We start from the raw sequence: 144,179 nt of genomic DNA, 5'->3' as shown, positions 1-144,179 counted from the left end.
ATGAAACTGTTTTATTAGTAGGTAATTATTATTACAATTTTAATAGATATTTAATTATGTAAAATGTGTAAATATTATCAATTTAAATATACATTTTAGATGTGTGATTTGTAGCTTGTGGAGGTAGAGGGTAGAAAGTTATGTAAGTAATAATACAATTGAAAAGAGTAACTTTTTTTAACTGTGATTTATTTTTGTAAATGTTGATTGCGTTATGCTTTTTAATTGTGAACAATATTGTATTTATTACTTGTTAGTATTCTGACTATAGATTTCGGTATTTTGATACTAGTACTATTTGTGTTAATTTATAATATATGTTCAACATTGGAATAAATATGTAATTTGTTAATTGATTTTTTTTTTATATTTAAATATTTTTATTTTTGGTTATTTAATATAGTTTTGAAATGATTTATTTTACTTGAAATGAAATGGTCAGGTTCAAGTGCCTTACAGAGTGCAGTGGCAGTAGTGAATTTTGCTCCCCGCAATCCAACACGTTTCCTATTGTTACAATAACTGAAGTGGAAATAGTACATTTTACACCTCCACAATCCAACACTTTCCCAGTTTTTGTACTGACTGGAGTGGGAATAGTAAATGTTAACCCTCTCCGATCCAACACTCTCCTTAATGTTATATTTAATGGAGTGGGAATAGTAAATATTAACTCTCTACAATTCAGCACTTTCCCTACTGTTACACTGACTGGAGTAGGAATAGTACATTTTGGGCCTGATGCATCAAGTATTTTTCTCCTTGCAAATGGGCCGATTCACTTAATCGGCCCATTTGTGATTGCAAAAAATGTTTTTGCGATGCATAAAACCCAATTTTGCGATTCGGTAACCTGTTACCGAATCGCGAAATGTGTTTGCAATTCGCTATTTGGAAGGGGTGTGTTTAGGGTGTCCCTTCCAAATATCGAATCCTAACGGTATGCATGACTGTTTGTAACCGTGAATGCAGTTGGAAAACATTCACATTTTACCACCTACTTTAAGTATCCCATTCACCATTGGGAAGGGGTCCCTAAGGGACCCCGTCCCCTTTGTGAATGTTTGTAAAAGCATTTTAAGAGCAGGTAGTGGTCCCACGGACCACTACCTGTTCTTAAACAAGCATTTGCAATGCAATAGGTCTCGCCTTTGCGAGAGTTTGAGCTATTGACATTGTAAATGACTGCCTTTTTATTTATTTATGTGTTTTGAAAACCTGCAAGCGGTGCGTAAATGTACACTTTGTACTTCTAGTCGTTGCTTACGAGAAGCAAGGCTGGCCGTAACTGCGCCTCTTTTACTGCCAGCCTTGCTTCTCGTAAGCAAGGACTATTAGTATAAAGTGCGTGTTTACGCACCGCTTGCAGGTTTTCAAAACACATAAATGAAAGGCATTGTCATTTACAATGACAATAGCTCAAATTCTCACAAAGGCGAGACTTATTGCATTGCAAATACTTGTTCTGGTTTAAAGCTTTCACTAAACATAACCGAATGTATTTATTTTAAAAAAAAAACAATAACCACAGAGACAAAGTCTTTCCCTTAGCCTCGGGTAAAACCCTGAATGCTCTACCTCTCCGCTTTGTGCCGAATCTAATCTTGTGCAGTTCATATGGCTTCTGAAACTTTTTTCATGCTGATTTTTGAGGTACACTACTTTACCACCATGTTGATTTGGTAATGAGTACTCTACAAATGCCACCTCATAGAAGAAAAGCCTTAATTAAATACTTATAGGCATGTTATTGCAATTTTTATTTTAAAACTAAAGATAGCCCTTTTTACACCACCCTTTGCTCTCAGTATTGTACATCTGGAACCACCTTCTTCAACTCGGACAAGTTGCAGTAAGAATGGTGTCCTTTTTGAATCCCCAAGTACATAACCATTGAATTGCGATCTTCCCGAACTTCGCTTTTTAGCCTGATAATTTGTGCAGCGCATAATAATCTATTTTGGAATGTCTGAGTAATTGTGAATTTTATGGCCGTTTATCATTTTAAATTCAATTTTGCACCTAGTATGTCAACAGAAAATCCACCATTTAACATTTTTACATTTTCCCCGAAGTTTCACTAGCCAGGCTTTGAATTAAGATTAGATATTGTATTTGGTACATTTACAGTGTTGTGTATAAACAAAATAAGCCGGGGTGACGGTGCCACGCATTTGCTAAGGCAGTCCTCCCCTTTCAGCACCTGTTCTGGGCTCCAGCAAATTTCAGAACATTTAGTGCAGACCCAGTTTTCCGAGAGCCCTTTCCACGTGCCGTAGTGCAGAATGAATTAGCAGCCGCTAGCAGTGTGTATAAAAGGTGCAATGGATTGCCCACGGTCTGCGTTCTCTCTGACGATGAGCGCTGTCAATCAAGCCACCGTGGGCCCTTGGGCGATGCCAAATTACAGCTGTGCATTTCTGTGAGAGAAATGCCTCGGTTTTTGGTTCTCAGAACCTGCGCCTCCTCACACTAGCCCTGCGCCGACTCCGACAATACTGCGGATCAAAGGAGAGGTCGGAACCAGAACAGACATACAGAAATGTTAAAACACAAAGTAAAAGAAACAGGCTCTTTGGACCACTGCATGAGACCGGAGGACGCGGCACCCAAGTGCACAACTGAGCGAACAGCTGCCGCTGACCGGATCAGCCGGGCTCGGATAAGAGTGCATTAAGCAGGAGCCGCGGAGTTCATTTGACTTGGCAACTTAACCCTTGCAGTCCCACCGCAGGCACGGCGCCAGCATAGTGCCCACTCCGCCAGCGCTCGCTCCGCATTGCACTTTATACACTTATACCAATAAAACTCATGAGACATAATTGTGGGAAAGCAGTGGTGCAGGTTTATTTCGTACAAACAGGTAGTTGTTAAGGTGGGTCATCTTACAGGCGATCAAATGCGGCAGCCCCTCGCTGACCCGCATGCCTAAGGAGCCATCTTGCACGGCGAGTCGATGCTCTGACGGTGCAGTAAATTACCATTTCGTTATACTCCCGCCCCCCCTGTCGGGGCGGAGCGATGAGGCACACCCCCGGTCGGTTCAGGCCCCCCGACCGCCCGAAGGACTAACGGGGCGCCGACGCTGTTTCCTGGGCCTCCTTCGGCTCCAGGTGCTTGGCTCAGGCACCCTTACTGTGCCAGGCAGAGGTATCTAGACTGTATCCTTCTGCCGCAGAGGTACCCTTACTGTCCATCTGCTTCCAGATCGCCCTGTACTCCGCCACAGCTCTGGAGGAGGCCTACGTCGATGACAGAGCCCCCCACCCACCTAGCTACTTTTGGTCGCTGTTTAGTGCACCTTTATCATAGTACCCTTCCATTTTCTCTTCGTATTGGTACCTGCCCAATGCAGATTTCTTAGATATGGTTCATAGGTCATGCTCTCAATTACATAGGCCACACCACTTATGGACCTTTCTTAGAACAGTTCTTAGGTCACGCCCCTAGTTACATAGGCCACACCTCTTATGGGGATTGCTTAGATACGGTTCTTAGGCCCCGCCCTTAGTTACATAGGCCACACCTCTTACAGAGATTCCTTGGATACGGTTAGTTGTTTTTACCCAAACATATTATACGGGGGATCGGCAAGTGACTATTTGCATTATTGTATCTGCTGATAATGGAAAACCAGTGGTATTCGCCCAAGCAAAGTGGTGGGATTGTGAAAGTTAACCTGTAGTGTTCCCCTGGCATTATGCGCATAAGCAAATGTAGCGCTTCTGCTATAACTTCCAATATATACCACCGAAGTGAGAATTAAATGTAGCTGCATCGAGCCTTGCAAGTCTGTGTCCGTCATTGGATTGATCGGACCGAACCGCGCGAAATTACGCTTAATGCAATAATACTTTACTGGGTTGCATTCCCAAACCACTTAGCAATTCGTTGTGCGCATGCTTGGCGGCTTGTGGCACTTCTTTCATCATGCCGTTCAGACCATTGATGCTGCAGCTCTCCCTAGTGACACATAAGCATGTATATTGGTGGTGCCAAGGATCGATAAAACCCAAGGCATAGCATAAGAATCCCTTCAACCAATCACTAATCTAATGCTGAGGTGCTGAGTCATTCTATTTCCACCCACACAAGGATCGGGTCCAAACCAAATACAGGCATTCGCAGTTATGTCTGGGATGGGGCTTGAATGAGTTGACATGGCCAGGAGGATGAAGATTCGGACAATCCTACGAGATGATGGGATACGCAGAATCCTAATCGTATGGATCTGATACATTGTCACGGGTGGGAGGGGTTGGACTTGAACTTAGTTAACAACTGCTCCCTTGATTAACTGAAACCACCCCTTTAATTGTCTTGCTCTGGTCCCCAGCGGAACGGTCTAATTGTTTATTAATTAGAGGCTGCCAACGCCGGTGAATTTCCTTTGTGGATCGATTGGAGCAGTCATAACTCTTGGCCCCACTACCTGAGCCACTTCGTAGCGTGCCATTGGAATTCATTACCATCCCATCTAAAAGGCGATGCCATTTGTCTCCCAGGCTCTCTAACCAGGCCCTGGCCACCCTTAGGGGGGGAAATTCATTTGCTGATATTGCATGCTGGTACCAAGTTTGCCCTCCCCGAGCCCCGCGCAAATAACCTTTCTCGTATATCGAGCAGTCTTCTTCAATGTTCATTGGCGCAGTCTCAAAAAGTGCATTAGAGCAGTCTCACTAAATGCTCATTCATGCTAGTATTGCCTGACTCTGGGGTAATTACAACAGACATATACTGTTGAGGCAACTGGGCCGTAGATGTAAAGTATTGTGGATTATTAAACGAGTTGTCAAAAACTTATGGACAAAATTTTGGGTTAACCTTAATTGAATGCGCCCGGAGGTTCCCCCACAAAGTATTGGGAATGTGCGTGATGCAAACAGGGCCCACAAGCTGCGGAATTGTTTTTGTCATAATACACTTCAATAGTCGTACCCACGATGCGGGCTAAATACTTGGGATAAGTCATTGTAAATTTAGAATGCTTCATTAATGTTCGGTTGGGTGTCTCTGGCCTGTAAGCTGCCGACACCCTGATGAATTATAGCCTTTCCCTTGCCATGACCATGGCGAGCTAATGCTGACGCCGCAGCAAGAAATGTGGCATAATGTAGCACCTTCAGTGATGCTTTGTCAGTAAAACACTCAAAATTAGTGTCTGGGCAAAGGTTGCACCTTATAACGATTGGATGGGTATGTTGTCTGGAGGCAGGGCAGCAAGAGTTTTAAAGTGTCTCAAAATAGTGTGTGATCAAAATATAGCTGAAAGACAGCGACACGTATGACTAACCCCAGATGAAATACCAAGTGGCTGCATAAAGGACAACCAACAAACACAGCGCAAGCATGCTCCTGCGCAAAAAACAAAGCGGGACACTCACTCTTGATTTGTTACAAGTCATCTAAGTATTATCTTAACTGGACCAGTGAATTTCGCAAATTGTCGTGTTATTGATGACACGTTTCTTTCAATAAAATGCACCATAAATAGTGCCCTCCTTTGCATTTGAGATCACATACATCGTGCAACTTTTTAAATGCATGTATCAATAAACATACCTTAAATAAACACTAGTTGTTTCATTAAAACATTTATCCATGAAAGGGCAAGCCATTTCTTTTCAGTATTGCTAGGACTGCTGCTGCCTGAGATAGCCTCATTAACTATACTTGACTGCTCCCTGACCTTCAGGTCCCATTTGTAGAAAGGCACATCTAAAGATTCATAACGATGCATTAGTGGGGTCGAAGGAGCCAACGGAGTGTCAGCGCGAACTCTCCTGGCAACAGAGGAACCTGAACAGATGTTGCCTAAGGAAAGGAAAATGGAACTGCCTTGAAGCTTCTGTGCTTCCAGGCTCGTCTAGAACTGGAGTGTTTTTGTGATCTGAAGTACTGAAGAGATGAAAGATATTTCTGTGTGGGCCAGTTCCTTAAATCGTAATAATAGATCCGCCGAATTGTCATTTGTTTTTTAAGCCCAACCTGCGCATGCCACTCCACCGATGTTGTTCACTGTGCACAAACAGAGCTGCACTGTAATTGTATTTACCTTTATTATACAGCAAATGTGCTACAAATGTTCTTGAAACAAAACAGTCCATGTACAAGAGAACCCTACAATGCTGCTGTTTCACAATCCTATTTAATAGGAATAAGAATATGTTTATACTGAGCATATTGTAGTGGTTACTTGGTGTTACAATACCTTCTACACTACATTTGATTTCGACTTAAGAAGTGAGACAAAACCGACCACTATTTGCGGCTGGACCTATCTCGGTGTGACAGAAGATACCTGCGCACGACTGCGATGTATTGCCAACAGGGAGGCGCAATCAACCCTGGGCAGAAGACAAAGCAAGGATAAAATGCCAACGAGTGATCAAGTGAGTCTGGGTTCGAAGGGCCCTATCGAAAAAGTCGGGAATGGTCACAAGCATGGCCTAAAAGATGACAAGCAGTCCCCAGTTTTGTAACGGTAGGAATTTGATGCCGCCATCGCCTGGGAAGCCAGTGCAGGAAGAACAGAACAACGTGCCCCCCGGAGCCCAGCGGGCAGAATTACTAACGTGCTGTGCAGCGAGTAGGGGTTACACGCTTCATTCTACAGAAGAAGCGTGTATGCTGGTGGGGTGGCACCTGGGGCGAGAGCGGGCTCAGGATGAAAGTGAGGTCGCCTAGGACCATCAGTGGCAATCAGGAGGCAGGACCGGACGGGCTTATCACGATACCACACTGAGATTCTGCCGCTAGCCAAATGGGCAGTGAACTGCAGTGAATACTCTAGACCGCGTTGAGGGGTGCCACACAGTGCAATGATAGTTGTCTGGGATGTGTAACAGCAGAGATTAACAAACTTTGGAGGCATGTATACTCTTGAGGCGGGTTTTAACATGCTTCAGAGGCATTTACCCTCCCAAGTCGAGGGTTTTACATCAGCATAAGAACTCAAAGGTCTCCACTACCCAGCCCGTGTTTTCTAACCGTAGCCTTACTGAATCAGACCTTTGTGATTTAATGAGTTAATATAGCCTTATTATTCATCTTGTGCAGCGCTTGACCCTGCCGTTTAGTCATTCTTAGCGCTGTAAAAGACATTCGTTTTAGCTCGTCTCAAATCCTCACCTTTTCATACTAAGCAGTAAGACACAATGCTAAGAAAGCCCGCAAGGATTCATATAAGTGACCTGCCCGCTAACTCACAGATCTTTGCAGTCAGCGTGTTAACCCACTCAGCTATTTTACAAACTGACAAACAGGAAGTGTTTCAAATAATTATTATAATCAAGAGTATACCCTTGTAGTGGCCTACCCTGCACCAGAAGGCTGCATGTGCATTTATCAGATGTTTCCATGGCACGTGACTATATTTAGTTATACACGCAGGATTTGCTCTGCATGTGTCTTGTAACTACCACAGCGAGCTGGTCTATAGACTCTAAAGTTGGTACTTTGTACAGAGTTGTAGCAGGTGCCAACTTTATGGTTCTACATTTCTGCTTCAGGTCGCCTGGGAGTCTTTCTGACTGTTCAAAAAGCCATTCAGGAATTTAGTATTTCTCTCCATTTAGGAGACTGCAAGGCAGATTACAACGCACTGATTGCACTTTCGTAGTGAAAAATAGTACAACACAAGCCCCACCTACTTGTGTGCAACCAAATCTCCGGCGTCAGAGACTTGCTCAGTTTTTAAGGCACTAAAGGTGGTTAAAAGTGAACACACCCATCTCTTTGTGTGTGAAAACGGCTCAGAAGACGCATCACGTTCAAATGTAATCTTCTGTTGGTGACACACCGTTCAAGTGCACCAGGTTTTGTTTCTACGTGCGCAGAAAAACACAACTTTCTCACACACTAACATATCATTGTGTATTCACAATTTACACCAGACACAATCAACATGTCGGCTCACAACTTATGAAAAAGAGTCCAGTGACACTGTCTGGGGTTACGGCGCCCTTGAAAACAGGCCGGTGAGAGGTGTCACTCACCACGGACCCAGCACACGAAGAAACGGAGCACTTTTAAATCACTACACGAAACACCAGGGTTTTGTCACTCGAAACGCCTCTCTCGTGGATGGCTTGTCAAGATTTTGGCGCCAACAGCCCTGTGCGGGGCGCCTTCTGGATTCACCGTTTGTCAGACGCTTTATCGATGGGTGTGGCACCCACATTCTTAGCTCAGAGTTTGAACAGCGCAGCCGTCGAACTGACCCATTGCCAGGGACACTAGAATTATGCGGTTGTGCTGCCGCAGCGTTTTTCGCATAATTATAGATTTGTCACACTTGCCACACAATTCACCATCTACTGCATAAGCTACAGATGTTAAGAAAGAGAATTGTTTTTACCTCAAATGGTTCTACGTGGTGCACCGTGCGAGGCCTGACTGGCTGGCTATCCTAAGGCAAGGCAGGGGCTCCCGGTCAGATTATCCTGCACCCTGGTGTTGCTGCCTCCCATAAGCACTGCCGCGCCGGCTTAAGGTGCTCAGAATCGGAACCCAATCGAACCTTCCGGAACTGTAATGGTCCCCTGCTAATTCCCTGAGATTGGTGTGAATAGAATCATCCATTTCAGTACCCCGCCCCGATGCTAGGGAAGATTTGAGTGAGACATCGGGTGATTACTTTTTAACTTGTATCTGCGTAGTGATGGTTCAGATAACCCTTTCCTTCCAAAAGCATATATTGATTTGTTTGTTACTTGGCCACATCAAATTCCCCGGCCTTCCACCACGCGGTCGCTGGGGATAGGCACAAAGGGGGTAAATTTGCGGGCTCGCACCGGGCTGTAAGCAACCCCCAAACCTAACACAGCTTTCCGCCGCCCGGCCGACGACGATTCCCGGAAGGGGAGAGCGGGCACTAGGGGTATTCAGCTGCGAGCATCGAGCCTGCCTGTCCCCATCCAAGGCGCCCGGACACTGTTAGCCGCTTATTGCGGGGGGATGGCGACGACTGGGGAGGACCTAACGCTTATCGCAAATGTAGCCGTCGGAGAAATCAACGTGGCACTCAGAATTTTACATTCATGAAGGCACATCTACCGCTGCAGGCGACATGCCGGCCATATAGACCCGTACTTGCTTGAACGCGTGGCTCTCCCACAAACGCCCAACATGTACCCACTCGCCGTCTCATCTCCTAACGCCTGCACGGTCCCTGACCACGGCAGCTGCAGGCGACATGCCGGCCATATGGCCCCGTACTTGCTTGCACGCGTGGCTCTCCCATAAACGCCCAACATGTACCCACTCGTCGTCTCGGGCCGCTCAAAAGGCCCGCTGGAGGGCAATCCCTCTCACCAGCAACTTTTCCTGCGGAAAGGTCCCGCCCCAAACACGCCCGTGCTCGGCAGAGGCGCGGCTCCTTGCGTCAGAGCTGGAATGACGTGGTCACGGCATGGAAGAGGAACCGGGGAGTCCCCCAGCTGACGAGCCTTCGGTTTCTGATGTTACAATCAGGGCCGGCGCTAGGCATGGGCAGTATGGGCAGCCGCCCAGGGCCTCGCGTTCAGGTGAGTGGCAGGGGGCCCCCCTGCTCCACCAGGGCCCCCTCCCCACACATTCCAATACACATCAGAGATGTCTGGTGACGACCGCGTGGTGGCATTCCTGGGGGTGCAGGAGTTGGGGGGGAGGGACAAACAGAGTGGGGAAGCCAAAGAGGCAGGGCCAGCAATTAGCGCTCAGAGTGTCAGGGGCAAGGCAACACCTCTCTTAAGCACCAGCCATTCCCTGTCTGCATTTTGTTGCTAGGTGACAGATGGCCCCTTTGTTTCCAGGACCAGCTAAGGAAGGTAAGGAGCAGTGGGTGAGGGGAGGAGGGAGCAGCCAGATCAACTGGTGCTGGGGCAGTGTTTTAAGAAAGGCCTTGTTACTGCTTCAGGCCCAGGGGAGGGGGCCCCCTTTCCGTGGGCCTCTAAGCACTATAGAAATCTGCAAGGTCAGGGTGTGGGGGCCCCCTTCCCAGCGCCTTGTAGCCACTACTCCCTCTTTCTTTTCCTTCCCTTTATTTGTTCCCCTGTGAAATGAATACAAAAAAGAAAAACTTTTTTGCTGGAAAGGTCATCTTTTTTGTGACATTTTTCACTTCCAAAGTGCAGCCTTGGGAAAGAGAGAAATAAAAAATTCAAACTGTAAAAAATAACTAAAGCAAGACAGAGTGGGTCGAAAAGGGGCCAGATTGATTTTATTCACACCCAAATCACATTAGTGCCACTACACAGAGTTTACCAGTGAAGCGCAACTTTTCTTTTCTTGTCTTTCTCTAAACAGCATTGTTTTTCCCAGGTGGGGAAGTGCACCATTTCTGGATTTACTGCAATACCTCCTTGATGGGCGGACTGGAAAATAAAATGCACACTGCTGCTCTCTATTCACAAATGTGGTCTTTTTAAACCATATTGCTTTTGTTTTGTAAGGATATATTCAATGGGCATTGAAGCAGGTCCGTTCCGGCCCTGTAGTCATGGCCTTAACTTTTCATGCAAAAGCACTCATTCATTTCTGAATAAGTGCTAAAGCGTTAAGGTAACCATGTTGTTCCTGCTTACATTTCACATGCTTTAATTAATCTTACATTCCTTATGAGTGTTTGCTTTTTCCAGAATGTTGTCACTTTTTTTAGGCAGCATATTGCTCTTGTCTAGTGCGTAATTTGAAATGAGTCACCTCTAGGTGTTAGTAGCGGGGCACAATTGGGTTGTAGTTGCAGTGCCAGTTTCTCTCAGTGGGGTAGTAAGGTGTTCAGTGGAGAGAGGATGTGGCACTATGGTCAGAGCTGCCGAATTTGGAACTTGGGAGCCAGGTTCAGCCTTCATAACCAGTCCACCAGACCAATCTCCCTGAGGGAGCACATTTCCATGCTAGACCTTGGAAGGACCCGCATGACCTTATAAGCCCTGGTGTCTTAGCACCAGCAGGTGAACCCTAGCAGTGGCAAGTGTGGGTTAACCTTGAAGGCCTGTCTACCACAATCCCTATTGAAGCCCTCCGCAAGTTTTTTGGGCAGGCCTACGAAGCAGCACACCCTAGAGCAATAGTGACTCTGTCATTGAGGTCACAGGACCCTTGAGCAGGGAGGCTCTAGGGTGGTGCAAACGGTGAGATCGCATTGAGCGCTGACTTTGGGTCATGTTTGCGAATATATTATGTTTCTAAAAGCACTTGCTGGCCCCTTCCTGCTCTCCAGGAATTTTCGGCAACAACAAAAATGTCATGAAACTCCTGTGATCAATAATATACATCTTTGTGAGACCTGCACCTAGCTTTTCCATCTAATGAGACAAATGTAATCCATTTAACAGTTTTAAAATATATGGACTTATTTCATTTGTATATTTATCTTTTTGTCCATGTTACTGATTTCCACGTTAGGTCTCTTCAGGGATGCCAAATAAGATCAATAGTCCTGGGATGTCACTTTCTATGATGTCACTTCTTGTGATGTTACCAAGAGCGGCTCCTTCACTAGGTTGGAGGAGCGACGCCCCACTACTTTCTTGCAAAAGCAGAAACACAAAATGCTAAAACAACCATTTTATGTTTCTGCTTCTAGCACTGCGAGAAAGCAGAAGTGTTTCGTTGGGGGGGGGGCAGGCGGGTCTGTTTTCGGGCAGGAGAGGATTCCCTTGCCAACTGCTAAGGACGCTGACTGTTCGGCCAAACCAGTCATGCGCACTCTGGCCTTTCTCTATGTAGGCTGCAATGCAGCCTACATGGGGAAAATGGCCTCCCATAGGCGCCTGGCTGGTCGGCGTCCCGATCAATCACAACGCTGCCATTGCAGCATTACAATTGGCTTAGGGGAGGGGAGGGAGGCTGCCTGCTTCCTGTTCTCCACCCCCCTTTCCAAACTCCTGCGAGATCCTCTACCCGCGAGTCATGCCGGCTGCGACTGGAAGATATATGCAAATTAGAGGGGCCTCACATCTTCTCTTTCGCCCGGGGCCCCAGGAGTTCTAGGACCGGCCCTGGTTACAATGACGTAAAAGTGGCCTACACTGCTCCCAGAAGAAGGGGTGCGAGTGCGACAGCATTTTTGTTTTTAAGTCCGTCCTCTGTGACTGTTTAGCCCGGTGAGTTTTGGGGGGGGGGGGGGGGGGCGGGAGAGTGTGCGTGTGTGCGTCTGTCTGTGTGTGTGTTGTGTGTGCCTGCGTGTGTGCCTGCCTGTGCCTGTGTGTGTGCCTGCCTGTGCCTGTGTGTGTGCCTGCCTGTGCTTGCGTGTGCATGTGTTGTGAACAGCCGGCCGGGATCGGAGCGCGTGACCTGATCCGATTCCGGCCGGCTGCGTGCGCGTGACAGTCTGTTGTCTCTGCCTAGTCCTTGAACGGGAAAAGGACTGAAATGATTACAATAGATCGCTTTGCGACAGCAGGGGCTTTCGCCCCTGCAATCGCAGGCGCGACCTAAAAATGGGGCTTTATTTTTTTCATTTTTCTTTTTCTAAAGCATCTCGTTTTCCTTCAGGGAAAACGGGCTGCCTTACAAAAAAGAAGATTGCTTTATTTAAAAGCAATCACAGACATGGTGGTCTGCTGATCTCAGCAGGCCACCATCCCTGTGATTTTTGCGATTCCTAGGGAGTTGCAAATTGTGACATACCTAATTATTTCATATTCATGAGGTAAGTCAAGTCAAGTCAAATGATCTTTATTCGGAATTTGGTACATCCATAAAAGTACATACAGTTTGAAACACATTAAAAAGCACATAAAACATATGTTTTAAAAATGTTAGATAAAAACAAAACTTTCCAAATAAGGTTTAAAGCAGCATATATAGCATAAAGTGCAGAATACATAATACAAAAAGGGTCCCAATGTACCAGTATTTTTAATCACAAGTTTCAGTTTATATTCTCCGTAAGATAGTCATTTACATCCAGCCAAGCATACGGTAAGGTCTATGTGCAAAATATATCATAATAATAAAGTGCAATGTGCGTTTGGTAACAAAATACTGTGGTCCATTAGGCATGTTCCATGCTTGCCCTTGATCTCACACAGGCTTTTAGAAAGCAGCTTACAGTACATATTACCTCATCTGTTGACAGCATGTGTAGAATTCTCATTGCCAGGGTAAAATCCCTTTGGTCATATTTGCGGAGGATCGGCATTAAATATTGGCGGGTATACAGTTTATAATAACCAGAAAAGAAAAAATAATGTAACAAACTTTGTTTCCCACCTTTAGAGCAGGGACAGTCCAACTGTTCTAAATTTTTATTATAGCCGAGGGGGAAGCTTAATAGATTGACAATGCTTCCATCCCGGAATCGGAACAAAAGGCTCCGGTTCCATCTTCCTATCGAAATTGACAGATATCTACAGGGCTTGTTTAAATTATCATTGCCGGATTCTGCATAGGGCAAATATTTAATAACTGCAGATTTAGCAAATTCAGATCTCATCCGTTCCTCCTTATATAAGTCAAGCAATGCCCGTTTAACAATGTTCTTGTGAGCATGAACAATGGTGTTAGGGGAGCTAAACAAAGAGCCCTGACCCACGCTCAGCAGGCTATTCTCAACGGCATTTAACCAAGGTACATGATGGGATCTTTCGCATAGTAAGCAGTCAGATATTATGCTGCGTGTTAAGGATGCCGCTGGGTTTGACCATATTTTTATCCAAAAAAGGGCGGGCCTAGATCTAATAAAATCCTCAATATATGACAACTTAAGCTCGTTGTGACAGATAAATGTAGGGTCACAAGGGACTCCCCCCAGCACCCTCCTACAAAATCTATTTTCCTCTAACTGGACATGTGTGCTATTACAGTAACCCCACACTTCTGCTCCATAAGTCCCCGTTGGTTGACATTGAGTACGATAAATGTTTAGCAGAGGGGTGGTGACATCAGCCTGTTCGGGTTGCCGGTGAGATAAAATCGAATTAATTGACTTGCCAATTTTATTTCTCGCATAGGCTGCATGTGGCTGCCATGAGTCTGTGTTAGAGAATAACAGCCCCAGATAAGGGAAAGTGCTGGTGCATTTTAAAGTGTTGTCACCTGATTTAATTGAGGTAATGTTATATTTTTTAGGTCCACAGTTCATAATAAATGATTTTTTAAAAATAGTGTTTAAACCCAAATCAGACATAAAAGCGACAAACCCAGTGATTAAAATACGTAGAGCATTAGGTGTACGCCCCATTAATACTGCGTCATCCGCATAAAGCAGGGCAGTAATGGGGGAGCCATTTATGATTGGTACATCCTTAGTGATCTTGCTCAAAGTGCTGCTCAACCCGTTAATATATAGAATAAAAAGCAGTGGGGCGAGTACGCAGCCCTGTCTCACTCCTCTGCTAATAAGAATGTCATTGGAGACTTCGCCCTCATTAGTAATACGTACTCTGGCCTTTAGGTCCCTATGTAGATAAGAAAGAAAATATACCAGAGAATCATCCAAACCATATTTAAGCAAAAGTGACCACAAACTAGAACGGTTAACAAAATCAAATGCAGAACTCAAATCCATGAATCCCAGATAAAGCGGGGACTTTTTTTACAGTAATATACTTGGCCATGATCAAATTCAAATTAAGACATTGTTCAATGGTGCCCACATGACTTCTAAAGCCTAGTTGACTGCAATGTAAAACATTATTATCCTCAGCCCAGTTCCTAATCCTTTTAAAAATTACCCTTCCAAGGACCTTTAGCGTGTTATCGATCAGTGAAATCGGATGGTAACAGGCAGGGTCCATCCTATCACCTTTTTTAAATATCGGTACGATAACACTATTCGACCATGATTCAGGAATTGAGCTATCTGATAAGTTATTAAATAAATTGCATAATAAAGGGGCCCAGAAATTAATTTCAGATTTGATCTGATCAATTGAGAGACCATCCGGGCCGGGGGCTTTATTACTGGCGCTCTCAACTATAGCATCTTCGACCTCGGATAGTAGGATGTTCAGTGATCCGGCAGTATTAGGTAGGGGGACAGTATCTGGGGAAAGGCCAGATGTAGCATAAATTTTGGAGAAATGCTCCACCCACGCCTCACCAGTTATATTACAATTAATTGGTTTGATGTTTGAACCAAAGGATCTGAGAGACTTAACCTCTCTCCAAAAACCCGTCGTATCTTTTAATGTGGCAGTACGGGTAAGAGATTCCCAATGATCAATCACTAGGGCCTCAGATCGGATGCGTAACGTGGTTTTATGTTTTGATCTTAGGTCTCTCACAAGTAGCAAACGATCAGCTCTAATTTGATCCAGGGTAATAGTCCCCTTTCTTTTTACTTCTTCGTTTTTAACCAGGTTTTCTAATCTGTCAAGTCTTTTAAAAACGTTATTAACCTGTTTGATCATTTGCTTCTCTAGTCGATTAAAAATAGTGTCAACTATAGTTTCTATAAGATTTCCATTTTGTTTAGAGAGACTATAGTTATCTCCCATTAGTGTGGTTTGTGTCCATATCGTATTAGAGTTCCCACTTGAGTTACTAGTGGTTGCGGTGGGAATGTCATCCGCATCCACTGAGTCTTTATCATCAATATGAATAGTTTGTGCCCCAGAAGATTTTTGTTTATTCCACAAGCTCTGTGGCGTGGGCTGGCTCTTATTAATTAATGGTTGTTTTCTTTTATTAGCACTTGGCTTGGCTTGGCAGCATATTGCTCTTGTCTAGTGCGTAATTTGAAATGAGTCACCTCTAGGTGTTAGTAGCGGGGCACAATTGGGTTGTAGTTGCAGTGCCAGTTTCTCTCAGTGGGGTAGTAAGGTGTTCAGTGGAGAGAGGATGTGGCACTATGGTCAGAGCTGCCGAATTTGGAACTTGGGAGCCAGGTTCAGCCTTCATAACCAGTCCACCAGACCAATCTCCCTGAGGGAGCACATTTCCATGCTAGACCTTGGAAGGACCCGCATGACCTTATAAGCCCTGGTGTCTTAGCACCAGCAGGTGAACCCTAGCAGTGGCAAGTGTGGGTTAACCTTGAAGGCCTGTCTACCACAATCCCTATTGAAGCCCTCCGCAAGTTTTTTGGGCAGGCCTACGAAGCAGCACACCCTAGAGCAATAGTGACTCTGTCATTGAGGTCACAGGACCCTTGAGCAGGGAGGCTCTAGGGTGGTGCAAACGGTGAGATCGCATTGAGCGCTGACTTTGGGTCATGTTTGCGAATATATTATGTTTCTAAAAGCACTTGCTGGCCCCTTCCTGCTCTCCAGGAATTTTCGGCAACAACAAAAATGTCATGAAACTCCTGTGATCAATAATATACATCTTTGTGAGACCTGCACCTAGCTTTTCCATCTAATGAGACAAATGTAATCCATTTAACAGTTTTAAAATATATGGACTTATTTCATTTGTATATTTATCTTTTTGTCCATGTTACTGATTTCCACGTTAGGTCTCTTCAGGGATGCCAAATAAGATCAATAGTCCTGGGATGTCACTTTCTATGATGTCACTTCTTGTGATGTTACCAAGAGCGGCTCCTTCACTAGGTTGGAGGAGCGACGCCCCACTACTTTCTTGCAAAAGCAGAAACACAAAATGCTAAAACAACCATTTTATGTTTCTGCTTCTAGCACTGCGAGAAAGCAGAAGTGTTTCGTTGGGGGGGGGGCAGGCGGGTCTGTTTTCGGGCAGGAGAGGATTCCCTTGCCAACTGCTAAGGACGCTGACTGTTCGGCCAAACCAGTCATGCGCACTCTGGCCTTTCTCTATGTAGGCTGCAATGCAGCCTACATGGGGAAAATGGCCTCCCATAGGCGCCTGGCTGGTCGGCGTCCCGATCAATCACAACGCTGCCATTGCAGCATTACAATTGGCTTAGGGGAGGGGAGGGAGGCTGCCTGCTTCCTGTTCTCCACCCCCCTTTCCAAACTCCTGCGAGATCCTCTACCCGCGAGTCATGCCGGCTGCGACTGGAAGATATATGCAAATTAGAGGGGCCTCACATCTTCTCTTTCGCCCGGGGCCCCAGGAGTTCTAGGACCGGCCCTGGTTACAATGACGTAAAAGTGGCCTACACTGCTCCCAGAAGAAGGGGTGCGAGTGCGACAGCATTTTTGTTTTTAAGTCCGTCCTCTGTGACTGTTTAGCCCGGTGAGTTTTGGGGGGGGGGGGCGGGAGAGTGTGCGTGTGTGCGTCTGTCTGTGTGTGTGTTGTGTGTGCCTGCGTGTGTGCCTGCCTGTGCCTGTGTGTGTGCCTGCCTGTGCCTGTGTGTGTGCCTGCCTGTGCTTGCGTGTGCATGTGTTGTGAACAGCCGGCCGGGATCGGAGCGCGTGACCTGATCCGATTCCGGCCGGCTGCGTGCGCGTGACAGTCTGTTGTCTCTGCCTAGTCCTTGAACGGGAAAAGGACTGAAATGATTACAATAGATCGCTTTGCGACAGCAGGGGCTTTCGCCCCTGCAATCGCAGGCGCGACCTAAAAATGGGGCTTTATTTTTTTCATTTTTCTTTTTCTAAAGCATCTCGTTTTCCTTCAGGGAAAACGGGCTGCCTTACAAAAAAGAAGATTGCTTTATTTAAAAGCAATCACAGACATGGTGGTCTGCTGATCTCAGCAGGCCACCATCCCTGTGATTTTTGCGATTCCTAGGGAGTTGCAAATTGTGACATACCTAATTATTTCATATTCATGAGGTAAGTCAAGTCAAGTCAAATGATCTTTATTCGGAATTTGGTACATCCATAAAAGTACATACAGTTTGAAACACATTAAAAAGCACATAAAACATATGTTTTAAAAATGTTAGATAAAAACAAAACTTTCCAAATAAGGTTTAAAGCAGCATATATAGCATAAAGTGCAGAATACATAATACAAAAAGGGTCCCAATGTACCAGTATTTTTAATCACAAGTTTCAGTTTATATTCTCCGTAAGATAGTCATTTACATCCAGCCAAGCATACGGTAAGGTCTATGTGCAAAATATATCATAATAATAAAGTGCAATGTGCGTTTGGTAACAAAATACTGTGGTCCATTAGGCATGTTCCATGCTTGCCCTTGATCTCACACAGGCTTTTAGAAAGCAGCTTACAGTACATATTACCTCATCTGTTGACAGCATGTGTAGAATTCTCATTGCCAGGGTAAAATCCCTTTGGTCATATTTGCGGAGGATCGGCATTAAATATTGGCGGGTATACAGTTTATAATAACCAGAAAAGAAAAAATAATGTAACAAACTTTGTTTCCCACCTTTAGAGCAGGGACAGTCCAACTGTTCTAAATTTTTATTATAGCCGAGGGGGAAGCTTAATAGATTGACAATGCTTCCATCCCGGAATCGGAACAAAAGGCTCCGGTTCCATCTTCCTATCGAAATTGACAGATATCTACAGGGCTTGTTTAAATTATCATTGCCGGATTCTGCATAGGGCAAATATTTAATAACTGCAGATTTAGCAAATTCAGATCTCATCCGTTCCTCCTTATATAAGTCAAGCAATGCCCGTTTAACAATGTTCTTGTGAGCATGAACAATGGTGTTAGGGGAGCTAAACAAAGAGCCCTGACCCACGCTCAGCAGGCTATTCTCAACGGCATTTAACCAAGGTACATGATGGGATCTTTCGCATAGTAAGCAGTCAGATATTATGCTGCGTGTTAAGGATGCCGCTGGGTTTGACCATATTTTTATCCAAAAAAGGGCGGGCCTAGATCTAATAAAATCCTCAATATATGACAACTTAAGCTCGTTGTGACAGATAAATGTAGGGTCACAAGGGACTCCCCCCAGCACCCTCCTACAAAATCTATTTTCCTCTAACTGGACATGTGTGCTATTACAGTAACCCCACACTTCTGCTCCATAAGTCCCCGTTGGTTGACATTGAGTACGATAAATGTTTAGCAGAGGGGTGGTGACATCAGCCTGTTCGGGTTGCCGGTGAGATAAAATCGAATTAATTGACTTGCCAATTTTATTTCTCGCATAGGCTGCATGTGGCTGCCATGAGTCTGTGTTAGAGAATAACAGCCCCAGATAAGGGAAAGTGCTGGTGCATTTTAAAGTGTTGTCACCTGATTTAATTGAGGTAATGTTATATTTTTTAGGTCCACAGTTCATAATAAATGATTTTTTAAAAATAGTGTTTAAACCCAAATCAGACATAAAAGCGACAAACCCAGTGATTAAAATACGTAGAGCATTAGGTGTACGCCCCATTAATACTGCGTCATCCGCATAAAGCAGGGCAGTAATGGGGGAGCCATTTATGATTGGTACATCCTTAGTGATCTTGCTCAAAGTGCTGCTCAACCCGTTAATATATAGAATAAAAAGCAGTGGGGCGAGTACGCAGCCCTGTCTCACTCCTCTGCTAATAAGAATGTCATTGGAGACTTCGCCCTCATTAGTAATACGTACTCTGGCCTTTAGGTCCCTATGTAGATAAGAAAGAAAATATACCAGAGAATCATCCAAACCATATTTAAGCAAAAGTGACCACAAACTAGAACGGTTAACAAAATCAAATGCAGAACTCAAATCCATGAATCCCAGATAAAGCGGGGACTTTTTTTACAGTAATATACTTGGCCATGATCAAATTCAAATTAAGACATTGTTCAATGGTGCCCACATGACTTCTAAAGCCTAGTTGACTGCAATGTAAAACATTATTATCCTCAGCCCAGTTCCTAATCCTTTTAAAAATTACCCTTCCAAGGACCTTTAGCGTGTTATCGATCAGTGAAATCGGATGGTAACAGGCAGGGTCCATCCTATCACCTTTTTTAAATATCGGTACGATAACACTATTCGACCATGATTCAGGAATTGAGCTATCTGATAAGTTATTAAATAAATTGCATAATAAAGGGGCCCAGAAATTAATTTCAGATTTGATCTGATCAATTGAGAGACCATCCGGGCCGGGGGCTTTATTACTGGCGCTCTCAACTATAGCATCTTCGACCTCGGATAGTAGGATGTTCAGTGATCCGGCAGTATTAGGTAGGGGGACAGTATCTGGGGAAAGGCCAGATGTAGCATAAATTTTGGAGAAATGCTCCACCCACGCCTCACCAGTTATATTACAATTAATTGGTTTGATGTTTGAACCAAAGGATCTGAGAGACTTAACCTCTCTCCAAAAACCCGTCGTATCTTTTAATGTGGCAGTACGGGTAAGAGATTCCCAATGATCAATCACTAGGGCCTCAGATCGGATGCGTAACGTGGTTTTATGTTTTGATCTTAGGTCTCTCACAAGTAGCAAACGATCAGCTCTAATTTGATCCAGGGTAATAGTCCCCTTTCTTTTTACTTCTTCGTTTTTAACCAGGTTTTCTAATCTGTCAAGTCTTTTAAAAACGTTATTAACCTGTTTGATCATTTGCTTCTCTAGTCGATTAAAAATAGTGTCAACTATAGTTTCTATAAGATTTCCATTTTGTTTAGAGAGACTATAGTTATCTCCCATTAGTGTGGTTTGTGTCCATATCGTATTAGAGTTCCCACTTGAGTTACTAGTGGTTGCGGTGGGAATGTCATCCGCATCCACTGAGTCTTTATCATCAATATGAATAGTTTGTGCCCCAGAAGATTTTTGTTTATTCCACAAGCTCTGTGGCGTGGGCTGGCTCTTATTAATTAATGGTTGTTTTCTTTTATTAGCACTTGGCTTGGCGGTACCTCTTTTGCGTTTTCCCCTCCCTGTTTATTGTTGGCTTCCATAGTTCCAGTAATATTAACATCTTCCTGGGAGGCAATTGTAATAGTGGAGGCAGCTTCTGTTAACAGGGGTACGGGGAGTGTGGGTACCAATACCGGTTTTGTAATTACAACAGCTGAGGATAATGGAATTCTTGGGTTAGTTGACAATGATATTGGCTGTGTAATATTGTTGGTACAGCTCAAGGACATTCTTCTTTTAGTATCAGCTATTTCGTTAGAGACCAAGTTAAGTGCATTTTCAAGTAGGGACTCAAATGTGGGAGGGGGGAATGGAAAATCATACTGTGTAGCAACTCTATCTGTAGACTCCATGGTAAATGAATTGGACTCACCACAATCACGATGTCGATGTTAGAGGGGTGGCCCGCCCGACCACAGCTGACCACTGACGGCCACAGACGGCCCGCCCTCTGCCCGGGCTCAGCCCGGCGTCGCCCGCGCGCGTCCTGCGACGCGGAGGGAGCGTCTGAGCTTTGTAGCGCCTCCAGGCGCGAAGAGTGCGGGAGGCAGGAAGTGCCCGTAAAGCTCGCTGGGAGCTGTAGTCTCCAGCCGCGTTGTTGGAGCGATGGCGGCCAGACTACAGCGTTCCCCACCCAGGAGCTGGGGCTACCGGCGTGCAGGGGTGCTGGCAGGTGAGCTGGCTGCTGAAGTTATCCCCGCTCCACCGAGGGAGCGTCTGAGCTTTGTAGCGCCTCCAGGCGCGAAGAGTGCGGGAGGCAGGAAGTGCCCGCAAAGCTCGCTGGGAGCTGTAGTCTCCAGCCACGTTGTTGGAGCGATGGCGGCGAGACTACAGCGTTCCCCACCCAGGAGCTGGGGCTACCGGCGTGCAGGCGTGCTGGCAGGTGAGCTGGCTGCTGAAGTTATCCCCGCTCCACCGAGGGAGCGTCTGAGCTTTGTAGCGCCTCCAGGCGCGAAGAGTGCGGGAGGCAGGAAGTGCCCGCAAAGCTCGCTGGGAGCTGTAGTCTCCAGCCGCGTTTTTGGAGCGATGGCGGCGAGACTACAGCGTTCCCCACCCAGGAGCTGGGGCTACCGGCGTGCAGGCGTGCTGGCAGGCGAGCTGGCTGCTGAAGTTATCCCCCAAGTCTCTTGTAACATCAGTATGTCACAGTTGACATTAACCCAATCTGACCATTCTTTAATTTTCAGCTTAGAATTAAGACCCGCTATATTCCAACTTACGAGGGATAGTTCGGAATCCTGGACAGTCATTCTTTGGTTTGAAAATTTTTGACTGGCTACAGTCCGCGGTGGGAGTTGTAGAACTTCCTGAGGTTCAGAGTTGGGTACCAAAGATAGTTCAACATGAGGTAAGTCAATTGTGACCCCAAAGGAATCACAGAAAGTGTACTACACACTTTTATGTATGACAATTTGAGATTCCCTAATTGCGCATCGCAAAGATTTGCAATTAGGGAATTGCAAAACATTTTTATGATACATATGACCCCCTTACCCCTCCACAATCCAACATTTTCCCTACTATTGCATTTACTGGAGTGGGAATAGTACATGTTTCCCCTCTGCAATCCAACACTTTCCCTACAGTTGTACTGACTGAAGTGGGAATAGTACATTTTACACCTCTGCAATCCAACACCTTTCCTAGTGTTATATTGAATGGAGTAAATTTTACCCCTCAGCAATTGAACACTTTCTCTACTGTTGTACTGACTGGAGTAGGAATAATACATTTTACATCTCCGCAATCCAACACTTTCCTTACTGTAGCATTGAGTGCAGTGGAAATAGTAAACTTTATGCCTCCAACATCCAACACTTTCCCTACTGTTGCACTGTCTGAAGTGGGACCTGTAAATTTTGCACCTCCTGAGTTCAACACTTTGGGGCTCATTACGATGTCGGTCACAGTAGCCTCTGACTGACATTGCCGCAGTCTTGGGACCTGACACTGCAATTACAATGCGACTATACATGGTGCAATTGCAAGCTCCCATTTCTTCATGGGAGCTTGTGCTGTGGTCGGAAATGGGCTGCAGCACAAGCTCTCATACAGAAGTGAGAGTTTCTGTTAATCCCTGCACCATCTGGCAGGCACCTCGTGGTTCCTGCCACATGGTGCAGGGATTAACAAGGGGGCGCCATAGGTACCTGCCTACAAATGGGGACCGCCGAGGTATAGGGGCCCTGCTTGGGGATCCCACAGTTTCAACCGTAGCATTCTGGGATCTGTAGTCTCAATAACACCAGAGTTCATGATGGACCGATATGAGGCTCCTTCCAAGAAGAGCCCACCGGGCCGCTTTTGCTCAATGCGGTGGTGCATTCCCCCCAGCAGAGCTGCCATCTGTGGGGCGTTTATTGTTGTGCAACTGAGTCTGCCATGTACGAGAAGCCCACTAATGGCTGTATTGAACTGTAATGATTTTGACACGGCAATGTGAGTTTTTATGATGAACTCTGGTGTTATTGAGACTACGGATCGCAGAATGCTAAGGTTTGATCATGTGAGCCCGCAACTGTGGGTAATTAAAGGAACTGGTGATGTCATCGTAAATCTCTGCCATTTATTTTTTGCAACTCAGCCTGTGAACAAGGACGAAATGAATGTCTGAAACGAGTAAGGCAAAGCAATTGATCTTGTGCAGAGGAGGGACTGGGTTGCAGCCTGATGTTACTGTTGTAAGCAGATGGAGAGTGCTTCCTAAAGTTTTGAGCACCTGTGGAACGTAATATATCCCTGAGCCGAAACGCGTCAGGACCGAGCAGGCAAATAAACATTCTGTAACTGGCACAATCCAAGTGGTCCGTCTCCATCTTATGTGTGAATGCTGTGGATGGACGGAATTCTACGATATATATATGGTGTCTCTTCTGTAGGTGTGCGACTTATTAAAGCAGTGGCTTCCAACACATTATTCAAGGCCTGCACTCGCAAAGCTCACGAGCCGTTCCAAAATATCCTTTCTTTCTACATACGTGCTGGAAATGGTCCTTTTTGCAGGGTTACGGCAAACCATTTGATTTCCTTCTCTATTTTTGACCTTGTTGTTGCTGACTTTACGACTCTGAGCACTTTACCACTGCTGACCAGTGCTGAAGTGCATGTGCTCTCATCTAAAATGTGATGGTAATTGGTTTATCCATAAAGTGGTATACCACATACTCAGGGCCTGTAGAGCAAATGCTACTAGTGGGCCTGAAGCACTGATTGTGTCCCCCCACAGAAGTAGCTTTTCAAACCTACTTAGGCCTGCCACTGCAGGGCCTAGGAGTGTAGTTTACTACCAATTTGACTTGGAGTTGCGAATTAAGTGCCAACCCTTAAACTCCCCTTTTATTACATATCAGTCACCCCTAAGGTAGGCCCTAGGTAACCCTAATTGAATGGTGCTGTGTAAGTAAAAGGTAGGACATCTATCTTTTTGTTTGACATGTCCTGGTAGTGACAAGCACCCAAGTTTGTTTTTACTGCTGTGAGACCTGTTTGTCTCTACGTTAACATTAGGAATTCTTTAAATACCCTTTTCAAGTGTAATTCCTGGTTACAGAGAGGTACCTACTTTATGTTTTATATCACTGGAATGGTAATGACAAATCCTCTTCAGTGGTAAGGCTGGACCTGGTATTACTAATCTTAAAATGGCACTTTTAGAAAGAGGAAAATTCTTTGCTTTTAGCTCTCTTGTGTGCCTTACAGCCTCAAATACATGTCTGGGATTGGGTGAGAGCTACACTTTGGGAATTCCCTCTAGATAGGGACAAGTACAGGACAGGACGCTGCATTCAACTGCATACACACTGGTCTTCCTGGACAGGGCGGAGAGGAGGAATTGAAAGGTATACCTCAATAGGTAGTGTCCTCACACAAAACACTGATTTGCCCCCCACAGATAGGCTGGCAGACAGAGCAGGGTTAAAAGAAGACTTTTGCACCACAAAAGCTTTACAAATCAAAGGCACTGTAACCATCTCACAAGGACACATTTGGGTATAAGTATTGGGTTTATGACGTCCACTTCCTAGTTCACTTTGGGGTCCTAATGAGAGTCTGCCAAAAAAAGGAGCTGGACTACAGGAGGGATTGCCACTTTGCCAATTGGTTTTCTGTGTTGGCCTGCTGATTGCTGGGCTAGAGGAGGATCAATTACAACAAAGGGGGGACCGAAAGCTCATTGTGGTGCTGCCTACATGCTCCAAACAGATACTCATAATCTGACTGGTATATAATTCCTGTGTGGAAAGGGGCGGATAGTATGTAAAAGAGTTGTAACAGATTAGGTTGTTCTTAGAACCATTGGAGTGGTTCCTTTTTGGAATTAGAGCCCTCACACACTCTTAAAGAGTGTCATGCTTCATAATAGGGCCTTTGCTCCTCGTCGAGACGGCACTGCAATGCTCAACAGGAACTCTCCAACCGTGCTGAATTAGCCACTCTCAAGAAGTTGAAAGGCTGAAGCCCTATCAAGAAAAATCTCTCTCACTAACAACAGAATCTGACACTCTGACATGAGCTTCTACCATCACTCAAATGGCAATGTGCATGAAAGGCTAATTAGCAACTCCTGCTAAATAGATTTCAATTAATTTCTAAGGGCAGCTCTGTCTCTATCCTGGCATTCTTCTGTGTCTGAGGGCCTGCCCTCTGGATAAAGAATCCAGACAAAAAACTTCTACTGATTGTGGGGCTATGTCAGCACCTCCATCTTATGCCATGTCAAAGGCAATCCAAAGTTGATCCATGAACCTATAGCAGAGACACGCTTTTAACCAATATGGCACACACTTGACACTCATATGTGGATGATAGTGCAGGATCTGAGCATGACACAACAGGGGAACTGTCACACAAGCAGACCAGTAGGAATCACACTAAGATCCGGAAGCATAGAAAAAGGCTTGTTCCCTGCTAATGATTCAAAAGTGTATGCTTCCATCACCACTCATTGAACATGTTTTAGGAACACAGATGGTAGTTGGCACGCCATACCTAACCTCAGAGCTAGGCTGTTGGTAAATTTTTGGTCTTGGTCTCAGCAAGCACGCAGATGTTTGTTGGTATTGGGGCAAAACGAAATCCAGAATGCCAGAGTCACTTGCTGATAGGTAACTTAGGGCATGGGTGCACATCCAACTAACTTGTGTCTTCTGTTGCCAAAGGGGTACGATGTTCGCACTCGATACTTAACCTCAAATCCAGATTCTGGGTTAATATGTGGTCTGGACCTCAGCATTCATGCATATTTTTGTGGGTGCTGGGGCCCAAGGAAAGCCAGGATGCTAGAGTCACTTGGAGATAGGTAACTGAGGGCATGGGGGCACATCCAACTACCATTCAGTGGAGGTTCATTCCCTAAAAGCCCTGCATTAAATGAGGTAGAGGAACTGCAAATTTAAAGTAATGGGAGAACCACTGATTTACAGTTCATACATTTCGCCAACCTGTAAATTATCTACTTGTTTATGATTAGTTCAGTCAAGGCAACCACATGTAGGACTCATAGGGGAATCTGGTATAATGTGAAGCTCACCTGGCGATTGGATTCCATTGGCAGCAAAGCGTCCCAATTTTCTTCCTAAGGGCTTCTAGGAGTGCTCTAGGAGATCTCATAAATGCTTTCAAGTCTTGCAGAAGTTCAAAAAAGATCAAATGGGGGATTTTGCATCAACAGGTATGTAAACCACACGCATGTGTTTTACAAATTCTCATAAGGTAGATCTCCTGAATTTTTCCCTATCTTGAGAGAATTCAAAAAAGTCTGGAAAACCTACCTGCCGTTGGTTCCAATCTGATGGTTCACTTCGACGATCTTCTTGGGTGCGCTCATTCTGTGTGAAAAAAACAAATTAAAATGTAGTGGGCTGAGCAAGCAAGAAGATACTAAAGATAGACACATTTGCCACTAATAATGTTTGTGCAGTGTCTTTTTTCAGGTAAAGTACACAACCATAGAACAAACAGTTGTGTCTTCCACCCAACAACTGATCTCAAAGGACTTATGCTACAAGTGAATAAAGGAATTGACCAACCTGTAATGTAACTGCCAAGAAAAGAAATGAGCTAGCGACCTGAATGAAAATGAAAAATAGGTTCCACATACAAGTGGAAAAAACGGAACTTTCTCTAAACTTTACCAATTTATATTAAGCGCATAGAATAAATAGGAAGGTGAGTGTACACACCACAGCTGTAATAAGTGTTATGTCCATAGTTAAATTAACATCAGGCTAAACTACCTTGACAGTTCTTAGTTACAATCATGATAAAGCACGTGCCATTTGACAAAAAATTTTTGTCATGGTTTTTTAAGTTCTAAGTGGGATGCTGGTGGTCCTCCAATCTGGCATTTTAAAGTCCTAAACTTTGTTTGAAAATCACTCACATAAATTAAACATACACCTCTTCATACAAATGTCTGACTTATTGAATCAATCTAATCATTTTATGTATTTAGTGGTCTTTGCTAACCTTAGGTTCTCAAAGTAGTAGCTTATCTTGAAGGAGTGTAAAGCAGCTTGTTTTATCACATTTAATCAATAGTGTAGATTAAATGAAAAAGAACCACCCAGTGTTTATGAAAAATAAATCTATTTATTACATAACTCAATCACTATAACATTAGTATATGTTCTAGCCAGAGATATTGACAATACACATGGAAATACTTCAATGAAAGGAGATAGGTAGCACAATAATGCCCTGGTCTCCAGGGGGAGACCAAACCATATACTAAAATAGTAGAATGGGAACTGCAAGGAAGAACAGGTATTGGACCAAAGGACTCAGCGGAGCTAGGAGAACCAGGAACCCCACGTAGGCTGTGTGCAGTGTGGAAACACAGCTGCGTGCCCAGTAGAAGTAAATGGAGAAGTTGCAGTTGCAGTTTTAATGAAAAAGAACCCTTTCCAGAGTATGCTGAAGAAACCTTTTGGAAGATGGAAGGTTGTGGAGCCACCCCACCCGTGGATGCTCAAACGAACAAGGTTGCCTGCACCTTGGAAGAAAAGTGCATAGGAGTGAGGTGACGCTGGAACCTCACATAGAATACAATGGAAGACTTGGGAAGAATGGCCTATGGAGAAGTCTCAGAAGATGAACAGTGGAATTCTTGCAGAGGAAAACCTCCAAGCAGACAGGACAGAGTCTATGCCACACAGAGGTGACCAGGAGGCACGAAAGTACAATGCTCACCCTTGGAAGGGAGGTCAGGAGAGTTGATGAGGACGTTGTCGCTGCACGCTGCAGCTGTGGGGACCAGGCGATGCTGAGGATTACCTGAAGCTATATACTAGCTGTCCCATGTTGGATGTTGGTATCTAGGTGTTTGGTGTGTGGCAGGAGCACCAACAAGTCTTGGTAGCTGCAACTGGCATGGAAGATGACAAGATGCAATTGTTGGCACTAGAGAAGTCCAAGGGACTCACTAAGTGCAGGAGAGTCAGAGCAGGCCCTGAGTAAGCAGGGGAGCCTACTAAAGCAGAAGAAGACCCATGAGAGTACCAACAGCTTGAAGGCAGAGGAGTTGCAAGAGGACCTCAGGCAGTTCACTAAAGATGGGGGCATAGGATGCAATGAGGATAATGATCTTCAAGGGATGAGGTGCTGGAGGCAGGAGCTATTTGTAGCTCAAAGATCTCTGGAGAGCACAGTCACAAAGCCTTGGCAACGGCAAGTTGAATTGGAGAATAGGGGTTGGTACCAGTGGCTCTGACAAGGGATACTGTCCTCCAATTTTCAGAGAAGACAGGTCAGTGCTCTGGAGAACCACAGAACCACCACCTTTGTTGCTGAGCGTCGGGAAGTCCGTGGCCTAACAGGAGCAGCAGACCGGTCAGCTTCGTTGCAGTGCCTGCAAATGCAAGGGAGTAGCTCCTTCACTCCAAGGGATGTTTCTACAGATTTCCTTGATGCTCACAGGTCTTATGGGGAAACTGAGCGAAGCATAGACACAGACAAGTCAGAAGACTTGCAAAACAGCAAGACCAGGAGCAGTAGGAGTCTTCCTCGATGCAGTATCTGTTACAGGAGAAGTCCAACAATGTCCAAGTGTCCAGACAGTCGTAGAGGTTCATGGTTTCAGAGGTGAGTCTTGTTCCACAACAAATCTAAGCATCCACCCACATGGGAGCCCTTAAAAACCCAAGCAAAGGTTTGGAACGACCTAGGGGTCCTCCCAAAGGAGAAACTGGACAGAGGGGAGGATACTTTCCTGTCATTTGCCCACTATCATGCCAGAGGGGCAACTAAGAGAACCAAACCCGAAGATGCAAGGAGGGCACCAAATGTGCCCTTCAATTCAGTCTGGTGGCTGTGGAAAACATCCCTACCTCAGCCCAATGCACTAATTCCTGTCTGGGAGGTGGTCACCCCTTCCTGTGGCAGGAAACCTTTGGTTTTACCTTCCCCTGCTCAAGAGCAGCACAAAAGCTGAAGGGCAGAACAGAGTCTGTGGTCGCCAACAGCACTACCTTGCTGGCAGATCCTGAAAGCCTGTAACTGGGAGTACAGGGAGCTTCCCTAGAGGCCCCCAAGTACATGGGCTCATACCTCCAACACCGGAATCGGTGTTGGGGTATGATTCTAACATGTTTGATACCAAACATGAGCAGATTCGGCACAGCCATTATATAGTTAGACATTTCGTAATGACTGATGTGCACTATGGGGCTCATTAAAGTGCGACGGCCTAATCACAATGTAGGCAGACAGAGTTTAAACTAGCCATTTGGACTGACTGGCTTCCCATTGGTCTCAAGAAGCCCATGGACTAGTCGGAGGCCGCTCATAATCCCCTTACGGATGGTGTTTTCGCCGTTGGGATTATCATGTTGGTTTTCGACAGACTTTTCATGTTGAGTTTTCCACCATGAAAAGCTTGTCGGAAAGCGACTTTGGGGGCCCCTAGTTAGGCCCCCATGCCTCCAGTTGGGGGCCTGGGTGGCACCTACGGTGCCCCCCTGTAAATGGATTTAAAGGAACGCCCATTTCTCAATGGGAGCTTGTGCTGCGTCCGGTTTCCAACTGCTGCACAAGCACCCATAGAGAAATGAAAGTTTGTGACTGCACCATGTGAGGGTGCATCATAATAGGATGTTCGAGAACGTCAATATATGGTCGACCATTTCCCACATCGAAAAATCCGCCAGACATCATTATTAGGGCCAAAATGGCTTAAAATTACTGACCACCCTTACAAAGTCTGGAGTATCTACTCTGGGGTTTGTAGGCGTGTCTTACTCATGCAGGGGTACCCTCACACTTATAAGCAAGCACCCTGCCCTCAGGACTGAAGGGCCTTATAGGTTTTAAGTGTAGTGACCTCAGTTATAAGAAAACTTATATCTGTCGTGGCATGTAGTCGGAATTTAAAAGGAGTCCCATGGGTGGCACAATAGATGCTGCAGCCCATGGGAGACTCCTGTTGTACATATGCCCTGGGTACCTTAGCACTATATACCAGGGACTTATAAGGGTACACCTTTTAAATGTAATGTAATAGTTTTTTTGTTATTTTTAGTTCCATAGCAGGTTGTGGGGATTATCGGGGATTATGGTGGGAAGTAAATTAATTAAATGAATCAAAAATAATTATTAATATTTTTAAATATTAATAATAATTATTCAATTGATAAGTATTTATGTTAATTGTATATTTCTTTTTTAAATTACGTTTTAAGTGCAGGTTGAGGGTTTTGAAGGGGTATAGGGTGGAAAGTAAATTAATTATAATCAATTAATAAATATTTTGAAATTAATGTTAATTACTTAATTGATCACTATTTATGTTAATTGTATAATTAAAACATTTTCTTTTTTAAGTTTTTGGTGTTGGTTGTGGGCTTTGTTTGGGTATGTGGTGGGAAGCCTGTCCTACAGCTGCCTGCTGTTTGGAGTGTACATCTACGCAGTAATGTTTGGTAAATGTATGTATGGTAGTCCATCTTGCTGCTCTACAGATATCTTCTAGAGGAATGTTTCCCAGGAAAGCCATGGATGCCCCTAACTTGCGTGTGGAATGCGCTCTTGGGGGAACTGTTAATGTGGGTTTAGCTTTGAGATAACAAATTTGTATGCACTTAACAATCCATCTGGCTATGCCTGATTTTGAAATGGGGTTGCCTTTGTGTTGTGGTGAAAAGGCAACAAACAGTTGCTTAGTTTTTCTGAAAGGTTTTGTTCTGTCTATATAGTACAGGAGAGCTCTCTTAACATCCAGGGTATGTAGAGTTCTTTCTGCCACTGAATCTGGATTCGGGAAGAACACTGGCAGTTCGATACTCTGATTGATGTGAAACTGGGAGACCACCTTCGGCATAAATTTAGGGTTTGTACGCATCACTACCCTATTTGCATGAATTTGTATGAATGGCTCCTGAATAGTTAGGGCTTGTAGCTCACTAACTCTCCTGAGTGATGTAATCGCCACTAAGAAAGCCACTTTCCACGTTAGGAATTGAATCTCACATGAGTGTAGAGGTTCGAAAGGTGGGCCCATCAGTCTGGTTAGAACCTCGTTGAGGTTCCAGACAGGTGAAGGTGGGTGTCTAGGAGGAATTATTTGTTTGAGTCCTTCCATAAAAGCTTTAATAGCAGGTACTCTGAAGAGCGAAAGGTGTTGCCTGTTCTGAAGATAAGCTGCCACCGCAGCCAAATGTATGCGGATGGAGCTGTAGGCTAGATTGCATTTATGTAAATGTAACAGGTAACATATGATGTTTTGAGTGGATGCATCTAACGGATTTATGTTGCTATTGGTACAATAGATGACAAAACGTTTCCACTTCGCCACATAGCATGCTCTGGTTGTAGGTCTTCTTGCCTCCTTGATAACATCCATACAGTCAGGAGGCAAGTTCAGGTAACTGAACTCTATGACCTCAGGAGCCAGATCGCAAAGTTCAACAGTTGCAGATCTGGGTGCTGAATTTCTCTATGGCTCTGCGTTAAAAGACTGGGTGTTAATCGCCCACGTTGGAGCAACTAGGATGAGCGTCATGGAGTGTTCTCGCAGTTTGCGTGCCACTAGTGGAATGAGCGGGGCTGGGGGAAAAGCGTACGCAAACCTGCCTGGCCAGTTCATCCATATCGCATTGCCCTGAGACTGCGGATGTGGAAACCTGGCGGCAAAGTTTTAGCATTTTGCGTTTTCCCTTGTGGCGAACAGGTCTATCTCTGGGTGACCCCACTGCTGGAAGTACGGGTGCAGCACTGAGGGATGTATCTCCCACTCGTGCATCTGGTGGCTGTGTCTGCTGAGCATATCCGCCATCTGGTTGTCCCTGCCTGGGAGTTGTTCCGCCATGAGGAATATGTTCCTTTGAATGGCCCACTTCCACATGCTTTGCGCTAGGTGTGACAATTGTGGAGAGTGTGCCCCTCCCTGCTTCTGTATGTAGTACATGGCAGTCATGTTGTACGTCCGGATCAACACAACTTTGTTGCACAAATGCACCTTAAACGCCTTCATTGCCATGAAGATTGCCATCAATTCATCATCATCAAATAACTTTATTTCGATTCCACAAAGAAATCATAAAAGTATACATCATTATAAAAACACAAGCTACAATAAAACCACGGTACATATTTACATAATGCTGATTTTCATAAACATTCACTATCGGTTTCTAATAGCAAGAGCTGATCTAATAGGGGTAGGAGAATTGATGGTACCCCTACCTAGCAAATGTTTGTGTAGGGCTGTTGGTCTTTGTGGGGGGATAGGTGGGGTACTCGGATAAAAATCATACAGATGCCAAACGGAGATGGAGCCGTCATTTTCATGGGGCTGGGAGGATCGTAAGTAGGGGACTATGTGCCTGTCCCTAAATTTGACTAGAACTAGGTCCCCGGGAAATTCTTTAGGTGATGACCCTAACCAACCCGCCCTTCTAATACTCAGGATGCCACCATCTTTGTTGGGTGGGAGGGGTCTATTTTTTGATAACCAAAACATGACCTTGTGCAATAGGTCCTGATGCCTTTCAGGTCTCCCGTGGATGGGTGCAGGTACTCCTGCAAGAACAAGCACAAAGGGGGCGGCTTCTGGAGGCAAATCTATACAAGCTACTCTGTTAGGTTCTGCTCTAATAGCAGAGTATTTAGGTAGCGCGGGTTTACGGGCAATTTTGGTGGCAGTTGAAGGTAGTCTCTTGGGAGGTTGTCTATCGGTTAGGACATTTTTTGTGGTATTGATCACAGATGTATGGGCAATTTTGGTAGCGATGTGAGGTAGACAGTTGGGGGATTGACTTACAGTTGGGACAGTATTAATAGAATGAGGCACTTTGGGAGCAATAGGGAGAGTGGAACAATTAGATCTAACAACCATTGCGGGACAGAAAGAATTGGCTTTAATAATAGTCTCTAGGCTTGTCAACCTATCCCCTAAGGTGTTGATTTGATCAAGCAGGGGTGCTATTACAGATCTTAACATCAATTCAAAATGGGGCAATAGTTGCAGATGGGGGGATGCTACTTCGTCAGCCAGAGTTTCAGTGTGCATCTTGGATATGGTAGGATTTATGGTAGGTGATGAGGGATCAGTACAGAGTCTTTGTATTTTGGCTTCTGTTTCGAGATCAATAACCCCGTCGTGCTTCCTTTTCGCATTTTGGCCTTGTGACAGTCCACTAGCTTGGCTGCTATCCTCCTTAGGTGACAGGGGTGGATGGCAAGGTCTATCTACGCGGGGGTCGATAGTAGAGCCTTTTACGGGGGAAGGGGCTATAACAGGAAGAAAGTTAGTCCCGCACAAAGCATTTAATTCCTCCCAATAAGTCAATTTTTTCGGACTGACAGAGGTTTGTGGAAGGGTTTGAGTTGGATTAGTCCTGCAAAAAGTGTTTAGTTCCTCCCAATAAGACATTTTTTCCGATCTGACAGGGGTTTGTGAAAGGATTTGAGTTGGATCTAGGGGTTGACGGCAATCATCGGTATCTGTTTCGCCGATAGTGGTAAGGGTCCTATGGCTCTGAATGTGCGTGTCCATTTCCTGGCCCGGGCAGCGTTTTTGAATGAAAATTGGATAGGCCCCCTTGGATGTCATGATTTATGATGTCATGATTTATGATATATGACTATTTTAGTTAAAACAGAAGTCCATAGGTCGTAATAGGCACTATACCTTCTCTTATGGGGATGTCAAGGGGAGTGGCCCGTCCCTGTCCTCCTCATGCCGCTGAGGGCCGTAGAGGGCCTGCCCTTTGCCCGGGCTTCGCCCGGCATCCCGCGGATTGGAGCGGAGCGCTGCTTTAAGGCGCCTCCTGGCACTTCTCCCGATGTCAGAAGGCAGCGCCGCCGCTGAGGCTGCCGGGAGATGTAGTCCCGGGGCGGCGGCGCTGTAGGCAACAAAGGTTTGACTCCTGGCGGTGGCAGCTGCCGTGGGGGCCTCCTCGCCTCCCCCCTCCAAGTTCTACAAATGTCCCCGCGCTCCGCCGAGCGGAGCGCTGCTTTAAGGCGCCTCCTGGCGCTTCTCCCAATGTCAGAAGGCAGCGCCGCCGCTGAGGCTGCCGGGAGATGTAGTCCTGGGGCGGCGGCGCTGTAGGCAACAAATGTTTGACTCCTGGCGGTGGGGGCTGCCGTGGGGGCCTCCTCGCCTCCCCCCTCCAAGTTCTACAAGTGTCCCCATCAATTCAAATAGGTTGATATGCATCTTTCGTTGCTGTGTCGTCCATAGTCCCTGCACTGTGTAATGGAGGACATGCGCTCCCCAGCCCAGGAGAGATGCGTCCGTCGTCAGGACTACTTGTGGCACAGGCTCCTGGGACGGTCGTCCCCTGCAAAGGTTTTGTGGGTTCCATAACATATGCAACGGCGGCGACAAGTGGTGCCACTAACTTTATTCAACACAAGCTGAGCCCACATGTGTAACTGTGTCCTAACTAACCCTCTTTAACACAATTGTGTCCTGAGTCCTGAATTACAGCGACCCTAACTTTGTGGCAGTGATCACAGCACCTCACTCCCTTCGATCAGTGAGCAGTATTTACAGATTGAAGTCTGCCAACAAGTGGTGCCACTGAACAAGCACCACGCAGGCCGGTGGGGCCACCAACGTATGCACATGCCTGTAGGCCCTTCCTCATCGCTACCTCTGGCCTACACTACGGTCAGAAGGCCTCACAATTCAGATACAGTCCCGATTCCACATGATGCAGTCCAGTAGGTAAGACACATTGCTCCCAGTGCGACCCGTCCACATCAACCATCATCACAAGCTCATACAGTCTCAATGCTTCTGGTACCACTAACCCTATTAAACACAAACAATCGCACATATGTAACTGTGTCCTGATTCCTGAACGACAGTGACCCCAATTTTGTGGCAGCAACCACAGCACCACACTCCCTTCAGTCTTATTTGTTGTTCTTATCTGTAAATATTTTTTTTATGTGTAGATCTATTCTTTTTTCTCCAACCACACAGGGACACTTGTTGGGGGTATGTTGGTAAAGTGGGAAGAGGGTACGTTACCTGCTAATGTGGGGAGAGGGAGCGTCAAAGGGGTATTACTCACAGAAATGACTCTGATATGTTTTCACAAATGCCTCGGACAGATGCTAGCTGACGGACTGAGTCACAAAATGGTTTTTCAATACTTATATAGTGTGAGTTATGAACAGTTCGGTCCGAGTCTCGCAGAGGGACAGCTGCAGCCATCCTCTCGACTCCCAGTCTCAGTACTAAGAGCCGTCCGCGTCATTGTGTCTATCCCTGCCCTGTTCCGTTGTACGCCAGGCCACGCCACACCACTCCGATTATGTTCCAAATTTGGCCCCACAGAGCTACCTGTCGCAGGCGTACTCGCTGTTAGTGTGCAGGTCAGTGGTCTAGTTCTCAACAGTTCTCACACACAAGAGGGGAGAGGGTCTATATCTAATTCAACCACCCCGAACCCCCTAAATAACTATGGTACACTCAAAAGAGGGGTGGAGAATAACAAAACATATTCGAGAAAGATTGTTACAAACAAAGATCACGAGTGTGCAAACAATGGCACACTCAATAATGATGAAAAACTGCCCTCACTCACACATAATGTGTGTGACATGCTTCATCATCGGGTCTGATACAACGCCAGGGTGTAGCCACACTCCGGGCGGAGCCTAGGGAGGGGGAACACATTTTTTTTGTATATACACAAGGACAACGTGTAACACACAACTAGAAGTGACAACAGTGTGCACAAACAAAAAACAACAGGTCAAGACTGAGTACAGTGAAAAACAAGAAAATGCAGTAGAGAGTGATTAAAACTGGCTCCTGGATGCCAGATATACATTTTATTAGTAGGTTCCAGGGTCAGGATTAAAAAGGACTGGATGATGGTACTAGGGAAGGATATTAGGACCCCCTAGTGCCCCTCCTTTACTGCTGTAGTCAACATGTTTCGACCCCTTATCGCCTTTAATTTCTGGGTCACCTGGGTCTTCTTCAGGACGTCTTCCTGTCCCAGTCTAATATAGTGTTCCCCTTACCTTAGTTAGGTTGTTAACAGGGGTGAAGGTCACTCTTGCCCATCAATAGGAGGCTATGTGGAGGGAGTTCCGCCAACACAGTGACACAACTGTGAAGAACATGATTAACATTCACAACTATAGACAATAAACTTAATTACCCACTATCCAATTGTGGTTGGGTGAAAGAACAATCAAAAATCAATGCCCTGCAGAGAGTTCCCTCCAAACCATACATTGCTCAGAGCTCCATTGGGCCATTCATTAAGGCATAATTATAAAACAAATCATTCCATATATTAAAAAATATTCCATGTGCAGACATCATTCCAAATTAATCAATAAAGTATATATGTCTCCAAGGTATATCCTGTCACATTTCCTCCGGCAACATTTTATCTGGTGGCGTCAGGTGTATGATTTTTAATCTCCGTGAATATCATTCATTGCCAGTGGTAAAATACCAGGTCCAACTCACCGAGTTTATTGAGACAGATCCCTTGACCTGGCGCATGGGAGGTGGAGTCCCAAAGAACACAACCTATCTTTCCATAATAGTAAAGGAAAGAATATATTTGTCATTATGATCCAGTGTCTGAGGGAAAGAATATATCTTTAACAATGCCCAGTAAACTTGGAGAATAAAAACATGTATCCTCCCACACCTGGTAGAGTGCGCAGGAAATGACCCTCTATTCCCCATCTCTTCTAAAATTGATAAATCAACAGCCAAATGAGGCACCCAACTCACTGTTATCTCTGAGGGCACAGACCCCTCGAGTGCAAGAGCGCTCCTTCTGAAGACCACGTGACCGCACTCAAGAAATCTCCACCACAAGTTGTATAGAGAATTTTTTGGTATTACAATTCATACCATGATGGATTCATCCCTCGGTGTATCATTCAGCATACACCCCTCTTTTCTATGTAATGCCCACACCAACGGGACCGATTCAGAAAAGGGGGTGGTGATGAACAGAGTGTCTGAATTAAGCAGACCACTCTTACCCAGTCCAAAGATCAGGGCTTGATCCATCACCGTTATTTATCTCACTGCACCATCCCAGCTCAGAACCTGGCTATATGCAAATCAGTCTGTCCCTGTCCCAGTGCATCATGGGAACAGGGCAGACTAAACTACCAAGCCAATTCTTCACCAGAAAGGAGACAAGCTACCGGGGACCGGTTTTTGGCATTTCAGCCTTCTTCGGCCCGGCTTGCTTGAATCCTGATGGTGCAGTGAGAAAGGGACTCATGTCTGAGTATACCCTGCCACACCTATAGTGGCCAAAAACGATTCAGAAAAGGGGGTGGTGATGAACAGAGTGTCTGAATTAAGCAGACCACTCTTACCCAGTCTAAAGATCAGGGCTTGATCCATCACCGTTATTTATCTCACTGCACCATCCCAGCTCAGAACCTGGCTATATACAAATCAGTCTGTCCCTGGCCCAGTGCATCATGGGAACAGGGCAGACTAAACTACCAAGCCAATTCTTCACCAGAAAGGAGACAAGCTACCGGGGACCGGTTTCTGGCATTTCAGCCTTCTTCGTCCCGGCTTGCTTGAATCCTGATGGTGCAGTGAGAAAGGGACTCATGTCTGAGTATACCCTGCCACACCTATAGTGGCCAAAAACTATTCAGAAAAGGGGGTGGTGATGAACAGAGTGTCTGAATTAAGCAGACCACTCTTACCCAGTCCAAAGATCAGGGCTTGATCCATCACCGTTATTTATCTCACTGCACCATCCCAGCTCAGAACCTGGCTATATGCAAATCAGTCTGTCCCTGGCCCAGTGCATCATGGGAACAGGGCAGACTAAACTACTAAGCCAATTCTTCACCAGAAAGGAGACAAGCTACCGGGGACCGGTTTCTGGCATTTCAGCCTTCTTCAGCCTGGCTTGCTTGAATCTCTATGGTACAGTGAGAACACCAACGGGACCGGCACTAGGATCCCCTATTCAAATGACGAGTGTACGTCCCGGAAGTGCACCGTCTTAAAACACAAATCACTCCAATACTAACGGCCCATGGGAGCCTCTTACTGTTCCGATAGAGTCCTCCAGCGACAGTCGTGCCCCTCCTTGATGCGCCGCGCCGGTGCTCGAGCCCGATGAAAAACAGCGTGTAAGTAGAGGCAATGGGCGTGTATTGGGCGCAGCGTACGTCATGACGTCACTATGTCACGGTGTGCATGCGCGTGCCCCTGCTCACCACTAGCACGCCGGGATCTGTAGTTTTTGCACGTATAGTGGCGCTAGACCACCGGCGGTTCGAGCCACCTGTGCCACTGCTTAAAAATCTAGGTGCCAACCATTATAATACACCCAAATTAGGGGGGAGGAACCAGATAAATTAATACTAATAAGGTTCTGAGTAATATTATCTATTCTGTCTGCCTTCCACTCTGGTGTATGTGGCACCTGACAGGAAAGTTCCCCTATAGAGAGCACAACCCCCCAAGCCCACTAGAGGGTATATTGTCATATTTACCAATGGCTTTCTACATTTTTAAGGTATCATTTGGATTATTCTACATATAGTGTCATGTACTAAAAGGTCTACAGCTTCACTCCGAACCCGGTATGTAACAATGGTGCGAGCAGAACCTACGTTTACTCTGTTCTAAAGAGTCTACAGGTATATGTACCTTTAGGGGCCACAGGGAAAACTGTTCAGTTTATGGAACCGATACAGACACGATGTAATAGTGGGATCATCTACTTAATGAGTACCACGGGATGTCGTCATTAAGACCAAGCAAGTGGCTCTTAAGGCGAAACACCCATTTCTGCTCACGCACAAATAGAGCCGTATTTGTATCAGAGCCTTGGAGGTGTGGTTTCTCAATAATTGTCCACCTGAGATCCCCTTCAGAATGGCCCGCATCCTTGAAATGAGTTGTTAACCGCGTATTAGATCTGCCACATCCAATAGTACTCCGGTGTTCAGTGATACGGGTCCTGACTTTCCTGTTGGTCATGCCCAAGTGCTGTTTGTTGCACGGGCAGGTGATTAAATAAATCACACCCTGGGAGTTACAGCTAGTATGTTTTCTTTGCTCCCATGGGGTCGGTAGGCCAATGTCAATACTTTTGGTGTTGGAGGTCAGGTGACAGACACTGCATGACCCACACCTGAAGTGCCCTACAACATCTCACGGCCACTCCCTGAGGGCAGTTTTGCAGACACACCACACCCATCCGGCACATGGAGCACAGGTCATGTGACCATGCAAATATAATAGATGGACAATGTCACATCCTTTATTGCCGGTGCTGACTAGTGCGTGAACTCTCCACGGGTCTCAACCGTAAAGAGTCCATTAAAAGATGCACAGAAAGGTTAGTTGAACCCTCAGCTGTATGGCCGTCAGTGGCCTACCATACCCTTGGCGCGGACTTCATATACATAGGGTTAGTGCCACCCCAAACTCATGTGGCCATCAGGAGCCTACCACCACGTGGCATGAACTTGAGTTCCACAGTCTTAGCGGCACCAAAACCTGAGGTAGTCTCCGCCATTGACGACTCAGGACTCAGACAGGAGTAGTGGTCTCCACCATTCAGGACTCAGCGACATCTGGGAGATCAGCGAAGAAGCTGATGTGGTCTCTGCCATTCAGGACTCAGCAACATCTGTAAGAGCCACGCAGAATCTGATGTGGTCTCGACGATTCATGACTCAGGACTCAGCAACACATCGGTGGAACAGAAGGACAATCTGATCGAACAGAGCCAGGGACAGACACATGGCCACAGAGAATGGGAACACCCTGCTCAGGGAGTCCATAGGCCCATCTCCCTCCCTGGAAGATAGAAATCCGTCAGAGACAAGAGACTCTGATCGGCCCAAAGATTGATCATCTTGAAAAGGAAAAACAGAGACTGGCACATGCCTGGCTGGCGGTCTGAACAGAGACAGCATGGCCCAGAAGAGAGGAGCAAACCACAGCAGGGCCAACCAAACCGCCCACAGCTCCTTACAGTTAGAGGACTGAAGAGACTCGAACCTGGACCAATGACCCTGAGCCTTGGAAGCACCCAGGACTGCACCCCAACCCATGGCACTGGCATTGGTGGACAACACAACCACAGTCGGAGGGGGAAGAAGGTTGAACCCCCGGGAAACCACCAATGAAGAGCAGCCCGAATCTCCGGCGTGACGGGAATAGGAGCGTCGTAATCCTGAGAAACAGGATCCCAGTGGGCCAGGATGTGATGTAGGAGAGGATACAAATGCAGACGGGCCCAAGGGAGGAGATGCAAAGTGGAAGCCATCTCCCCTTGACTCCACAACCAGAGCCGCGCAGAAACATGGGACTGGGTCAGAACCCAAGAAAGGTGACAGAACAAAGTCAACTGTCTCACCCAGGAGAGGTGCACCATCCCCAGACCCATGCGGAAGAGAGCCCCCAGGAATTTCAGAGTCTGGAAGGGCAGCAGGTAGGACTTCCGATGGTTACTGAGGAACCCAAAGGACTCCAGAAGATGACACACCTGGTCCACATCCGCCAGAGCCTGAGAGAAAGAAGGAGAAACAATCATCCAATCATCCAGGTAGGGGAAAACTTGAAGACCCTCAGAATGCAGAATACCCTCCAGAGGGGCCAAGAACTTTGTGAAAACCCTTGGCGCCGATGAAAGGCCGAAAGGAAGTACTCGGAACTGAAAATGGCTGCAGGATGGATAGGGACGTGAAGATACTCGTCCAGGAGATCCAGGGAAGCAAGGAAACAGCCTGGCAGCACTAGATGCAGGAGTGACAGCAAAGTCACCATCTTGAAAGTACACTTGGCAACATAGAGATTGACCGTCTTAAGATCCAAGACAGGGCGCAGATCCGTTGTATCCTTTTTGGAGACCAGGAAGAGGATCGAATAACAACCCCTGCCCCGCTCCAGAGGAGGAACCTCCACAATAGCCGCCTTCTCCAACAGAAGGCGCACTACTCCAGCAAGGCTGCCTGCCTCACTGGTTGACGGGGCAGGGGAGTCTCCCGGAAGACCGGTGAGGGAGGAGAGGAGAACTCGATCTGACAACCCTCCGACACAGTCTGCACCGCCCAGGCATCGGTAAGAGTCAACCACTGATGTAGAAAAAAGTGAAGGCAACCCCCAACCGGAAAAGGAAGACAGTCATTGGGCAGGAGAAGGGGCGGGGACAGCACCACCAGTGGGGTCCCGGAACCTGACACCACCATGGGCCCCCCAGCCACGACCCCTGCCATGAAAGGGCTGCGGAGCACCCCGTGAAGAAGAAGAACCAAAGGCACGGTGGTAGCTAAACCCCCTCCCCCAGGAAGGAGGGCAAACAGGAGCCACAAGCTTGCGGTTTTCCGTCGACTGCTTGACCATATACTCCAGCTGGGGCCCAAACACCCGAAAACCCACAAAGGGCAACTTAAGCAGGACCAACTTCTGGGAGGACTTAGCCGTCCAAGAACGCATCCAGATATGATGCCAAGCAGCAATCAAAGCCCCAGAAGCAGCCGCAACGGCACCCAAATTGTCAAAAGTAATGTCCGACAAATAGCGCACCTGGAGCTCCATGAGGGCCAAGAGAGAGGAGGCATCCTCCCCGTCCTGTAAAAGAAGAGCCAGGGTCTGGAAATCCTTCAGCAGGGACTGGACCACGTAGTTGGAGTAGGCCGTAGCCCTGACCGCAAAGTTTGGGAGCAGAGTAGGAACGCTTCACTGCCCCTTCCACCCGTTTATCCACAGCATCAGAAGGAAGAGCATCATCAGATAGATCCAGACCCTGCATGGAAAAACCAGCCATTAAATTGTCCACCTTGACAGACTGAGGGAACTCAGCAGCAAACCCTTCCAAAGGATACCGCTTACCCAAAAAGCGAGGGAATACTGATTTATCCACATCCTTCCACTCATGAGCAAGCACCTTGCACACAGTGCCATGCAAGTGTAAGGATTCAGGATCCGGATGGCGGTATTGAGTGAAAAAGTCATCCTCCAGGACATGAGGCACAGGAGGAGCGAAACCCAAATTGTCACGCAAATGGCCAAACGCACCCTGAACAAAGCGACCACGCGCCCAATCATCCTCCTCGGTCCCCACCTCCTCAGCAGAAGGGTCAGGCTGAGCAAGAGACCCCCGAGGCACCTTGGCAGGAGGGCCAGACACTTCCCGAGCCCAGAAAGCACTTGCAACTGCCCCATTAATCAGGAGGCGAAGGGCACCCAGAGTAAAAGAGGCATCAGGAGCATCCATGGCAGGGCAAGCGAAGTGTAAAGGGCACCAAACACGAACAGCAGAGACAGGAACCAAAAGAAAACGGGCCCGTTTTGAAAGAAACGAAGTCCCGAGGCACCCGACCTCTCGCGGTACCAGGCAAGGGGACGGGCGCATAAAAGAGCGACCGACAGCCCAAAAAAACCCCAGGATGCAGGAATCCTGAAAGGACGCTCTGCGCCGTCGGGAAAGACAGAGAATCCCTGCCTGCTAAAGCAGGGCGCGCTGGGAGCTCGCCGGAGAGGAGCGCATGTAGCAGGTGAGGAGCCGGGAAAAAAAGAAGCAGGTACAAGCGGCCGCTAGAGCGGGCCACGAAAGCAGCATTAAGCAAGCATGTCCCCACCACAAAAAAAGACAAAAAATGGCCGCTACAGCAGGCCGCCAACAACAACACTAACAATACGGAGACAGAACTCACCCGATCCAACAGCTCTGCTAGGCAACAGGAAACTGACAAGAGTCCGAAAAAAACGAACAGGATGTGATGAATTGCACTTCCCCCTTTATCCTCACCAGATTGGTGGTGCCTTATTGGGGGGAGTGCTTAAAGCTCAGCTAGGTTTTAGGTTTCTGGGGACCAGACTAGCTGCTCACTGTTAAGGAATGGGATGGGAAGACAGGACGAAGAGGTAATGAGTCCCTGCACTTATTTTCTCCCATTTAAAGCACTGCAAATGGGTACAATTACTTTACACTGACAGCCAAGTTAGAGAGGAAGTGGGTAACAGGTTTTCCGATGGTTGGAAGGGGGGATGGCCGCTAGACAGGTTTGCCCTCGGTCTCCATTGATATTCACTCTACTTATTGAGCCGCTCGCAAGGCTAATACGGGCTCACAACATGGAGGATGGAATAATGGTTGGCATGCAGAGGCAAATTCTATCTTTGTATGCCAACGACAATATGCTGGCTTTGAGGAATCCTGAAAGGTCATGGCCTGCTGTATATTGCCTATTAAGGAAGTGGGCGCCCACTCAGGATTTATGCTAAACACACACAAATCGGTCAGTTACAGGCACCGAGGTCAGGTGAGGGGAAATTTTGTGATATTAGGTTACAGTCAGAATACACCTTTTAAAAATATCTGGTAGTGTACTTGAGCTCCAGGGGAGGTATACGAAGCCAATGTGGGGAACTTATTGATAAATGTAGAGCGAAGTGTGCAATGATAGTTAAAGTTCCCTTTGTCTTTAATGGGAAGAATAGCGCTTAGTAAAATGATCCTTCTCCCTCGGGTATTGTTTGTATTACGGCAAATGCAAATACTGGACGCATGTTTCAAACGATTGGATGAGATGTTCTGATTATAGTATTGAGGTACAGGACCAGCACGTATTGCCTTAAAAGTGCTGCAACAACCATGGGATAGTGGGGGATTGTAGGCCCCACATTTTAGAAGTTACTATCAGGGGGATTGCAGGCCCCACATTTTAGAAGTTACTATCAGGCATCCTGTGAGAAGTTGGCCTGATATGTAGTGCCCACTATTCTAGTGATCACTGTGTATCATTCCAAACGACCCTTATTGATGATTGGTTGTAAGTCAACCTTTTAGACCAGCTATCCTAGTAGCATGGACAAGAGCAGTCTTTAGGCTAAACTCTAGAGGGTGTGTTAAGCCAGCTGTTATACCATCACATATACCCCTTGAACACCAAGTGAAAGGACACCACACAAGTTGTTATGAAAATAAAAGTATATTTATTTAGAACACAACAGCCCTGGACTCTTTATGAGGACAGGGCGCTAAGCACAATACAAAGCTCTTAAAGAATTTCTGAAAGTCGCACAATTTACACAAATGCCCAAGGGGCACGGAAAACCATATACTCTACAAGTGGAATGCGAAATTACTAGCAGGTAAGTATTACTCTCAAAGACTTTAGAAACGCTAGGCCTACAATGCTGAACCCTTGGATTAGAAGCAGGAGGCCTAGGGACATCGTGTGCAGAGTGGAAACTCTCACGCGTGATGCGGGACAAAATCTATGGTTGCTAGAAATTACAAAGTTAGTGTTCTCGGGCAACCCGACTAGGTAGGTCAAAAACGAAAGTGGATCTAGACACTTAGAGAGTTGGTCTACGCTGGAGCACCGGGGTACTCGGTTTACCTAGCCCAGGGGCTGAGGCTGCATAGGGTTCAAGTGTCGTCGGGTTTCTTCGTTGACGAACCAGGAGCCTGAAGTGGAAGTTGCTGGCAGGCGACCAGTGAAGATGTTCCGGGCCGATCCAAGGACTGGATCAGCTGAAGAGGGTACCTGTAAGCAGAGGGGACCAAGTTCTGAATCACTAGCCAGTGATTAGATGGGCACCAGGATGGCACCGGATGAAGTCACCTCGACCAGGTGAGTGGGCGACTCTGGGCTCTGCAGTCTCTCGGACCAGGAGGCGTTGTCGGCGACCAGGATGGAGGTGCGAGCTGTCCCACGAAGGTATCTGCTGTCAGCGATGCTGGACCCCGGATTGGGGCAAACAACTCTTGGCAAATGCAAGCCCACGCGGTGGACTTAAAATGGCGTCTGGAGTGGACCAGGAGGGTCCGGGGTGCTCCTCTGTTGGAGGGGAGCAAGGGCCAGTCTGGAGCAACCAGACCAGCGATTGAAGTATCGTCGTTCGTCGTCAAGAGGGCTTCAAGCCAGCAGGCAAGTGGTCGGACAACGAGGTGAGCAGCAAAGAGCAGAAGGGCCCCACGCAGATCTCGTGGATGCTGGGGGGCTGGACTTCGGTGCTGGAGCTGCTCAGGGTTAGGGCTTCTCAAACCCCAAAGCACTCACTCGAGGATCCCTCGGCGGTCGTGCTGGATAAGCGTCATGCAGTTCTGAAGATGGCCGGTCCATCGAGGTCTTGTCACTCCCACGGATCTCAGCTGGGCTGATGATGTAGGTAGAGGTCAGAGGTGCCAGGGAAGCCAGGTCTCGTCGTGCTGGTCGGTCTGATTCCGGAGGAAGGACGTGCAGCAAACCGCAGTGTTCTTAGTTGGTGCCCGCAGATGCAGGGTGACTACTCCTTAGTCACAAGGGAGAAATCTTAGGAAGAAGTCTTGAGTTCCTTTCGTAGAAAGTAGTTTCAGGATTCAAAGATGATCTAATTTGGAAGGGTCCCCACTCCCACCTTTATACTAAAGAAAGGGGCTGGTACGGGACTAGGTCCTGCCCATGCGTGGGACCCGGAAGGGGGGTGGTTACACCCCTCTCCCATGCCGGACTTTCCCCAGCTCAGGGGCTGGTGTGCCCCTGGAACTGGTTCAAACTGGCAGATGCACAGTGAGCACCGGGGTGCCACTTGCAGTCACCTTCCAATTCAGCCCTGCCTACCTAGGATACACAAAACCCTGTCTGGGATGGTGCTAGCACCGCCCCTGACAGGAAACCCTTTGTCCAAGCTCCCCTTGCTGGAAGGACTCCCAGCTGCAGGGGGTCAGACTTGTGTCTGTGGTGGCAGCATCCATTTTGTGATGCTGAGGCTCGAGTTAACTTTAACCGGGGTTCACAGTTACATACATGTCGTGTCCCTCTAGAAGGGTGGAATGCTAACCCCGTCGCCAGAATTGGCGAGGGGTTAGTATTCCAATTCGTATGACACCTTACTCGACATGTTTTGATAAAGCGATACCAATGATAGCAAATAACCGCGAGGATTATAATGCACTTAAGAGTATATGGTACGCGTTATCATAGAACAGCTATTAGGACTTGGTTCCGCAACCTGCAGATGGGCTCAGCTCATGCCAGAGCACCATCTCACATAATTCCAAGCACTCTGCCTTCAGGATTGTTAAGGCCTGCCATAGGAGTGACTGATAGGAATACATGTGTCCATTTTAGGGTTAGATATAGGTATACTATATCTAAAGCAAAGGGTGGGTACGCCACTTTGCCCCAGCTGTCATGCAGCCAGTTGTGTCAGATTTAGATGGCCGGCCACGGGTGGCATAATACATGCTGCAGCCCCTGGTAGGCCCTGGGTACACCTATGCCCTGAGTTACAGGGTCTGATAAGGTGGCCCAGTACCAATTGGTAGATACACCTAAGGTACACGTGTCAATTTAGTGAGAGAACAGCAAGGCTGTGGGTCTGATTAGCAGGCCCACAGCCAGAGAAGTCGTAAACCAGTGAAGCAAAAAGCAAAAATCTGGGGTGATCATAGGATTGCAGACCCTACTCTCCTACATGACCCCCCCCCCCCCCCCCCAAACTTTGGGACAATAAACTAACCTTGACCAGGTGAGTCTTCTTGCTCTAAGTGGAAATACCTGGAGAGTCCATCTGCATTGCCATGATCAGTGCCAGGTCTATGCTCCACTGTAAAATCCATCCCCTGTAGGGAAATGGACCACCTATGCAGTTTGGGGTTTTCACCCTTCATCTGATTTAGCCACAAGAGGGGCTTATGGTCGGTCTGAATCTTGAAATGAGTGCCAAACAAGTATGCCCTCAGTTTCTTCAGGGCCCAAACCACAGCAAAGGCCTCCCTCTCAATAGCTGACCAATTTTTCTCTCTGGGGGTCAGCTTTCTGCTAATAAAAGCAATGGGCTGGTCATGACCATCAAAATTCAGCTGAGATAGAACAGCTCCCGCACCCAACTCAGAAGCATCTGTTTGGACAATGAATGGTTTGGAGTAGTCTGGACTCTTTAGGATAGGTGCTGTGCACATGGCCTGCTTTAGGTCATCGAATGCTTTTTGACAGCCTGCGGTCCACTGAACTTTCTTTGGCATCTTTTTACTTGTCAGGTCATTAAGTGGAGTCACAATTGATCCATAATTTCTGACAAATTTCCTGTAATAACCAGTCAGGCCCAAGAAAGCTCAAACCTGAGTCTGGGTGGTTGGAGGAGCCCAGTCCTTGATGGACTGTATCTTGCTCTCCAGTGGCTGAACCTGGCCTCCACCTACAAGGTGGCCCAGGTATACAACCTGTGTCTGCCCTATCTGGCACTTTGTGGCCTTGATAGTGAGACCTGCTGCTTGCAGTGCCTCTAACACTTTCCTCAGGTGGAACAGGTGATCCTCCCAGGTGGAACTAAAGACAGCTATATCATCAAGATATGCTGCACAGAAGTCATCCAGCCCTGTGAGAACTTGATTCACCAGCCTTTGGAAGGTGGCAGGTGCATTTTCCAAACCAAAGGGCATTACCACAAACTGATAATGCCCACCAGGGGTAGAAAATGCTGTCTTGGGCTTGGCATCCTCAGCTAACCTGATTTGCCAATACCCAGCTGTCAGGTCAAATGTACTTAAGTAGTTGGCAGAAGCCAATCTATCTATAAGTTCATCTGCCCTTGGTATTGGGTGGGCATCAGTCTTAGTGACTGCATTGAGGCCTCTGTAGTCTACGCAAAACCTCATCTCTTTCTTACCACCCTGGGTGTGAGGCTTTGGCACTAGAACTACTGGACTAGCCAAAGGGCTATCTGAGGGCTCAATGACTCCCAGCTCCAACATTTTCTGCACCTCTGTCTTGATGCAGTCTCTGACATGATCAGGCTGTCTGTAGATTTTACTCCTGACTGGCAGACTGTCACCAGTATCAACCTCATGGGTACACCAATTGGTTTAACTGGGTGTCAGAGAGAACATATGTCTAAAGGATTGAAGAACTTGTTTGCAATCCTTTTGCTGATGTTCAGAGAGGCTGCCACAAAAGACAACACCATCTACTGTACTGGCCCATCATCAGGGTTCTGAGTGAGCAGGTCTGGGAGAGGGTCACTCTCCTCCTCCTGTCCCTCATCTGTGGCCATGAGCAAGCTCACGTGCTTCCTGTCGACATATGCCTTGAGCCTATTCACATGGAGCACCCTGAGGGGACTCCTGGGAGTTCCAAGGTCCACCAGGTAGGTGACCTCTCCCTTTTGCTCAATGATTGTGTGGGGCCCAGACCATTTGTGTTTGAGTGCTGCTGGGGCCACTGGCTCCAACACCCACACCTTCTGTCCAGGCTTGTACACAGTCAGGACAGCCTTTTGGTCATGCCAAGCTTTTTGGAGTTCTTGGCTTGCCTCAAGGTTTTTAGAAGCCTTTTCCATATACTCAGCCATCCTGGAGCGGAGACCAAGTACATAGTCCACTATGTTGGTTGCAGGCTTTTTGAGAGGTTTCTCCCATCCTTCCTTCACCAAACACAGGGGTCCTCTTACAGGATGCCCATACAAAATTTCAAAAGGGCTGTAGCCAACCCCCTTCTGTGGGACTTCTCTATAAGCAAACAAAATGCAGGGTATCAGGACATCCCATCTACGCCTGAGCTTTTCAGGTAGTCCATGAATCATCCCTTTTAGGGTCCTGTTGAACCTTTCAACACGCCCATTGCATTGTGGATGATAGGGTGTAGTGAACTTGTAGTTGACACCACATTCCTTCCACATAGCAGTCAGATATCCTGACATGAAGTTTGCACCTCTGTCAGAGACAACCTCCTTAGGGAAGCCCACTCTGGAGAACACCCCAACTAGGGCTCTTGCCACAACAGGTGCTGTAGTGGTCCTAAGGGGATTAGCTTCAGGATACCTGGTGGCATGGTCCACCACCACCAGTATAAACTTGTGCCCTGATGCTGTCTGGGGTTCCATTGGACCAACAATGTCAATCCCCACTCTTTCAAAGGGCACCCCCACCACAGGCATTGGTATAAGGGGGGCCTTTGTTGTGCCACCTGACTTAAACTGGCTTGGCAAGTGACACAGGAGCGACAAAACTCCTTGGTATCTTCATTCATATGAGGCCAGTGAAAGTGTGAGACAAGCCTGTCCCAAGTCTTTGTCTGGCCTAAGTGTCCTGCAAGGGGAATCTCATGGGCCAAGGTAAGACGGAAACCTCTCTGTGACAAGGGGATGACCAGCCTCCTGGTTGCACCAGGTTTGGGGTCTCTTGCTTCAGAGTACAGGAGTCCATCATCCCAGTATACCTTGTGGGTACCTGTGGCGTTCCCTGCAGCCTCAGCAGCAGCCTGCTGTCTGAGGGTTTCAAGAGAAGGGCAGTCTAACTGTGCCTTCACCAGGTCTTCTCTGGAGGGTCCCCCTGAACCCAGAAACTCAACCTGATCAGGTTCAAGTTCTTTATGCTCAGTTTCCCTCAGCTCTTTGAGGTCAGCCTCCTCTGAGACCTGATCCTCAACCTGGGGCAAGGGGGAAGGCAATGCCTTAACCCTACTGCTCTTCTTCTTGGAAGGTGTCTGGTCCATTGTTCCAGGATCCAGCCCCTGTTCAGTGGGGCATCTTCTGGCCTGTGACCTAGTCACAGCAAGCACATGTGCTGGCAAGCCTAACATTTCCATGTGAGTCCTCCGCTCCATTTCTGACCATAGTGATGACTCCAAATCATTGCCCAACAAACATTCAACTGGGAGGTCTGAACTAACCACAACTTTCTTTTGGCCACTTACCCCTCTCCAGGAGAAAGCCACAATTGCCATACTATGGTGGGTAGTGACATTGCTGGCATTGGTCACGAGGTAGTCTGTACCGAGTATGATCTGTCCAGGGTCCACAAAGTTAGGTGTCACCATTGTGACACTGGCACAAGTGTCCCTATAGGCCTGAGCCATCTTTCCATTTATAAAAGGTGTCTGCCTGTATTTGCCCAAAGTATTGGGACTTGCATCAGGGGATATATCCATATCCCCTGTACAGACAAGGACAGCCTGAGTGAGTGTGCCAACTAAGTTGTCATACCCCTCAGATCCCAAGGTTAACCCAACTATTCCCTTGGGAGGTGCACTACCACTGCTGACTGTACTAGGGGGTGCAGGTGCCTTTGGGGCTGCAGTGGTAGGAGTTTGCCCTGCTTTCTTGGTGCACTCACTAAACCAGTGAGATTTACTTTTACAGTATTGGCACCACCTTTTAGACTGGCCTTCTTGAGTCTTCTTTTTCTGCTGTGAAGCCTGACCCCCACCCTCTTTGGTTTGTTGGGGGCCTGTCGAAGACTTCTGGTCATTTTGCTCATTCTTATCGTTACCCTTTTGGTCTGCTTTCTTCTGACCACCCTGGTTCTGGCCCTGGTTCTGCTTGACCCTTGTTCTGACCCATCTGTCTGCCTTCTTTCCCAATTCTTGGGGAGAGGTCAGATCTGAGTCAACAAGGTGCTGATGCAACAACTGGTTCTGACAATTGTTTAAAATCTGTTCCCTCATGATCAGATTGTACAATCCTGTGTAATCAGTAACCTTACTGCCCAGCAACCAGCCCTCCAAAGCCTTAGTGGCACAATCCACAAAGTCAGACCAATCCTGAGACTGAGTTTTCTGGGTATCCCTGAACAGCAACCTGTACTGCTCAGTGGTTAAGCCAAACCCATCTATCAGTGTGTTTTTCAGGACTTGGTAATTGTTAGCATTCTCAGCTCTAGTAGTGAGGAGCTTATCTCTACCTTTGCCTTCAAAGGAGAGCCACAAGACAGCTGCCCACTGACTCTGGGGGACACACTGGACAGTGCAGGCCCTCTCCAAAGCAGTTATCCATTTGTGGATATCATCCCCTTGTTTAAAGGGGGGCACTATCTTACTCAGGTGTCTAGTGTCTAAACTCCTGTCCTTCTCTAGAGGTAAAATGCTGCCACCAGTGGGGTCTACCCCACTCAATTTCTGCTCTCTAGCAAAGGCAAGTCTTTCTTTGGCCAGGGCAAGTTCTTCCCTTTCAATCCTCAGATTTACTTCCCTCATCTTAGCTTCATGCTCTCTTCTCTGAGGGGATGTCATCCCTCTGTGAGAAGAGGTCTGAGAGCCATTGGTTCGAATGGATCTGTTAGAACCTCTGGATAGAGACCTAACTTGTCCATTCCCAATGTTAAGTCTGCCTGAGAGTGGCCCTGGGGGTCCCCCAAATCCATTCTCATGAATACTTAAGTTGGTCCTGGTGAGTCTACTGACTTCTACCTGACCCTTGTCTGCCTCATCCCCTGACAACTCCTGATCTTCCTCCTCTCCTGCACTAACTGTTCCATTGAGTTGGAGGTCAGGGTCCCCAAGGGTTCCCTCTAAGGGGGGCATGTTCCCATCTGGATTAGAAGGGTCTGTGTTGGCAGTCCTTCTGGGATCATAAGTCTCTAAGAGACCAATCAGGAATGGGATTGTAGGGTTAGAACCCTGTTTTAGCTTCCTGGAGGTACATATCTGTCTCATCTCCTGGAAGCTAAGAGCTGCATATCTTGAAGTGACCTGTGGAGGGTCCACTGACACAAGGGGGGCCTCTGAGTTCCCTCCTTTGTCTGACATGCTTTTCTAGTGAGGTGTAAGTGGTGCACTTACCTACACTATTTGTTTGCCTACTGATCCCTTGCTAAGAGTTGTAGTCAGGGTGTGCTAGGCCCTGTTGAACTACAACAGCTGGTTCAGTAGAACTCAGAGTATTCTAAGCTAAGTTATATGTACCTTGGTACTTATGTGATCTTTCAAATTATATTCTTAGGATACGTGTGGTAAAACAACAGGAAGCTCAAATCCCACCGCTGCCACCAATGTGAGAAGTTGGCCTGATATGTAGTGCTCACTATTCTGGTGATCACTGTGTATCATTCCAAACGACCCTTATTGATGATTGGTTGTAAGTCAACCTTTTAGACCAGCTTTCCTAGTAGCATGGACAAGAGCAGTCTTTAGGCTAAACTCTAGAGGGCGTGTTAAGCGAGCTGTTATACCATCACATATACCCCTTGAACACCAAGTGAAAGGACACCACACAAGTTGTTATGAAAATAAAGGTATTTTTATTTAGAACACAACAGCCCTGGACTCTTTATGAGGACAGGGCGCTAAGCACAATACAGAGCTCTTAAAGAATTTCTGAAAGTCGCACAATTTACACAAATGCCCGAGGGGCACGGAAAACCATATACTCTACAAGTGGAATGCGAAATTACTAGCAGGTAAGTATTACTCTCAAAGACTTTAGAAACGCTAGGCCTACAATGCTGAACCCTTTTATTAGAAGCAGGAGGGCTAGGGACATCGTGTGCAGAGTGGAAACTCTCACGCGTGATGCGGGACAAAGTCTATGGTTGCTAGAAATTACAAAGTTAGTGTTCTCGGGCGAACCCGACTAGGTAGGTCAAAAACGAAAGTGGATCTAGACACTTAGAGAGTTGGTCTACGCTGGAGCACCGGGGTACTCGGTTTACCTAGCCCAGGGGCTGCGGCTGCATAGGGTTCAAGTGTCGTCGGGTTTCTTCGTTGACGAACCAGGAGCCTGAAGCGGAAGTTGCTGGCAGGCGACCAGTAAAGATGTTCCGGGCCGATCCAAGGACTGGATCAGCTGAAGAGGGTACCTGTAAGCAGAGGGGACCAAGTTCTGAATCACTAGCCAGTGATTAGATGGGCACCAGGATGGCACCGGATGAAGTCACCTCGACCAGGTGAGTGGGCGATGCTGGGTTCTGCAGTCTCTCGGACCAGGAGGCGTTCTCGGCGACCAGGATGGAGGTGCGAGCTGTCCCACGAAGGTATCTGCTGTCGGCGATGCTGGACCCCGGATTGGGGCAACAACTCTTGGCAAATGCAAGTCCACATGGTGGACTCAAAATGGCGTCTGGAGTGGACCAGGAGGGTCCGGGGTGCTCCTCTGTTGGAGGGGAGCAAGGGCCAGTCTGGAGCAACCAGACAAGCGATGGAAGTATTGTCGTTTGTCGTCAAGAGGGCTACAAGCCAGCAGGCAAGTGGCCGGACAACGCGGTGAGCAGCAAAGAGCAGAAGGGCCCCACGCAGATCTTGTTGCGTTCTAATCTAGGACCCTGATCGATACTGTGACCTTATGCCCCTATACGACTATAATCCCCTTGTGCCCCTATATTGGCATAACCGATCAAATGCAATATTCAGAAACTCGTCTCTGGCCTCACACGAACAGAGCCACATTTCAGAATCGCTTCCTCTGCCACTTCCTTTGCAGCTAATTAGTGCAATGACATAGCAGAAGTTACTATCTAAGATTCCTAGATTAACACTCTGAATTCTTCAACAAGATAAAAACTCAGCAACCTGGGAAAGCCCCGCTTGCTATGTTTTGATTAGTAATAGAACTCTAATGAGCACTGATAGACGATCACTTCCTAGTGACATCTTTATTGACGTCTTATGCCCAAAAACTTACGTCAAACAAGGCACCTTTCAGGTATAAATATTACCAACGTTGCCTTAAGCAAACGCTGCTGTTTTCACTGATGCTGCTGCTGTTTCACTGAAGCTGAAGCTGCTGTTATGCTGATGATACCATAGCTGCTATCGCTACTGCTATCGCTGCTAACTAGCAAACGATGGTGTGGTGAACTTAGGAGCTGAACAGCCGTCCCCTGCAAGAGCCCAGCAGATGCAAGCTGCCCGCGGACGCTGCCCCTCCTCCTCCTCCTCGACGCGCTGAGAGAGACGCTGTCTTTTCTCCTGCAGAGAAGTCCAGCTCCGGCGTTTCTAGTCTACCCTTGCGGGTGACTGGGATATCGAGTTCCCTGAAGGAGATACCAGACCTCCATCATTCTATTCCAGAGGTATGGTGTTGACTAAACCCTTAGAGAGAATTCTTGAACCAAACCTTGGCAAAACCAACTTAACTTAAAGCTACTTACTTACTCCCCTCCCAAGTATTAGGCTTAGGTCAGGTACACTGGGGTAGGCGTAGTTAGAAGCACCAGTTGAGTATTTTAGCCTAATGTATATATGAATGTATATATGTTTTATTCATTTTAAACCATTGTATGGCTAGGAAACCATATCAATGCTTTTACAGTATTATTTCGCAATACTCATCTTACTGTACGTACTTTTTATAATAACAAGTCTTGCAATTGTGGCAATTCATTTCTCTTGTATGAGAAGAAAGACTGTTTAATAAATGTTACCTTTTATTGAAAACGCCTGTCTCTCTATTCTCTGCATATTGTGAAAGTAATCTGCACAACCACTGACTGAGTAAAATAACTGTCTATTGTTTCACATGACCCTAGAGATTGACTCTTATCTGAGGAGCAAAGTTGTCATGTTGCAGCACGGTTGTTGGAAAACTGAATCCCTTCTTGTCTGTACCAGGGAAGCTGATCACTTCCTATTCAGAGAAGAAAGTTTCCAGTGACCTCTGAGCTAGTTGGTAACAAACCCAATTAAGTTTAGCATAGTCAGTAGAGGCCTGGAAGATCCGCACTTCTACGTCGATATTACTGTTTATGGTATTCCAATGCGCAGGGCCTATTGGGAAAATAGGAACTACACTACAATCTCGTGGATGCTGGGGGCTGGACTTCGGTGCTGGAGCTGCTCAGGGTTAGGGCTTCTCAAACCCCAAAGCACTCACTCGAGGATCCCTCGGCGGTCGTGCTGGATAAGCGTCGTGCAGTTCTGAAGATGGCCGGTCCCTCGAGGTCTCGTCATACCCACGGATCTCAGCTGGGCTGATGATGTAGGTAGAGGTCAGAGGTGCCAGGGAAGCCGGGTCTCGTCGTGCTGGTCGGTCTGATTCCGGAGGAAGGACTTGCAGCAAACCGCAGTGTTCTTAGTTGGTGCCCGCAGATGCAGGGTGACTACTCCTTAGTCACAAGGGAGAAATCTTAGGAAGAAGTCTTGAGTTCCTTTCGTAGAAAGTAGTTTCAGGATTCAAAGATGATCTAATTTGGAAGGGTCCCCACTCCCACCTTTATACTAAAGAAAGGGGCTGGTACGGGACTAGGTCCTGCCCATGGGTGGGACCCGGAAGAGGGGTGGTTACACACCTCTCCCATGCCGGACTTTCCCCAGCTCAGGGGCTGGTGTGCCCCTGGAACTGGTTCAAACTGGCAGATGCACAGTGAGCACCGGGGTGCCACTTGCAATCACCTTCCTATTCAGCCCTGCCTACCTAGGATACACAAAACCCTGTCTGGGATGGTGCTAGCACCGCCCCTGACAGGAAACCCTTTGTCCAAGCTTACCTCGCTGGAAGGACTCCCAGCTGCAGGGGGTCAGACTTGTGTCTGTGGTGGCAGCATCCATTTTGTGATGCTGAGGCTCGAGTTAACTTTAACCGGTGTTCACAGTTACATACATGTCGTGTCCCTCTAGAAGGGTGGAATGCTAACCCCGTCGCCAGAATTGGCGAGGGGTTAGTATTCCAATTCGTATGATACCTTACTCGACATGTTTTGATAAAGGGATACCAAAGATAGCAAATAACCGCGAGGATTATAATGCACTTAAGAGTATATGGTACGCGTTATCATAGAACAGCTATTAGGACTTGGTTCCGCAAGCTGCAGACGGGCTCGGCTCATGCCAGAGCACTATCTCACATAATTCCAAGCACTCTGCCTTCAGGATTGTTAAGGCCTGCCATAGGAGTGACTGATAGGAATGCATGTGTCCATTTTAGGGTTAGATATAGGTATACTATATCTAAAGCAAAGGGTGGGTACACCACTTTGCCCCAGCTGTCGTGCAGCCAGTTGTGTCAGATTTAGATGGCCGGCCAGGGGTGGCATAATACATGCTGCAGCCCCTAGTAGGCCCTGGGTACACCTATGCCCTGAGTTACAGGGTCTGATAAGGTGGCCCAGTACCAATTGGTAAATGCACCTAAGGTACACGTGTCAATTTAGTGAGAGAACAGCAAGGCTGTGGGTCTGATTAGCAGGCCCACAGCCAGAGAAGTCATAAACCAGTGAAGCAAAAAGCAAAAATCTGGGGTGATCATAGGATTGCAGACCCTACTCTCCTACACATCCTACTTACGGTATGCCACTAAGAGGTTTATGGAGCCATATGCTAACCCTGTGGCGAGTATGCTGGCCAGATTAGTTAGACCACGTGAGCTGTTAGCCCTGCCACTTCTTCATCGGAGAAACAGAAAGTCACTCCTCTCATAACTCGTGTGCACATTGAGGAAAAGTGTTCTTCTGATCGGCATCATTTGTACCGGGACTCCATTGCTTTTTCATTGCCATCTCGTGTCAAACACTTCCACACGACCCACCTGGCCGTTTCTGCTGATGCCTGAGAAAAAACAAACTAACACGACAACCGCCATCTGGCAGCCTGCATTTCTGCCCAGGAACTGTCGCACAGCCAACCCCACTGTTCTTTGCAGTTCAACTGAAAGCCATGACACACTCACACCCTGAGTAAATGATTTGTTTTCCATCTCCTGCTCCCAGCCTGGTAAACATCCTTGACACCGTGATCAGGTTATCTGGACAATGGTCTGACTTCAGGGCCTTGATCAGGGTGATTAAACAATGACTTGAAAGACCGGGCTTTGATCAAGGTGATTGAACAATGACCTGAAAGACTGAGCCTTGATCTAGCCAAGTGAACAATGATTTGTGTACCAAGCCTTGACCAGGTCACCATCTACAAACGTCGCCTGGATCTGGTTATCAACTGCAAACACTGCCCTGATTGAACAATGAACTAACAGCCAAAAGACTGGGATGAAACAGTATAAAAGGCTTGTAAGCTGCAGAGTGAAGCAGCAGCCTCCTGGGTTTTGTCTCTGACTAGCTTGGGACTCTGTTCCATAGCCCGGGCTATTTGAATAAATGTCGGTTCCTCCTGCAGACGAAGGCTCCTGTGTCTCCTTTTACTACATATGAAGGGTATGGAAGATTTGGGCGGTTCCCCCGCCACCGAGACCCAGTAAGTGGGTTATTACGGTTCTTAAAATGGTGCCCAAACAGGGACTCCACGAGCACGAAGGTCAGGCCCGGTGGATGTGAGGGGATACATGGAGAGACTCCGACGGAGGTACCCTACCCGAGGGATTCTTGCAATTTGGTGAACCGAACGACTCGCCCGCTGATTCTCCCCACCCGGTCTGGTCCACTTGACCGTGTTTTCGCTGGAGTCCCCTAGCAAAAAATTTCTGGAGCAGAACACAGCCCTCCGTCTGCAGAAAAGAACTACCCCTGTATTTTAAGGGTGGACTGATCCCCCACCAAATCTGTATGATTCTGTTAATGACTTTCGCAAAAGCCAAGCTGTTATTGACTTTTGCCAAAGTTAAGCAAGCGAGGAGAATTTTAAAAAACCCACTGGTGTCTGTTCTGTATGATTCTGCTGTTATTGACTTTTGCAAAAGCCAAGCAAGAGAGGTGAGTTTAAAAACCCCTGGCCATACGATGTATGTTAAACATGGCCCTTCTGCCATAATGTTTTCCTCATTCTGGGTAAAATATACGAAACAAATTGATGCGGAATTACATTGGCCACTTTATGGCTCCTTTAATTCCCAAGGAACAATTAATGAAAAGAAAAACGCGCCTGTCTATGTTTGAATCTGTCCGATTTTGGAGGAAAGAGATAGAGCAGAGAGCTAGAAAGCAGAAGGCTCAAGAAAGAAAACAGGAATGTATTTCAATGGCCGACCATGCCAGAGAAAATTTACAAAATCAAATGACAAAGTCAGTAGAAATAGCCGATAGGGAGCCTGGGGCCCGGTTACAAAAATGTTATCCAGCTCGTGAGGAGAAGGAAAGGGCCATATGGAAGGGGGAGAAGAAGGTGATTCCTTGCTTGATACCATGCTAGAAAGCTCTCCTGCATATGCCCCAATGTACCCTGCCCTGACGCCTCACACCCCGCATGTCCCCTCGCCACAGCCCACTCCTGCCCCTCTTACAGTTCTCCCTGTCACACCATCCCTCCCGACTTATCCTATGACACAGACCATGCCCACTAACCCTGTCCTTGCTGCAGGAATGACAACAAGTCTACATCCACCCAACCCCTGCAGCTTTACCCCTACACGCCCTTTCCCTGCTTCCCCCGTGGTCTACAGTTAAGCAGGATTTATATAAATTATTGAATTCCCCCCGACTGGCCTCCTTGCACTCTGCAGTCAGCTTTTCGTCCCTACGAGAAAATTACCCACAGAGGCAACAGTGTGAATGTTGGATAAATAACGGGAATATTTATGCTTTTAAAGAAATATGGTTCACCTTTTCCCAGTGGACGATTATGGAACAGACCACCTGGGCTGAATACATGTGTACCCTGGTCATGCAAAGATTAGAGAATGCGCTTATGCAGATACCCTTGCGATTAATGGACCTCAGGTCGCAAATAAAAAGAGGCGATGTTCATGGAGAGGGGATGTTTGGGGCTACGTCTGCTTTAATGTGGCTTACCGTGATATGACCGCTTTTCCCAAAACCCCTCTAGAAACAGCTATGCCAATGAGAGAGGGGGCCCCTGTCTTTGTTAACGCACTTACTGATGCCCAAAATAATGGCAGAGGGGTTGTTGAGGCACACTGGCGCATGTTCCTTGGAAAAGGTCAGAAGTAATGCAGTTAAAAGGACAATTACCAGATCCCCGGAAGAATCCGGCTTCCTTTTACAGAGAATTAGGTCAGATTATATCTGCAGGTACTCTCGTTCTTGAGGATATAGATTTACTTTTTGGTACAGTTGTCCCCACTGAAATTTGGGATAAAATTCGACATACTGACCATGAAGTAGCGTTGGGAGGTAAATGGGCTGACCTAGAGGCTATGGAAGAAGCAAGGGTAGGAGGGACTAAACCAGAAGCTGCCATCCTGACTTTGCCCGGTAAAATAATAACGTTTATGAAAACACTTTTGCCCAAAACTGTCATTAACTGGGATGAAATAAATGCCTGTAGGCAGCGAAAAGATGAGAATGTGGCTGACTTCTTTACCTGTTTTGAGACAGAATACAAGGGACATAGTGGTTTGGATCCCCAGACCCCAGGTTCTGGCCCAGTATTTGTCGATAAGTTTGTCAGCATCTTGCTTCCTGAGATCTCCCCCAGGCTTAAGAAAGTTGAAAGTACGTGGTCTGCCCAAACTATGACTGGTATCTTGGCTATGGCACAATATATGTAAATTGATACTTGTATAGCGCACTACTCACTCGCAAGGGTCTCAAGGCGCTTGTACGAATACCGCTGTGGAACCCATCCTGGCTTTCCCTGTGAGGCGTCCACTCCTGGGCACCCCCAGGGTGGAGGCCAGGCATCCTTAGCGTTGTGGGGGCCGTTGTGGAGATTAAGCAAGCTATTGCCCAGATTTGCAAAGTGGGACTCTATGATTGGAATAGGCACCGAGGCGAGAATTATCAGGTCCGTGGAATTTTGAGCCCATGACCCGCCGAGGCGGGGAATTGAACCTTGGTCCCGGGCTAGACCTCTGCATCAGGGTCTGCCGCTCTAACCATTGAGCCACACTTCTCCACGAGAATAGGTAGAATGAAGATAGAGACAAGGAAAGTAAGAAGCTTAGGGATCATAAGACTAAGGCACTTCTGCAGAAGGCTTACCCTCCCCGAGGTCCCGATGCGCGCGGAAATTTCAGACCTCAACCTCAACCCCCTCCGAGGGCTCGCCAGTCTACCCCCTCCAGCCCTCACTGTACGGGATCCCTCCAACCAGATCAGTGTGCTTATTATAAGGGGTACGGCCATTGGATAGATGAGTGTCCTGTGTTAGCTGAAAACATCCGATCAGGGTAGACTCTGCCTCGCGCTCCCAGGGAGGGGAGGCCGACTAGAGAACCATGGCCTGCCCCATCCACAGGATAAAGAACGCAGGCCCAGGGATGACGCTCCCATCCGGCAGCGCCCGGTCAATAGGTTTGATGGGTCCGAAGCAACACGCACTTATTACAATGATGATTATGATGAAGTTGATGAGACAGGGTCCTACCAAGCATAGGACAGCCAGGAAAGGGGTATTCCAGTGGATCAAAGAGGCCCGTATGTTCAAATGTCAGTTGTGGGGAATGATCATAACTTTCTTTTGGATACTGGGGCCACCAGGTCTTCTATTGCACGTCTGTCAGTCCCGGAGGCACTCCTTTCTGGCAATATGAGTGTCTCTGTGGGTTTTGCAGGAACACCTGTGACCAGCACTGTCTCTGAACCCCTTCCTCTCGATATTGGCCCTGCACATGTTGACGCTCCCTTAGTCCTTACTACAGGTTGCAGTGAAAACTTGTTAGGCATGGATTTACTGAAAGCTCTGTATGCGACCATATCATGTATCCCTAACAATTTCCCCCATCGCAGCTTCCTATATGTATCTATCAGGTCCCCTCCCACCAGAGTTGCAGTCTTTACCTTCTTCCCTCTGGGCATCATCAGACACTGATGTAGGGTGTCTCAACATATCCCCTCATGTGGTACGCATCCAGCCAGATGCACATCTCCCCCTCCTCCTGCAGTCTCAACTGCCCGCAGAAGGAGAAATGGCCCTTTTACATTAATATCTGAATTAATGGACAAGGGCGTAGTGGAGGAGACACGTGGCAATATCTGTAACAGTCCCATTATTCCGGTTCTTAAAAAGACCAATGGAGATGCTCTCTTCCCTAAAATATGCAGATTTGTGATTGACCTGAGAGCCCTTAACAAAATAACAATCTCCCAATATCCTGTTGTCCCCGACATTACAGCCCTATTAACAATGGTCCCTTCTGACGCCACACACTTTTCTGTCATGGACCTGAATGCTTTTTCCAGCATTCGTATACATCCTGAAAGCAGACATTTTTTTGGTTTCTCCCTTGGTGGGTGGAGCTTTAGATTCTGCCACGCCCCTCAAGGTTTCACCGAGAGCCCCAGTATCTATAGTTAAGCCCTAAAAAGTCAACTAGATTCCTTGGAACTCCCTGATAATTCCACACTATTACAAGATGTGGATGACCTCCTCTTTGCTGCAAATTCTGCCCTAGCATGTAAGGAAGCTAATCTCTTTGTTACGCCACCTTGCCCTCCATAATCACAAAGTCTCTTTGAAAAAGCTTCAGTTTTGTCAAGAGAAGGTGACCTATTTAGGTCATCTCCTCTCGAAGGAGGGAAGGCAGCTCACCGCTGATCGTGTAGCCATTTTCAATGCTATGACGGCCCCATGAACACAAAAGCAAGTGCGAGCCTTCATAGGCCTAACCTCATACTGTAGACAATGGATTTCCAATTTTTCAGCCATGGTCAAACCTCTTCTTGCCCTCACCACTAAAGACATATCAGACAGTTCCTTCCCTTGGACTAGAGAGCATGCGCAGGCCTTCCAAGATTTAAAAAAGGCTCTGTGTACTGCTCCAGTCCTCGGTACTCCTGATTATAACAAACAATTTTTTCTTTTTGTACATGAGACAGATGGCTGTGCATGCGCTGTCTTGACCCAGATGTTCGGAGGTCACCATCGGCCATGTGCCTATTTTTCAGCCACCTTAGATCCTGTTGCAAGGGCTCTCCCAGAAAGCCTACGGGCGACCGCTGCGGCCGCCCTCATGGTCCGTCAGAGTGCGGGGTTCGTCATGAACTCCCCCCTGACTCTGATAGTCCCCTATTCTGTAGATACGCTCCTTAATAACACCAAGACACAGTACCTCACTAGAGCACTACTCACAGGATATGAACTGATACTCTTTGCCAGCCACATTAACATCAAAAGATGCACTGTACTAAACCCCGCCACTTACTCCCACTGGATACTCAGGATGCACGCTTAGACCCACATGACTGCATTTTAAGGAAAAGGAAGAGACGAAGGGACAGGTTGACTTACAGGATACCCCTATAGCAGAACCAGAAGGTACACTGTATGTGGACGGATCATGTCTCAGCGGCCAGATGGTAACACCTCTGCCGCCTATGCCCTCACGACATTAGGGCGAGTAGTAGAAACAGCTCAGATTCCGCAGTGTTCTGCTCAAGCAGCAGAATTAGTGGCCCTCACTTGAGCTTGTGAGTTAAGCAAAGGGATGACGGTAAATATTTATACTGACAGCCAATATTCCTTCGGGTGGCCCACAACCTCCGGAGGTTATGAAAGAAAGGAATTTCCTTACTTCCTATGGGACCAAGATTCAGCATGGCCCCCTAATTCACCGATTGTTAGACTCCCTGATACTCCTCAGAAAGGTGGCCATTATAAAATGTAAGGCCCATAAGAAAGTGACAGATGATCTTGAGCCCCGGAGGGAAGGCTTGCCCTTGACTTCGCCAAGTGCCTATAGGCTGTAAGGCAGTGAGCTTCCCCAGCTGAGAGTAGTGCTGGTGTGTCAGACTAAGGTAAGCCATAAGGGCCCTTGGCACCTGAGCCCAGTGAAGCAACCACCAATCACAGACAGCCACTAGAGGTCCTTGGCTTAGCACAATGGCCGCCGTCCAAAACACCCGAATCCAGAAACATGGTGTCAGCCTCCGACATAGTAAATACTTCCTGGTCACCGTGGTGACGCTGTTTGTCTCCCTCATCCTGTCTATCCTTGGTTGGCTGTTACTAATCTACCATCCTGTTACCTCACCAACTCCTACCCCGACTCCTGCAGAACACCAGTATTACACGTTACCAGCCCAAAAATTGCCCCGCCGTGCAGAATTCTTCAACAACACCTTCATCCAAATGTTGCATCATCACAGCTGATCATGAACACTTCCAACTGCTGGGTGTTTGGACTGATGCCGCATTCCATGATACACCATTTCCCATTCTTTCCCTACCCCTTTTCCATCTCTGGGTCTTGCTTTGCATGGTGGATGTTGATGCAGGAGGCCTACACTGTCAATGGTACCGCCAATTCTGCCCTTGGAACATTTCGGGATGACTTCCGGCGGAACAGATCCAGCCATGCCAATGCTCCTTTTTGTGAAACCAGCTCATCCACAACGCTACTACAAGATGAACTCGGTGAGATGGTAGTATTCAACTCAACTAATCGACGAACATTTTCCAGATTCTGCACAAGAAGGATACTGCCTGATGAATGAGACACTGTGAGTGTCATAAATGTGCAAGGCTGTGTCTGCATTCATGGCCTAGGGACTAAGAAAGTTGGTACCAGTATGTGTGATATCACAAAAACTTTAAACTCTACATCTCCTTCGAAGCTGGTGGCATCCCCCAACACCTATTTTATCTGTGGCACTGCCGCCTACACTTGGCTCCCCTGTAACTGGTCTGGTACCTGCTATCTGGACTTCCTCCTTCCACCAACGTATTCCACCCATGGAGGTTACCACCTGTCAATGAGGGGCGCCGCTCACGTAGGGGTAATATATCGGCAGAGGATATAGCAGGCAGGGAAACCGGGGACTTCTTTCAAGGTTTCTTTCCTTTCTGGGGCCCCATGGCCAACAGTCGGGCTGTACGAGGAATGACCAGGGTCCTTGAAGCCACCATCACAGTAACAGCTGGTGCCCTCTCCAACATCACTGCAGAGCTACAGGCGGACAACCTAATAACGCTTCAGAACAGAATGGTCCTAGACGTCATCCTTGTTGATCGTGGTGGTGTGTGCAAATTGATCGTCTCCAGCTGCTGCGTGTACATCTCTGACAACGCACATACAGTGTACGATGCCATCCAACGTCTGCATCGCCTTTCTTCTGAAATTCATCTGGGTGAAGTCAACTGGACCCTCACAGGCTGGATCTGGGGCCTCCTTTCCCAGTGGGGGTGGAAGATCCTCATCTTCCTTGCCTTGATAACTGTCCTGGTCTCCTTCTGTTTGTGCTTTCAGTGTCTGCCAGTGCTCTGTACAATGTGTGTCCAGATCATCAAGCCTACACCCTCTAACATTCACAACACCAATATGATGATGATGCTCAAACAAGAAACCAATGGCCTTATGAACACTGACATGTCTTAAAGTATTTGCCACTCAATGACAAAAGGAGGGTCTGAGGAAAAGTGTTCTTCTGATCGGCATCATTTGTACCGGGACTCCATTGCTTTTTCATTGACATCTCATGTCAAACACTTCCACACGACCCACCTGGTCGTTTCTGCTGATGCCTGAGGAAAAAGGAACTAACACGACAACAGCCATCTTGCAGCCTGCATTTCTGCCCAGGAACTGTCAGACACCCAACCCCCTTGTTCTTTGCAGTTCAACTGAAAGCCACGAGACACTCACACCCTGAGTAAATGATTTGTTTTCCATCTCCTGCTCCCAGCCTGGTAGACATCCTTGACACCGTGATCAGGTTATCTGGACAATGGTCTGACTACTGGGCCTTGATCAGGGAGATTAAACAATGACTTGAAAGACCGGGCTTTGATCAAGGTGATTGAACAATGACCTGAAAGACTGAGTCTTGATCAAGCCAAGTGAACAATGATTTGTGTACCAAGCCTTGACCAGGTCACCATCTACAAATGTCGTCTGGATTTGGTTATCAACTGCAAACACTGCCCTGATTGGACAATGAACTAACGGTCAAAAGACTGGGATGAAAAAGTATAAAAGGCTTGTAAGCTGCAGAGTGAAGTAGCAGCCTCCTGGGTTTTGTCTTTGACTAGCTTGGGACTCTGTTCCATAGCCCGGGCTATTTGAATAAATCTGGGTTCCTCCTGCAGACAAAGGCTCCTGTGTCTCCTTTTACTACGTATGAAGGGTATGGAAGATTTGGGCGGTTCCCCCGCCGCCAAGACCCAGTAAGTGGGTTATTACGGTTCTTCAACATTGTTGGAAATATGGGAGCAAGTGACAAAGAATAAGACATATACTTACATATACTTACAACACCTGGTGCCATGGCTGAGGGATATTAGTCCTGTGATGCCGGGATTTTTTCGACATTGAAGGGTAGATAATACTCCACCTACTATAGGGAATCTGTATGACGATGGACGCTTGATAAATTACACCACTTTTTGCACTTAATGGGATATGATGGGCGGCAATTTCCTAACTTATGCGGGGCTGGACGCTGCTATGCGGGGCCTAGGAAGGGTTCCCGCTGGAACCGGATACACATGTTTTTAACCAGGTTTTGCCAGATATGGGGGGGGGACTTATTAGTAGATTATATTTATTGCTTTTGCCTAAGGAAATACCTCGTATGAACAGGTTGCGGTTGTTATGGGAGGTTGATTTTGGTGAACCATTGCGGGACATTGAATGGAAAACTATATTGAGAAATTTTAGACCAGTGTCCCATAACACAAGGCATACATTGATTCAGTACAAATGCGTGCACAGGGATTATGTTACCCCCAACTGGTTACATAGGTTGGATTCTAATAAATCTGACAAATGCATGAAGTGTAAAAATATGTTTGGAACATTGTGGGAATGCCAGGGGATACAAGAGTTTTGGGAGGGTGTTAACAGAGTTCCATGAACAAAGCTCCATATAGGCATGCTTCCTGGGATTGCTGTTGTGCTTCAAAACGACTAAACATACTGTGAAAAATGCTACGTTGAGAATTGTAACTGCACAAAATGTATAGCAAAACATTGGATCACATCAAAGATTCATAAACATAAGCATTGGTTATGGGAATATTAACTGTGGTTTCGAGCGGAGTGTGGTGCACCACGCAAAGGAGCTCAAACTGCACCACGGCAGGTTGGAAGGATGATCTGGCATTTGGCAGCCACCCAACTTCAGCAAACATTGGAAGATTTAACATTTATGTTCGACTTGGCCCTTTTTGCAGGGTCATCCCTGAACTTTTTGGCTGGTATGGTTTACCTGTCAAACCCTAGTCCAGTGCACCAGGAGTACCCAGGGCTTGTAAACCAAATGCTGCTAGTGGGCTTGCAGCACTGGTTGTGCCACCCACAGAAGCAGCCTGTAAATATGTGTCTAAGGCCTGCCATTGCAGAGCCTGTGTGCAGTCTATTACTGCCATGCTGACTGGGCAAGTGCACCCACTCGCCAGTCCCTAAACTTTCCCTTTTCTTCATATCAGACACCCCTATAGTAGGCCCAAGGGCAGCGTGCATTGTATGTATAAGGTAGGACACGCCCTGATGTGTGTGGCATGTCCTAATAGTGAATTACAGCCATTTTCGTTTTTCACTATTGCAAGGCTATCTGTTCTCCATAGCAGTTAGATTATTACATCTTATAATCCTAACTGACTCAGGGAACATGGTAGAAATTCAAGTTGAGTATGCCTAAACTCAGAATGATAAAAAACATCTTATAGTGAAGTTGGTTTTAACATTCTGTGTTTGAAAATAGCACTTTTAGAAAGTAGGTATTTTCTTGTCTAACTATCCAGGCCTGCCTCTGCTTAGTTGCTTATTCCTTGTCTGGAGTTTGAGTGACAGGGCTGGGGGATTCCAAGAGACAGAATGAGTCAGCCCAGTGGTGAACAGAGAGATCTGCATCTAGATGGGAGGGAGGAGTTGCACCTGGGACCTGAAATGGACTGTGCTTGCCCCACACAATGCTGGCTCCACCCCCTGTGGTGCGTCTGCACTGTGAAAGGAGAGAATGAATCATGTCAACAGAGTGCTCCAGGACTCTGCCTTTCCTCCACAATTCTGGCTCCACCTCCTGCGGGGCGTTTGATGTTTCTGCCCTGCACTGTGAAATGAAAGAAGGAGTCATGTAAACAGAGCGCTCCAGAACTGGTTTGGACTGGGCAAAGGCCCCTCTGCCCTCAGAGGACAACGGATTTTGGGGTATAAATATTGGGACCCTGATCCTTAGAAATTAGATCACTTTTGGTCTACAAGAAGAAACCTTTGCTGAGGAGAGGAACCTGAAGAAACTGAGGAGAGACTATCTCCTACCTAAGCTGAAGTGCTGCTTGGGGAATTGGCCTGCAGTGGTTGTCTGACTGCCAAAGGAAGGAGAAAGGAACTTTGTGTGCTTTATTTCAACTTGTGAAGGATCTCCAAGGGCTTGGAAAAGAGCTTGCCCCCTGACCGAAGTCTCAGGACCAGTAGACTAGACCAGCCTTTGTGGATTGCTGCTGGGAACGCTGTTTCAGTGGCTACGGAGGCAGGGACCTGAGACGACTCTCACAACTGGCCCGGTGTCCTGTAGGCACCACATTGAACAACGTCTGCATTGAACAACGCAAGCTCTGAGCTCACCGACTCCGTCCTGACGCCGTCACCGAGCCGTTGCCTGCACCGCTACTTGTAGACACTGCGATGTGCATCGCCTCGCTACACCAAATCGAACTGGTCTGACCGACACGATCACTGTTGCTGGCTTCCGAGTCCTGTGAACGCATCGGAGTTGGGCACTGCTGGCACACTTCGCAACGCACCGCCTGATAGTACCACTTTCCGGACTGATTGACGCCAGCTCCGGCAATCCGGCTCTGTCGCCTCACCGCAGGCTGCAAGCACCGCATCGAAGCACCGTCTCGCCCTGCAATGTACACCTCGGACCCAGCGACTCCGTCAACGGGCAGTTGCATGCACCGCATTGAGGGACATTACGTCTGCAACGCGACAAACTGTGACTGAGTCTGTCGAAACTTGAGTGGGCCCATACCGACGCGGTCTGCTGGATTTGTTAGACTCTGCGTTATTTCAGCAACGCTGTAGCCGGAAAGGGCTACTGACTCGCACTGAAATTTTTTTTAATTTTTTTTATTAAACCTTTATTAATTGCGGTCAACAGATATCCAAGACAGTCATAGCATCAACAATCAATTAGAGCATAATACTTGTGGTACAATATTAGAAAAGCGTACATTCCCAAGGGCTGGCCTATCACATCTTGTCGTAATAGAGATTCAACATACATCAGTCTGCAGGGTGAAGACATCTACGTCAGGGCTCAGTGCACAATACATTGTGGGTTGCAGGAAGTGACACAAGCAATGTATATTGTATAGGACGAGCGGCACTCTGCCCGTGTAGTGCGGTTGACTCAATCCACTCCAGGCTGCCATCAATATCCCTAGTAATACTAGTGTAACATGCGTGTAGTATCAAGGGTGGCCTCCCCCCTCCCCCGAGTGTGTATACAGAATGTGGGTAGTCTGAGTGATGACCGTCATGAGGTGGTGCCCGGAGTTAAGCCATCCATGGGCCGTCCCTGCATGTGCCTAGACCCGGACCCCAATGTGTATGTATGAGCTCAGCATGACCACAGCACTAGGAGACCAGGGGGGCCTGCCCCGTGTGTCCAGCAGACAGCAGTATCCGACTCGCAGGTGTACCGTAGCCCGAACCCCGTTTCGGCGCTGAGAATCCCGCCCCTTCACGAGCAGGGAGACTCTGTTCCCACCAATAAGGTGAGTTGCAGTTATGTACGAGCACCAGGCAGCATCCATTCGTTCAGGGTCCAGCCAGCTGGCCCTCGTCACCAGAGGTGTCATTGTGAGTCGCCTGGGACATCCAGTAAAGCTGCAACGGGGACCAGATATCTTTGGGTCTGCAACGAACGGGCATCAGTTCTGCATAGATGCCATGTTGGTCTTGGCAGTATGTGAGATCATCCAGCCATTCTTTAAACTTTGGTGCCCTGCCTCTCCCCCACTTGCAAGCTATTCTCCTTTTTGCGAGGAGCAGCGCAATATCTACAAATCGTCGGTGCGGTTTGGGGACGTCTTTGGTATACCCCAACAGCATCAACACCGGGTCTAGTGGCAGAGGACCAGCAATCATGATTTAGAGCGCAGCGTGCACCTGCGTCCAGTATTCCTGTATCGCTCCACACTCCCAGGCCAAATGAAGGAAGCCCGCACCTTCCGAGCGGCAACGTGCACACCTGTCATCGTCTGAGAGGTGAAATCGCAGCTTCCTGGCAGGCGTGTAGTAATATCTCTGAATAAACTTGTAATGAATGATTTTTAATCGACAGCTGGGCGAGATGTGAGCCGTGACCGAGCAGCAATACGTCCATAGCTCGTCAGTGAGTTCAGCGCCTAGGTCAGAGCTCCAGTTGTCTCGCGCTTTGGACCCGACAGGCGGACGCTGCGCTCGGATGGTAGTATACAGTTTGGATACCATGTGTTTCCCATCTGACACCAACAGCACGTGCAAGGGCAATACTGTCCCTGGTTCATCTGGGAAGCTGAAGAGTATGTCACGCATACCCTGACGAAGTCTAATATAGTAAAATACCTCCATCGGTGTCGGGGGACCCGTCCGAAATATCTGATCTTTGGTACGAAATACCCCATCCTGGAATAAATCACCCCACGTACTTATGTGGATGCGCCTACACATTGATCGGAAACCATTTTCTAGTAACAGTGATAGCCGTGGGTGGTACGTGAGGGGCATTGCGGGTGAATAAAGCATGGGAACGTCAAGCGTTTTAGTCACTCTCCTCCAGGCGTCAATTGTACATGTAACCGTGGTGGCAGGCGTCTCAATATCACTAACCACTCCCATGAGCATGCCATTGAGCGGAAGCGGATGCGCAATCCAGTCTTCAGCTGCAATCTGTGGCATAAAGGGAGCGGGACTAACCCAGTGGTAGGCGTAGTGCGCCTGGGCACTAAGATAGTACACTTCAAGATCCGGCACATCGAATCCGCCCTTGTCGCACGGTTGTGTCAGTACAGCCCAGCTAATTCGCGGTTGCTTGCCGCTCCAAAATAAGCGAAGAAGCTCAGACCGCAGTCTCTTAAAGAAATAGGAGCCCGGGTAGTAGGGGATGTTCTGAAAAAGGTACAGGAACCGCGGGAGGATGATCATCTTGATCAGGGAGGCTCTGCCCACCATCGAAAGCGGCAGGGCCATCCAACGAGTCACATTGTCTGTCAATTGCGAGATAGCCACGCCGTAGTTCAGCCGGATAGTGTCCTCTTTATTGAGCGATATCTCAATGCCCAGGTATCTGAGTTCCGAACTGCACCATTCTAGGGGGAAGTCCAAGGGGAATTGGTCAACCGAGGCCGTGAGGGGGAAGAATTGTGACTTCTTCCAATTGATGTGCACTCCGGAAATGCCGCCAAAAACAATAAATTCCCTCAAGAGCGGGTTAAGGTTTTGCTGTGGATGCCGCACGTACAGTGTAACGTCATCCGCGTATAAGGAAATCCCTATCTGCCGTTGGTTGCAGTTAAAGGCACTAGCCTTATGTAGTTGCCGGATCCTGCATGCCAATGGCTCAATTGCCAAGGCGAAAAGCAGGGGCGACAAGGGACAGCCTTGCCTGGTCTCCCTCGTGATCGGCATTTGTGTAGAGAGCACACCATTTATGATGACTCTGGCGACCGGGGCAGTGTAGAGAAGCTTCACCCACGAGATGAAAATCAGAGGAAACCCCATTCTATTCAAAATAGCCATAAGGTAGCCCCATTCCACAGAATCGAACGCTTTGGTGGCGTCCAAAAACACTGCGGCGACAGGCAGATCAGGCGCAATGGTGGGTATAAAGGAGAACAACGTACGAAGGTTATGCGACGTGGCTCGCCCCGGCACAAAGCCAGACTGATCTGGAAGCACCAGGGTAGTCATGAGTAGGGACAGCCTAGTCGCTAACACTTTAGCAAGTATCTTTGCATCACAATTCAGCAGCGAAAGGGGCCTATAGGAGTCGGTATCTAATGGGTTTTTCCCTGGCTTCAGAAGTGAGGTAATCGCCACCTCCCTCATTGAGCCTGGTAGTATCCCTACCTCCAGTGAGTCTTCAAAGACTTCCTTCAGCACAGGCGCCATGATGTCAATGTAGCACTTGTAAAATTCAGCTGGTAGGCCGTCCAGCCCTGCAGTCTTGCCGTTACTGAGGGACATGATAGCTTCCCTAATCTCATCAAGTTCGAAAGGACACCCAAGGAAGGCCCTGTCACAGTCGCCCAGCCAACATAGCGCTATGTCGTCAAGGAAGTTCCCGAACTCCACTTCGCCCTCCTGCTGCGTAGAATACAACTGTTTGTAGTGCTGCAGAAAGGAGTCCTGTATCCTCTTCGTGTCCTGATAGGTCCCACCCTCACCATCAGTGATTTCCAATATATGGGTAGCAAAGCGCTGGTGCCTCGTGAGCGCCGCAAGTACCTTTCCCGGTCGGTCCCCCTCGCAGTACCGCCTAGCCGTCCAATACTTGCCTCGGAACTTCACCTCCCTTGCAGCCTCCTCCTCAAAGGACGAGAGCTTAGACCTGAATTCCTGTGCCAGGTCAGGGCAAGGGTTTACAACCATCTCCGCCTCCAGGGCCTTAAGCTCCACTTCAAGTTTAGTCAGCGTGCGCATTATGTCCCTCAATATACCGCAGCTCTTAGCAATCGTGACACCCCTAATAGTCACCTTAAAGGCTTCCCAAATTGTCTCCACACTATCGACTGAACCTCTATTTCTAGGGAAGAAAGCCTCTATCTCCTCACCAAGTTCGTGCTTAAAGACAGGGTCAAGCAGAGAGGAGGGGAAGAGCCGCCACGGTGGCTTCAACCTAGCAAGGCCAGGCATTTCAAGTACAGCCAAGACAGGGCAGTGGTCAGAGTAGGTACGCGGCAGATGCTTTACCGCATCGACACCACCAGCCAGGCCCCGCGAGATAAAGCAGTAGTCAAGCCTCGCCCAAGTGCGTGAATGCGACGTGAAGTGCGTGCCTTCTCTAGTCACAGGGTGCGTGTACCTCCAGCTATCTATCAGTCCTGCCTCAGTCAGTATACCCTGCAAGGTGTCCCGAGCTTTCGTGTTGTATTGCCCACCCACATCAGACCTATCTGCCCCAGGAATCAGCGACAGGTTGAAGTCCCCCCCCCAGATAACGTGTGTGGCTTCGATCTCCAATACATGACCCCACAATGCAAGGAAGAAGCCCGGTGTGTCAATATTGGGCGCATAACAATTCACAATCACTACCACATCTGTGCCCAGCCTGCCCCACAGAATCACATACCTCCCCTCAGTGTCCACCCTTGCTCCCAACTTTTGGAACGGCAGTGCTTTGTTGACCAAGATGACCGTTCCCCTCGAGTACGTGGAATAAGAAGAAAATTCTCTCACAAGCGCCCATCTACAAGCAAATTTAGGGTCGCTCCGCGGTCTCAAATGGGTCTCCTGAAGCAACGCTATCTTCACATGATGCCTGTCTAGATACGCAAGTACATATCTACATTTCCTAGGGTCATTGAGGCCTCGTACATTCCAGGACAATATTGAGATGTTATTCAATGCGTCATCACCCATGCCCGCCACCGTACTCCTGATAAAAAATCATGGCTGATCTGCCAGCCCCCACTCGTACCGTATCAAGTTCGAATCGCTCCGTTGTCCGGGACTTTTTCATCTCACATACTGTAACACTTCCATTCACACTAGCTACATCGTCCGCATTCACGCCATGGATATCTCCCGCAAAACTTCCCACAGGCACAACATCCCGCACCCCAACAGTCATACCCCCCCTCCCCTCCTATGCAGCAACCCAACTCCACTGCTCCCATTCCACCCCCCTCCCACTGAAGCAACCCAAACTTGCCAGTACCATGTCCCCTCCCGCCTCCCCGATCCCCGTACTCAAAAACCATAGAAGAACTTTGTGGGGAATCCCAATCTGGGGGCATCAGAGGTACACACCAATACACCCCAACAATCTCCTCCCGCCCCGCATACGCCATATGGGAACAGTCAGAGATGGGGGGTGGTGCCTGGTATACATTACCCCTGCAGAACAGAACCTGTCCACCATACCATCGTCTCTCACGGCTTCCTCCCCAAGCGGAGAAGATGCCAGTCAATTCGAGTGAGACCGTCCGCTCATCAGCTGAAAGTCCCACCGCGCCGCCGGCGGGCAACAGTCCGTGAGGGGTCCTACCACAGATAGTGACCCACAGGGGGCTCCTGACGCTCCACGACCCCCAGCCTCCAGGAGCGGCGAGCCAGCGGAGGGCACACGGGCACTCACAGCAAACAGCGGTCCAAGGCCGGAGCCCCGCTTCACCACCACCCGGCACAGGCAGCAGCTCCCGTCTCCGCCCTTGCTCCTAGCGGGACACAGATCCGCCGCTCAGCGCCTCTGCACGTCGTAGTGGCCAGCCAGAGGGGGAGACTCACCGCCACCATAGTCCGCCGAGCTCCGGCAGGCTCCGTACACACCAGGCAGGCCGCTCCGCCTCCTAGGCCCACTTCCCTCGTGGCGAGCCCCGGCCTCGCGTGGTCCAGTGCCCAGACCTCTGCGCCGCCCTTCTGCAGTAGTGTGTCCCGGTCAGCTTTCACACACGGCTAAGTCTGGCGTCGAGCATCCGATTGCCCCCAAACTTGGACAGGATCGGCAGGACATGAAAACTCACACTCGCTGAAAGTTTCAGGTGTGTAGCAGCAGGATAAAAGGATTAATGCAGGATAAGTCTGACCAGGCAGCCAGAGCCTCACTAAAGTGTGGCCATTAGCTCGTGCGCCCTCTAGCGCCCCCCGTCGCACTGAAATTTTATTTAAGCATTTTTAACAAGAACTCTTGATTTCTAATTTGTCATTAATGGTCTTGTGGTAAATCTACATAAAATATACTTATTTTGATAAATACACCACCTGTGTGGTATCCATTTGTAGTGTTGTCACTGGATCACTGTATGTGTTCACAAATGCTTTACACACTGCCTCTGAGATAAGCCTGTATGCTTGTGCCAAGCTACCAAGGGTGAGCAGGGGTTATTTTAGGGGTGTACCTCCTTACCCTGACTAGAGAAGAGGGTCCCTATTTGTCACAAGTACTTACCTGTACCAACTAGAGACCCCCAAATCTAATAATTTACATCTGTAATTGCACCAACGAAAATTTGAGCACACGTTTTCTTAGCCCTCGACATGTAGTGGCTTACGCTGTCACTGCACTTTAGTATTTGTGCCTGTAATGGCATCATTGAACTTTACTGTATAATTGAGATTACATGTATATTACTGCAGACAGGGGTCAGGGTGGAGTGGGAACAGATTACTGTTTTAACTGTTTAACTACAAACTTAATACAAATATACTTTAAAAAAATCATAAAGCAATTCTGTTTAATAAGTTCACAGTCAATGTTCTCAGGCATTTCTGTTACCAGGTTGTAAAATGTATGCTCTGAATTTCCTAGTGCTTGTATATAGTTGTGCTATGTTACAGACATGCAGGGTTTTAATCAGAAGCCCCAAGTGGCCTTCATCAGCTTGGCAGAGGTCACAATCTTTGGAGCATCTGGTAGGGAGTCGACTCTCTTTGGTTTGGGTGCTGAAATTCATAATGTGGGCACAGTGAGGATAGAGTCAGCTATCATCAGCCTTTCTGGATTGGCCACTCTGAAGAAGAAAAAAGGCCCAAGCCCTACCAAGAAAATTCTTTCCCACTAACAACAGAATCTCTGACATAAACCCCTACCATCACCCAAATGGCAATGTGCATGAAAGGCTTATTAGCAACCCCTGCTAAATAGGTTAGAATGAATTTCTACGGGCAGCTCTGTCTCTATCCTTCAATTCTTCTGTGTATGAGGTTAAGGAATGCAGGCAGAATACTTCCACTGATTGGGGTCTATGTCAGCACCTCCCTCTTGTGCCATGGCGAAGGCAATGCAAAGTTGATTGACTAACCTATAGCAGAGACCAACATGGAGTCATGCACCATTCGCACAAACACACACTTGACACTCATACAAGGTTGTCAGTGAAGGATCTGAGCATGAAATATCAGGGAAACCTTTAGACAAGCAGACAGGCAGCAATCACACTGAGATACCGGAGCACAGAAAAATGCATGTCCCCTGCTAATGATTCAAAACTGTATGACACCACCACTCACTGTACACATTCCAGGGAGCACGGTAGTTGGCACAGCATACTTAACCTCAGAGCCAGATTGTGGGGAAATGTCTGGTCTGGGCCTCAGGAAGCACACAGATTTTTGTGGCTGTTAGGGCCAAATGAAATCCAGATTGCTAGAGCCACTTGCAGATAGGTAACTTAGGGCATGGGTACACAATCAACTAACTTGTGCCAAGTGTTGCCAAAGGGGTAAGTTGTTGACACTCGATCGATACGTAACTTCAGAGCCAGGTTCTGGGTTAATATGTGGTCTGGGCCTAAGAATGCTCACACATTTTCGTTGGTACTGGGGCCCAAAGAAAGCCAGGCTGCTAGTGTCATGTGCAGATAGGTAACTGAGGGCATGGGTGCACATCCAATACCATACAGTGGAGGTTCGTGTCATAAAAGCCCTACATTTAGAGCCTAATTAGGATGGCGGGTGGACTCACGTCCGCCCGCCACCCCATCAGACAACAGGACTGCCGGACATGCTGTTGGTGGTCCCATCAACCTCACTGTGATGCGACCACCTCCAAGGCAGTAGCGCTGCCTATCTACTGTATTGCGGCAGGTGCTGCATGCTGCAGCACACGCCGCAGTACAAGAAATAGACAGTGAACATATCCCAGCAATACGTGGCAGGCACCATGCAGTGCCTGCCACATGGTACAGGGATATGTAGGGAAGCACCATGGGTGCCCCCCTAAACCCAAAATCAAGAGCAAGGAGGGAAGGGGGACCAGCTAAGTGACCCCAATGTCCCCTTCTGCCAGCCTTTCCACGGCAGGTGAGCCCCCATGAAACAGCTGGCAGGGAGGGACATCGAATTACTTATGGCGGTGCCTGGTAGGCACAGCCACCATTGCAGGGATTGCAAGGCCCTCCACCACACCAGCGGGCTCAAGGAGCCCATTGAATGCATGATGGTTTGTGTTTCCAACTGCCATCACACCGCCTGCCATGCTAATGTGGCAGGCGGTAAAAATGGTTTAGATGGAGGTGAGACCGCCACCGACAGGCCACTAGGCAGTCATCCTGATCAGGCCCTACATGAGGTAGGGGATCTGCAAATTGCAAGTACTGAGAGAACTTCCGATTTACAGTTCAAACATTTCGCTAACTTGTAAATGACCTACTAGATCATGAATATTTCAATCATGGCAGCCACATGTAGGAGTCGTAGCTAAGGAGAGTCACTGTTCCTGAGATGAAAATGTGACAAGAAGAAAAGTTAGGCTGGCGAGAGGCCGGGAAGGTGCAAGAGCCTGTGTCCTCCGAAGTAACTATTGTGATAGCAAGCACCCTCACTATGACTAATGGAGCCCAATTTAATTAGATAGGACTACTACTTGGGTCCATCGAGCGTCACTACTATATTCTACAAAGCCACCGTATAACCCCGATTCCCACCACTTAATTCACTTCCCTATGGGCCTGAAGAAGCCAGGAGGATCTCCTCCTGAGACCATACTGTAGCGCAAAACATGTCGACCCGTCCCCTTTTAAACAAAAACTGCACTCGTCTGGCTACTGTGGGTCATAACTACCCTCGAGCAGCACACAACCTTTTGGTCTTTTAAACAATGACAGAGGGATTCTTCACATTAAATTATTCTACTTTAGATACCCTCTAGTCACCTTTTAGTACCCAGCCTTCACGCAACACTGCACACAGACCTGCACACGCCTGACGGCTAGATCACTACAAAGATCTCCAACAAAATGACCCTTTCCGGGACCCGTAGGGCATTGCAGTTCCGGCCGGACTAGGGGCACTGCTCCATGATGAATCAGCATGACATTCTTTGGGGTGTGTGAGGGCATCAAGTGAAAGTCTCACCGACTCCTTCCCACATCTCTAAAAACGACTTTTCTTCTTTTCACATTCTCATCTCAAGAACAAAGACTCTCCTTAGTGACAACTCTAGTATTCAGCAGCACCTATATCCAGCTCCTTGTCCCCTCTCCCCCCTTTTTTAGTTAGCCACATGTAGGACTCATCTGGGTACCTGGTACAATGTAATGCTCAGCTGGAGATTGGGTGTCATTGGCAGCACAGTGTCCCCATTTCCTTCCTGGGGGGCTTCAGCAGCATGCTCTGGAAATGCTCACAAAATTTCCCAAGAGTTGGAGGAGTTCAAAGAGATCACACTGGTCATTTTGCGTTTACAGGTATGGAAACCACACACATGCGTTCTATCAGTCAGTCAGTCAAATTAACTTTATTCGATTTGATTAAAATCATACAAAGTGCATAAAAACAGAATTATTTACGTTTAAAAAAGGATTAAACAGTTTCTATGTGAACAAGTTAATTTGGCATTATAAATAAAAATGTTTAAAAGCAAGTTATGTACACTGGTTTGGCATGCGTTCTATCGATTCTCATAGAGTAGATCTCCTGAATGTTTCCCTATCTTCAGAGAATTTGAAAAAGTCTAGAAAACCTACCTGCTGTTGGTTCCAATCTGATGGTTCACTTCGACGATCTTCTTGAGTGCGCTCATTCTGTGAGAAAAAGAAGATCTAAAATTTAGTGGCATGTGCAAGAGGATGATAAAGGTAGATGCATTTGCTGTTAACAGGCGATGTTTGTGTAGTGTCTTTTTTCAGGTAAAGTACACAACCATAGGACAAACCATTGTGTCTTCCATCCAACAGCCGATCCCAAATGATTTGTGCTACAGCTGAATATAGGTTTTGACCAACCTGTAACGTAACTGCCAAGAAAAGAAATGAGCTAGAGGCCTGAATGAAAATAAGGTCCACAGATATGTATAAAGAAACAGTGATTTCTCAAAACTTCACTGGTATCCATAAAGAAGTTCATAGGATGAATAGGAAGGTGAGTGTATACACTACAGCTGTAATAAGCGTTAGGCCCATAGTTTAATTAACACCAGGCTAAACTATCTTGACAGTTTTTAGTTACGAGCATGACCAAGTACTTGCCATTTGAATACAAATGTTTGTGATAGTTTCTTAAGTTCTGAGTGTGATTCTGGTGGTCCTCCAGTCTGGCATTTCAAAGTCTTATTCTTTATTAGAAAATCACTCATACACCGTATTACACAACTGTTCCACTTATTAAATTAATCTAATCATTTTGTGATTTGAATCATGTAATGTAGGAGGCTGGCTTAGTATATGGTGCACACATAAGGGAATGATGCACCATGCACTAATCCAGTCAACCCTTACGGTGATTTTAGTGGTCTTTGTTAACCTTATCCTCTCAAAGTAGTAGTTTATCTTGAAGGAGTGTAAAGCAGCTTGTTTTACCATATTTAATCAATAGATTAGATTAGATTAGATTAGATTAGTTTAGATTAGATGAGATGAAAAAGAACCACCCAGTGTTTAGGAAAAATAAGTCTATTTATTACACAACACAATCACGTTCACATTGGTATAAGTCCTAGCCAGGGATTTCACAATACATACGCAAATACATTAAAGATAGCAGGTAAGTAGCACAAATATACACTGGTCTCCAGGGGGAGACCAAACCATATACTAGAGAAGTGGAATGCAAACTGCAAGGAAGAACAGGACTCAGACCAAAGGACTCAGAGGAGCTGGGAGAATCAGGAACCACCCAAGGTAAGTACCCAGGAACCCCATGGAGGCTGTGTGCAGAGTGGAAATTGAGAAGTTGTAGTTGCAGTTTTAAAGAAAAATGACCCTTCCCAGAGGACCCCGAAGAAACAATTTGGAGAACAGAAGGTTGGAGAGCCACCCCACCCGTGGATGCACCGGGAACCAGGTTGCCTGCCCCAGGGAAGCTGGGTGCATAAGGGTGAAGCGACGATGGAACCTCCCGTAGACCACAATGGAAAACCTCAGAAAAAAGGCCTCTGGAGAAATCTCTCAAGATATCTGGAGGAATCCAAGGGAGGAGTCTTGAAGAAGAGAACCTTCAAGCAGAGAGAACAGAGTCTATACCACACAAAGGTGAACAGGAGTCATAGAAGCACAATGCCCACCCTTGGCAGGGAGCTAAGGAGAGTTGACAAGGACCTTGTTGCTCCATATGTAGGGATCAGGTGACACTGAGGAAAACCAGGAGATGTACACTAGCAGTCCCATGTCAGATGTCGGTGTCTAGGTGGTCGGTGTCCGGCGGGAGCACCAACAAGCCTGGCGTGGAAGACGACAAGATGCAATTGTTGGGACTAGCATGGTCCAAGGGACTAACCAAGTGCAGGAGAGTCAGAGCAGGCCCTGAGCAAGCAGGGGAGCCAACCAAAGCAGAAGAAGACCCTTGAGAGGACCCACAGGCCGAAGGCACAGGAGTCACAAGAAGACCTTAGGGAGCTTACCAAAGACAGGGGCCCACAGTGCAAGGGACTCAGTGTGGATACTGATCTTTAAGGGATGAGGTGCTGGAGGCTGGAGCTTCTTGTAGTCCAAAGATCGTTGGAATGCAGAGTCAAAAAGTCTTGGCAATGGCAAGTCGGTGCGGTGCTCAGGGGTTTGGTACCAGCGGGTCTGACAAGGGATACTGTCCTCCAAATTGCAGGGAACACAGGTCAGGCCCCTGGAGAGCCACAGAACCATCACTTGAGTTGCTGAACCTTGGGAAGTCCATAGGACGACAGGAGCAGCAGACCATTCAGCTTTGTTGTGGTGCCTGCAGATGCAGGAGAGTGACTCCTTCACTCCAAGGGAGATTTCTTCAATGTCCTTAATGCCTTCAGGTCTTATCGGGAACTTGAGTGAAGCACTGAACCAGGGCAGACAGAAGACTTGCAAAACAGCGAGACCAGGAGCAGCAAGAGTCTTCCTTGATGCAGTCTAGGTTCCAGGCAAAGTCCAAAGTCCAACGAAGTCCAAGGGGGTCATTAGTATGGCGATCCGCCCGCCATAAACCACCGCCCGCTTTGGAATTACCCCTGCCACATTACCATGATGGAGGGGACCCTGGTGGATGGAAAGACCGTCCGCTGGTTTTCCGTCCGGTCGCAGAGTCGACCGGCCGGCCGGGGTCCGACCGGGCGGAAAAGCTGCTAACATGGTAGCCGTGTCTGGGAGACACGTCCAGCCATCTTAGCATGTCTGCGGGGGAAGGCAGATGGTTCCAGCAATTGGGGGCCTGCAGAGGGCCCCCTGGGGCCCTGGAGTATGGGAGTGCACATGGGGGGTACCTATGGTACCCCCCTGAAGTTCCATGCACAACATGGTAGACACTGCGTGGTGCCTGCCACGTTGTGCATGGAAGTTCACGACATGCCTTCCTGGCATTGCCAGGAATGCAGGATGCTCCCGCCAGTGTTTCAGGCGCATCCTAATGTCAACAACGAGACCCCCCCAGGAATGGTGGGCGGTCCCATTTCACGAAAGGATAGCGGGCGGACAAAGTCCGCCTGCCATCCTAATGACCCCCCAAGTGTCCAGACGGTCGAAGAGTGTCTTGGTTTCAGAGGTGAGTCTTGTTCCAAAATGATTCTGAGGAGCCACTGACAGGGAGCCCTTAAATACCCAAGGAAAGGGTTGGAACGAGTCAAAGGGTCCCTGCCAGAGGAGGGACTGGACAGAAGGGAGGACATTCTCCTGACCTACGGTGCAGGGACAAAATATCGACGTCAAAATATCGACTTACATGAATATCGAGTCAAGAATATCGATGGTGCAAAATATCAAGGTACGTTTTATTGTTCTTGAAAATATCGATTTTTATGTAATGTAGAAATATTAATATTTTAAGTATCAATGGCAAATATATAGGGGCCTATTCCGATTCCGGTCAGAAGGGCTTTTATCTGTTTCATTTTTAGGTCATTTTAGGAGACGGAACCTCGCAGTTAGGACCTGTGTTTCATCGGTTACGGTAAGTTTGAATTAATTTACTTTTTAGTTAGTTTTAGGGTAGGGGAGAGGTAGTGGGAGGGTTTGTTAGGATGTTATTAGCTCATTTGTGGTGTAGTTTGATGTTGTTTTGGTAGTTAAGTGTTTTATGTGTTTTACGTAGTTTTGCATAGAAGTAGTGTCATGTAGTGTTAGTTATGTCTTGTTTAATTATGTTATCTTGTATTTGATGTTAATATTAATGTTTGTGGGTTGGTATATGTTATTGTGGGTGGGTGGTCTTATTTTTATTTACAGATTTTCCGTTTCGTGAACGGATGGTGGTGACGACGCATCTATTTTTTCTAATAAAGGAAAATTTATTTTGTTTTTTTAAAACAACTTTAGATTTCCTTTTATTTTTCGGGTTTGTTGAGCGTTTCAATTTAAGCCTACTTTTCGGGTTTTTGAGGGTTTCGTTATTGAGGGGATTGCGTCGTTGGAGCCTTCTTTTAACAGTTCTATTTTCGCATTTTTTAAAACTAACTTTCGGGTTTTTGAGTATTTCGTTTTTGAGAAGATTGTGTTGTTGGAACCATTTTTCTACATTTATTTTCAAATGGATTCGTATTTTGATGTATCCACTTGTCGTAATTTGACGGTGATCAGGTTAGATTTAAGCTTTGCTACACGTATTTCCCCTTAACTTGACTATGGTGTTCAGGAGCCATTTTGAATACGCTGGCGGCCATTTCATATGAATGCGTCGCCTCGTGGCCAGCATACCCTTTGTCCTTCCTCTGTACCACTGACCACTCGAATTTGCCCAGCAACAGGCTATTTTTAGTACTGGTCAAGCCCGCACATGCGCAGTTAAACCCTGTGTATTAGTGGACAGTCATCACTTAGGAATGTCCCTCCAAACTGACCAGTGGTGATGTAACTCCTCCCATGAGTTGGCTGTGTTCCAAAAATGACCATATATGTACCTAAACTCTGTAAATGTGTTCCGCCTACACTTTTTATTACTGTAAAACTGTATAAAAGAAGGCTCGCACCGATGTTCGGTGGGATACTTCTTGCATTACCGAAGGGTGCTGTAGGAATGTACCACCACCCCATGGGGTCTTAATAAACTTGTCTTTTGCATTTTCCAGTTTCCGTGCCAACATCTTTCATGGTGTAGCGGGTTTTGTGGAATATGTAGGCCTGGAGAACCCAATACCACAAATTGACGACCACGAAGGGACTCATTGGCGACTCGGATGCCCGAAGGAGAGGTCGTGACGAAGGATTGGAAACTCGCCATGGACGCGTACGCTGCCACTTCCTTTCCTTCTGATCTGACCTTCCAGGTGGCGCTGGTCCCCGACTGAGATCCTGCTCGTTCGAGTTGTCGTACAGTGCCGGTTTGGCTGATTCGATTAAAGACCTTGGCAGTTGGAACCTGGATATCTGAGAATTTGGTAAGCTTGTGATTGGTAAGATAGTCTACAGACGCTTACTGTGGCTCTTTGAATATGTTTTGAGTTAGCTAACATTTGATACTATGATTTGAATTATATGTGCAGTGCACTTCACATAGGAGGGCATGTAGAGATATTTCTCTAAATTTGTCTTTGATTGAACGGCACATTTGTGTGAAGTATATTAAGTGCAATTTTTATGATATCGCGTTTCTGTGATATTTTGACATGCCTGTTTTAAGCACACTCCGAGAAATGTGCTGTCTTGGAAATGGTATCAATTATCGATTAAACAAATCTCAGCCGGCTCCCCCAGAGGGGACTCCTAATCTGGAAATGTATATAAAATTTGGTCTTCCCCCTATTTTATATAGTAAATTATGGCATAAGTACACGAAACATGATCCTGAATTGCAATGGCCACTACATGGGTCGTTTGATTTACGAAAGGTTCAGTATGTGGAGCAATGTTTGTTTCAGCGTAGGTCTAGACAAGATATGTTTGATTGTGTACGAATGTGGGAGAAAGCAGTGCGTGAGCGAATGAAGCGTGAAATAGCCTTGGCGGACAAAGAACAGCGAAAGGCTGCTCGGGATAAGGCTTTACAGCTGGAAGAGAAAGAGTTGCAGGGAAAGAAAGAGAGGGAGGCACGGGAACGTAATTTGCAAACAAATGGTCAATATCCTATTCGGCGTCCTCTTTATCCTGTCCTTACTAACGAAGTTGATGATTTTTCATTATTAGATTGGTGCCCGCCTCCGTATGTTCTGCCTACGGCCCCAGACGAGGAATCGGACGGAGATGGTCAAGGGAGTAGTCGTGTCAGGCTAAGTGCTAGTGTAGCCGCGGAATTGCGCAGTTTTGCCCGTAAACTTAATTTGAACAAAATAACTATGTCAGAGATTAATGATGAAATGAGTAAGTGGTCCGAACGAGAACGGTTGTATTTTTTGAGCCAGTTTGGAGATGAAGTTGTAGAACGATTTAGGAAACATTCGACTGATCTAGAGCCTAAGGATATATCAGTTCATCGTGAGAATATGCGTAAAGGTTTTTTTGTTATTGCAGATGCGGATGAGTTTTTCCGACGGTTGGTCCAGCTCCGGGATGAAGCGTTAAGATTACGGGAGGCAAGAAAAGCATCAGACGTGCCTGCGCCGGGATCGACGGAGCAATCCAAAGAGTGTTCTATCTTTGGAGCAGATAAGAGTTCTACGGTTCATGTTATGCCTATGCGTGAAGCCGCACCTTTGTATGTCCCTCCTAAAGGGCAAGGTACAAGTGACGATAAATTGTCCGGGGATGCAAAGGGCTATTTTGTATATAATTGGGTTTATACACCTTGGAATAGAGCAGATGTTATGGCACTAAAAAATGCTCTGCCTGACCCCCGTAAGAATCCAGCAGCTTTCTATGAAGGAGTGGAAGGGGCTATTTCTTCGTGTGTCATGACGTTAGTTGATATTGATCTTTTCTTTGGGTTAATATTGCCCCTGATATGTGGAGAGCGATTCGTAAGTTCGAAGATCAAGCGATTTTGGGAGCGGATTGGAAAGCTTTAGCCCAAGCTGATTTAGATAGGGAGCCTGCATGTAAGCCATGTCAATTCATTTTGGATCTCCCAACGGCTATTTTGAATAAATTAAAAACTCTTCTCCTCCCTAAAAAGATTGATTGGACTATGTTAGCGTCTTGCAAACAGAAGGCGGATGAGTCGGTGTCTGACTTCTTCTCACGTTTTGAAGAAGCATTCCATGATTACAGTGGGCAATTATTAACAGATCATACGGGTAGGCATTTGCTTGTCGACAAGTATGTGGCTAATCTCCTACCGGAGATTGCAAAGCGTTTAAAGACTAGTGAAAGTTCCTGGACCACGGCGACCCCTGCTTCCTTATTGACTATGGCTCAGTACTATGAGCGACAGGAATTAGAGGCCAAGGAAAGTACTGATAAGAAAGCAAAAGAATTAAAGACGAAAGTGATGTTGGCTCAGGTTCGTGCTACACAACCGAGAGGGAATGACAGAGGTAGGCGTAGAGCGTATGGTGCGTCTTTTGGTCGTACCGACATTGCTGAGGATCAATGTGCATATTGTAAAGAGTTTGGGCATTGCGCCTCAGATTGTCCGGTGCTTCGTGAACAACGTAATCAGCGTGGTCGAGGAGGCGGAAGGACGCGGGATAGTTATTCAGGAGTGAGGGGCGGAGCAAGTGATCGTGGTAGGTTTGAGGCGAGGGGTCGTGGTCAGGATGATCATAATACTTTTGATCGACGGAATCAGTATCAGATATCGGAGGGTGAGAATGTGGAGTCTCAGGACTATGTGCATGCATAGGAATGCTTAGGATGGGGTGTGGAATCGGTTGAAGTACCAGTACATCAAAGAGGTCCATATGTATCAGCGGGCGTTTTGGGTTCTATTGATCAGTTCCTGGTTGATACAGGAGCTACTCATAGTGCTCTATCTAAAAACTTGGTTCCAAGGGTTCCCCTGTCTGGCGAAACGATTACATCTATAGGGTTCGATGGAACACCCTCTCTTAGCCCATTGTCACAACCCCTTACGTTTTACATTGACAGATTTTTTGGTCCGTGCCCATTTTTATTGTCGCCGAATACACCAGACAATATTATGGGAATAGATTTGCTTAAATATTTCCGAGCAACAATACGCTGCGCTCCTGAAGGAGTGCGGGTCATCTTGAATGACAATTATCCAGATGTAGAGAGACTGTGTACTATGCAAGAAATTGAAGCGTTAGCCTCTCTCCCACAAACGTTATGGGCTACTTCGGACACGGATGTGGGACAGATGCTTATTCCCCCTATTCGAATAACTGTTAAGGAGGGTGTATCTCTGCCACGTGTGCCACAATATAAAATATCTAGGAAGGTGAAATTGCCTTAACTCACATTGTACATGACTTGATTACTGCAGGAGTAGTGGAGGAAGTTCCCTATAATGTTTGTAACAGCCCGATTCTTCCGATCTTAAAGAAAGATACTGATGACAAAGTCTATCGATTTATTATTGATTTGAGGGAAATTAACAAGATTGTAGTGCCCCAGTACCCGGTGGTGTCTGACATCACCACCTTACTTACTCTGATTCCGCCCACTGCTACTACGTTTACCGTGATTGACCTAAAAAATGCCTTCTTTTCCATTCCCATCCATCCTGATAGCAGATATCTATTTGGCTTTACATTAAATAATAAATCGTGTAGATTTTGTCGAGTTCCTCAAGGTTATACAGAAAGTCCTAGCATTTATAGCCAGGCTTTAAAAAGACAGCTCGATTCTTTTGATTTGCAGTCTGGAGTGGCTCTCATTCAGTATGTTGATGACATCTTACTGGCAGCAGATACGCATGAACAGTGTGAGGAAAGTACTCTTGCTTTGCTCTCCTTTCTTGCTCAGAATAATCATAAAGTGTCTAGGAAGAAGCTCCAATATTGTAGACCAAAGGTGACCTACCTCGGTCATCTTTTGTCTAAGGAGGGGCGTGCATTAACATCTGATCGAATTCAAGCAATTTTAGATACACCAGTCCCCCGCACTCAGAGAGATGTGCGCGCTTTCATAGGCTTAACGTCTTTTTGTAGGCAGTGGATAATGGGGTTTTCACACATTATAAAACCTTTGTTAGCGCTATTGTCCAAAACTACACCAATGCCCCTTGAATGGACAGATGAATGCCAGAATGCTTTTGAACAATTGAGACAAGCCCTTTGTTCTGCACCAGTGTTAGGTACACCAGATTATACTGTCAGGTCCAGGAGTCCTCAGGATCGTACAATGCTAAAGGGGTTCCACCTCTCGACAGCCCCTGGGTCTGAATGATCACAGACACACAGAAGTGGTCAAGCGAGGGATATCAGGAAGGGTAGGAAGGGAACAGCGGGGAGAGGAAGCTGAAACGAGAACAAGGCACCATGAGTCAAGCACACACTTTAGAGGCACTACACACAGATAGACTAAACAGTGTACTTCTCTAATGGCTACAGATAGTTGTAGGCTTATTACCTGTAGGGAGGGAAAAGGTTGGCTTTGCCTGGCAATCAAATTGTAGAACATATATCACAAATCTGTAATACAAGAATCTATATGTTAACTTTCTGATCCACTGTACATGACTTAATACCACTCTGTTGTAACATACACGTACCAACTGTAATAACATCAAGGGCTTCAACAGAGGGCAAAATGGAAAATAGACTGCCAGGCGAAGCTCATTAACCCCTGTTGTAGGAAATCCACAAAACAGAAAATAACCGTTAGTATCAGATGCCACAGTAACAGGACCTCCAGGTTAACTTCACCTAGAGGGTATATGTTGATCAGTGTACACTGGATACTCCAACTTAGGAATACTAGTCCATACAAATACCTGAGCCTTAGTAAACAAAGGGCGCTGAATACTTCTTCAGTATAACTGTAAGGCCCCTTAGTCCAACTCTGAGCACCTCCTATGTACTCAAGGAACCTCCATAAATATAAACAAAATATCTGCTACTTCATGTTGCAGTACATGAGTCAATACCCCACTGGTCTCGAGGTCTTAGGAAATATTGTCACTGTGTCAAAAATAGGTTTTTTGAAACACGTAAATGCAGTCAGAGGATCGGATCCGGGCAGAATTCCCAACTGAACCAAGACAGTTCTCCCAGTGAGAAAGTCCATACAGAATACTGCCCGCTAGAAGGCTCAACACAAAACCTCCTCTGATCCACAAGACCGGAGCCTCAGCAGAGGGCTCCAATTAACTCAATCATTCGCTCCGTCTTACCTCCAGCAGAGCTAGCACGAAGTGCTCAAGGAACCGGAAACCAGAGTATCAAAGTCTGCCCAAAAAGGATACGCTGGAACTGTAGAACAGTATCCTACCGTGTCTTCGCTCAGGATTCAGAATCAACGGCAACCGCAGTCGTCCTCCGCTCCGTCTTAAACTTCCGCGTATGACGTCATCGGACGGGGCGTCGCGCACCGTACCAAGGAGCATGGGAACTGTAGTTTTCCCCCTGTAAGACAACGTCTCAAGGCAGTGTTCGAGACTGCCCTCCTCCGTGGGACATGACATATACAAAGATTTTTACGTTGTACGTACACGAGAAAGATGGGTGTGCATTGTCAGTTTTAGTGCAGACACACAGGGATAAGCAGAGGCCCTGTGCGTATTTTTCGGCAATACTTGACCCTGTAGCACGAGGATTACCTGGGTGCTTTCGAGCAGTTGCAGCAACAGCAGTGGCTATACGGCAGAGTGAGGGAATAGTTTTGTCACACAAATTGCTGGTGTTAGTTCCCCATGCGGTAGATGCTCTGTTAAACCAAACAAAGACCCAGTATCTCACGAGTGCACGTTTAACAGGATATGAGCTTACACTGTTGGCGCCACATATCACACTAAAGAGATGTGCTACCCTGAACCCTGCTACTTTATTGCCGTATCCAGTTGCTGAGGGCCAAGAGGAAGAACACCATGATTGTGTTTTCCTGACTGAAGAACAAACAAAGGGTCGTGTCGACTTACAGGATACGCCACTTCCAGATATGGATGGGGAACTGTGGATTGATGGATCGTGTTTGAGGCTGCCAGATGGTACAACTTCTGCAGCATATGCGATCACGACCCTTAAGACAGTGGTAGAAGCAGCACTAATACCACAGAAATCGGCCCAAGCAGCGGAACTGATAGCCTTAACAAGAGCATGTGAATTGAGTGCTGGCTTATGTGTGAACATCTACACTGATAGCCGGTATGCCTTTGGAGTAGCGCATGATTTTGGCCTACTCTGGAGAGAGCGAGGGTTTTTGACTTCACATGGAGTGCACATTATGCACGGAGAACTAGTGCGTGATCTCTTGAATGCGTTACTTTGTCCAAAGAAAGTGGCGATAATCAAATGCAGTGCATATAAGAAAGTGACTGACAAAGTGGGACAAGGAAACGCTTTTGCAGATAGCATAGCGAGGGAAACTGCTATGTTACGAAATGCCTCGCCAATGTATATAGTGAAATCACAGGCTGAGCGATGGCACGATGCTAGAGAGGAGATATTAGATATCCAGAAATCAGCGTCTGAAGCAGAACTTGCAACCTGGGCAGTGGAGGGAGTGCTGGATGATGAGGGTTGTTGGAGAAGCAAAGATATGGAACGATGGAAATTGCCTGCAGCTTACTTGCAAGCGATGGGCCAAATGACACATGGATTGGCACATGTTGGAGCTCTTGCAATTACTCGATTGCTAACGCGAGTTTGGGAGCATCCTGAGATTGCCAATTCGGCCAAAAGAGTAGTGCAGACCTGTCTGATATGCTTGCAGCACAATCCTGCAAAAGGGACGTATACTCCGAAAGGAGGGTTTGTTCCACCTACTGCACCATTCGAGGTACTACAAATGGATTACATCCAGCTTGAGCGCTGCAATAACCTTAAGTATGTCTTAGTGGTGGTGTGTGCTTTCAGTAAATGGATTGAGGCCTTCCCCACGAAGGATAATACAGCGTTGACAACAGCTAAGGTTTTGCTCAAGGAGTACTTCCCCCGCTACGGTGTTTGTAAATTTTTGTGGAGTGATAATGGTCCTCATTTTGTTGGGAAAATTGTGGAATATTTAATGAAGGGATTGGGAATTCAGCAGAAATTTCATGCTGTATTTCATCCGCAATCAGCAGGTCATGTGGAAAGGTATAATGCTACTCTGAAATTAAAGCTAGCAAAGATTGTGGCATCCACGTCTTTGAAATGGCCGGATGCTCTGCCATTGGCATTGCCATGCATCAGATCAGTGCCTCATTCTCGAACTGGCCTCACACCTTATGAAGTGGTGTTTGGAAGGCCTATGAATATATGGGGAGTTCCTAAACCTCGATTGTTACATAATGTGCCTTGTATAATGATGAACGATTATTTGGCACGATTAACAAATGATTTACTTTCTATTCATCAACAGGTTCGAGAAGCGCTCCCTGACAATTCTATTGGAGAGGCTCACAACCTTTGTCCTGGTGACCATGTCATGATCCGGTCCTTTGAGAGAACTAGCAGCTTGGAGCCGAGGTGGCGTGGCCCCGAGCAAGTGCTGCTCGCAACTCGAACGGCTGTGCGAGTTACCAACAGGAAGCGTTGGGTGCATTCCACTCACTGCTGTTGTGTCTCTCCGGATCTGGTGAGCCCAACTGTGCTGTCTGATTATCGAGACATCTTGGACGAGGAGAAGAGCCCAGCTGTTGCGTCTACTGAATCGGAGGGAGCCTTCCCGGAGCACACCGTCTCTGGAAGAGAAAGATACAACCTACGACCAAGAAAAGCAGTTGTTTTGTGCGAGACTGGTTGAGTTACCGCTCCAGGTTTGTGAAACGGAAGCCGGGAATATCAAGGGGGGGGTCTGTTCTGCCAAGTGTAGCGACACCCGTCTTGAATCTCGGAGAAGAAACCAACGGCTACCTCGGAGCTCAGCACTCATATTTTTATTTTTTAGTTGCCTTTTTTTTTTTGAGACATTTTGAACTATTTGAACTATGGCATCTTCTACAATGCGAAATAAGAGAATTCTTAGTGCAGTACTCTTTGTTATGACAATTGTGGTGATAGCTGTGATAGCTTGGGTAGTAGAACTCCTGGTGCCGGCAAGAGAACATTTATTGCCAACTACCCCAATTCCGTCTGAACATTTTCATTTTACTCTGCCTTATCATGAAGAACGACACAGACAAACTTATTTGAATAATAGTTTTATCCAGATTCTGCATCACACCCACAATATGACAAACACTTCGAACTGTTAGGTATGTGGAATGTTGCCTGGACATCAAAAGAAAGGAGGCACACCACTTATTCCACTCCCGTTTTCTCATAATGGTTCTTGCAATGCCTGGTATACGCTTTTGTTTACTTTGCGATGGCCAACAAAAGGTGGACTACTTTTCCGACTTAACAAAATTTGCTTTAATGATCGAGATGGTTATCCACAAGCTGAAGGAACTAAGTTCGAATGGGAAGAGTACAGACCTGATAACGTATCCTCGCCACAAATTTATAGCAACCAAAGAAGTGTAAATATGTCTAATTTGCACGTGATTACTGTTATTGATACGAAAGCTGACCTATGTGTTCGTAATATAGGTACAATCCCAGTAGGAAGAAGTGAATGCAACACCACTCTCACCTTTGACACTCCAAATGGTATTACATTTGTGGTCTCACGAAACACGTACTTTATTTGTGGAAATAAAGGCTATCACCGTCTCCCTATAGGATGGTTAGGAACATGTTATATATCTTTTGTATTACCCCCTGTGTTTATTGCCCTGCCTATGTATCATAATGACTACGTGTTGTATCATGACTTTATATTGAATAGAGTGAAGAGAACATTAGTTCTCGATGATATCGACCAAACCGACACTTCTCTGCAACAATATGTTGATTTTAACTTAGGCCTCTTTTCATTTGTTGGGGCTGCTTTAAATAGTCGAAAAATAAGACGACTGACACGTGTTGTAGAAGCTGTCGCTAATGAGACAGTTTTTGCCTCAGGAAACTTAACAGAGGAACTTCAGATTACCAGAATTGTAACGCTCCAGAATCGCATGGTCTTAGATGTAATATAGGAACTCTACAAAATCTGTATGATTTAATATTCAAAGTGAAACCGAACAAATATCGGCTATCAGGATGAATAGGAATCGAGAAGAAAGCATTCTTCAAGTCAATCACAGAAAATGTAGTTGCTGTTGGAGGAACTAGGGTAAGCAATGTCGTTATGTCTGAAACCACAGGGTACTGACGTACTACAATCTTGTTAACTTCTCACAAATCAATGATGAATCTGTAAATCCTAGTGTCAGTATCTTTTTTCAAGATGGGAAGAATAGGACTGTTGCAAACATTGTAAGGAACTTCCTCCACAACCCCAACTTTAATCAAATCATGAACAATCCGTATAAGTGCTTCTTCAATTTCTCGAGAAATTTTATATTGAGGCAATCATGGCAATGAAGCACCCTCCTTGACACCAATATGCACTGGCAGAATAACCATTTGCCCTACATAGGTGTCTGAAGTAGCCCACAAAGTACTAGGGAGTGAAGCTAATGCAATCTCCTCTTTTACAATACAGGATCTCTCCATTACAGGATAGTTGTCATTCAAAATACCCTGTACTCCTTCTGGAGAACATCATATCGTAGCCCTGAAATGCTTGAGCATCTTAAGTCCCACAATATTATCGGGTGTATTCGGAGAAAGCAAATATGGACATGGAGCAGTAAATGTATCCACATGAAATGCAAGCGGTTGTGATAATTGGCTACGGGAAGGTGTTCCATCGAAACCTATCGATGTAATAGTTAAGCCAGACAGGAGAGTCCTTGGAACCAAGGGTTTAGATAAGGCGCTACGAGTAGCTCCTGTATCAACCAGAAACTGATCAGTAGAACCCAAAACATGTGCTGTAACATAGGGACCCTTCTGATCCACTGGAACTTCAACTGATTCCTTACCCCATCCTAGGCAATCCTATGCATAAACAGAATCTTTCAAATCAGACGGCACATAATCAGACATTTAATATTGATATCAAAAGTGTTAAACCCATCCTGTCCACGTGTATTAGCATCAAACCTAGCACGATCATCCGTGCTACCTCTAGGCCCTTAATATCCTGAACGATTTCTCATTTGTCCCCGACCACGTGGATACTGCTGAGCACGTAGTGCCGGACAATCAGAAGCCAAATGTCCAAATTTCTTACAATACACACACTGGTCAACAGACAAATTCGAACGAGTATAAGAAGAAAAGGACGAACCATAAGATCCACGTCCACCTCTATCATTGCCTCTAGAAGGCGGACCATAAGCCTGAGCCAACATAACCTTCATTTTTAATTCTTTATTCTTTTTATCCTCATTGCCTTTCGCCTCTAATTCCTGTCGTTCGTAATACTGAGCCATAGTTAAAAGAGAAACCGGAGAAGAGGTAGACTATGAACTCTCGCTGGCCTTTAGGCGACTAGCTATTCCTGGCAACAGGTTTGCGACATATTTATCGATGAGCTGATGCCTGCCCGTGTCATCGGTCAATGACTGGCCACTAAAATCGTGGAATGCCTCTTCAAAGCGCGTGAAGAAGTCAGAAACTGATGCATCTGTCTTTTGCTTACAAGATGCTAATACAGTCCAATCTATCTTTTTAGGGGGAGTAATCGTTTTTAACTTTACGATAATAGCTGCTGGAAGATCTAATATTAACTGACATGGTTTCTGTGCGAGTTCTCTTTCTTCATCTAATTGTTCTAAATCTTTCCATAATGCCCCAAAAGTTGCATGATCATCAACTTTACGCACAGTTCTCCACATATCAGGGGGTAATATCAAACCGAAAAACAAGTCAATATCGGGTAAAGTCATAGCTAATAGCACCCTCAACTTCCTCATAAAAGGCTGCTAGATTTTTTAGTGGATCAGGTAATGCAGTTTTAAGAGCCATAACATCCGCTCTATTCCAAGGAGTGTAAACCAAATTATAAATAAAATAACCCTTTGCATTAGTAGAAGCCTTATCATCACTTGCAACTGCTCCTTTAGGAGGTACATACAAAGGTGAGGCTTCCCGCATAGGTTTCGCATGAACTATCATAGTCTTATCTGTTCCGAAGATAGAAGCTTGGGCGCACGCCGGTCTGAGATGTTTGTGCAGCTGCGTCTGCTGCCTTTTTCTCTTCCCGCAAATGGACTGTCTCAACACGTAATTTAACCAAACTCCTGATTGAGTCAGCCACCTGAGAAAAGACAAAAAGACCATCACGCATTTGCTTACAATCATTTGCTATATCAACAGGCTCCAAACCGTCAGAATGTTTCCTAAACTGTTCAACAACTTCTGCGACAAACACCTCTGTAAAATATACTTGCTCCCTTTCCTGCCAATCCTTCATGTCATCTAAAAGTTTAAAAGCAGGAGCAATATTACGGGCGACTTTACGAGCAGCGGATCTAAGCTGAGACGCACGCTCAGCAGACAACATAGAACGAGTTTCCCGTGCTTTCTCCTGGTCTGCAGGAGAGTCCTCATCTGAGTCATAAGGAGCCGAAGGAAGAGGATACGGAGGTGGAGAACGATCTAATAAGAGAGAATCATCTTGGGGTTTATTATGAATAGGATAAAGAGGTCTACGAACAGCGTATTGGCCATTTACCTGTAAATGATGATCCCTATCTTCTCTCTCTTTCAGTTCTTTCATTTCTTTATTTTTCATTTTCAATGCTTTCGCATGAATGCTTTTACGCTGTTCTTTTTCAATCAAGGCTTGCTCAAGCTTCATTCGCTCATGCACTTCTTTCTCACGCATTCGTACACAGTCAAACATGTCTTGTCTAGCCTTTCGCTTAAACATTCGTTGTTCCACATACTGAATTTTTCGCAAATCAAATGGCCCATGCATAGGCCAACGCAACTCAGGATCCTTACGAGTATATTTATTGCATAATGTGCTGTACATTATAGAATCAATCAATCAATCAATCAATCATAACACTTGTATAGCGCACTACTCACCCCGAAGGGTCTCAAGGCGCTTGGAAGGGGTCCGCTACTGCTCGAACAGCCAGGTCTTAAGTTGTCTCCTGAAGGCAAGGTGGTCCTGGGTCAGCCAAAGGTGGATGGGGAGGGAGTTCCATGTCTTGGCCGCCAGGTAGGAGAAGGATCTGCCTCCGGCGGTGGCTCTTCGGACGCGTGGTACGGCGGCGAGGGCGAGGCTAGTAGACCGTTAGCTGGCGGGTGGGCGTGTAGAAGGTCAGGCGGACATTGAGGTACTTGGGGCCCAGGTCATGGAGAGACTTGTGTGCGTGGGTGAGGAGCCTGAACGTGATCCTCTTGTTGACGGGGAGCCAGTGCAGGTCCTTCAGGTGGCCGGAGATGTGGCTGCATCGGGGGATGTCCAGGGTGAGTCGGGCAGAGGCGTTCTGGATGCGTTGGAGTCTAGTCTGTAGCTTGGCTGTGGTTCCGGCGTAGGGGGTGTTTCCGTAGTCCAGTCGGCTGGTGACGAGGGCCTGGGTGACCGTCTTCCTGGTTTCGGTCGGGATCCATCAGAAGATCTTGCGAAGCATGCGAAGGGTGTGGAAGCATGATGAGGAGACGGCGTTGACTTGTCTAGTCATCGAGAGGGAGGAGTCCAGGATGAAGCCCAGGTTGCGTGCCTGGTCTGTTGGCTTGGGAGCGGTGCCCAGGGCTGGGGGCCACCAGGAGTCGGCCCAGGCGGAGGGCGATGGTCCCAGGATGAGGACCTCCATCTTGTCTGAGTTCAGTTTCAGGCGGCTGTTCTTCATCCATTCGGCGATGTCTTTCATCCCTTCGTGTAGGCTGGTTCTGGCGGTGTCGGGTTCTCTGAGAGGGAGAGGATCAGCTGGGTGTCGTCGGTATAGGAGATGATGTTGAGGTTGTGTTGGCGTGCGATGGCTGCGAGGGGGCTCATGTAGACATTGAAGAGGGTGGGGCTGAGTGATGATCCTTGTGGAACGCCGCAGATAACTTCGGTGGCCTCGGATATGAACGGGGGCAGGCGGACCTTCTGGGTTCTTCCGGTGAGGAACGAGATGATCTATTCCAGTGCCTTCTCTTGGATTCCGGTGTTGTTAAGGCGTTGCACTAATGTGCGGTGGCAGACCGCGTCAAACGCTGCGGAGAGGTCCAGGAGGATGAGGGCCGCTGTTTCCCCGTTGTCGAGCAGGGATCTGATGTCGTCTGTGGCTGCCATGAGGGCAGTCTCGGTGCTGTGGTTGGCTCGGAAGCCGGACTGCGAGTGGTCGAGGGATCCATTCGTCTTGAGGAAGGCGGCAAGCTGACTGTTGACGGTCTTCTCGATTACATTGGCCGGAAAAGGGAGGAGCGAGATGGGACGGTAGTTCTTGAGGTCGTGGGGTCCGCTGTTGGTTTCTTCAAGAGGGCGCTGAGCTCGGCGTGCTTCCAGATCTCCGGGAAGGTGGCGGTGGTGAAGGAGGTGTTGGGGTGCGATGATGGAGTCGGCTTTGTTGAAGATGTGGTGGGGCAGGGGTCGGTTGGTGATCCGGAGTGGATGGTGTTCATCACACGGGTGGTGTCTTCAGTGCTGACCGGAGTCCCGGCGCAGAGGGTGGTGGTAGGGGGCGTTGGCTCGGTGGTTGGGTGCATGGTCTGTGCGCCGAAGGTGTTGTGTATGTCAGCGATCTTGCTGTGGAAGAACAAGGCGAGTGAGTCGCAGAGGTCTTGCGAGGGAGTGATGTTGTTGTTTCCGGCGCTGGGGTTGGAGAGCTCTTTGACGATGCTGAAGAGTTCCTTGCTGTTGTGGGCATTGTTGTCCAGTCATTCCTTGAATGCTGTCTTCTTGGTGTTGCGGATCAGCTGGTGGTGTTTGCGGGTGGCGTGCTTGAGGCTAGTCATGTTGTCTGTGGTCTGGTTGTTGCTCCAGGCTTTCTCGAGGGTGCGGAAGTTCTTCTTGGAGTTCTTGAGTTCGTCGGTGAACCAGGAGGCTTTCTAGCTGCCAGGTCTGCTGGTAGGGGTCTTCAGTGGTGCGAGGTTGTCTGCGCAGTTGGTGATCCACTGTGTGAGGTTGCTGTCTGCTTCGTTGGGGTCCGTTGCGCTGGCGGGAGGGTTCTGGCTGAGGAAGGTGATGAGTTGGTCGGCGGTGATCTTGTTCCAGCTCCTGCGAGGAACCTGTTGTGGGTGGTGGTGGGCTGTGGTTCTTCTGAAGCTGAAGTGGATGCAGCTGTGGTCTGTCCAATGAAGTCCGGTGAAGTGGCTGAAGGAGATGTGCTTGCTGGAGGAGAAGACAGGGTCAAGCGTGTGGCCGGCGTAGTGGGTGGGGCTGTTCACCAGTTGCTTGAGTCCGAGGTTGGCGAGGTTGTCCAGCAGGGTGGTGGAGTTGGTGTCGTGTTGTTCTCCAGGTGGAAGTTGAAGTCCCCTAGGAGGATGTAGTCAGTGGAGGGGAGGGCGTGCGGGCTGATGAAGTCTGCGATGTCTTCGCTGAATTGTGTGCGTGGTCCCGTGGGTCTGTAGATGAGGGTGCCTCTGAGGGTCATCGTGGGGTCGGTGTGTATCTGGAAGTGGAGGTGTTCAGCGGCGGTGAGGGTGTCGTCTGAGTTGGTGATGTGGATGGTGTTCTTGTGTACGATGGCGATGCCTCCTCCGGTCTGGTTGACGTGGTCCCTCCTGGTGATCTTGTACCCGTCCAGGATGGCGATGGCGATGTCGGAGGCTGGGGAGATGTTCATCCAGGTTTCCGTGAGGAAGGCGACGTCTGGTGAGGTTGTGTCGAGGAGGTTCCAGAGTTCCACGGCGTGTCTGTGGACGGAGCGGGTGTTGAGCAAGATGCACTTGAGGTGGTTGTTGCTGGTGCTTGGCTTTGCGGGTGCGGTGCAGGTTCGGAAGCAGGTGAAGCGGCAGGCTTTGCAAGTAAAGGGTCCGTGGGTGCGTTTCGGCGTGGCTCGGTAGCAGGCAGGGTTCCGGCCAGCATTGAGTGCGTTGAGGGTGGCGGCGTCGTAGGTCCGTCGGGTTGTCATGCATTGGCGGGGGCCAGGGGTCCTGGCGCTGGGCGCTGGCCAGGCGCAGACGGGCGCAGATGGGCTTGCCTTTGGCGCACAATCGGCGCGCCCGCTGCGTGTGCGCGTGGACTCTGCCATAAGTGGAGAGTGGGGGGGCGGGAGGAGGGAGGAGCAGCTGGGAGGTGGGAGCGGGGTGGCAAATGGGAGAGGGTCGAGGGACCAGAAGGGGAGGGGGCGGGCCGCGGGAGAGCAACGGCAGGGAGCGGGGTGTAACAGCGGGGAAAGGGGCTAGAAGCGCTAGAGCAGGAGGACAAAAACAGGGGCACAGCCACAAGTACGAAAACACAAGACAGGGGGCTAAATGCAGAGGACACAATCAGGGGCACAGCAGCACAGGAAACACGGCAGGAAAAAGGCGGCAAATATGAGCGGCGGTGGCAGCAGGGGGACCGGGTGACTTTAGCAAGAGCCACGCGGCGGGTTGAGCGACAGGCGCTGACGAGGTCAGGCTAGGTCACTAATGATCAGGTGAGCAGAGGCCTTTCAAATGTGTAGAAGTTGGTTCAGGAGTTTGGTTGAGGGGACTGCAGAGAGGGCCTTTTACTTTTGGCCAACCTGCTGCTGCTGCGAGACTCGGGACACCTTTCTCCTTGTAATGGTGGGGATCTAAATTTAGATCCTGCGGAGCATGTGGAGGGTGTTGAAGCCAGAGGAGGAGATGGCCTTTTCCATGCATTGTCACAGAGATAGTAGAATTGATGAAGAAGCACAGGTTATGTGCATGGTAGGTTCGTGTTGGAGCTGTTACCAGTGTGGTGGTTCACCAGGAGTCGTCACAATCTGAGGTTGTGGAGTGGAGGAAGAGGACTTCCATCTTGTGAAAGTCCTGTTCCAGTTGCCTGTACTACATCCACTCTGCGATGGCTCTCATTCCTACATGGAGGTTGGTTGTGATGGTGAGGGGGTCGTTGGTGAGGGAGAGGATCAGCTGGGTGTTGTTGTTGTAGGAGATGATGTAGAGGTTGTGTTGTCAGGCAATGTGGGCAAGCAGTGGCATATAGATGTTGAACAATGTTGTGCTGAGGGATGAGCCATGGGTACGCCACACATGATTGTGCTGGATCCAGAGCTGAAATGGGGAGGCTTATGCCCTGGGTCATGCCGGAGAGGAAAGAGGTGTTGCGCTCCAGAGTCCTGTCTTGTAACTCTGCGCTGTGGAGGCGTGTGTGTAGTTTTCGGTGGCAGACAGTGTCGAAGGTGGCTGACAGGTCCAGGAGGGAGGATCAGGGACGCTGTTTCTATGTTGACCAGCAGGGCCTCTTATGTCATTGTTGGCGGTAATGATGGCACTTTTGTTGCTGTAGTCGCCTAGGTAGTCTTTGAATTAGGCCGTTTTGAGGATCTGATGAGGTCATGGTATCTGCCGGTGGCGTTCTTGGGTGCTGCGTAGCTGTCCATTGTCTGTACACATTGACATTCCTCTTCTGGCAATTGTCACGTTTGCTTGTAGTACTGGAGGTCCTCAGTGGACATGATGGCTCACTTTCTTGTGTGTCTGCTTGAGGGTCTTGTGGTTGGGGAGAGCTGGTTGCCGCAGTCATTAATCCATTGTCTGATATTGCGGGCGGTGGGTGGGGTTCGGCGTGGTAGCTGTTTGAGCTAAGGGCAAGGGTGGTGGTTAGCTGGTCTACGGTGACTTTGCCCCAGCAGTGGCGGGGGATATGTTGTGTGTGGTGCTGTGCCGGGTGGTAAAGTGGATGCGTACATGGGCAGTCCAGTGGAATTGGGTGGTGTGGTTGAAGGAGACGTGTGAGGATACAGATAAGATGTGGTCAAGCCTTTTTCCGACAGAGTGAGTCGGAGTCTGGCGAGGCTGTCAATCAGGGCCGCGGAGTTGGTGGTGGTGTTCTTCCCTAGGTGGAACTACAGGTCCCATAGAAGGATGTAGTCTGTAGAGGCAAGGGCCTGTGTACTGACGAAGTAGGCTATGTTGTAGCTGAACTTTGATCGGGGTCTGGGGGGTTGGTACATGATTGTCGCTCTGTGGGTGGTGTTGGGATTGGTGTGGATCATAAAGTGCAGGTGTTCAGCATTGCTGAGGATGTCGTTGCTGTTGTTTGAGACTCTGAGAGTGCTCCTGTGGAGGATGGCATTTCGTTATCCTACTCCGTTGGTGTGGTCCCTGCGGATGCTCTTGTAGCTGTCCAGGATGGCAAGGACGATGTGTTGTGCTGTGGAGAGGTTCAGACAGGTCTTCGACAGGAAGGCAATGTCGGGGGATGTTGTGACAAGTTGGTCCCAGAGTTCAAGGGCGTGTTTTGGGCAGAGTGTGTGTTGAGAAGAATGGACCTGACTTTGTTGGCTTCTCATCCCGGTTGGTGGATCAGTGGATCGTAAGCCGGTTGAGCTGCCGATCAAACGTGAGGAGAGTCCTTGTGTGTGTTCCGGTGATGCTCGGAAGCAGGTGTGTGATTGTCCTCTGTTGAATGCGTGGAGGCTGCTGGCATCGTAGTGACTTTGTGTTTTGTGGAATCTGTGTGCCAGGCGTTCTTGCGCTGTGCGCGGTCCAGGTGCAGATGGGCACATACAGGCATGCATTATGTGCGCCTTTAGCGTCTCTGAAATGTGGACACACAGTGACTGCCAAAAGAGGACGTTGGAGGGAAGGGCATCTGTGAGGGGTAGCGGGTCAAGTAGCCATGCGTGGAGGTGTGGACACAGGGGATGCTGCAGCGGGATGTGAGGGCGGAGATGTGCAGAAAATAGTTATAAACATTACATGGCTAAATATAGAAAATGAGGAATACTACCAAATCAAGGTGACGGGGGCACAGTGGTCTAAATGATTTTACATCTGTAAACAAGGTACCAAAGAAATTTCAGAAGGCAGACAGTGGAGAAGGTGCACAAGGGTTATAACAACAGTACATCGGCTAGGATGCTGTGCCCACATTTATCGGATATAGAAATCTAGCAAAGTTCCAACTCTGACCCACGTCCATTGTTGATAAATGCATGTGTGATTACATGTACAAGTCAGTCGCAGTACACAAGCAGTGTCCCCCAGAAGGATTGCAAACCATATTCTATTGGCAGATCTACTTACACTGGACGTGGTGGACAAAGGTTTTGGCTACTTTGCGCAGTGCATATCACATCCCCAGATGTTGTAAGGCAGATTCAAATTGATGAGTTGACCTTAGATCACATGTGTAACATACATATATTGTACTACAAAGTCAGCCATACTACATTGAGTCCACAATAGTGACTGTAGCATAATTGCTAACAGTCATTCTCTACCTACCTGTGCACAAACAATGCCAAATAAATACTGAGCCCTCTAAGCGTGGGAAACACTGTCAGCATATTGGCCAATGTGACCATTGATGTCTATAGAACTGCAATTATCATGTAGTGTGATTCTGTTGCAACATTTCAAGTGTGTCATCACTATGAGACAATGCCAAAATAAACAGCAGGGATGAGAGTGGTTATGACACTGTTGGTACAGGGAGCAATGCAACAAGTACCCACCTTGGTGATGCAGAACAGGGTGCCTGAAAGAAAACATCATAAGTGACTAAAGCATCACTTAACTAATGAAGGGTGTCACTAAAAGAAGAACTAAAAGTTACATCACTCTACTTAACAGTGCTAATCAGAAATGGCATCTGTGAATTACCTCAAATCCAAAGTCATGAGTCTGTACCACATGACTCATGTCATTCACAAACACTGTTGTGCCCTGTGATGTTAACAATGGACACACATTTGACCTACATCATGCATGTAAACGAGAATGGTCATCCATGCACAGGAACATGGAAGGCTAAACAAGCTGATGCACTGGCACCACGCATCAAGTGTGCCAAGGTCTGTGCAATGGAGATGGACTCCGAGTCTGGAGCATCAGATTTGCATATCTCTCACGCCATATGTGTTAACTGTAGCAACTCTGACAGACTCACAATGCTCTGTGCCTACGTTGTTTTTCAAATGTGCTACAATGTGCAGTTTAACTCTGTGCATCACACTTTCGATGTCGTGCGTCACTAAAAGGATGTCACTAGAATAGACTGTGAGCAACCCTTCCTAATCTGTCTGCCATGCAAGTTAACTGTGCTCACATCTAAGGTTTCTGGACTCTATACACCCTGCTAAGTAACAGGTCTCATCCATAGTCACACATACAAGGACTATTCCACAGATGGCATGAGTTGCATACAATGGAGCAATCCCCACACTCTGCATCCTCCCTGACATCAGTGCAAGCAGAAATTAAATTTAACAGTATTTATTATATAAAATTAACGTCCTAATGAGCTACACTAACACTAATCCCTACCACTATCACTATACCTAAACTGTCACAAAACATTTGACAGTTAACTACACATGCTACACTAACTAAACACTAAAACACGTATTTAAAAAGGACATTAACTCCCCACCCAAAGATAAAAGAAACTTACCCCAGTACTATATTAACTATGATATAAAAATATCAGATTCAAAATCTACCTATACCTACGCTAGAACTACTCTAGCTATAAATTTACAAACATCACTAACAACACATCTAATTAAAAATTGAAACATTGTGGGAAGGGAGATGAGGGGAATGGGGGATAACATGGGGAGTAATTAAGGTAGTCCAAGATGTTGACGTATCTCGTGGATCTGCCTGTTCCGATATAGTAGTTCCCCTCTAATGTCAGTCAACAACATACTGTTTCTGTTGACCACACGCACCATCTCGGCTATAGATTCCCCCACCTGAGGCACAAGTACGGGGGGACTAGCCACTGGGCGGGTGTGGTTAGAGGGTGAACAAGTGACTGTGGGCCCACACTGGCACCAGAGGTTGAGGGAATGGGCTGCGGGGTGATCAGGGCATATTCCGACAGCGCCTTCAAGGTTCCTGCCTTCTTCTCATCCCGGTGCCTCCTTGCCATCTGTCTGTACCCCTTGTGGACTCGCCGGACATAGTGGTAGCGGTCCTTGGCAAGCTGGAATGCATGGATCTGCGCAGGAGTCATGTTGTCTGTAAAATATGGTTAATGTCAATTTCAAGGCAGTCACACTATGTCATGGTCCAACATGAAATCTATGTTTCAACTTCAATACAACATGGAAGGCAACACACCAGCCTAACTCTGTAAAGTCACAAAGTGACCTGTCCAAATAAATGTCAAGGCATGCTGTCCAAATAAATGCTAATGACACAGTCAGAACATGGCACCATTGTGCACCCTGAGTGTGGGCAACATGTACAATTGACTCGAGTAGGGAGGCATTAGCCCTCCGTGCCCAGCACCACCCTCATCCGATCCTGTGACACACTGCAGCTACTCTTGTACAATGCACATGTGCAGCCCTGTATGTCTACCAGCCACTTGTTCAGGAGCTAAGGAACACTAAAACTTCAGTCTCACATGTAAATTCAGCGCAGCAATGCGAGGAGCTTGCTCATTTCTTTCTGAACAAAGTGCAGAAAATCTATGCTACTTTTCCCCAGCGTTCCTATGCTCCAGGTTCTATCACGGTCAGAGAGGGGATTTCTACTTTGACCACGATACCTGAGATCTCGTGCGATGAACTTGTGAGACTCTGTAGAAAGGTCAAATCAGGGTCTCCATCTGATCCTATGAGGCCGGCACAGTTTCTGGATTCTATGGATCTTGTTCAGAAACCTCTAATGCAGATACTTAATTTATCTTTTACCACAGCCATAGTACCTTCGGCCTGGAAACAGGCTCAGGTCTCTCCTATCATTAAAAACCCCACACTTGATCCCTCTCTGCCTGAGAGTTTTAGGCTGATCTCCTTGCTTCCATGGGTTGCTAAATTAGCAGAGGCTCATGTGAACGAGATGCTGTCTCGACATATGACCTTTAACAACATTCTTGACCCGTCCCAAAACGGCTTCAGATCGGGTCATAGCACCGAGTCGGCCTAGTTGGCCTCCACTTAGTACTTAAGAACCACTCTCGACGCCGGTCAGAGTGCAGCGCTTATATTATTAGATCTTAGCGCTGCCTTTGATACGGTGTCTCATGACATCTTGTTGTACCGTCTGGAGGCAATTGGAATCATGGGCCAGGCCCTGGAATGGTTCCGTGCATTTTTGATGGACAGATCCTTCCGGGTCTCAGCACCGCATTTTCTATCTCAAGCCCATTCCATCTGCCAAGGGGTTCCGCAGGGCTCTGCGTTGAGCCCGACGTTGTTCAATCTTTATGTCCAACCTCTCGCGGCTGTGGCAAGAGAGTGGGGCCTAACGTTAGTTTCGTATGCTGACGATACCCAGCTGATTGTCACCTTGGCTGAAGGTCCCTCTGCCGCTGCCACTAGGTTCAGAGATGGGATGACCGCAGTTGCCCAATGGATGGCTGAAAACTGCCTTTAACTGAATGCCACTAAAACCGAGGTGATGCTGGTAGGGAAAAACACCTCCCTTTGTAACGAACATTGGTGGCCAGCTTTCTTAGGCATTATGCCTGCAGCCAAGCCAGTGGTCAAGAACTTAGGAGTGTGGCTGGACGCAGATCTCAACTTTCAGTGCCACACGAAGAAGGTGGCAGCGACATGTGTGGGCCTGCTGAGTGGCCTTTGCCCTATTTTGAAGTTCTTTAGTGCGCCTGTCCGGCAGCTTATCATCCAGGCTACAATTCTATCGCGCTTGGATTACGCTAGAGCACTACTTTTGGGCACAAATAAAGCTGAGATTTTGCGTCTCCAGCGAGTCCAGAACTCGGCAGCCCGGGCTCTTGTGGGACTTCCACGTAGATGTTCTGCTAGAGCCACTATCAGAGCTTTACACTGGCTGCCGATTCAAGCTAGAATCCAGTTTAAGACTCTTTGTTTGGCGTTCAAAATTTTGAATGGTATCAGCCCTGAGCTACTCCGCCCTCTTTTAACTCCGTATACTCCTCAGCGTAACTTGCGCTCCTTGGGTCAACATTTGGTAAATACACCCAAATTCAGACTTTGCCGTGTAGGAGGTCGTTCCTTTCGACTGCTTGCGGCCAAACTGTGGAACTCCTTGCCTGTATCTATTCGTAGTATTGATGAACTACTCCCATTTCGGAAAGCCATTAAGACCTTTCTTTTCCCTCTGATCTAAGGTTTCTTTCCTCTCAGTCTCACCATTTCCGGTACAATTATACAGTCAGCGCCGTGACGCCCCTTAGCTGGGGCAGCTGCGCGCTCTAACAAAACCTTAACATAACATAACATAACATAACATAACACATGAAACATGTTTGTTGTATGAACGCTGACTTTAGCACGATGTGCAGTTACTCACTCAACCATCACTATACAATGTCTGACGTTTTGACAATGCGAGGGGTAGACATCATTTTACCAATTATGCCACTCATGCATGTCTTGTAACCACTAATCTCACTGCGTAGTAGATGAGAACACACATGCATTCACAGCCAAAACTGTTAAAATGGATTGCACATAGTAATGGCACGTAGGGGTCATGAGGTTAGGGTATTTCTGAGGACAAATGCCTACTCACAGAGAGTGTTGTAGAGCCCCGCATTTACAAGTCAATGTGACATCAGATGCCGAGGGAAAGCATGCATATAAAATGCTTGTTGTGTGATGTCTCCAATTGTGACAGAGGAGTTTGTACACATGATCCAAAGTCAACCATGGTATGTCACCACAGACACACCCTGACCACACCACTGCCGTGTACAAATTTGCAATAGCAATTGATATACACATCTATTTAATGTGTGTGTAACATTCCATTGGTAATATTAGCTACGACCTACATACTGCCACTTCTGTGAAGCTTAGATTTTACTGTGCCAACATGTCTGAGCTTGCATGGCCTGAACAGCACTGCCTCCTGGTGCACAACGCAACTCCCCCCCGGAGGCAAGATGGTTTAGAAACAGACTTTGCAAGTCCTGACGCACTTGCCGCTGCAATTGAATGGCACAGAGGAACAACAAGATACTGTACACCACGATAACTTCAAACCCGCCAACAACGGCCAACACAAAATCATCATGACAAACAATTGGAACACAAATGTTGATATGATCCACATTGATGTGCATAACATCTAAGGAATATTCCACATCATCCATGGATTTTGGCCAACACACCAGCGAGTACACTAGCATTCCTCCCTCACAAGAGATCTGCGAGCAACATCCTTCTGAACTCTCTCCGGTCCCTGGGAGTAGATGGTCCTGCGTTAGCCTGGATTGCTCCTTTTTAAGTGAGCGCACTTTCCAGGTTTTTTCAACGAAAGCTGTATCTGATACCTGTTCATCGGTGTATGGCGTTCCCCAGGGGTCTATACTCAGCCCCCTACTATTTAACATCTATGTTAGACCCCTGGCTACCATCGTGGAGGACGCTGGGCTGACCATATTTTTATACGCTGATGACACTCAGATTGTTTTCTCCCTTTCCAGCAGTGAGTGCAGCAATATATCGGTCTTGAAGGTCGGACTGAGTGGATGCAGAAGCATCTTCTCAAGTTAAACGGTGACAAGACCGAGATCGTCATCTTGGGGAAGAATAAAGATCTCTGGGGCCCTCAGCACTGGCCTAGTGATATGGGACCCCTCCCCCATCCGGTCTCTGTGGTTCTCAACCTCGGATTTCTTATAGATGACAAGCTCTCTGTGAGGCAGCAGGCCACTAAGGTGGCCTCTGTTTGTTTTGCCACCTTGAGATGGCTCCAGAAAATCCTATGGATGCTGCCCCGTGCCACCCAGAGAACCGTTGTCCAGGCGCTAGTAATCTCCCGCCTGTACTACGGAAATGTCCTATATCTCGGTGCCGACACTTCAACCATCAACAAACTTCAGGTGGTGCAAAATTCGTCGGCCCGGCTTCTTTGTAATGTACCGAGGAGATCTTCGGCCTCACAGGCTCTTCATGACATACATTGGCTTAGGGTCCCGAGCCAAATCAAATGTAAAGCCCTGTGTCATCTTTTTAAAATTAAGCAGGGCTCAGCCCCAAAATATCTAGTCCAAGTCTTGTCCAAACCTACAAACCCAGTCGCACATTGAGATCTTCTGCAAATGGCGATTTTGTTGTTCCAAGATTTAAACTTGTAAAGATGGGGGGCCGGTCCTTCTCCCATCTAGGCCCCAAATCCTGGAACGCACTACCTATCGCCCTGAAATCAGAGACTGATTTATTTTGCTTTCGGAAAAAAACTTAAGACCCTGCTCTTTCAGTAGATCTGTCCTTTCGCTCTAGCTGGCTTATTGCACTGTGCTGTGCCTTTTTTTCTTCTTTTGTCTATCCCTGGCGCCGGGAAACCCACTGCGGGTAGCTGTTGTGCATTATAAGTTCAAATAAATAAATAAAACTCTGCATTTATTAGTGTCAATCGTGTTTGAAACACTAAACCAAGGTCATGTACGACAACTCTGACAAAGACAGGCAACACACGGAACCCTCCCCAAACACCACCACCAACCACAAACTACTGATCAACAACTGGACACCCATCACCAACGCAGACACACTGTAGTCAATTAAGTCAATCCACTCCAGGTTCCGCACGGACCCCTGCCGCCCCAACATTTTCTACTTGTTAGCAAAAATACATTTCAGCCATACTCTGCCACAACATCAAACGTTCTCAGACACATGCATTGTTGACCAACTACATGGAACACGACGAGATCATGTCACTCCTGATTAAGCCTGGGCGAATTTGGCGAATTTTGCGAATCTGGCGTTCGCGAATTTAGCGAATTTGCGAACTCGCAATCCGCAAAATCCGCGAATTCCCGCGAATTTGCAGATTTTTTTTGTGTGTGTTCGCAAGTGTTTCTGCCAGTTCGCGAGGATTTGGTAGTAGTTCGCAATTGCGAACTTACTTATCGGCTCGCAACGGTCGCGACTATGTTGTTTCTACGTCTGGTTAATCATCACAGCCTCCCAGCACCCTCTGTTTCACCACTGCCACCCTCTCTTTGACCCATGCCACCCTCTGTTACATCAATGCCACCCTCTGGTTCATCATCACTGTAGAAGATGGGGGGGAAAAGCAAGCACACCCGCCCTGCTTCAACTGACATGAATTAATTTGGGGTTAGTTTATTAACAACACCTGCCCTGCCCCAACTGACAATAATGAATTAGGGGCTAATTAATGTGTCACTGAATTTGAAGTTCCAGCCTGGCACCAGCTTGTCTGCTCCCTTAGCTGTAAATCAGGACCTTTGTGGCATACAGTTAAGGTCATAGCAGGGTCACACAATTGTTGCAAGCAGGCAACCGAATTCTGGAGGGTCCCCCAAAGGAAGCACAACAGGGAATCGTTACAAATCATGAGATTGACCTTTTGCACCTGCTTATTTGTTTTGCTTTTGCAAAAATCGTTTTTTCTGTAATTTCGCGCTATTTGCGAGGCTCGGCGTCGTGCGAAACCGACCGCGGAAGCCGCCAATTCGTGCGAATGAGCTTTATATTTTTTTGCAGCGTGTTATTTCGCGAGTTTTTTTGCAGTATTCGCGAGCCGCTTGCAGCGCAACACGCGAATTTACCCCAAGGTCGAGTACGGGCGCGGCCATTTTGTTTGCGTGACGTATTTCCGTTTCCGCCCGCTATGTATAATCTCGCGAGGTAAGCGCATTGCGAGTACAAGTTTGCACGAGATCGCGAGGAAAATTGCGTGCGAACTTACTTTCGCGCTCGTGAACGGGCGGCCATCTTGTTTTTCATGCATTTCCTGTGTCTGGGCATGGTGTTTATCCTCTTGCTATCTTTGCCATCCTTTGCTTGTTTTCAGTTTTTTTTCGAACGATTTTGCTTCTTATCTATCCCTCTCTTTTCCTAGCTGTATATTTTTGTCTTTTCTGCTATTTTTGTTTACTTTTAAACTACTTTTTAAACTCTTTTCTTTTCTTCTTCCCTATCCTATTCCTTCTTAATTTTCTACTTCCTACCTTACCTGCCCAGACCATGGTGAAGGCAGGCGCCGTGAAGCTGCCCAGGCACTTGAGGGACACAGCGGCGGCGGGGAGGAGGAGTCCTGGACCCCGTGCCAGGACAGCATGCGGGCGATTGAGGGGGGAGCAGGTGACCCGACGGGAGATCTTCAGCCCGGAGGAAGTGGGCGCGCTGGTCTACTTCGTCCAGCGCCGCCTGCCCAGGACCATCACGGGAGGCGGCAGGATCGCGGCCGGCTACAACATCCGGGAGCGCCGGAAGCGGTGGCAGAAGGTGTGCTGGGCCATGTCCCAACTCTCCGGGGTCCAGCGCACCTACAGCCAGGTCACCCACCGCTGGACGGACGTCCTGGACAGGGAGCGCGACCTGCTGGACCAGCTCGGCTTGGAGATCCCCGGGCTTGGTGAGTAGTAATAGCTATTTCATCACTCACTACTATGTTTTCTCCTGCTCTGTGTTGTTGTATTGCAAATATTTGTTTTTTACATGGAGCAAGCCAATAATGCTGCTGACGATTACATTGTAGTTAAATTATATTTCAAAATCTTCTGTGCATTTCAGGTGCACTGCTCTCCTTCTCAGTGGCGTTGCTACTATGCTTATTTGTTTTCTATTTTGTGGTCTCATTGGCCTGAGTAACAATTATGTATGAGTGTACTTTACAGAACTGCGTAATGCTAGACACTAGGGGGCAGATTACATTTACAAGACCCTTGCGCCACGTTTACGTTGCCTTACGTGTCGCAACAGCGGCGTAAACGTGGTGCATCCCTGCGAGTCATTTACAGAGTGACGCATCTAGGGAGATGCGTCACGTTATAAAGCCATGGGCCTGCGCCACAATGGGTGCGTTCCTAGTATGCAGGGTGGGCGGTCCTGCGGCTGTGCGCCTCGCAAAAGTGCCTGCGTGAAATCTACAAGATTTAACGCAGGCACTTCTGCGTCGCTGCTACGTCAATTCAATTCCTTATGCCTGCTTGAAGCAGGCGTAAGGACTGACACAGCATGTTAAGTATTGGGTGGCCCTGAGCATTACTGGAGTTGCATTGCGTTGGCGACGTGACTCCAGCGATGCGCCGCTCTTACGTGACGAGATGCGTCACGCAAGTGCCTACCCTTGCGCCAGGGCGCGCCGCATTGTAAATGAGTGCAAATACTGTGGTTGATTTACCAGACCATAACCAACTGAATTGGAACCCAGACTAACAATGACTCAATTGCTAGTCGGTTTTAGAAATATATCAATTGTATTTATTTTTATATTCAGAAATACCTTATTTTTATAAACAAACAGAAATTGGCAAAAGACTTTTTATATTTTATATATATATATACAAAAGAGACAGATAGGGATGAGTGATATAAATTGCAGAGTAGGACAGGCAATCAGTGTGTTGAACATAAGACTTTCACACATCAGTCATTCCACATTCACACTCGTATTCCTTCCATACCATAACAAACATTGTGCATGTGAGATAAGGTAGAACAGAAAAAGAGGGGGGGTCAAGTAAGCAAAATCAAGAAACATCGGAAAAAACACTTAGAATGTTGAAAAGATACTTAATATCACAACAGTTGTATGACAAACGTAATATGTATAATTCCTTATTGACCAAAAACCTAACAACAAAAAGGTACACAAGGTCGACGCGTTTCGAATCGGACCCTTTGTCCGATTCTCATCAGGACCAGAGAATCTGAAAAAAGGAAAGAAATTTCCTTTAGTATATTTATATTTCAAGAGTGGGAACAGCGACCATTCAGAGCCAAACATAGCCTCCTACCTGTGTGTATTCAGTGTTAAGTCACGGGGTGGCTGTGGACAGAGAGTTAGTCTATGGTTAGTATTAAAGAACAAAAACAAGCCTACAGTCATTAAGAAGGGTGAGTCATGGGGAGAATTTAGACGAAGGAAAACACCTGCATCAAGTAATTTAAACATCAGATGTTTAAAACGGGCTGCATGGAGTCGGGGTCGTCAGGGAGCCATCGTGAACGGGCGCTTTTAAAATGAAGGCTGTAAACATGAAAGAACAAGCACCATTGAATGTTTTCATTGAAAGGCGGTGACATACAACGGCCTACTGAGGTCTCAACAGGGCGCTACGTACCTCTGGAGCGTAACGAGTTGCTCGAGGTGCGGTTATTGATTGTTTGGATGGGGCCGATCCGCAATTCACAGCCGCTGGCTGAAAAGAGAACCAGGAAGGGCGCGTTAGTGCTTAGGTTCGGGGATAGAAAGAGCGGACATCGAGCGGGGCAGCGTGGCTGCATTTACCTTCTGTGAACTCCTTTCGCAGCATAGATCGGTGGCGTCTCTTTGTGCTCGCCGGTCTTCATGTTCTGGGTGCGGGTGGGAGCAATAGTTAAAGGAGCGCGATGTGCGAGATTTCAGGTCCGGTCACATGGTCTCAGAGGGAGTTATGGGGGTTGAAGTTTCAGCATGAACCACGTAGTTTTTAGAAAACTCGAGAGACTTCAGAAAGTTCATTTAGCCCATTTAGGACCGTGTTAAATTTTAAAATAAGGGTAGCTTCCCGTTGGCACAGTTTTTCTTCAATGTCGCCGCCCCTGATGTCTAGATCCAGCTTAGACAAAACAGTCCATTTAATGTCCTGTTCCGTATGTCCAGCAGCAGTCCAGTGACTGACAAGTGGTGCATTCGCAACAACTTTTCTCACTCTTGATTTATGCTGGCAGATGCGCTGCCTAATTTCCTGAGATGTCTTACCGACGTACAGTTTTTGGCAGGGGCATAGGATTCCATAAACCACATTTCTAGATTTACAATTAGTAAACGTGTGGTGCCTCCAAAATGTACCGTTGTAGGAAAAAACATCACCCTCAATCGTTTTGTCGCAACACACACAAGTGCCACATTTATGATGCCCTCGTATGGGCTGTAGGCCAAGTAGATTTCTTAGTGTGGGTGGTTCCTTTACGGGGACTGCTGCACGGACTAGAAAGTTGGCAATGCTTTTTTCTTTTTTAAAAGCAAACAGTGGTGGTTGGAGTAAGCTGTCTTCAAGATGTCTCACTAAATGCCAGTTCTGATTGATGGCTTTCTTTAGTTGATTTGCATGTGGGCAAAATGTCGTTACACATACCGTTCTTTCAAGATTTCGCTTCTTCTTTTTCTCCAGCAAGGTCTCACGTGGGGTCCACCATGCTCTACGCATGGCATTTTTGAGCAGTTTTTTAGGGTACCCACGTGCCAAAAGGCGATCCAACAGTTTTTGAGCATGATCAAAATATTCATCTTTAACTGAACAGTTGCGTCTGATCCTTAAGAATTGGCCAAAAGGAAGATTTTGGCGAAGATTTCTCGGGTGATTACTGGTGTAATGTAATGCCCGGTTACGATCAGTTGCTTTCCTAAATAGCGTTGTCGCCAATGTCCCTTCCAGTGCGTAGACTTTGACATCAAGGAAGGTGATTTGGTGATTGTTGTAGTTGATGGTGAATTTGATGTCCTGAGTGCGTCCGTTAAGCCATTCCAAAAAGTGTTTGAGGTGTTCTTCTGTCCCATTCCAAATAAAAAATGCGTCATCAATATAGCGCATGTAGTGACTGATACATTCCTTAAAAGGATTATTGTCCGTGATGAATTTAGCCTCAAACAGGCCCATAAACAGAACAGCCAATTCTGGAGCAAAGGGGCAGCCCATGGCCACCCCTTTGATTTGGTAGAAAAATTCAGAATCAAACATGAAAAATTTTTTGGGGGGAGTGCTAATTTAGCCAGAGAGATAATAAAATCCGTGGGCACTCTTACCGGTCGTTCCCTGTTGTTTAAGAAGTAGCTCAAAGCCTCGAGTGCTTCTTCTTGGGGAATCTGCGTATATAACGCAACAACGTCTATTGTGACAAGCAGCTGGGTGGTTGGATCAAACGTGATGTTAGTAAGTCTGTTGAGGAATGCCGTGGTATCTTGTAGATGAGCTGGGATTAAAGCAGTGAATGGTTTTAAGAAAAAATCGATGTACTTGGACACTGGTTCCCATAATGACTCGCAGCCGGAAATGATGGGTCTACCGGGTGGGTTAGTTTCATTTTTATGAACTTTAGGGAGTGCATAAAAAAGTGGTATACGTGGTTTTTTGTTCTGGAGAAAAGAGGCTTCCTTTGGTCCAAGAAATCCTTGCTCAAGACCTAGTTGAATGACATTGGACAATTGTCCTTGTAGTTCTGCAGTAGGATCACTTTTGATTTTTCTGTAACATTCCAAGTTGTTTAATTGGCTCATAACTTCTTCTTTATATTTATCCGTTTCCCACACCACTATTGCTCCTCCTTTATCCGCTTGCTTTATAGTTAAAGTCGGGTCATTTTTTAAGGATAGCATGGCGTCTTTTTGATCTTTTGGCAGATTGAATTTCACGTATTGTTTTTTAGATTCCATTTCAGTGATGGCGGATAATAAAGTTTTTTCAAAGGTCAAGACCTCCTTTGGTACTTTGTTTCCTGGTGGACAGAAGTTTGATTTGCGGCGTAAGCCCGTGACTTCTTCATTAGGTTGTGTTTCTTGATCCTTAAAGAAAGTTATAAGCCTAATTTTTCTACAGAACTCGAGAGCTTCTAACTTCATTTTTACAAAGTCTGTCCTTCTGGACGGGACAAAAGAAAGTCCTTTCTCCAAAAGAAGGGTCTCAGTTCTGGTCAGCTCCCTACCGGATAGGTTGAATATCACTGAGCTATTTAGCTCTTGTAAAATTGGCGTCTCGTGGTCATTTCCCATGGTTGGGAATTGTATCGGGGTCTGCCCCTGTTCCTCCGTGGGCCTCTTCCTAAAAAAGGTTGCTAGTTGTTTCTTTGTTGGTATGAGGTGGATTGGCCACCACTTTTATTTGCGCTGCTGTTATCTTGTTCGCTAGTGCCGGCTTCAGAGCCAGACGAGGAGGAAGTATCTGAGAAGGTGAGGAATCTGTTTTTTGAACGTCCTTGATTGTTTTGGAGGTATCTCCTCGAGTTGGTCGTTGTATAAAAATCCTTATTCAGGTACGGGTAGTTATTTTCCAGTGAGTAGTTGTTTTTGTCTGTTTCAAATTTATTTGATTTTTGAGCCACTGTATAATCTTTAAATTCCAAGATTTCTTTTTCCACCTTCTCCAGTAGATTCTTTGAATCGGCAATTTGCTGGTTGCTAGAAATTTCTGATATCAACAAATCTATTTCCTCTAGTTGTTTTTTGGAAATCCTTAGCGCAGTTTCCACGGTTAGGACCATAAGGTCCCGGCTGCACTTAGTTTCAATGCAGCTGAAACTTTTTTTATATTCAGGGTCCTCAGTAAGTATGCCCCTAAGGGGCAGAATTGTAATTACCGTCGCATCCCTACAAAGTAGCAGGGATGCGCCAGTAATTGTGCGGCCCGCTACCACCACCAAACATGGTGCGCCGTATTTGCAATGCGGCGCTCCATGGGCCCAAAACGTCACCGAAGCTTTACTGCTGGAGTTGCGTCGCAACGATGGCGCAGCTCCAGCAATGCTCTGGGGTACCCTATCTCCCCAATGCTGGGTCAAGCCGTACGTCTGCTTCAAGCAGGTGCAGGGTTTGTGTGACGCATCATTGTCCTAAAGGTGACTGATTGAAATTTTGTAGATTTCCCTCAGCCACTTTTAGGATGTGTTCCAGCGCAGGAATGCCCTCCCTTGCGCTGGAACGCCCCCTGATGGCGCAGGGCTTTATAACGGGATGCATCTCCCAAATGCGTCACGTTGTTATAATATTATACGCCGCACCATGGCGCCTCTTTTGTTTAGCTGCTGCGTCACAAAAGTCACGCAAGAACGGAGCAAAAGAGCCGCAAGTGGCTTAAATCTGCCCTTTCCTTTGTACCCCTGACAATAAGAAAAATAGTGGCGGTGGATTGATAGTTTGACTATTTAAATGACTGGTTATGTAGCAGGCAACTGTTAGTGTTGTCACTGATCTGACTGAAATCACAATGGAATTTGTCTGTCACTTTGCGTCTTGCCTGCGGACTGCTGCCTGCCAGTCCTAGGTGAACCTTTCAGTACTTTGTTTTGTCATATGGATACTTCGTTACATATATTGCGTTAAGTTAGCATGAGTGCATTACACGTTTAAACAGCCTTTTTTCCTTCGGCTTCAGTTTTGCACACGACACATACTTGTTGTTGTCGCCTTCACCCTAGAAGCGGTGAGGTGGTTTATTTGAGAATAATATGTTATTTCTATGCTATCAGCTTTGCCTGGTACACTTGGTACAACTGTCTGCACACTGAGAGCTGCACACTCTAAAATTAACCTAACACAAGGTTGCTGGGAGGCTTGATCCTCGCACCACATTAGACATAACACAAATAATGTTGATGCCAACATTTTGGGCTCTACGCGGGTTTAAGATAGAGTTACACGGAATGAACGTAGACACTTGGTGCTGCGCATGAAGAGAGCTGGTAGCTGTTGATGTGAACTGCTCCTACTGACATTGAGAGGTATGGGGCCGCCCTGCTAAAGCCCGAATGAGACCTTCTTAGATATAATATAATATGCTAGATAGGGTGCGCGAAATATAGGTGATATAGATTTCTATAGAAATTGCATTATAACATGCTAGCACCTTTTGCTTACTATGGATTAGTGACTATGCTGCTGACTCTGATTTTTATAATCTGCATTTTGGTATTATACAAGATACTGCGTTTGAGAACTTTGCATTGAATAATAAATATTTCAAACTTGCACTTGTGTTCTTTGACTCTCAGTTTTGGTTTGAAATGATTATCTAACGAAAGAGTATTCATGTGTTCCACGACTCCTGAGGTATTCTAAAGATCATGTTCTGGTTTGTCTAAGACATGGATCATTCCATAATGATCCATGAGACACTGTAGCTAGCTAGGTAAAGAGATTTCTGACACTGAGATGAGTTTTTGGATCATCCTAACTCACTGAGGTTCTAGATCTCTATGCACAGTTCTGTGGGAGAACGGAAACCCTGCTACATGGCGCCCAACGGATTGGTTGGCCGTATTTCATGACACTCGAGTAGTATATCATTCATACCTTGACGCCTTCATTCCCGTTTCCGGTAAACGGCGGTGTCGGAAAACCTACCTGTTTTTGAAATAGGTCTTTTCAAGCTTGAATTCTTCTAAAAAAGGTTTCTTTGAATCACTACCCAGTTGTGCTACAAAGTGTTCTTTGTCTTTTTTTTCTTCTTCCTGTGCTAACATGGCAGTGGAAATAGCGCAGCATAGCCGCGTCGCGGTTCGCGACCACTTGCGGGGTTATAATGTACCCGCGGAAGGCTTGGCTGTGGTTCTAGTAGTGAGTGCGGAACATGCGTACCCGTACGAATTGTTTTATTCCTGGGTGACATTTCCGGAAGTGGACGCTAATTCGGGTGTCTACCATTCATACACTGCCACGGATGTACCGGCGGCTTATGCTCCGTACAGAGCACTGGAAGTACCTATAGATGCTTGGCAGCACGGAGTTTGGTTTGGTGGCGCCCTACCCCATTCTTTAACGGCTCCGAGGTTAGGTCCCTTATCCATTCCGGGCACAAATTGGCCCGCTTTGGGTGGATTTACTCCTCATCCTAATCGCACCACTTGTAATGTAGCTGACCTGCGGCGTCTTCATGAGGTCGCGGTTGGAGTGATTAGAGCGCTTGTTCATTACATTGGTCGTAATATTCATGGCGCAGCCCCCGCAGGTGCGCAGCTTCGGGCAGAACAGGCTGGTTTGAAAATCAGTCCTGTCTTGGTGAATTCCGTTATGGGCAGAAAGCCAGACAATAAGGATGATTTTCCTTACTGGCTTGCCGAGAAATTCGACCAGCTGGAGGCTGTGTTTCCTAATACGACTCCGGGTGAAAAACACCGGATTCTTACGCTTAGTTTACCAAATGATTTAGCCCCGGAACTTGTTGACTGTGAGACATGGGGTAAGACTTTTGCAGCGGTTTACTCGCGGTGCTTTGGCACACCGTCAGTGTCGAACCTGTCTGCGATCCTCAAACGTGTTCAGGATGATCACGGACCTGAGTCGGCGATTGAGTTGGGTATGCGCCTGAACGGTTCATTTGAGACAGTTTGCGGTATTATCCTTGCCAATGTAAAAGGGGATGCAGTGAACTTTCAAGTGGCCAATGGTCTGGCGTTAATTCCCGATGCCGAGAAACCCCGTCAGCTGGCAAGAATAATTGTGGCGGCTTATAAAATGGTTGGCCGCAATTCTAAGGGTGCGAAGGTTTTTCTTGAAAAAGAAAAGAAGCAGCCCAAGGGGCAGTCTTCGGAAACAGGTGGACAGCCCAGGTCCAAAAAACAAAATTGGCCTAAAAAACAGAATCAGGGTAAGCAACAACAACAACAGACACAGGTCTCGGTCCGGCGCCTTCACAACCTGCGCAGTCAGAGCGAGTTTATGAATTGCGCGATCGCGCTACGATTAAATCGCCTGACAGATATCAGGCATCTGACCAACGCTCTCCTCGTTCCTTTCAGGACTCATCGGCTCCGTCAACCGGTGGTGGAGGGGGCGGCGGGGCAGGGGTGGTCAGCAAGGACGTGGCCAGCCCCACACACGAAGTGAAGGGGATCAGCGGGACGACTCTACGCCAAAGAGACCGCAGTTTGCCAAGAAGAAAGTCGCAGCCTTAACGGCGCATCGATATGCCCCAGATAGTGAGAACGCGGCTTCGGAATCTGACGTGGGCTCTGACCTTGCTGGACAGCGCGGCGGAGATTACCATAGTGAGAGAGGCCCTCCGTCCACTGTTGAAGGTGACAGCGACTGACACTTATGTTGTAATTGAAACAGCTGATACACATGTTGCTCCCCCTGAAAGACTTTTTGAAATTGTCCTGTTAATTGAAGGTGACATGCAGCGAACTGTAAAAGGGGTATTTTGGGAGAATCTTTCGGATACGTATGACATTTTGCTTTCGGAGGCTGACTGGCCCCCACCTTTTGTTCTCGCAGCTCCGCGAGGGGAGGAGGTAATCCTCCCCAGTTTCGCGCACACTGTGCCAAGAGTGGAAGCGCTGCATTTTGCAGAAGAGTGGGCTCTGGCGCTTGCGCCGGCTGTGTACCGGAATCAGTGTGGCTGGGATAAATTGTCCCCTAGCCATGAGATTCCATTGCGGTTGCAGCCTCAGCCACAACCCCAGTATCCCATACGGCGTGAAGCTAAAGCTTCGGTCGCGGCTATCCTTGAACAATTGGAATATCAAGGTGTAATTGAAACGTGTGTGTCACCGATGAATAATCCCCTTTTTACTGTTAACAAGCCTGACGGCTCGTATCGTCTAGTTTTGGATTACCGGCATTTGAACTCGCATTGCCGTAACTGTGCAGTACAGAATACTCACGGCTCTGCCCTAGTGAATAGTCTTGAGCGTAAACGGTTCAAAACCACGCTTGACATTTCCAATGGTTTTTATGCACATAGATTAGATGGTCTAAGTTCCCAATGGACCAGTTTTACGTGCGGCGGCGTACAAAAAATGTTTAAACGACTCCCAATGGGATATAAAAATAGTCCTGGAGTGTTTTCCGCCCGCATAGTCTCTCTTTTAGAGAGTTTCGATCCAGTTGCATGTTCGTATGTGCATGACATTTATCTCACAGACGACGAGCTTTGGGTGCATCTGTGTCGAGTAAACAGCATAATTTGTAACTTTGCAGACATGGGTTACAAGTTTAACTTTGCAAAATCTCACATTGCGGAGTACACAGTGTTGTTTCTTGGTTATGAACTTAACCATGAAGGAAAGGGATTGGCTCCTCACTTCCTGGAGAAGTGCGCGCAGTTGCGCTCTCCGACAACGCTGAAAAAATTGCAGTCTTTACTGGGTTTTTTAAATTTCGGAAGGACGTACATTCCGGAATATGCCCAGCGTATCAAGCCATTATATGCCTTGGTACAACCATCTTTTTCCAAATCATGCTGGCTGCCTGAGCATTCAGCCATTCTGCAGTCTTTGCAGGCTGATTTGCTCACTTCTGACTACTTACAGACCCATGATAACCAGACTAACCTGGTGATAAGAATTATCCCTGGGACGGTGGGTTTCACGTACCTGACTTTTAATGAGGGGGATACTGTACCTATTGCTTACAAGTCACACTTGTACACTTCGGCCGAACTGCGTTTTTCCACTGTGGAGAAAGTTTTAACGGCTGTGCAGATGGCAATTCTTAAAGAACGTGCCCTGTCGCAGGGAAAGCGCATGTTGGTTGTTACCCCGTGTCCTGCATTGGAGGCGGTCACGAAAGCCAGTGTACCTAATTCTAAAGCTTTGCACCCTCGGTGGATTCAGTGGGCTACATCCTTGACATCTCAGGATGTCACGTTTATTTTTGACGCCGCTTTACGGTCGCAGGAGTATTTACAGTATGAATTTGTTCATCCTGCTCCTTTAGCAATGCGGCCGTTGGAGGATTTCCATTGTATCATTTACACTGATGGTTCGGCGCAGGTTGCGCATGGCTCTAAACATGCCTACGTTTCCGCTTGCGCCATTGTGGTCGGTGCCATGGTGAACGATGAGTTCAAGTCCAGTGTCGTGCACACGCAGACGCTTGGAGACTGCACCGCACAATTAGCAGAGCTCCGTGCTCTTATGCTCGGATTGGAGTACGCAGATCCTAGTGTGACGACTTTAATCGTAAGTGATTCGTACTACTGTGTCCAGTCTTACAATGAGAACTTGTTCTTTTGGATTCAGAATGATTTTCGTGATTCCAAGGGTAGCACAATAAAACATAAAATGATCTGGGTCCGAGTGGCGGAACTTAAAGAAAAGCTGCCGCTCGTGTTTGTGATTCATACTCTCGGCCACCAGCGCGTGGGAGTCCACGCTGTTGGCAACTCGCTTGCTGATGAAGCAGCGAAGTCAGCGGTATCAAAATACTTAGTTGCAGCAGTCACAAGGTCCAAAAGCAAAATAGATGATGACATCTTGGCGGCTGTTGCTGCCACAGCGAAGGGAGGTAAATATCCTGCGGGGTTCCCTTCGAAGTACACATACCACTTAAGTCCCGATAAGGTTCCTTATGTGAAAATTCCTGAAGTTGGAGAGCGTCTAGTTCCCAACTCGGATCGCAGAGCTTCTCTGATTACAGCGGCTCATGAAGGTGTGGCGTCTGCGCATGCGGGCGTCTCAGCCACTGTATCTCAGCTACAACAGAGGTTCTGGTGGCAGGGACTGTACAAACAGACGCGCGATTATGTCCTTATGTGTGACATTTGTCAGCAGATCAAGCCTTCTACTGCTGCGCGTCCGCCTCAGACACAGTTGTACATCTCTAATAAATCACTTGGATGTGTTTATTTGGATCACTGCGGTCCTTTTTCTTCTGATACTGCGTATAAATACATCTTAGTAGCAGTTGACTCATGCACACGCTTTGTATGGGTATGGCCGCATCGAAGCGCTGATTCGCGAACTGTCATTAAGGATTTGCGTGTCTTTGTGGGAATCTTTGCTTGTGGTGCTTTCCATTCGGACCAGGGTCCGGCTTTCGCCTCTAAGGCGTATAAGGATGCTATGGTTGCGTTGGGAGTACAGGTGAAGTTTTCAAGTCCCTACAGGCCTGAGGGCAATTCTGTAGTAGAAAGAATGAACCGCGACTTAAAGCAATCTTTGACAGCCCGTGTTATAGGCACTGGTAGAAACTGGCTGACCCACCTCTATGGCGTGCAGCGTGCGCTTAATAATCTCCCTAGAAGGTCTCTGGGTGGGCGGACCCCATACGAAATGCTCTTTGGTATCAAGATGTACGTCCCTGACCTTGATGGTGCAGACTGCCAGGCCCAGGCCACGGCCTTTGACGTAGATGAACATTGCAATGTTTTACAGGATCTACAAAAGACCAGAGACAGTCTTGCAAAGGAACACTTGCCCTCCACGTCGGATGATGCGTTGCAGATCCCGGTAGTTGGCTGGCTACCCCAAGTTGGAGAACTGGTTCGAGAGAAGATCGATAACAAGAAAGAGTTTGGTCCCTCATATAGAGCGCCGGTTCGAGTCCTTGGAGTGAAGGGCACACGAACAGTCATTTTACCACCACTTCCAGGTCGTAAAGAAAACAGATTTATTTCTATTGACAATGTCAAGACACACAGGGTGGCCGATTCTTCATAGCATGACACCGGCTGTATCCTGTCCTTCCATGGTGAGGAACTCTGTGCTGGCTATTACATCTGGTGCAGATCAGGAGGTGTCCCTCGAGATGCCTGCTATATCAAGTCCTTTATTAAATACTATTCCTATTACTAACATTGATGAGCTGACCTATGCAGAACCTGCTGAGTTATCTATGTCCGATATACAAGCTCGTTTGGCTAACCAGTCCAGATTCTCTTTTGACTCTAATTCGGAACTTTCGAAGAAACCATCGACTATTGCAAAATATGCCACGTTGTTTAAAAAACATTTTTTAGTTCCACCTTGGACATACATTTGGCTGATACTATTTTCATTTTATCTTTTTATGTCGATTGGTTTTGTGTTTTGTTTTTTCCGTCTGATTGATGGCCATTATGTAAAAGAAAGAACAGGAATTCGGTACCTTAATGGAACATTGGCCCCTCTCTCCTCCTCACATTCCGCACACAGACTAAAGAGAGACTTGAAAACTGTAAAGATTACTGCTTGGCCTGTCCTTGATGGAATTGTGTGGGATGCGGTTAGGTTTCAGATACATGGCCCCACAGAAGTTATTAATGTTCCTAATGTGCTTAGAGTAAACATGGGAGATGTGATTAAGCAAAATATTCATTCTGATGATTGGGATCTTCAGGCCGTAGAAACATTGTTCTCTGATTTAAAATATTATGCGGCCTTTGATGATGAGGATTTATATTTAGATTCTGTCAATTATGGTGATTTGTTTTGTTACCAACATTATGGCAATCATTTCTTGCACAAGACAAGTTCCAGGAGGGTTCCTGTGAATTACACTCAGTGGGAACATTGCCCTACTCCTTTACAGGGGAGCTCAAGTACGTTACTGGGGAAATATTCTTACTTTACAGATTTTAATCAATCAAATCCTGAGTCGTTTTATTTTAAAGTGAACCAGAAATTCATGCCCAAAGTTAGGCTAACTGACACAAAATTGTTGTATTCAAAGTCCTTTCTAGAAAGGTTATCTGTGGATGGCTATGAGTTATGGAAGGATGCTATTGACCTTAAATCGGTTTGGGGTACCAAAGATTGGCAGGTACAAGGCACTGAGGCTTTGCATCGTGCATGTCTCATCCCGAATCACATGTTGTTTTTAAATTCGACTGTTTCCCAAACAACATGTTTTGGATTGGCTACATCTAAAAAATTAAATATGCCTACTATCCCTGATTTAGAAGAATATTCAGGTTGGAGTAATTTCACTACATTATCCATAAGTGAGATACAAGCACTTTTGCAGAATTCCTCCTTTAATATTTCCAGTTTTGATCCAGATGGGTGGCTTTTATGGCAAAGAAGCTCTGATTCTTGCCAACGTCGTTTTTTGGGTTTGTCTGAAGGTTTTACACGCATCAGGCCAGATCCCAGGTTTGACACAGATCACACTGTTACAACTTATTCAGTAGGCAAATTGTGTCAGAACTGGTTACAACATTCCACTTTAGCTGCAGTTAAACTGCATCTGTCCCAGTTGAATGAGAACATAGAGCTAAATGATTTTATAAAAGGCCCGACTATGGGTAGGTCTAAACGCTTTATTTATGCTGTTTACAATGAAATTTGGAAGTTTTCACAAGTCGAAGCAGCTAAACGCCTGAGGGCTATTGATCAAGCCAATTTGGAAAAAGTGCTTGCAGTGGTCGATAACAGTATTAACACACTTTCTTCCAGAATTTACACATTGGATAATATTGTTTCTTCTGTTGTTGATATTGTACATGATGAAGTGTCCACGTTATACCATGGTCAAAATCAATTGCGTTCTGTAATGCAGTTTGCCTGGACTCTACAGACAATTAAGGCTGGTCGAGTTCCCTGGACCTCATTGAACGTTTCATCCCTTTTCGCCCCTTTTAATCTTACTGAAAAACAGCGCATGCTTTCAATGCGTGATGCATCATTTTCTATGTTACATATTGAGAAGCTAGAATCCTTACCTTTCTCTGTAGCTGAAACCACTACTGCCACGTGGCTTATTCATGGTTTAATTACATTACCATTTCCTTTATATAAATTTACTAACTGTATGCGGTATATTGCTATAGGACGATATGAACCACTAGGCAATGCATTCCTGCATGAGGCATGGTCATTGCCATACACATACAGATGTCTGAAGGATGGGAAAGAAGTGAATCTTAATGGTGAGGAATGCACACAGTCACCTGACCGTTCATTAATATGCAGACACATTCAGTTACACGGTTCTTGTAATCAGGACCGACCAAATTTAGCATGTGTTTTAAAAGGCACGCCAGTTCCAGCAGTGGTTCCCACATTCACTTTATTAGCTAATGGTAGTTATTTGCTTTTAAACAACGAATTATGTTGTGGTTTATTAATTGGTGTGGCATATGTGGTAACTGTATCAGAGCGTGTAGTGTGCTGCAAGAATGTTCTATACCCACCCACGCATGGTTCTTCAGATGTCTCCATCTGGCCACGGATTCCAACCTTGGAAGCAAAATTCAATGGTTTAAGCAGAATAAGGGCCCTTTTGTCTCAAAAAGAAGTGACCCTGAGTTCGGCCCGGGAAACTTATGTCCTTCACATAGCCAACACCCGCACAGAGGTGCAGGCGCTTTTAAATACTGATTTGCCGTTTCATTTCTGCGAGCTGGTACACCAGATATTTAATGCTTCTTCAACGACTGGCCTTGCACATTTTTTCAAGTTAGTCAGCAGTGGCCTCGTGACTACGTTTGAAAAGGTTTTTGGTATCATTCCCACGTTTTTCCACACTATTTTTTCGAGTTTGTTTGGTGGACTACCTGTGTTACTGGCTGTAGCCGCAGGCATTCTGTTGGTGTTTTTCTTCATAAAACATGGATGCCCATCCTGCACAAGACGCCGTTCAACGCCTCCTGACACTGTGCCGTAATCGAATGCTCAATTACTATGGAACATTGCCGCTTGCAGCATTAAGCACGGCCTATAGATTGTCATTTCGGTTCACCGACTTCACGTGTGTCCAACCTGTGTTTCACTGCCTGAGCTGCGAGTTCGATTGGGCCATTGATTTGTGCCTATGCTTGAGGACTGCTCCTGACGTCGATTTTGATCAGCTAATGCGTCCCGTGGTGGCTCATGAGTTGATCTGTTCTGGCGAGAGAGTTATGGCCTTGGCAGCAATAAATGGAGTTTTGGGCCAATGGGAGATCTCTGCAGCGGCGGATGCCTTTCTGACACACAGCGATCTGGTGAACCCACCGAGTTGTCCTCTGGCGTTACAGGAGGATCCGATGCTGGAGGAGCACGTATGTTCTTTCCCATTGCTGAATTGGATTGCTGAACTATTTTCGGATGATGGCAGTGATTTCATACTGGAGGCTGTTGCAACTTTCTTTGCATATACTTTCCATTCGTGACATACCTGGGAGGAGTGCTTTGTTGTGAAATATGACTTTCCCCTCGCTGAATTGGAGAGATGGAGTGTGTTCAGCTGATGGAGAATTCAATCACGTGATGTCACTGAGGATAACGTCATTGTGGCACATGACTTTGGATATCGGATAAGTGCCTTGTTTTTTCTCTTACAGACATTTGGATTGATGCGACCTGGTCCTACTTTCATATTTTTGAGACCTGGCGAATAACTTTTGGTTCGAAAGTTTTGTTTTTATTTTTAGACTTGAGGCCACTGTAGGCGTTCATACATATTCATTCATACATATTTTTAGCTTATTTTAGCTTGAGATTATTGAACTTTGCTTTCAATTTTTGAATCTGATTTAATATTGCCTTTTCCCTTATGTTTGACGGTGCTCGGACCAATGGGGGGGTGTCATATGGATACTTCGTTACATATATTGCGTTAAGTTAGCATGAGTGCATTACAAGTTTAAACAGCCTTTTTTCCTTCGGCTTCAGTTTTGCACACGACACATACTTGTTGTTGTCGCCTTCACCCTAGAAGCGGTGAGGTGGTTTATTTGAGAATAATATGTTATTTCTATGCTATCAGCTTTGCCTGGTACACTTGGTACAACTGTCTGCACACTGAGAGCTGCACACTCTAAAATTAACCTAACACAAGGTTGCTGGGAGGCTTGATCCTCGCACCACATTAGACATAACACAAATAATGTTGATGCCAACATTTTGGGCTCTACGCGGGTTTAAGATAGAGTTACACGGAATGAACGTAGACACTTGGTGCTGCGCATGAAGAGAGCTGGTAGCTGTTGATGTGAACTGCTCCTACTGACATTGAGAGGTATGGGGCCGCCCTGCTAAAGCCCGAATGAGACCTTCTTAGATATAATATAATATGCTAGATAGGGTGCGCGAAATATAGGTGATATAGATTTCTATAGAAATTGCATTATAACATGCTAGCACCTTTTGCTTACTATGGATTAGTGACTATGCTGCTGACTCTGATTTTTATAATCTGCATTTTGGTATTATACAAGATACTGCGTTTGAGAACTTTGCATTGAATAATAAATATTTCAAACTTGCACTTGTGTTCTTTGACTCTCAGTTTTGGTTTGAAATGATTATCTAACGAAAGAGTGTTCATGTGTTCCACGACTCCTGAGGTATTCTAAAGATCATGTTCTGGTTTGTCTAAGACATGGATCATTCCATAATGATCCATGAGACACTGTAGCTAGCTAGGTAAAGAGATTTCTGACACTGAGATGAGTTTTTGGATCATCCTAACTCACTGAGGTTCTAGATCTCTATGCACAGTTCTGTGGGAGAACGGAAACCCTGCTACAGTTTAGTGAGTTACGTGACTTTCGAAGTCGCAGGTCCGCAAATCAATGAAAACTAAACCTAATCAATATAATTTCGTGGAAATATTTTGTTATTGTTGTTTTGAAATGTTTGATTTGGTTGACATTGACAAGCAACAATCATCCATGTTTTCTGTTCTTTCTTTCATGTTGTACGTCAGCTCCCCCCAGGGGCGAGGGGACACAGGAGCAGCAGGCGGCGGATGCTGTTGAACAGGGCCAGGATCGGGCAGGCGAGGGCTCCTTTGCTGGCCCCAGTAAGTTTTCATTTTAGACTAGTACCTATTTTTCCTAGCGTTCCTCATTTGATTTTTTCAAAATCGTCTCTGCTCTTCTTGTAGACTGTATCTAAATTCTTATCCTGCCTCTACTATGACTCCCTGTGGTATTACTAGATTATTCTTATTAGTCTGTCTGTGTAGCTAACTAAGATTGCACGGTTGGCGAAACTCCCATTCTAGTCAGCAATAGCTCTATCAACTTAGTGCAGTGCAGTCCTCTGGGATTGTCCATAATGTCTTTTGAAGTGTTCTATCTGCTTTGAAAATTCCCAACTATAAAATGTGAATGACCACCAAGAAAGAATAAGATACTACCTTTTGGTTTGGATAGGAGGACAATCCATACCACTACTGTTGAGGGGACAATTCTTCTGCAGAAACAACTATGGACAATAAATAGTGCATTGCTTATCAATTATAATAGGCGCTGTTAGAGTTTCCACATACCTCTGTGATGACAGACTTTGAACCCCCAATGTCCTTACTGACTGACTACATAGTGTGGCACAGTCATTTACCTCCCGAATTCATCGATGATTGATCCCCAATGATGATTATCCAACGTAGCTCAAGAGTACGGAGTCAGAGTCAAGAAGTGTCAGAGGCACGGACTCATGCTTGCAAAAATTGCAAAACCCTTCGCTCAGTCGCTCTAGTCTGGACCAAAAAACACAGAGTCTATTTAAGTTTAAAAGCTTTATTAAAAGTAAACACATTTATTAAAATGAAGTCATAATAAAAAAACTAAACGTTTAACTGAGAATGGAAAAGTGGTTAGTGCTGACGATTAATTGAAGACATTTCTTGTGGTCGAGCCGAGCTCTCACCTTGTTTCAACTTGATCTTGTTGTTAGAAGTCCATCTTCTGTCTGTGTGGAGAAAAATGGTGCGTGTTAAAAAGCCAGCCTTCATCAGTTGTGCCAAAAAGTGCAGCAAGACAACAACCTTCCCTGGAAAAAGGGACATTTTTTTTTTACTTTAAAGTACACAGTCACAAATTACATTGTTTTCACATGTCTTCATTCCTAGACCAAATACTAGTGAGTGGTTTATTCTAACATTCTTAAATGTACTTTGTAGGTGGAACATCTGGTGGCGCGGCCAACGTGGAGGTGGTGGTGCTCGACACGGAGGCGGAGGGCAATTCCTCAGGGGAGGAGGCGGCGGTTCCAGTGCCGGCTGTGAGAGTTCAGACGGTGGTGGTGGCGGGCAGAGGTAAGCTCTTATATATTCCTTACTTATTGAGATTGAAGACATGGCTGGGAAGGAAAGAATATGAGATGCATGGCTGGGTGAATGATGAAGCAATGATTGGTGGAAGGACAACAGCCTGGGTGGGTGACACAGAAACTGTATGTGTCCATAATATACCTGGATCATGCTATTATCTGACTCTTAGATAGCATATATGTATCTAGAGCAGGGGTACTCATAGTACGGCCCGCGGGCCGGTGGCGGCCCGGCAAGCCTTCCTTGGCGGTGCGCAGACCTTGCAGACAATCACTGCTCCCCCGGCCCCCACAGAGCAGAGGCTTTGTTGTATTTCACCTGTTAGCGCCCCTGCATCTCCACTCTGACAATCACTGCTCCCCCGGCCCCCACAGAGCAGAGTGGAGATGCAGGGCCACAAAGAGGTGAAATAGAACAAAGCCTCTGCCCTGTGGGGCCGGGCAAGCAGTGATTGTCAGGGTGGAGATGCAGGGGCGCTACAACAAACAAAGCCTCAATAATATGTTAATGGTCTTTTAAAGACCTGTTAAGTACTTTGGTGTGGCTGTCTGTGTGTGCACGTTGAGGAAGCTGTCTCAGCCCGGGCTGAAGGCTGACACAGACAGACACACACACAGTGAGATGACAGAGGGGGAGGGAGAGGGAGGGCAGGAGGGAGAGAGAGATGGAGAGGGAGGGCAGGAGGGAGAGCAGGAGGGAGAGAGATGTATGTAAATGCTGGGTCTGGTGGCTCAGTGGATGAAGGCATCTGCTGCAGGGACCTGTGAGCAACCTCATGATCACAAGTTTTCGTTTTGCTTTAGCCCGCCCCCTCTGACTCCGCCCCCACCAGTGCGGCTCTCGGCCACAAACTACACTGTAAATTTAGCCCCTGAGAGAAAGTTTGTGAGTACCCATGATCTAGAGAGAGTAGACGGTCAGTGGATGAACTAAGTGTAACTTTGAAGAGCATGTAACACAGCACCCGCACGTCCGTTCCAGTGTAGGAAAGGCAAGGAAAAGAAGTTGTAATTTTGTCCAAATACTACCATCAATAGTAGCAGTAGTTTGTATTGCAAGCACAGCATAGATCCGGTTATTACGGTGGCCACTCCCTACCTCTCTTAATAAGTTTAGTAGTACTCAGTCATTCATGTGTGGATGTATCACTGGTCACTCAATAAAAAGCAAAGCACCTAAAGTCATCCCATATGTAAGCAAAAACATCCCATGTGAAGTGATAGATAATCAGATTATTTATCTTCTTCATTTTTCCATTTCTAGTACTCATTTGCACTGTAGGGTGAAAGTTAAATTAATTAAGCAGTAGCCCTTGTAACAGAGTATTCTCAGTGCCACCCATAATAGAAAAGTAAGAGCTTCACCACCTGCATGTACTGGACCGGTGCAGTAACGCAAGTCTGGGTCACTCATCATGGCGTGCGTCTCTTTTTCTCGGGTGCAAGTTCACTGCGCTGGCATTATGCCGGCTTGCAGAAGATAACGTACCAATTTTCCTAAACAAGAGACAAAAAGAAGAATAAGACTGGTGTACTTTCATAGTCGACTCCAATGGAAGTCCATAGTGCTCGTAGAATTTGTTCCTTAAACTCCCACTAATGTTAGAGCAAGGATGAAGAAGTGGGAGGTTAGATAGATACTGGCCTCAATAGTTATGTAATGCGCTTGCAAGTTGCTAGTTGTACTGCAACACAAATTTCTGCTGAATGATTGAGTTAATCTTAAAGAGCATTGGTTACAGACTATGTCTTTCTTTCTTCATATAGATGCTCCTTCCAAACAAACAAGGAGGAAGGATCTGGCTAGAGCGGCCCGGCAACGGAGGATCGCTGCCACTGTTGTAGAATATCGGCGGCTGGTGGCCCTGGAGGACGACGAAAGTGTGCAGTCGACCACAACAACAACGTCGTCTGCATCGGCCTCCGTGCCCCCAGGGCTGCCACCCAGCACAGTGCTCCAGCAAGACTGAGCCGGGCTGCCAAAGCCAAATGCCACCGCCGAGCAGCAAGGACAACAGCTGCCTCTCACAGCCATTGTAACTGCAAGGCACGCCTGCGCCGCAGTACCCTAAGGGTGTTCCGCCTTCAGCAGGAGCTCCACCACTTTACAAACGTGTTGGAGGGGCTCCGCGTAGAGCACGCCTTGCTCCGCCAGGAGTATGATGACCTGGCCCAAAAAGTAAACAGCATCCACCCATAGTGTCCCTTGCCCCTTTTTTTGAGACTTTTGGGGGGTGGGAATCGGGAGTTGGGTTTGGGACTTTTAAAGGACAACCGTTGGGGTTAGGGAGGGTCTTGCCGGAGATTATTTTGTTAGGGATATAAATATACTTTTTCAAACTTTATCTGAGCATACCTGTTTTTTACTGCTTGCCTGGTGGGTGGGGGTTTAACAGTAACTTTGTTTTCATGAAAGTTTAGTTCCATTTTCTTCCTTTAAGCGTAAATGGCCAAATGTTTTCAACACTAAGTGCTACTCACAAAGTAAGTGAAGTGAATTCAAGAGTCCTAGGACTTTAGTAGTACTACCGTCAGTCTCTCGTCTCTCCTAATACTCCATTATACTCCCTCCCACCAAACGCTTATCTTACCTGTAATTTGTGTTTGAAAGTAGGGCTAGACCCAGGGCTGGCTCCACGGGAAACAGCGAATAAGGTTGGTGATCCTGGGCGGATAAAATTTCCTCATAGCGGTGGTACTAGTGGTGTGACACAGTGGCAGTTGCATGCCTATGAAAAAAAAAGAAAATGAAATCTGGTTTGTCCTCCTGAGCAATACAACGGTACAATAGAGAATATAGCAGGTGACAGTACACTAGAACAGTGCCACATTGTAGCCTAACAAATGGTAAAGTATAACTACTAATTCGGTTGAAGTTCTTTGACATTAGCCATGGGTCTTTGTCAAGCAGAGTAAGAATATATCCTTGGATTTCTTCACCAGCCTGTTGCTATCACCTTATCCTCCCCAGCAAGTGTGTAGATTTATTGCTGTAATTTAGTCACACATCAATCAAAACCACACAGCCCGGGGGAAGAGGGTTAGGGCTTGAAAAATGGATGGTTACGGGGGGTTTTGGGAAAGGTTTTGGGAGACAAGAAAAAATAGCACAGCATGGACAAACAATTGTGAACATAAACAAATCTTTGGGTACAAACCTATCCATCAATCTTTGAAAGTGCATGCACTACTGCATGCATGTCAGTGAAAAGTAAGTAGTACTTTCGACAACTGTGGAAGAAAGAATGCGACAGTACAGGGCGTGTGTGGAAATATTGATAACTATATTCGACATAAGGTCTCTGTTGCCAGACACCTGAGAGCCTTGCTGGTCACTATAAATCCATTCACAACACTCAATGGGGTTGGTCTGGAAGGTATAGTAGATAGAAAAGGAGAAATTGCTCTTTTTCTAGGTGTCCCCTCACTCACCAGGGTTGCCCCTTGGTGACATGCTTCATCATTGGGGCCATCCCAGTCCTCTACGGGCTGGGGCGTGCTGCGACTTGTGAATTACGTAGGAGCACTTACAAATGACTATGTGTGGTGCAGATGTGATAGTGGAGTGGACTAAGTGATGTGTTAAGGGATCAATTTAGAAGCAGAGAGAGATCCAAGAAATGCAGTCACAGTCATAGAAAGAAACAATGGATACTGTATCTGTATGTTGTTGTAGTTGTCCTGTTGAAATTGGTAAGTAAGTTGCATGCAGAAAAAAATTCCCCTTATTAGCGGCACTCCTCCATTCCATCTGACGCTTCGTCCATCAATGTTGGTCACCAGAAGACAGCCTGTAAAAAAAACACAGCATGGACAAACAATTGTGAACATAAACAAATTTTTGGGTACAAACCTATCCATCAATCTTTGAAAGTGCATGCACTACTGCATGCATGTCAGTGAAAAGTAAGTAGTACTTTCGACAACTGTGGAAGAAAGAATGCGACAGTACAGGGCGTGTGTGGAAATATTGATAACTATATTCAACATAAGGTCTCTGTTGCCAGATACCTGAGAGCCTTGCTGGTCACTATAAATCCATTCACAACACTCAATGGGGTTGGTCTGGAAGGTATAGTAGATAGAAAAGGAGAAATTGCTCTTTTTCTAGGTGTTCCCTCACTCACCAGGGTTGCCCCTTGGTGACATGCTTCATCATTGGGGCCATCCCAGTCCTCTACGGGCTGGGGCGTGCTGCGACTTGCGAATTACGTAGGAGCACTTACAAATGACTATGTGTGGTGCAGATGTGATAGTGGAGTGGACTAAGTGATGTGTTAAGGGATCAATTTAGAAGCAGAGAGAGATCCAAGAAATGCAGTCACAGTCATAGAAAGAAACAATGGATACTGTATCTGTATGTTGTTGTAGTTGTCCTGTTGAAATTGGTAAGTAAGTTGCATGCAGAAAAAAATTCCTCTTATTAGCGGCACTCCTCCATTCCATCTGACGCTTCGTCCATCAATGTTGGTCACCAGAAGACACCCTGTCCACTGCCTGCCTGGCGGATGCTGAATTGCGGCTCGCTAAGGTGAAGCCTGACTCCATCCTTTTTTCCCCATTGCACAGACTGAAACCCGGCCTGTAATTATTCAACGAAAAACAGGAAGTGATATAATATTACAACACCACTGATAAATAAATATAAGGTATGTAGGCTGTGGAGTGCAAAAAAGTCACACTTTGATTTTCCTAGTAGACAGTACAATATTTTTGAAAGTGCGTACTCTGTCTGAGTCACCTTTTGAAGGATAACTAAGTATGGGCAAATTATTGTAGCGGATCTTTCCCCTCAAGCTAGGTGTACTGTAAACTGTGTTTTAAAACATAATTAGATCTTCCCAGCAGTGCTCCCACCCAGACCCTTACTAAAGCCAGTCGCAAAAATGTAGAAGAGACCCAATCAAATCTCAAAAAACGAGGCCTAGCAGAAAAGTGGTGACAAAACGTACTTTGAAAGTAAAAGTAGGCCCAAATACCCCCTTATCCACCGTGGATTGTATTCAAACCACTTGCAAGCAACCAAGCAAAAGTATCCATAGCCAGCATCGCTCCAAGACTTGAAAACCCCCCCACCCAAACACATGCAATGGAATTACTGCTAACCCTAACGAACCCTAAGTTAAGAATAGTGGCAAAGGCTTTCTTTAACTATGCCAAATCCCCCCTTTCCCACCATGGATTTTCTTCAAATGACTTGCAACCAAAATTACACATTCTCACGAGTGCTCTAAGACCCCAGAACTCAGTTGCAAAAATCTAGAACACCCCGAAACACATGCAATCCTGCTGCTAGGGCTAACCCTAACGAACCCTAAGTTAAAAAAAGTGCCAAAAGGCTTTTCCGTGTGGATTTTGTCCCAACCACTTCTATCTGGTATTAGACCTTCCCAGGAATGCCCCAAGAACCGCCAACCCACCCGCCAAAAAGCATAACACCCCCAAACAGGCCAAAAGCAAAATCTCATACTTACAATATTTCTCGGCCTTCGGTCCAAACGCGCTGTGTAGCTAGGCCATAAGTCCGGTTTACCACCACGGATTTCCTGAAAAGCAAATGCAATCAAGATTAGAGTGTCCCAGCAGTGCTCACAGACCCGGAAACTCACCCACAAACATCCGGAACCCCCCCAAAGAGCACCTCAAAGGCAAGCAAGTAAGCAAAAACACCAAAAAATTTCCGCCTCGGATTTGGGCCAAACCACTTTTATCCGGTAGTAGAGCTTCCCAGCAATGGCCCCAGAGCCGTCAACCCAGGAGAAAACGAGTAGAAGACCCCCGAACAGCCAAAGAACAAAAGTACAAAAATGGGGACTTAGTCATTTTTTGGCAAATTTCCCAAATCACTCTGCGCGCGCTCTGCAGCTAGGCCCTAACTCCCCTCTGCCACCATGGATTTGCTTCAAACCTCTTGCAAAGTAAAGTATCTATAGCCCGCAGTGCTCCCAGACCCCGAAACCCACCCACAAACACCAGGAAGCCCCCCAAATAGGCCCCCAAAAACGCTACATTGAGCAAAATGTCAGAAATAGCAACAAAAAAAAATCGCTGTGGATTTTGTCCCAACCACTTCTATCCGGTATTAGACCTTCCCAGGAATGCCCCAAGACCCGCCAAAAAGCATAACACCCCCAAACAGGCCAAAAGCAAAATCTCATACTTACAATATTTCTCGGCCTTCGGTCCAAACGCGCTGTATAGCTAGGCCATAAGTCCGGTTTACCACCACGGATTTCCTGAAAAGCAAATGCAATCAAGATTAGAGTGTCCTAGCAGTGCTCACAGACCCCGAAACTCACCCACAAACAGCCGGAACCCCCTCAAAGAGCACCTCAAAGGCAAGCAAGTCAGCAAAAAACACCAAAAAATTTCCGCCTTGGATTTGGTCCAAACAACTTTTATCCGGTATTAGAGCTTCCCAGCAATGGCCCCAGAGCCGTCAACCCAGGAGAAAACGAGTAGAAGACCCCCAAACAGCCAAAGAGCAAAAGTACAAAAATGGGGACTTTGGCAAATTTCCCAAATCACTCCGCGCGCGCTCGACAGCTAGGCCCTAACTCCCCTCTGCCACCATGGATTTGCTTCAAACCTCTTGCAAAGTAAAGTATCCATAGCCAGCAGTGCTCCCAGACCCCGAAACCCACCCACAAACACCAGGAAGCCCCCCAAATAGGCCCCCGAAACGCTACATTGAGCAAAATGTCAGAAATAGCAACAAAAAAATCGGCGTAGATTTTGTCCCAACCACTTCTATCCGGTATTAGACATTCCCAGGAATGCCCCAAGACCCGCCAACCCACCCGCCAAAAAGCATAACACCCCCAAACAGGCCAAAAGCAAAATCTCATACTTACAATATTTCTCGGCCTTCGGTCCAAACGCGCTGTGTAGCTAGGCCATAAGTCCGGTTTACCACCACGGATTTCCTGAAAAGCAAATGCAATCAAGATTAGAGTGTCCTAGCAGTGCTCACAGACCCCGAAACTCACCCACAAACAGCCGGAACCCCCTCAAAGAGCACCTCAAAGGCAAGCAAGTCAGCAAAAAACACCAAAAAATTTCCGCCTTGGATTTGGTCCAAACAACTTTTATCCGGTATTAGAGCTTCCCAGCAATGGCCCCAGAGCCGTCAACCCAGGAGAAAACGAGTAGAAGACCCCCAAACAGCCAAAGAGCAAAAGTACAAAAATGGGGACTTTGGCAAATTTCCCAAATCACTCCGCGCGCGCTCGACAGCTAGGCCCTAACTCCCCTCTGCCACCATGGATTTGCTTCAAACCTCTTGCAAAGTAAAGTATCCATAGCCAGCAGTGCTCCCAGACCCCGAAACCCACCCACAAACACCAGGAAGCCCCCCAAATAGGCCCCCGAAAACGCTACATTGAGCAAAATGTCAGAAATAGCAACAAAAAAATCGGCGTAGATTTTGTCCCAACCACTTCTATCCGGTATTAGACATTCCCAGGAATGCCCCAAGACCCGCCAACCCACCCGCCAAAAATCATAACACCCCCAAACAGGCCAAAAGCAAAATCTCATACTTACAATATTTCTCGGCCTTCGGTCCAAACGCGCTGTGTAGCTAGGCCATAAGTCCGGTTTACCACCACGGATTTCCTGAAAAGCAAATGCAATCAAGATTAGAGTGTCCCAGCAGTGCTCACAGACCCCGAAACTCACCCACAAACTGCCGGAACCCCCTCAAAGAGCACCTCAAAGGCAAGCAAGTCAGCAAAAACACCAAAAAATTTCCGCCTCGGATTTGGTCCAAACAACTTTTATCCGGTATTAGAGCTTCCCAGCAATGGCCCCAGAGCCGTCAACCCAGGAGAAAACGAGTAGAAGACCCCCAAACAGCTAAAGAACAAAAGTACAAAAATGGGGACTTAGTCATTTTTTGGCAAATTTCCCAAATCACTCCGCGCGCGCTCTGCAGCTAGGCCCTAACTCCCCTCTGCCACCATGGATTTGCTTCAAACCTCTTGCAAAGTAAAGTATCAATAGCCAGCAGTGCTCCCAGACCCCTAAACCCACCCACAAACACCAGGAAGCCCCCCAAACAGGCCCCCGAAAACGCTACCTTGAGCAAAATGTCAGAAACAGCAACAAAAAAAAATCGCGTGGATTTTGTCCCAACTACTTCTATCCGGTATTAGACCTTCCAAGGAATGCCCCAAGACCCGCCAACCCACCAGCCAGAAAGCATAACACCCCCAAACAGGCCAAAAGCAAAATCTCATACTTACAATATTTCTCGGCCTTCGGTCCAAACGCGCTGTGTAGCTAGGCCATAAGTCCGGTTTACCACCACGGATTTCCTGAAAAGCAAATGCAATCAAGATTAGAGTGTCCCAGCAGTGCTCACAGACCCCGAAACTCACCCACAAACAGCCGGTACCCCCCCAAAGAGCACCTCAAAGGCAAGCAAGTCAGCAAAAACACCAAAAAATTTCCACCTCGGATTTGGGCCAAACCACTTTTATCCGGTATTAGAGCTTCCCAGCAATGGCCCCAGAGCCGTTAACTCACCTGCAAAGAGGTAGAACAACACCCCCACAAGTGCTGAGTCTTTCTTCATTGGGCGTAAACCAGCCCTCTGCTTTGAGGGAAATAGGAGTCTGGAGGAGGAGGATAGAGGAGCATGTTCTTCTGAACTTGTGAACCTGAGGAATGCAGACTGCGGCACCTTCAAATCAATTAGCAAACAAGTGAAGACAGTTCTGCTGATGGACCTGTTTTTGTGATTATGTGATTAAAGTTTGAATTATATTACCAGTGCACAACAAAGAAAGACAGACACACAGGAATAAAAGTGAATAAGGACGAAAAAGAAAGTTATTGATTCGTTGTCTCATTTTCAGGGCTCGGTATCACGGTCCATGAATAAGAATAAGGCTTCGTCATCATACTCTGCGAATTCAGGCAGGGTGAGCTCAGTGTCACCTAACAGAGAAGAAATTCCCTCATCTATGTTGCTGTCCACCTCGTCTTCATCCGGCGCGCTTTCTCGTACTCTGAAATCTGGTGGCATGAGGTGCTGATTCATCTTGATCATTGTTAACCTCTCCACATTTTTGGGCGAGAGGGGGCTCCGTTTGGAAGTTACAATGCCACCAGCAGCACTGAAAACACGTTCAGAAGACATGCTTGCGAGTGGGCAAGACAAGTAGTTTAAAGCCAGGTTGGAGAGCTGTGGCCACAATTCTTTTTTCCCATGCCAATACGCCAATGGGTCAGCATTAACATAGACCTCTGTTGAGTCATTCAGATAGTCCTTCACCATCGACTCATGGTTCTCCTCCAAGGTTCCTCCACTTTGCTTAGCTGTTGCTGTGACCTTTTGAGAACCAAACCCAAGCCGAGCTAGCCAATCCTCTTCAGCCTCCAATGTTACTGTTGTGTCTGGTGGTGCAGATGATCCGGTTGCCGGTCTCTTTAACGGCTGAGAGGTCACTTGTGCCGCAGCCACAGGTGCAGAAGTGGATTGTTGTGACTGGGGATGGCCTGCTGATGCTGATGTACTGCCTTTTCCTTCAATTTGCTGCCGTTCTCTTTCAAACCTCTTGGCTGAGGAGGCTAGCCACTGTTTGTACTTTGTAACATCTTCATCAGCAAAAGGAAAGAATGCTTGGCCTGCCAGCGCCTTTTTGTAGCGTGGATCCAGAATAGTAGCACAAATGTAATGCTGGTTTGAGTGAATCATTTTAAGACGTTCATCACCTTGTAGGTGCTCTAATAATTTCTCAGCCAGAACAAAAGGCTCTTGGTTTTCTTCATCTTTTTCAAACACAGAACACACCTCCTTCAGTTGGTGCTCCAGCATGTACAACAATGGGATAGCTTTTCCCAAATTACAGTCCTCCTTGCTGACTGCACGCGTGAAGAACTCAAAAGGACGAAGCATGCGTGTCAGGCTTTTAACTATGTTCCATTGCGCCGCACCCATCCTCAGGTCCTCCTTCTGAGCTGTACCCTGTGTTAAGAAATAGTGATCGAGTACCGTATACTGCTCATACAGACGCTCAAGCATGTAGAAGGTTGAGTTCCAACGTGTTACCACCTCCTGGATGAGTGCTTTCACTGGCATTTGACGTTCATATAGCAGGCTCCTGAGATGCTTCCGGGCCTTAAAAGAATGGCTGAAATGGTTGCACATTTTTCGGCAGGTGTCCACTACTCTGTACGCTGCACTGTCTTTATCACTCAAGAATTTTTTGACAACCAGGTTTATACAGTGCGCCAAACACGGCACTCTGAAATAGTCACCCAGCTGCATGGCCTTAACTATATTGGCGCCATTGTCCGTGGAAACATAACCAACCTGGCGTTTTTTTGGGGACAGCCAGTCAAGGACCTTTGTGTTAAACACATCCAAAATGTTTTGTGCTGTGTGACGTTTCTCCAAACCAAACATGGCTAGTGTTGCATGTTTCCGAGCAGCTTTAAAAACAATGTCCGGGTCAACACCTGCGTTTAGCTTTGCTTTAACCCCTGAAAAAGAGACCCAGTGTGCAGTGATGCACATGTAATCAGCGCCTGCGCCGCTGGTCCACATGTCTGTTGTCAGATGTATATTGTGAACAGCACTCTTCTGCAAAGCTGCCCCAATCAACTCCAGAACCTCTTCATGTAGTGCTGGAACCGCAACTCGGGCAAAATAGAACCGGCTAGGAACCTTCCATTTAGGGCACAGCGCTGCCACTAATTCTAGAAAACCAACCCCTTCTACAAAAGAAAAAGGGAGAAGGTCCAGAGCTAGCATTTTAGCCAGCTTAGTGTTATACAGACGCGTCAGTGGGTGGTTGTGTTCATATTGCGCTTCTGTAAACAACATCTTTTTAATGTTGCCCTGGACCAAGGATTTACGGGATGATGATGATTTCTTCGACCCAGTTACGCTCGCTGATGAACTTTTTCGCATTGGTGTCTCACTCTCTCCCACACTCTTAGTGTGGCTCACATGGGGTGTGCTGCTGACAGGGGTACTGGGTGTAAGTGAAGTGTTTGAATCGTCTTCTTCCTCCTCGTCATCATCAGATGAAAAATCAACGTTTTCATTACGTGCAATTCGGGCTTCCTTGATCGCCTCTAGGTGCGCAAACCATTGGACAGCGTGCGTTCTCCTAAGATGACCTCTCTGGCCTTCGGTACCATAGTTGGTACCAAACTTACCACGACTAACTCGAAGCTTACAAATGCTACAAATGGCTACGTTTTCCTTTTTTGGGCAAACACTAAAGAAGTCCCAAACTGGAGACTTGAAATGTCTTTGGGGGCCGGAGGAGGCGGCGATACTGGTGGTGGTGGTCCTGCTGCTAATGCCAGATGAAGTAGAGGATGTGGATTGCCGAACTTCAGTACGTTTTGCACTTTCACCACCACTAATTGAGGTCGCGGTGGATGGAGGTCCCTTCTTGCGAGGAAGAAATATGGAAGCGGTAAGTGTTGGTGTACTAGTTAACTCCAAATCCAATGATTGTTGTGTTTCCATTGCCTCCTCGTCGACATCATCATCACGCTCAGCAGCTTCTCGGGATAAGGTCAAAATGTCTCTTTGCTGCATGCCCGCTGGGGCTGCAGTGACCTTTATGATGACTGGCTCGTCGTCATCGTGAGAGGCTTCATCAGCAGCCGTATCCGTCACTTCTTGTTGAGCCTCATCACACTCCATAGCTATGAGTTTTTCGACGACCTTCCTTTTACGCTTAGGTATCTTTGTCAGATCATGGTGTGCCTCACTCTCAGACTGCCGTGATGATGGTTCCCAATCTTCATCCAGATTAAGATCATCAGAAGGAGGTGGGCTTGAAGAAGATGTAGACACCCCCCTTGATCTTTTCCTTGCTAGGGATGTGGAAGACAATGAATGATCATCAGGAGGAGTGGCTTCCTCAGATGATACCTCGGTTTGATTGTCAATTTCCTGATGTGCCCCTACTTCGGGAGGAACAACTATTGTGGGCACTTGTGACCCTCCATGCACCTCTGCTTGCGCATCTCCTTGCGCTGCCTCTCCTTCCACATGTACTTGGGCTTGTACTTGCACATGGTGTTGTTGTTGCGGCTGTGGTTGTTCAACACTTGTCAGATGAGTTACAACAACCTGTGTTGATTCAGGGACATTGCTGCTACTTTCTTGCGATGAGCCAACATCACTGGTCGATGGTGATTGGAGAAGTACACTGACTGCCTCTGAAGCACTCAAGGGCTTTGACTTGAGTTGGCGTGGTGGTGGAGGCACTGAACCCACTGGAGCGGGGTGCTGCTCCCAGCTTGGTCCCCAGCAGATCCTGCTGCTGCTGCAGGCGTACTTTTTTTTTTGCTCCCAAAAAACGCGGCGGCCGGCACACCAGCCTCCTTGGTAACTTGCTTCTTCTGCTCCTTACTAGCAACTTTCTTACTAGAGGAGGTACGGAGACCTTTTTTTGGGGCCATCTTCTTCAGAGCAGGTCAGACAGCAGGCCGCAGTTGCACAAATTGTAGAGTTGTCTGAGGCCAGATGTGACGTCGCGTGACGTTATGCTGCAAACACACACCGCTGCAGGACTTCTTCCGGGCACTGGTGGGTCTCTTGAGTCTTGTGCACCTAAAAGCAATGGAAGACAGAGGAACATCAGTTCAGTTATACACCCCAAAAAAATAAAAAATAAAACAGAAAAATCAGCACAATCCCATGCCCTCCATGATGCTTAAATTCAAGACACCCCACAGAAAGACAAGGCACATGCAACACTCACTAGTCACTACCCCTGGTGAAAAGGCCACAACAACAGGCCAAAAAAACGAAAATCACAGAAAAATCAGCACAATCCCAAGCCATCCAGCCCCTCCATGATGTTTAAATTCAAGACAACCCACAGAAAGACTAGGCACATGCACCACTCACTACCCCTGGGCCCTGGGCATAATGGATGAAAGCTAGGCAAAATGGGTGCAGGCCTGAGAACACTGCCTGCATTCAAAATGGCCCCCTCCATCACAGCACATGGCCAGGGCCTGTAGCAGCACTCAAAATGGCCCCCAACCACATGGCCTGTCCACAACAGGCCCAAAAAACGAATATCACAGAAAAATCAGCACAATCCCATGCCATCCAGCCCCTCCATGGTGTTTAAATTCAAGACAACCCACAGAAAGACTAGGCCCATGCACCACTCACTACCCCTGGGCATAATGGATGAAAGCTAGGTAAAATGGGTGCAGGCCTGAGAACACTGCCTGCATTAAAAATGGCCCCCTCCATCACAGCACATGGCCAGGGCCTGTAGCAGCACTCAAAATGGCCACCAACCACATGGCCTGTCCACAACAGGCCAAAAAAACGAAAATCACAGAAAAATCAGCACAATCCCATGCCATCCAGCCCCTCCATGATGTTTAAATTCAAGACAACCCACAGAAAGACTAGGCACATGCACCACTCACTACCCCTGGGCATAATGGATGAAAGCTAGGCAAAATGGGTGCAGGCCTGAGAACACTGCCTGCATTCAAAATGTCCCCCTCCATCACAGCACATGGCCAGGGCCTGTAGCAGCACTCAAAATGGCCCCCAACCACATGGCCTGTCCACAACAGGCCAAAAAAACGAAAATCACAGAAAAATCAGCACAATCCCAAGCCATCCAGCCCCTCCATGATGTTTAAATTCAAGACAACCCACAGAAAGACTAGGCACATGCACCACTCACTACCCCGGGCGAAAAGGCCACAACAGGCCAAAAAAACGAAAATAACAGAAAAATCAGCACAATCCCAAGCCATTCAGCCCCTCCATGATGTTTAAATTCAAAACACCCCACAGAAAGACTCAGTGCACCCACCACTGAGTACCCCTGGGCAAAAGGCCCCCAAACAGCCCAAAAATCGAAAATTCCAAAATTGTAGTTGCAGCAACTGTAATGCCCCAAACAAACTTACTTGTGAAATTTCTAATCCAAAAGTGATCCAAAGAAAGTCAAAAAGGCCTCAAATCCAAATATCCAGCAGCATCCACAAAAAGTAATCCTTCCAGCTCCAGATCCAAATGAAAAGTGACCAGGAGATGGACAAAGCACTGGGAGGAGCCTGCTGGACAGGAACAGGAAGTTGAAGACTGTGGGGCACTTCCTTCCTTCCACCCCCCCCCCCCTCCCCAAAATGGATTCCTCGCAAAAAAAGTGCAGGCAAATGTCAACCTGAGGAGTTATTCAGATAGAAATCATCATTTCCAGAAGGTTTATGCTGCTTGCTGGTGGATTTCTTGTGCAGAATTGCAAATTTTATATTTTCGCGAGTGCGAGATTGTTGCTGCTCGCCACATCTCAAATCTCGCAATTGCGAAGTACCGCGATACGTGATCACGGCGTACTCGCGTTGACAAACTATCGCTGTAAAAGTTGGAAAGCCGCGATTACGTAATCGCGCTTGCCAAATTCCCACGGGATCCCGCAGCAAGATCCAAAATGGCGCAGCACTCGCAAAATATCAAGAAAAATAACTCGGCAAACGATGAATGACGGGAAGTAAACGCTGCGCGCCGCAAAATTGTATCACCAAGAAAAAAAAATCCGCTGCGTGCGAATTTGCGGATTTTGCGGGAAATCCGCAAATCTCGCGGATTGCGAATTTACCGAAAATCCGCAAAATCCGCGAGCGGAACGGATTTTACGCCCATACTTACTCCTGATGAAACACAAGGCGGACCCCACAAACATCCCAAACTACATAGCCATCTCCCTACTAGCTATAACAGCCAAAATCATTGAGAGATCTATTGACAGCCTACTTGCAACTTACATCAAACAGTACAACATCATCGACTCATCCCAAAACTGCATCAAGTTATACCACAGTCTATGATCCGCCATCCTCAACGCAAGGGAGGACATCTGCACCCTTGTCGTAATTTGACGGTGATCTTGCGCGTATTTCTCGGCAATACTTGATCCCGTGGCAGCAACAGCAGTGGCCATACGACAGAGTGAGGGAATAGTTTTGTCACACAAATTATTGGTGTTAGTTCCCCATGCGGTTGATGCTCTGTTAAACCAAACAAAAACTCAGTACCTTACGAGTGCACGTTTAACAGGATATGAGCTCACACTGTTGGCGCCGCATATCACATTAAAGAGATGTGCTACTCTGAACCCTGCTACTTTATTGCCGTCTCCAGTTGCTGAGGGCCAGGAGGAAGAACACCATGATTGTGTTTTCCTGACTGAAGAACAAACAAAGGGTCGTGTCGACTTACAGGATACGCCACTTCCAGATGTGGATGGGGAACTGTGGGTTGATGGATCGTGTTTAAGGCTGCCAGATGGAACAACTTCCGCAGCATATGCGATCACGACACTTAAGACAGTGGTAGAAGAAGCATGAATACCCCAGAAATCGGCCCAAGCGGCGGAATTGATAGCCCTAACAAGAGCATGTGAATTAAGCGCTGGTTTATGTGTGAATATCTACACTGATAGCCGGTATGCCTTTGGAGTAGCGCATGATTTTGGCCTACTCTGGAGAGAGCGAGGGTTTTTGACTTCACACGGAGTGCACATCATGCACAGAGAACTAGTGCGTGATCTCTTGAATGCGCTACTATGTCCAAAGAAAGTGGCGATAATCAAATGCAGTGCACACAAGAAAGTGACAGACAAAGTAGGACAAGGAAACGCCTTTGCAGATTGCATAGCGAGGGAAACTGCTATGTTACGAAATGCCTCGCCAATGTATGTAGTGAAATCGCAGGCTGAGCGATGGCATGATGCTAGAGAAGAGATACTAGACATTCAGAAATCAGCGTCTGAAGCAGAACTCGCAACCTGGGCAACGGAGGGAGTGCTGGATGATGAGGGTTGTTGGAGAAGCAAAGATATGGAAAGATGGAAATTGCCTGCAGCTTACTTGCAAGCAATGGTCCAAATGACACATGGATTGGCACATGTTGGAGCTCTCGCAATTACTAAATTGCTTACGTGAGTCTGGGAGCATCCTGAGATTGCCAATATGGCCAAAAGAGTAGTGCAGACCTGTCTGATATGCTTGCAGCACAATCCTGCTAAAGGGACGTATACTCCGAAAGGAGGGTTTGTTCCACCTACTGCACCATTCGAAGTACTACAAATGGATTACATCCAGCTTGAGCGTTGCAATAACCTTAAATATGTCTTAGTGGTGGTGTGTGCTTTCAGTAAATGGATTGAGGCCTTCCCCACGAAGGATAATACAGCGCTGACAACAGCTAAGGTTTTGCTCAAAGAGTACTTCCCGCGCTATGGTGTTTTTAAATTTTTGTGGAGCGATAATGGTCCTCATTTTGTTGGGAAAATTGTGGAATATGTGATGAAGGGATTGGGAATTCAGCAGAAATTTCATGCTGTATTCCATCCGCAGTCAGCAGGTCTTGTGGAAAGGTATAATGCTACTCTGAAATTGAAGCTAGCAAAGATCGTGGCATCCACGTCTTTGAAATGGCCGGATGCTCTGCCTCTGGCATTGCTATCTATCAGATCAGTGCCCCATTCTCGAACTGGCCTCACACCTTATGAAGTGGTGTTTGGAAGGCCTATGAATATATGGATAGTTCCTCAGCCTCGATTGTTACATGATGTGCCTTGTATAATGATGAACGATTATTTGGCACGATTAACAAATGATTTACTTTCCATTCATCAACAGGTTCGAGAAGCGCTCCCCGACAATTCCATTGGAGAGGCTCACAATCTTCGTCCTGGCGATTATGTAATGGTCAGGTCCTTTGAGAGAACAAGCAGCTTGGAGCCGAGGTGGCGTGGACCCGAGCAAGTGCTGTTAGCGACTCGTACGGCTGTGCGAGTTACGAACAAGAAACGGTGGGTGCATTAGACTCATTGTCGCTGCGTCTCTCCGGACCTGGTGAATCCAACTGTGCTGTCTGATTGTCGAGACATTTTGGACGAGGAGAAGAGCCCAGCTGTTACGTCTACTGAATCGGAGGGAGCCTTCCCGGACCACACCGTCTCTGGTAGAGAGAGATATAATCAACGGCCAAGAGAAGCAGTTGTTTTGTGCAAGACTGGTTGAGTTACCGCTCAAGGTTTGTGAAACGGAAGCCGGGAATATCAAGGGGGGGGGGTCAGTTCTGCCAAGTGTAGCAACACCCATCTTGAATCTCGGAGAAGAAACCAATGGCTACCTCTGAGCTCAGCACTCATATTTTTATTTTTTTTAGTTTCTTTTTTTTAGAGACATTTGTACTTTGAACTATGGCATCTTCTACGATGCGTAATAAGAGAATTCTTGGTGCAGTACTTTTTGTTATAACAATTGTGGTGATAGCAGTGATAGCTTGGGTGGTAGAACTATTGGTGCCGGCAAGAGAACATTTATTGCCAACTACCCCAATTCCATCTGAACATTTTCATTTTACTTTGCCTTATCATGAAGAACGACACAGACAGACTTATCTGAATAATAGTTTCATCCAGATTCTGCATCACACCCATAATATGACGAACACTTCGAACTGTTGGGTATGTGGAATGTTGCCTGGACATCAAAAGAAAGGAGGCACTCCGCTTATTCCTCTCCCATTTTCTCATAATGGTTCCTGTAATGCTTGGTACACTCTTCTATTCACTTTGCGATGGCCGACAAAAGGTGGACTACTTTTCCGACTAAATAAGGTCTGCTTTAATGACCGAGATGGTTATCCACAAGCTGAAGGAACTAAATTTGAATGGGAAGAATATCGACCAGATAATGTATCTTCACCACGTATTTATACTAACCAAAGAAATGTAAATATGTCCAGCCTGCATGTAATCACCGTCATTGATACGAAGGCTGATTTGTGTGTACGAAATAAAGGTACAATCCTAGTAGGAAGAAGTGAATGTAACACTTCTCTCACCTTTGACACTCCAAATGGTATTACTTTTGTGGCTTCACCAAACACTTACTTTATTTGTGGAAATAAAGGTTATCACCGTCTCCCTATAGGCTGGCTAGGAACATGTTATGTATCCTTTGTATTGCCCCCTGTGTTTATTGCCCCACCTATGTACCATAATGACTTTGTTTTGTACCATGATTTTATATTGAATAGAGTGAAGAGAGCATTAGCTCTCGATGAGATAGACCAGACTGATACTTCTCTGCAGCAGTATGTTGATTTTAATTTAGGTCTTTTCTCATTTGTTGGGGCTGCTTTAAATAGCAGAAAAATAAGACGACTGACACGTGTTGTAGAAGCTGTTGCTAATGAGACAGTTTTTGCTTTAGGGAATTTGACTGAGGAACTTCAAATTACCAGAATTGTAACGCTCCAGAACCGAATGGTTCTAGATGTAGTATTAGC

This window comes from Lissotriton vulgaris, chromosome 1_1 (genome assembly GCF_964263255.1).
Source record: "Lissotriton vulgaris chromosome 1_1, aLisVul1.2, whole genome shotgun sequence".
NCBI classification, from domain to species: domain Eukaryota; kingdom Metazoa; phylum Chordata; class Amphibia; order Caudata; family Salamandridae; genus Lissotriton; species Lissotriton vulgaris.
Note: the sequence above shows the minus strand (reverse complement) of the source record.